Source organism: Helianthus annuus, chromosome 13 (genome assembly GCF_002127325.2).
Source record: "Helianthus annuus cultivar XRQ/B chromosome 13, HanXRQr2.0-SUNRISE, whole genome shotgun sequence".
In the NCBI taxonomy this organism is placed as follows: domain Eukaryota; kingdom Viridiplantae; phylum Streptophyta; class Magnoliopsida; order Asterales; family Asteraceae; genus Helianthus; species Helianthus annuus.
Window position 1 is genome coordinate 41,851,665 of NC_035445.2, and position 144,179 is coordinate 41,995,843.

Consider the following 144,179-nt stretch of genomic DNA (forward strand, 5'->3'; position numbering starts at 1 on the left):
GTAAAAGTTGATTTCGCTCGAAACATCTGATTTCGCACGAAACATCAGATTCCGCTTGAAATATTTCAAGCGAAACTTAATTAAACAACTTATTCCGCTTGAAAATCAGACTGGTTCTTATTCCGCTTGAAATGCTAAGTCTGATTCCGCTTGAATTCAGACTAAATCATATTCCGCTTGAAAAGTAAAGTCTGATTCCGCTTGAATCAGATTTTCTGTTTGATTCCGCTTGAAGCTGATTCCGCTTCAAGTGATTCCGCTTGAACTTGCAATTTTTCAAAAATTAAAATTTTTTTAAGTGTTTGCTGATTTTTCAGGTACGTGCAAGATGGATGACCTATTCATGAACCCGCTTAGCGATATGTATGCTTTTGCTGGAAATTCTTGAGATGATACTTCTTCTAGCAACACCAATGAGAACACGCCGAATACAAAGAAAAAGTTATCGAATGTTTTGGAAGTTGAAAGCGCATTTGGAACCTATAACAAACCCCCAAAGTTGATGGCTATCGAAGAATATAGTCGGTGGGCCAAGAAGTTTGAAGAATGGTTGAAAGCTTTTGCGTATACTAGTTGGAAAAGTCTAAAGAACGAATACGTTGATGGAGGCAAAAAGGGTGAACGTTTGACATCATCTGAAGAAATAGATTCGTTTGTTGCTGAGCAAAAATGCATCGCACTGCTATTTCAATCTGTTCGAGAAGATATAATATCTTTGATCGAGTACAACAGTTCTAAAGATCTCTGGGAAAATTTGAAAAATAAATGTTTGGGAAGTGCAGAAATAGTGAAAAACAAAAAGAAACTTCTAAGAAAAGAATTTGATTTATTTGGTTGTTTAAAGAATGAATCAGTTTGTAAAATGATTGAGAGATTTGGGAACCTGAAGCTGGAACTGGCGAGACATGAAATTTTCTATTCTCAAGAAGAGCTAGTCGACAAATTGTTTGACTCGTTGCCAGATGAGTTAGATTGGCAATACTATGCATTAATGTTGAAGAATACGATCAAGTCTGAACAACTTACAGTAGATTTGTTGATTCAGAGACTAGAGAGTCACGAGCTGGAGTTAAGGAAAATGCATAAAGTCAATCACTCATCATGCCAGCAGAACTTGGATTTGTATTATCCAAAAAGCATGATGCCAAAGAATACATCTCCCAAGACAGCTTTTTCTGCTGAGAATTCCAACACTTCAAGCAAAGGGAGTCAATGCAGGGGATTTCACAGTGGTTCTTCGTCACATTCAAGCCAGTCTGATGCAAAGAACCTATTTCAATGCAACATTGTTGTAGACTTAAAGAACGCTCAAAACTTCAGTGAGGAGTCGGCAAAGCAACAAATGGTTTTTCTAGCTTCTGTGCTAGAGTCATATGAAAGCCTTGTGGCAGGCAAGATAGGCAACACCAACCTGACGAAGGAAGATTATGATCAGATTGATCCTGAGGAGATGGAACTGATCGACATAAGGTGGTGTATGGCCAGTGCAGTTCGTCGGGCACAGCGTTTCATAGAGATATCTGGAAGAAAGTCTATTGGTGGACCATCTACCAAGTTGGGCTTTGACAAGTCTAAAGTGACATGCTTCAAGTGTAAACAGAAAGGTCACTTTAAGCGTGAATGCCGGAATGCTTATGCTGATGAGTCTGAGAACCCGTTCAGAGAAGATTACTACAAGAAAGCGATTTATCATCAGAATAAATCGGAGCCGCCAAGAATGAAGCAGCTTGAGGATAACAAAGAGAAATCCAGAGCTCTTGCGGTAATTCATGACGATGAAGGTTTCGACTGGAGCGAGTTGTTACCTGAGGAGGATGCGGTAGGATATGCATTCATGGCAAAATCTGAACCTGTTCCTTGGAAAGACACCAGACCTGAAGAACAGAGGTATGCTTACAGGAAGATGATAGCTCAAGAAAGAATGATCAGAATATCTGGTATCTATCTTGAAGCAAAAAGAGCGAGGAGATGGGATCCAGACAGAGAATGTTATCTTGACCCCGATGGAAACATAGCCATTGACCATAACACTCTTGATATGGAAACCATAATTAAAGAAATGAAATAAAAAGATGATTATTGGCAAAGAAAATGGTGGGGAAGCAGAGAAGAGGAAGAAGAGAAAAAGAAAGATGTTCAAAAGAAAGACCAACCATCTGGTCAACCTCAAAAAGATGAGTTTTTCTTATATAAAAAGGTTGAGGTTGTGTCTGAAGAAAGCCTAAAAATGAATGATAAAAATTTTCCGCCACTTTACACTATAAAATCTCACATCAAAATTGAGTTACCTGAGTCAAAACAGGCTTGGGTAGCTTCCAAATCTAACTAAAGTGTTTGTGGTGTGTGCAGGAGCTTCCGAGATCCGTTTCAAGATGGATTATGGATAGTGGAGCTTCTCGGCACATGACAGGGAAGACAGCGTTGCTGTACGATGTTAGGAATTTCAATGGAGGGTATGTGGGATTCGCAGGAAATCAAGGAGGTAGGATTATTGGTGAAGGAACGTTATCCAATGGAATTGTGATGTTTGAAAGAGTTAACTACATTGCTGAGCTGGAGAATAATCTGCTGAGTATATCACAGATTTGTGACAGGATGTATACCACTCACTTCACTGACAAAGAATGTTTGATCTTGAAGCCATGATTTGTTATTCCTGAGGAATGGATTATCATGAGGGCACCAAGAGTTAATGATCTGTACGTGTTGGACATGAGCGTAGCTACTACAACCACGGGTCAGGCTCATTGTTTTGTGTCCAGAGCAACGGAGAAGGAATCGAGATTATGGCACCGGAAAATGGGTCATATTCACCTACGAAAAATGAATCACCTGGTGCATAACGATTTAGTTTTGGGTGTTCATGTGAAAGGTTTTCATCTGGAAGGGGAGTGCATTAGCTGCATCAAAGGCAAGCAGAAGAAAAAGTCACACCCTAAAAAGCAAGTTAATTCAGTATCAAGACCTCTGGAGAGACTTCACATGGATTTGTTTGGTCTTGTGAATGTCAAAAGTATTACAGGAGATTATTACTGTCTGGTCATTACTGATGATCATTCCAGATTTTCGTGGGTATGGTTTTTGAAGTCGAAAGATGAAACTTATGACAGTTTGATGGCGTTCAAGAAGATTGAGAATCTGTACCAAAGGCGCATAAAAAGAATCAGAAGTGATAATGGTACTGAATTCAAGAACAGAAAGATGGAAGAATTTTGTGATGAAAGAGGTATATTGCATGAATTTAGTGCTCCGTACACTCCGCAGCAGAATGGAGTCGCAGAACTCAAAAACAAGACACTAATCGAGACGGCTAGAACAATGCTTGCTGATTCAAAGTTACCAATAAATTTTTGGGCAGAAGCAGTTTCTGCCGCATGCTATACGCTCAACAGAGTTCTCACCGTCAAGAAATTCAACAAAACGTGCTTTGAGCTGATCAATAACCGCAAACCGAATCTGAAATATCTTGAACCGTTCGGGTCACCTTGTACGGTTCTAGAACCTTTTGGAAAGTTTGGTCCGAAGAGTGTTGACGGAATATTCATTGGTTATGCAAGTCCATTACGACGTGTCTTCGTTCCAAGCTTGAAGCGGATTATTGAAGCTCCAAATGTTGAATGTCAAGGTTATACAATGCCGCCGCAGAATCCTGGAGATTCATGGCGTTATCATTATGACAAGTTGTTGGATTTGTTTGACATGATGGAAGAACAAGAAGAAGAAGAGGATTACTTTGATGAGTTGGATATTTTGCGTGAGTATGAGTCATCGCAGGAAAGGTTCCCAGCCGAGTATTCATGGAGACCAAGACAAACTTCAAATGATGATGAAGCAGGTCTAAGAAATGCTGGTGAACATGATGATGTCCAACAAGATGAAGTTGCTCTAGATAATCAGACGACAGAGAATGATAATCAAGAATCTGAGAACATGCCTGTATTTGATCATGGTGATTCAGATTATGAGGGGGAGCAAATTCAGCTTTCAAGTCAAACAAACCCAGTCGGTGAACATGGTGCAAATCAAAATGTTACTAATCTGGAGGGCGATGTAGACATTCCAGATGAAGTGATGCCACGAACTCTTTCATACCATCCAGAGGAGCTGATCATAGGAGAACTACAATCAGGCGTTTGCACGAGACGTCAAATTGACCAAGGGCTTACATGTTTTTATTCTACAGTAGCACCTTTACAAACTGAATTTTCATTAAGTTGTTTTATTTCGCAGATCGAACTGATAACTTACAAAGAGGCGCTTACTGAAGATTCTTGGGTTAATGCGATGCAAGAAGAATTGAGTCAGTTTGAGAAATTGGGAGTGTGGAAGCTGGTAGATTTACCTGAAGGTCACAGGAAGATCAACACCAAATGGGTGTTCAAGTGTAAGAGAGATGATCGAGGATAGTTGTGCGAAACAAGGCTCGACTCGTAGTCCAGGGCTTTAGTTAGCAGGAGGGGATAGATTTTACTGAAGTGTACGCTCCTGTGGCTCGACTAGAAGCGATCAGAATCTTCCTGCCATTTGTATCGTGGAAAAACTTCAAAGTATATCAGCTAGATGTAAAATCGGCGTTACTTTATGGGAAGGTTAAAGAGGAGGTTTATGTTGGACAGCCGCCGGGCTTTACCAATCCAATCCACAAAAACAAGGTCTACTTGCTAGACAAAGCGCTGTATGGTTTACATCAGGCCCCGAGAGCTTGGTACGAAACTTTGTCTCAACACCTACTAGCCAACAGCTTTATCCGAGGAAAAGTGGATGCCACTCTCTTCACTAAAGAGGTCGACGGACATCTTCTAATAGTGCAGATATACGTGGACGACATAATATTTGGGTCAACGAATGAAAAACTGTGCAAAGACTTTGAATCAGTTATGAAGCAGAAATTCGAAATGTCATCAATGGGGGAGATGAAATTTTTCTTGGGATTACAGGTTGATCAACTACCTAAGGGAATTTTCATTCACTAGACGAAGTGCATTCATGATATTCTCGAGAAATTTGGGATGTCAGGTTCTACTCCAGCGTCAACCCCACTAGCGACGAATCATGGGATACACCCAGATCTCACCGGAGACAGGGTAAATGAGACGCTTTATCGTTCCATGATCGGTTCGTTGATGTACTTGACTGCTTCAAGACCTGATATTATGTACCCAACGTGCCTCGCAGCAAGATTTCAATCTAACCCGAGAGCTTTGCATATGGTTATTGTGAAGAGGATATTACGCTACCTGAAAGGAACTCCAACATTGGGGTTGTGGTATCCTAGAAAAGGCGACTTTACGCTCGAAGGGTATTCCGATTCGAATTTCGGATGCTGCAAAGTTAATGCAAAATCAACAACAGCAGGATGCCAGTTCTTTGGACCTCGTTTGTCACCTGGCAGTGTAAGAAACAAACGTCTGTGGCGCTATCCACATGTGAAGCGGAGTACGTTTCTGCTAGCAGTTGCTGCTCTCAGATCCTGTGGATACAGCAACAGATGCGCGATTACGGTTTGTAGTTTCTTAACACAACTCTCTTTGTTGATAATGAGGCCGCAATAAATATAACGAAAAATCCAGTACATCACGCTAAAACTAAACATATAGAAATTCGACATCACTTCATCCGAGATTGCTTCGAGAAGAAGTTGATTCGAATTGAGAAAATCCACACTAACAATCAGAAAGCTGATTTACATACCAAAGCTTTTGATAAAACACGTTTTAAATATCTTTTAAAACTAAATGGTATGAAGCTTCTTTCGGTGTCGGATGGCATTATTGGCGTTGATGAAGGTACTGTTGTACATGATGATGAGAAACAATCTGCAATGGTTTGTCGATTTTTTACTTGTTTTGGTATGTAGGGGGAGTAGATATATTTTCAGAAAATACAAAAACAGTAAAAAAAATCCAAAAAACCAAAAACATGAGAAAATATAAAATCCAAAAACAATATAAAATCTGAAAAAGAGCTTGTGTGAGAAAGGGAAAATGATAGTACATCAGATTGACAGTTACTGTACGCTAAAGATTTGTAAAGTTTAAAAGCATTAAACAGACTCACTGATGATGTGTCGATAGGTTTTTACACATAAAATTCAAGCTTACTTATTTCGTGGGGAACACTACTTGGATATATAGGTAACCCCTGAAATCTCGTTTGAAAGGTCCCTCTTTCTGAAATATTAGGTCTTTATACTCGGTGATATCTGGGGTATTATTCCGGGACATCTGCTGAATGGAAGTTCTGACCTAGTCCCCGAATAATACTTTCCGCATTGCTTGAAACATAGCATCACCCTCAGCAAATTTATGAAACAATAAAATTGATATTCATTGCTGTTGTAAAAAAAGATCCTCTAAAGGGGACACACCGAAAAGACGAAGCCGTCATCTCTCTGCGTATACGGAAGTATCGACCTGAGCTCTCACGGCCCTCGCATCTAACCCCTTACAGATATCATCTGTGGTATACTCACCTGTAAGACTGAATATTGGGATCTGGATACGGGAGTATATTCAAGAGGTGGGACACATGAATAAGTTTAAGTTCTTAATTCACTTAAATCGTATCCTGATCAGATTGAAAATTGTGTGAGAATTTAAGTGGGTCGGTATATCGACAATCTATGTGAATTGTTTAATTCTGTGTATGAAATTAAAGCTTAACGGTACTAGTGACTTGTCTAATAACTGATATGATTCCCTAACACGCTCACCAAAAATATGTTTGTAAATAGTTTACTTTCTTTACATTCTGCAATTTAAGTTTCAGTATTTCATTTCCTAGTTTAGAAACATTATTAAAAATCCAAAAAGATTTTTCATTCCTGCTTTATTTTTCTGACAAACCAGAGTAGAAAGTTGATTGTCTGAATCTCAAAAGTTGAAGCAGATGCAGGAAGTTTCTGGACTGGAGAATGAGGAGAGCTTAATCTGGATAATCTTGAATTGTTGAAAAGTCAAAAACAAGTTCATTAACTTGAAACTTGTTATTTTCTGAAATAGATTGAAAATTCTTAAACAAAAATCAGTTTGATTTGTCTGAAATCAACCAAGGTCATTAAGTTGGACTTGGTAGATTAATTGAGTAATCAGGGTCATTAACTTGGACCTGAATACTTTAGTGGATTTCTAAAACTGATAGATTTTGTGAGTTATTGTTGTAAGTCAATAGATTGTAATGTTATATGTTTGAGAAACAGGTTGTGGATTTCAAAATCCTCACGGCTCAAAAAGTCAAAGTTTGAACCAGAAATTCAAGTCCCAACATTCCAAGAGGGGGAGTCTGTGAAAGGGGGAGTCAGAATTCTGGATCAACAGTCAAAGAGGAGATTGAAGATGAAGCTAGATTGAGCTGAACCTATGAAGAGAGAGTTTTTACAATGTGAAGACAAAGTTGGATAGAGACAAAGACTGAAGACTCGACGCCGAAGACTTCGTCAACATCCAAGGGGGAGTCTATTGGTGCACTGAATGTCTGTTTACTATGTCTTAATTGAGTCTTAGGTCTTGATAGGTTGTTTAGGGTTGAAAAACAAGTTTAGTGGTTTTATGTTGTAATTCCGCTTGAAATGACTTGTTTCTCATTTCAAGCGAAATCTGATAAACTTGTAATTCCGCTCGAGGCAACTTAGGTATTTCGCTCGAAGTGAATATTGGTGATTCCGCTTGGATAATTCAAGCGAAATCAGATTTCGCTTGGAACTGCCATGTCAGTTCAAGCGGAATCATGAGGTCTATAAATAGGTGATGTGTTCATTTCATTTGTAACGTTGGAGCGGAATTAGGAGTCGAGGTGCTGTCAGATTTTTGCCAGAAATCATTGTAAAAGACTCAGAAATCAGTAATAAAAAGAGATTAAAAGGATACAAGCTGTTTGACTTTGTTTACTTTGTTTCCGCCTCTGTAAATGAAGATGAACTGCCTTTACTGACTGTTTAGGGTCACGCACACGGTCCTACAGGGCTGTTCGATCGGCTGAGAGCCTGATCGTTCAGCTGCCTGATTCGAGTGTTCGGTACGACGATTTTTGATATTTCGATCTCGATTGCGATTTATGAGGATACGATAGAGTTTCCTATTCAAATTACTTTTAATCCCAACCACTATATCTAACATACAATCATCTATATCTCGCGCTATCTCTTTTCCACCAATTATCATGATTTGATTTCGATTGAGTTCGATTGAGTTTCGATTTCGAGTCGAGTTTCGTTTGATTATCACACACAACATAAAGTAGACACGCACAAGTAACACATAAGGCACACACACACACGTATATTAACACCAAAATTCGCGTAATTCGAGTCTCGAGGTCGATGATGATTAGATTAGCTCGATTATTGATTAATTGACTTTATCGCATTGTTACTTCCTATTATTCACAGTCGTAAAGCGGTTCGCATTGATAAATAAACTATGATTAATTCGATTGTAATTAATTACTCCACAAAATACAACTAACGTAACATAAATACAAAATACATTAACTACGGTCAAAGGAGTCAATCTTGACTTTGACTTTGACTTTCGGTAACACGGGGTGTTACAGCCTCCCCTTGTTTAGGGAATTTCGTCCCGAAATTAGGCTGAAAGCTGCACAACACCGTGAATCACCTTTTGCTACTTTCTCTCTCTAGACTTTCACTTAAATAACTGCGGGTACTTCTCCTTCATGTCGCTTTCGAGTTCCCAAGTGAACTCTGCGCCTCGTTTGCTTTCCCATCGGACTTTCACAATAGGAATGCGCGAGCGTTTGAGTTGCTTGGTTTGGCGATCCATGATTTCGACAGGCTTCTCCACGAAGTGTAGCGTTTCGTTTGTTTGAAGGTCGTCGAGAGGTACGATTAGATCATGCTTAGCCAGGCATTTTCGGAGGTTTGACACATGGAAAGTCGGGTGGACGTTACTAAGTTCCTCCGGTAGTTCGAGTCTGTAGGTGACTTTTCCGATCCTTTCCAGAATCTTAAAAGGTCCAACATGTCGAGGCGCTAGTTTCCCTTTCTTGCCGAATCTGGCCACACCCTTCCAAGTTGATACCTTTAGGAGTACGTAGTCGCCAACGTCAAATTCAAGGGGCTTGCGTCGCTTATCGGCATAACTTTTCTGTCTATCCCAAGCTTTCAACAAGTTGTATCGAATTTGGAGGACTTTGTCAGTCGTTTCTTGTAGTAATTCGGGACCGGCTAATTTCGAGTGACTGATATCGTGCCACACAATAGGCAATCGACATCTTCTTCCATATAGGGCCTCGAATGGTGCCATTTGGATGCTGGTATGATAACTGTTAATATACGAGAATTCGACGAGCGGCAGATATTTGTTCCAATTACCGCCGAAGTCTATGACACACGCACGAAACATGTCTTCAAGAGTACGGATCGTTCTTTCCGTCTGTCCGTCGGTTTGAGGATGGAATGCGGTACTTAAGTTAAGCGACGTACCAAGAGCTGCTTGAAACGTTTCCCACAATCGCGAGGTAAACCGTGCATCACGGTCAGAAATAATGTCACGAGGTGTACCGTGATTACAAATGATCTCGTCGGTGTAGATTCGGGCTAATCGTTCTACCTTGTAGTCTTCCCGTATTGGCAAAAAGTGAGCTGATTTGGTCAAACGATCAACGACAACCCAAATGCTGTCGTGACCTGATAACGTGGGCAGAAGCTTCGTTATGAAATCCATAGCTATACTCTCCCATTTCCATATAGGGATTGGTGGTTGTCGAGTAAGCCAGAGGGTCTTTGATGTTCAGCCTTGACCCTTGCACAAGTCAGACATATGCCGACATAGAGAGCGATATCCCTTTTCATACCCGGCCACCAGTACTTGTAGCGAAGATCCTGGTACATTTTATCGGCACCGGGATGAATAGAATACCGAGATTTGTGGGCTTCATCCATTAAAATCTTTCGCAATTCGGTCCGCTTAGGGATTCAAATTCGGTCCAGAAAATAGAAGATCCCATTCGATTTGCTTACTAGCTGAGCTCCATCGTGATAGATTCTCTCCTTCTTCAAGGTGCATTCATTAAAGCAAGCATGTTGGGCTTCGCGGATGAGGGTTTCGAGATCGTGTTGGGCTTGGGTATTACGAATACTGAGCAAATAACTCCGTCTGCTGAGTGTGTCGGCAACGACATTTGCCTTGCCTGGGTGATAACGAATCACACAGTCGTAATCGTTGAGGAGTTCTACCCATCGGCGTTGACGCATATTGAGTTCTCTCTGATCAAAGATGTGTTGTAAACTCCTGTGATCGGTGAAGATCGTACACTTGGTACCATACAGGTAGTGTCGCTAAATCTTTAATGCAAAAACAACCGCGCCTAGCTCGAGATCATGGGTTGTATAGTTCTTCTCGTGGATTTTGAGCTGTCGAGAAGCGTAAGCTATAACCTTGTCTCGTTGCATGAGGACACAACCAAGACCAAGGTTGGAAGCATCACAGTAGACAATGAAATCGTCGTTCCCATCGGGCAGTGCAAGAACAGGAGCATTGCAAAGCTTGCGCTTGAGGGTTTGGAAAGCAGACTCTTGTTCAGTTCCCCAAACAAAAGACCTGTCTTTATGGGTAAGAGCGGTAAGCGGCATAACGATCTTGGAGAATCCCTCGATAAATCGTCGATAATAGCCCGCTAATCCGAGAAAAGAACGGACTTCAGACGGGTTCTTAGGCGTACTCCAACTCTTGACTGCTTCAATCTTTGCGGGATCGACATGGATACCTTGACTATTCACGATGTGACCCAGAAACTGAACCTCTTCTAACCAGAATTCGCACATGGAGAACTTGGCATAGAGTTGGTTCCCCTGAAGTAACTCGAGAACCAAACGTAGATGTTGCGTGTGTTCGCCTTTCGATTTGGAATAGATCAAGACATCGTCCATGAACACGATGACGAAACGGTCGAGATAAGGCTTACACACGTGATTCATCAGATCCATGAAAACCGCGGGTGCGTTGGTTAAACCAAAAGGCATAACAACGAACTCATAGGGGCCGTAACGAGTGCGAAAAGCGGTTTTAGGTATATCTTCTTCCTGAATGCGTAGCTGATGATAGCCTGAGCGTAGATCGATCTTCGAGAAACACGTAGCACCTTGCAGTTGATCAAATAAATCGTCGATGCGAGGTAGGGGGTAACGGTTCTTGATGGTTAACTTATTCAATTCCCGGTAGTCGATACACATCTTGAACGACCCATCCTTCTTTTTGACGAAAAGGACTGGTGCGCCCCAAGGAGAGGTGCTCGGGCGAATAAAACCTTTTTCAAGTAATTCCTGGAGTTGATTCGAGAGTTCCCGCATTTCGGATGGCGCGAGTCGATAAGGGGCTTTGGTTACGGGGTTAGCTCCAGGAATGAGGTCAATACGGAAGTCGATATCACGACTTGGCGGTAAGCCTGGGAGATCATCAGGGAACACACTCGGAAACTCACACACAACGGGGACATCGTTTATTCCAGGACTCCCTTTCTTTAGCTTCTCCGCTACTACAATGTTAGCCAAGAAAGCTCTATATTCCTTGCGGAGATACTTGCTAGCTTAGATACATGACATGAGCTTGAGACCTTTCGAAGCAGTTTCGCCATAGACACATAATAAGTCACCATTCGCGAGCGAGAATCGAATCATCTTGGCGAAGCACACAACTTCAGCATGGTTTTCGCGAAGAAAGTCCGTGCCTACTATGACGTCAAAACGTCCGAGTTGAATCAGAATGAGGTCAATTGGAAAGATGTGATTGTTGAGCTCGAGAGTACAATCACGAAGAACAGAATTAACGGCGACAGTTCTTCCAGTAGCGACTTCAACTTCGAATGACGAGGGGAGATAAGAGCGTTTACGACTAAGGAGCTTCTCGAATTCAAATGACACAAAGCAGTTATCGGCTCCAGTATCAAACAAACATGATTCATAAATACCATTCACAAGGTACGTACCATTAACCACGTTGCTGTCGGCCTGGGCTTGGCGAGCATTGATGTTGAAAGTTCTGGCGTGTGCTGCTTGTTGTTGCTGCTGCTGAGGCTGCTGCTGCTGCTGGGGCTCTTGCTTCACAACCCTGTTCGGGCACATGTTTGCAAAATGGTTAGGGTCACCACATGCAAAGCAAACTCGAGCATTGATCGCGGGTGCCTGAGCCGCTGGTTGGCCTTGCGGGGCTGGGAGTAGAGCTTGATGAGCAGTGGCTTGAACTGGGGCTTGACAAGGACCATAGCGATAGTTGGCAGTAAAATGGCCGTATAAATTGCAATGAGCGCAGAAACGACAGGCGCGACCCACCGGATGATGGTATGAGCATGTTGGGCAGAGCGGGTGGGGACCTGTGTAAGCACGCTTTGCTGGCGGCACTTGAGTAACTGGTGCTGGTCGATAATGAGACTGCTGCTGGGCCGCTACGGCTTGCAGAGGAGCAGCAGTGGTAGTGACAGCACAGTTCTTGTTGCTGGAGCTGTTGTTGTTGTTGTGCTTCTTCCTGCGGCGTGATGACTTTGATGGTTGAGCAGTGGCGGTTTCGGCGGTCGATGCAGTGGTGGCTTGATGCAGAGACTTGGAAGGCTTATCCCAGAAACCAGCTTTTACTCGCTTGTCGTTGATCTCGGCGGCAAGCAAGTATGTCTCTTCAATTGATGATGTTTTCGCGGCATGAACAAAATCGGCAACACAATCGGGTAGAGGTCGAATGTACTTCTTGATGGCCATGTCTGACGTCTTGACTTGATCGGGACAAATGATGCTGAGCTGTTTAAAGAGAGCAGTTAGGGCTGCGTTATCTCCATCCTTCTGCTTAATGTTTCAAAACTCGTCCTCCAGCTTTTAGCGTTCATGGGGAGGGCAGAATTCGTCCATCATAATGGCTTTCAGCTCTTTCCATGTCAGCTCATAAGCTGCATCATTCCCGCGTTTGTTTTGCTCGGCCGTCCACCAGTCTAGAGCTCGGGACTTGAAGACGCCGGCTGCGTTTAGGGTACGGAGATTTTCTGGACAGCCGCTTTGGCCCAGAGTGACTTCGATGGAATCAAACGATTGAAACATAGCTGTTGGGCCATCTTCTCTGGTGAATTCCTTTGGTCCGCATGCCTTGAACTGTTTAAAGCTGGAAAGAGTCTTGGTAGCATCTTTGGGAGCTTCAGTTCTCGACTCCTCAGATGATTTGCTGACGTTTTCATAGACATCTCTCACAGCCTTGGCTACTTGTTTGGCGATGATAGCAGCAAGACGTCTGTCTCTCTTTTCTTGGCGGGTAAGTGGGGTTCGGTGTCCAGATGACGACATGGTCTGCAACAGACATCGTCGTTGGTCTCAGACACATCAAAATCGAATCTCACCTCACACGTCTACTACTTACCAAGCTCAGGAACACGTCGAAACACGTATCGCATAAACACATAAGCACATAACCACAGATTCACGTAGTCACAGAAGCACATACACATTTAATCACAGATGCAGTCAGAATACAGAAACCTATCATTCAAAGCTCGCGTGTCGATTGCGTATAATATATCGAATAGTTTAGCATATCGAGTAGTATAGTATAATCGTATGGCATGTCGAGTATAGTATAAGCGTATATCGTATCATAATGTCGTCTAGATTGTAGCGACTTGTTACCGTTTTGAGATAGAAGAGCAATGCGAGTCGTGTGTGTCGATCGAAGTGATAGCAAAATCGAATAATTGTTCCAAAATTTTAAACATGTAAACAGATAAATACACATAACACGCATAAAATCGACAAATTATCAAAGTCAGTAGTTGCAGGCTCAAAATCGAAACACATAAAAATCGAGAAATAGATTGTCTGCGGCTATTAGACATCGACTACCCAAAGCATGGTTGTAAAACAAGGTTTCCAAGGCCGAGTACTACCCGAGTAGTCGCTACAAGGTAGGCTGCCGAGGCGACTTTCTTCGACTCCACCTAATTACTCGGAGTCGGTCAAACACAGTCAACCTTGGCCAGAATTGGATATAGTAGGTCAACTCGGGCCTGGTTTGACTTAAATAATAATAACACATAATTTCTATGCCTATCATATTAAGGAATGAACATCTTCACATATTTTGTTATACATATTAGTAAATTTATGTTATTTGACATATATTTAATCTCCAAAAAGTAATTTCTTTGTAATTTAACATGTCCAAGTACTCCCCGAGTACTCTCCGCCTAGACCGAGTACTCTCAACTCTCCGGTCGACCGACTAGAGAGCGCCTAGCGACTTTTGCAACCATGACCCAAAGCGATTCGACTATTCTCAATAGACTTGTCGTCACATTTCACTTTCGGGATCGTGTTTCCGCCTCGATTCTTGGGCATTCAGCACGTATTCCCTAGGTCATACTCGTGAGTTTAGGTCGTTGGAGTCCGTCGAGGCCTTGGTGAGATAAATAAAAGTCGGAACAAGTTATCAAGGTTAGGGTTTCACCCGTAACTTAGCAACTTCTTCCTTGTTCTTAGTAAGATTGAGGAGATTATTCATCAAAATATGGATTTCACTCCTGATTTGGTATAATCTCCCGTTGAACAAGCGTTCGTTATTGAAAAAGCATAATGAAGAGATTATTGATAAGTTGATAAAAACAGCATTGATCCCACAATTTAGTCGAGAGTTTGCGGTTTTCACACCTAATCTTGACTAAATCGCCTTCTCATTATTGAAAATTCGAGGGCGGTGATGATGAGAATTAGCAGGATATATAGCACATAGGCTCGGTCTGTTGGTTCCGAACTATAGTCTAGGTCTCTAAGACATCGACCCTGACTAGGTCGAGTCTAGCCTAATTCCCTATAGTTAAGGCTCTGATACCAATCTGTCACACCCCAACCGATGGTGGAATCATGGGGCATGGCACTAGCGAAACAGATTGTCCAGAAGTTTCCACAACAATTATCAATACTATTCAATTTATATAATACGTCCCATACCGTACCTCAAATAGCAAACAAATTATTACAGATAACATCTAGTCAAATATTCTGTTCCGACAACTCATATTTAAATATAAATATTGTTTATCTATGTTTAGAGACTCAAGCTGCAAGATCTACAGACAACTATGCTCTAGACTCTTATTTTAGCTTCGCCTTCCTAGCAGATAAGCATCTTAAACACATGTCACATACGTTAAAATAAAGTCAATACATAAAATGTAAAGGTGAGCATACACGTTTGATAATAGCATAATAGAGTTCGAATAATTTACGCATAACCAGCACGTACACAGAGGAAAACGAAGCATGTTAATTATCGACATGGATCTATCGATACCAATGACTGCGGGTTGACTGCCCGAGGCAGTTCGCAATACATGATTACCACCGTAATCCATGCAAGTAATTGTCCTTAACAACCCCCGTGTGAACGGGTGCTGAGTCCAAACTATAGTACTATCGTCGTTAAGGCAGGTAAACAGCATTCCACGTGTAAACATAACAACAAGCATTCATTTAGTCACGTAATACATGCAGTATCGGTTAGCGTTTAAAGTAATTGAGTAGTGTGTTTGATTGTGATTTAGAATAAGTAACGTATGTAACACCCAAAAGTGCTGAAAGCAAAAAGGGATCGAGTATACTCACAGTGATTGATGGATTGAAGGGAGCACTTGAGAGTAGGGTTAGCCTGAATAGTTCGATAGCATAACGATAAGCAACGCGTAAAACGGAAAAACAAGTGTTGGAGGGTCGGACAGCTGGTCGATCGGACGGTTGTCCGATCGAACGGCTTGACCGTTCGGATTGGCACTCCGTTCGGACAGTCTGTCCGGTCGGTCAGTAGGCCGCTCGGATGGCTGTTCGAGTGGATTGTTCCTTCCTTTGAGAAGGATGTGTTTGCGTATGATGGTTTGACTTTTGAGTTTTCATTGTAGCATTTGGAAACATTGAAGTATCTTTACATTTCAGGTCGGTCGATCGGACGGTTGTTCGATCGGCCGGCTAACCGATCGGTTAGGTACTTCAGCAGACAAGTTCTTAGCAGGGTGTCACCTGATCGGACGGCTGTTCGATTGGGTGGCACTCCTAGTGCATTGAACACGCTGAAAATCGACTAAGTGTTGAAGTATAGTATCTCATGATCCGAAGAGTAATCCAATCGGACGGTAGTCCGATCGAACAGCAGTTCGTTCAATACTAGACTTCAATGAATTATTCAAGTGAGGGACCATGTGCTAGCCGATCGGCTGGACTGGTCGATCGGATGACTGTCCGATCGGCTGGCTGTCCGTTCGGACAGCAGTCCGATCGGTCAGCATCCTGACCTGATCAGCCTGTTCGTCTAACACTTGGCTGTTCTGATTGTTTGTCATTATATCGAGGTGTTTTGACCTCAAGTTGAACCATAGAACTCTCGTTCTTACTTGTTCCTCCTGATCGGACAGGAATCACCCAAATCCGGCCGGTGAACTGTTCGGAACAGAGTTTAACGTTCAACCCGAAATCGGTGAACCTCATGGATAGAATCCAGATCTTGAGTTATGCAACCACCGAAATGATTTGCAAGTCGGCACAAGTCCCGTTTCTATCAGTTTTGAAGGCTTTGAGTGTAAAAGAGTTGAGAGAAAGTTGGAAAACCATCTTTTAATCATTTTTCAGCGTGTAAATGTTTAGATCTATCATAGATCTTTGTTTGTTTATGTGGAAATCGGCTAGATCCAAGTTATTCTTGGTGGATTGAAGCCAAAACATGTAGTTCTTCAAGAACACCATGATGACATCATCCTAGAACACTTGAATCTTGATGATTTCACGGTTAAAAGTTAAGATTTGAAAGATAGAAAGGTGTAGGAGTGTGCATAAATCAAGAAAGTACAAGATTTAGGATGAAATCTTACCGGAATTGAGAGAAATCTGAGAAAAAGGATGAGAGCACGAGCTGGTCGGTCAGAGCTTTCCAAAAGTGGTAAAGATGACAATGACAGGGGTATTTATAGGATGCCATAAGAGGAAAGTGCTGGCCGATCGGTCAGGCAGCACGATCGGACAGCAGTCCGATCGGCTGGGCTGTTCGATTGGCTGAGAGCCTGATCGTTCAGCTGCCTGATTCGAGTGTTCGGTACGACGATTTTTGATATTTCGATCTCGATTGCGATTGATGAGGATACGATAGAGTTTCCTATTCAAATTACTTTTAATCCCAACCACTATATCTAACATACAATCATCTATATCTCGCGCTATCTCTTTTCCACCAATTATCATGATTCGATTTCGATTGAGTTCGATTGAGTTTCGATTTCGAGTCGAGTTTCGTTTGATTATCACGCACAACATAAAGTAGACACGCACAAGTAACACATAAGGCACACACACACGTATATTAACACCAAAATTCGCGTAATTCGAGTCTCGAGTTCGATGATGATTAGATTAGCTCGATTATTGATTAATTGACTTTATCGCATTGTTATTTCCTATTATTCACATTCGTAAAGCGGTTCGCGTTGATAAATAAACTTTGATTATTTCGAATGTAATTAATTACTCCACATAATACAACTAACGTAACATAAATACAAAATAGATTAACTACGGTCAAAGGAGTCAATCTTGCCTTTGACTTTGACTTTGACTTTCGGTAACACGGGGTGTTACACCCCCTAAGGAAATAATTGCAATTTTACCCCCCACTGTTTGAGGTTATGTCGCAACATTACCCCCCGGCTTCAATTTTGTTGACTGGTCTTTTGACTTGGGGGTGAAATGACTATTTTACCCTTTTATTTTACCCCCAACGTTTGTTGTTATGTTGCATGTTTACCCCCTGGCATCAAATATGTTGGCTGATCTGTTGACTTGGGGTAAATTACTAAAATGCCCTTTCTTATTACCCCCTATACTTTGTGTTTCGAAGCAAAATTACCCCCTGCAACTTTCAAAACCTTTCCCGCCACCATCCATATTCGATTCCACCACCCTTATAAACACCCTGTCATCAAATATGTTGACTGATTCAATTCAAATTCATTTAAAGGTTGTAACACAATTCTTACTTCATGGTTGGAATGCAAGGTTGTAACAGAATTCTTACTTCATGTTAGAATTCTTAAAACTGGCATAAAATTGGCATGTTGAAAACAAAGGTTCCATGGTACCTTAATGCAAGGTTGAACCATTGCTATATCAGAAGCATTAAAACTGGCATGTTAAAGGAATTCTGTAATGCAAATGCAAATGCATCAGAACAATTGCTATATCAGAAGCATTAAAACCATTGCTAAAGGTTCTGTTCTATCATCAAACCAAACAGCAGCAACTAACAGAATCTATATCAGAAGCAACTTAACATGCCAGTTTTAATGTCATTTACCAAACAGCAGCAACTAACAGAATCTATATCATCAAAGGTTCTGTTCTATTACCATGCCAGTTTTAGTGCTTAACAAGGTCTCAACCATTAAAACTGGAATCTATATCAGAAGCAACTTAACATGCCAGTTTTAATGCTTAACAGTCAATCTGTTCTGTTTTATGATCAAACCAAACAGTCAATGCTTAACAGTCAATCTGTTCTGTTCTATGATCAAACCAAATAGCAGCAACTTAACAGTCAATCTTTTTTGTTCTATGATCAATAACCAAACAGCAGCAACTTAACAGTCAAATATAACCCACATAACCTGTTCTATGATCAAGCATACCAAAATATAACCTGTACAATCAAGCATACCAAAAGATCCTAATATATAACCCACATTAACAGTCAACTACACTACATATTAACCCAAAACATCCTAATATATTAGAGTTTTACACAACCATTTCCTGCTGCGGGGGAAACTGGAAGTGTAGGAAAGGGCGGCCCCGCATTTTCACCACCACTGAGACCACAATCGATCGGACAGACCACCGAATCCTCATGTCCACTGCAAACACATAAAGATGGATTTTTCAATAACCCCCTGTTTTTTAACTTGTTCACACAGATCGGTTTATACCTGACAGTAGAGACCAAAAGGAGGATCGGTTGTTGTCGCCGGAAACCATGTGCATCGGCGGAGGTGTGGTCGCCATTGTGGTCGCCGGAGGTGGAGGTGGAAGGATGGGGTTCTCTTCACTCATTGTTAGTTGGAAGCCGGTGGTGGAGGTGGAGGTGGAAGCCGGTGGTGGAGGTGGAAACAGGTGGTGGAGGTGGAAGCCGGTGGTGTCGCAATAAGCCGGTGGTGGAGGTGGAAGGATGGATGGTGGTGGATGGATCGCCGGAGGTGGATGGATGGAAGAAGGAGTGGATGGAAGAAGCTTAGGGGGTAAGATTGTGAGATTATGTTTAGTTTAAGGGTTATTATAATATATAAGGTACTAATTAACGTGAAATTACCTATTTGCCCTTTGACTCTCCCATGCTTTTATTGACCAGTCAACAAATTTGAGTTTAGGGGGTAATGTTGCGACATAACCTCAAATAGTGGGGGGTAAAATTGCAATTATTTCCTTAGGGGGGGGGGGTAAGGGTGCCAATGACCCCTAACCTCAGGAGGTAAAATTGCAGTTTACTCTTTTAAAAAACATCGTACTTCCAACCCTCTATCTTTAACTATGTGTTACTAACAAACACTAAGTTTATTATTTTTTTCTCTTTCATACACACTCATAATAAATATATAGACGTTTGAATATGAACCTCTAAATGTAGATATTTTTCTTTATATTTTTCTCTATTATAGAGATTATGATGTTTTTTTCTATTCTTTTCTCTATATTTTATAGAATAGAGGCGTAATGTGAATGTGAATGCTCACTTTTAAGTATTTTTAAATGGGTAAAAGTAAATATATAGTGATAGAGTAGGTTCCTTGGTAAACTCACTTAAATATAAAACTTAACAAACTTTTATCAATCATTGATATGCTTAATTTATATGGGTAGAAGTTTGCGTACCAAAACAGTAATATAGCTACAAAAGAAGAGTAAATAATGTATACATGTAAATTAATAATGGAGAGAGTTAGAGAATTAAAAATAATATATTATATATTAGGTTATGGGTTCGATTCCCACAAAGGGGTTTTTTCCCAGATTTATTAGGTTTCCTTCTGAATTGGTGTATAGGCATTATTGCCTAGTGGAGATGGATATGATCGGGTGGTTCTGCTGGTGGCACGATCCAGTGATCCGTCAGTGATCCAAATTTGCCGTTCAATATATATATATATATATATATATATATATATATATATATATATATATATATATATATATATATATATATATATTAATAAAGAAACTTGGTACAAAGATTTTATTTCTTGGGATGACTTGTCTCACAAACTAAATTATCAATATCGTACTAACAACTTGTATACGGTCCGTATCTTTTGTTAGAGTCGACACGTAACACACATTTGTTGTATTTCTTTTTCTTTATAGGTCAATGTCAAACATGGATGCTTCACGCTTCCATTTTCCTTGATCAATGTTTGTATTTACTTTACCAAAATAGTATTCTTGAGATAACTACGTCAAAATATATATAGTTATACATGCTTTATAAACCAACATTCGTTATAAAACCAATTATAAGCAAAAGACTATTAAAACCATAAAAACATTTGTATGTGTTGCTTCAATATTATAAATAATAATTGTGTAACCGTGAAACTACTCTGTCCTTTTTCTTACACTTTATCTCAGAAATCAAATCAACGGCATGATGCCACTATCTATAAATGTTTGTGTGGTATTAAGCTTTATGCATAAATTGATTATGTATTTAATACACATCTTTATTTACACATCAAACTTTCTGAGTTTTCCTTTATCGTATCGAAACTAAGAACTTCTTAAAATAAATCGAGTCCATATGAAGATTTGGTAACGACTTTTATTGTATTAGACCATCCATTGTGGTCCGTGGGCGTGAGGGGAGGAGTGCCAAATTGATACCACGACCACAGGCACGCCGTGCATGTGCCGCTTGGTGAGGTTGTAAACAGGGGTGTACCCAAGTGTATACTTAGGTGGACGGGCCTCGCTAACCTGAACACCCTTGAGTGATGGTGGGTGTGATCACCACTCCTAACCTTAACACCCCTCAAGTGATGGTGGGTGTGATCATCTCTCTCCATACATGAGCTTTTCATTTACCATCACTAACCATAACACATTATCTTACTAACATAACATCAAACACATAAAAATAAGCCATTTAATTTAATACAAATTAATATCAATACTATTATTATTAGAGTAAACTATAAGCATAATCCATATAATCAACACGCTTTACGAGTTTAATCATTTTCTTTCCAGAATTTACTAATTTGATCTCCATTGGATGCCAAACCGAAACACATTTGATCATTGCCATCAATGTCCATTTGGTTTCAACGTCAAGTCACCCACGTAGGGTGTAATCGTCATTTCAACAAATAGCGGATACATACATTACTACAATCCATGCAACCCCATTGTCAACAAAGTTATTACAAATTCTAGCAAGAGTCTCGCAATAACTGGAAACGAAACGATCCTATTATGTATTGTATATGATATGAATTCACTAGGATATTTTTGAGAGCTCATACCTGATTTTCCGATCCAACATATAATGATATTAAATAACAAGTTCAAGCACCGGTTAGTTGAGTTTTGGTGGATCCGGGGTTTCTTGATGCGAGTGAGTGTGTGTATGAGCAAATAGAAAAGTGTGTGTATGCGAGTGGTGGAGTGGTTGGGGAAAGACTTGGTGTTCCTTGTGACCCAGGTTCGACTCTCACTATCCCCATTATTTTCTGTGGCATCCAGGTGAAGGGCGAATACGGGTGGCGCCAGTTCGTCTTGGATGGGAGGCGAGGTTTTACCGATTATTCCACTGTCGTGCCTTCAGGCGGGTGGAGGTCGGGTTTCCGCGCATCTAGGAGAGCCAAGGGGCTGGCGACGGTCGAGTAGTCGACCTTGGCCACAGCGCCCGGTGTCACGGTGGTTGGCACGTCGTTCCTTTCCGTTCAAAAAAAAAAGAAAAGGTGTGTTTGTGAGTGCACACACGCACACTCTGGTGTTTCAGTGGGGTTTAGCGAAACACCGAAAATACATGCAGGTCACGTAGGGTGGCTTAATAACAAACGAGCATTCACGGCACGAACCAAAAGCTTTACAGTTTGGCATACACTAGGGACCAAATCCGAAACCGTCCTGCCGAAATGGCTAATCCTAGGATTATGGGAGTGTATCGGATCCATAACAGGCTCTAGAATGATTGCCAAATGGCAATATACAAGTCATCAAGAAGCAATAAATTATATATTTACTCTATAGTCTTATGTATTGTCAACAAGAATACCAGTATTTAGATAACTGAGACTATCTTAATATCAACAAACTCAGTGGTGGTAACTTTTCAAGCAGAGGTCACAATAGATTTTTTTCCATTATTTTCAACTACTCCACATTTGATAACTGGGTCAAAACTACAAAAAGCAAAGGCACTATCTATTGATAAAAAAAAATTTGTTGTCGGAGACTCGGAGAGTAACAGGCCCCTTTCTACATCCACACAAAGAAAGAATGATCTTTGACAATTGATATTCATAATGCTAACAAAAAAATTCTACAGTATCTTGATACTGATGAAGCCTGAAGGATATCAATTTGTTTGTGTTGTTATTCTACACTTAATGCTAAGTGTGCGACTTTTCTTAGGGTTTAAACCGTCTTAGATATTCCAACCTATGTAGTTAATGCGGTAAAAAATCGGATATCGGTCTTGACCGATATTTGAGATATCGGTAATCGGGGTGGGATATCGGTTATTTTAATATCAAGCTGAATTAATATATATAACAATTTAACACTAACAATTCACTGATTGAGTATACTCTCCTACCATTAACAAATTAACCTTTTGCAACTTGCAAAACACTAACATTTGTAGCAACTAGGAACTGATTGAGACTTAAAACACTAACAATTCACAATTAAGACTTAAACCACTAATAGCAGCAATAAGACGAAAGATGAATGGTAGAATTAAGAAGAAAGGTACTGATATCGGGAAAATCGGTAGTATATCGATCAAATACCGGTCCAATATCGCCGATAATATCAATACCGATATTCTGACCGATATTTTGCACTGATATCTCACCAGGGGACCGATAACCGATAAAGGCGATATTAACTGCTTAGATTCCAACATATTCACAAGCGATTAATCTACTGATCTTCAAAGCTGTCCTTAACTAACAATATATACATGTAACATGCTAAACTGCTCAAAACAAGAACCAGATAAATTTGACACAATATTATGAAAACCAATCACAATGCAAGAAGCAGGATCAAAGGAGTAAACTGATGTATAAACTCACTCAATTTCCCATCACATCTAGTTATTAATGCAAAAGCATTGCTGACATGGCGTTTACACTAACAGCCCAAGTTACAATCCATGAAAATGTCAGGGTAAGCAAAATCAAATATGACTAAAAAGGTATAAACCTAAATAACCAAAAGAACACCGTTGAATCGAATTTTAACCATCAGGCAAGAACATTGCATATAACAAGTAAACAACTTAAAAAAAAGCCATTACCTTACCTTCGGCTTTCGATCATACATTATGAAATCTGTTTTCTTCTTGAAAACAAACGACTCGCAAGTTTATATAGGAAGGCTAGCTTCAATCTTTCCCCACGATTCTAAAGCAGACCCTCTGAGCCGATTCTTAAAATTCCCGACAATCTCCTTCGCTTCATCGCCTTTCGAATCTTTGACCAACCCGTTAACCAGAAGCTTTGTAGCTTCAAACGGAGGAACCCATTTCTTCTCTATGATATCCTTGCATACTTTCAAACCACCGTCGAGTTCACCCTCTTCAACCATATGTTTCATTAACGTATAATAACTGAAAGATGTCGCCTTTACGTAACCATCACTCACCATTTTTTCAAGAACCTTTCGTGCAGATTCCAAATCTCCAACCTTACAAAACCCGAAAATAATAGCGTTATAACTAGACGAATCAGGCTCCACGCCTTTCGATATCATTTCATCCAACAACTTCCTAGCCCTAGCACATTCTTTATTCTTACAATACCTCAAAATTCTATGATTATAAGTGATCAAATTCGGCTCCAAACTGTTTTCAGAAATCCGTTTCACCACCATATCGAACGCGCTCTTTTTCCCAGTATCCAAATACCCTCCCAACAATATATTATACGAACTGATATCCGGTTTCACATCATCTTTACTTTCCATCTCAGTAACCAACTCCTGAGCCTGATCAACCCGACCCGCTTTAACATGAGCTTTCAATATCAAATTAAACGACTTAACACCCGGCGAAATACCCGTCTTTTTTACGAAAGTTTCATAAGTCTGATGAAACTTATCATCATAAATCTTGTTATCCAGCATCACAGAAAGCACCCCACAAAGCGATTTTTCAGTCAACGTGCAGGTTTTTCTCTGAAGCATTTCGTCGAACACCTTGAGTGCATTGTCCACCATCCCAGCTTGTGAGTATAACATGACAATTCTGAGCCAAAACCCTTCTGAAGCAAGTTGTGGGGCGGGTGAATCAGTGATTGATTTGGATAATATGCGGTCGATTAGGTCGAATCGTTTGGATCGAGTGAGTTTGTGGACTGAAAGAGTGAACAGGGGCTTGTAGCGTCTGAATGTGGGTATTGAAATGGATGATTCGAAGAGTTTAGCGATCTTTAAAGGGTCTTGTTCTGATTTGATGGCTGATTTCAATGCGTGAAATGATGGGTGAGATGTAGATGATGAGGAAAAGTTTCGTAGTGGGGTTTGTTGGGTGGTGGAGAGTCTGAACATTCTTGAAAGGTAAGCTGCCATTGCCATTTTCGAACCCTAAAGCTGCCGGTGTTGTGTGATTCAGAGGATTGAGAAGAAGATGTGTGATTGAGGGTTTTTGAAGGTTTAAAACCCTAATGCTGCTAGTGTTGTATTCATGAAAGACGATGGGTGTTAATTGAGTTAATTATTGTTTGCGTCGATGTGATTTGTCTATTTAGGGATCACAAAAATACCCGAGCCCGACCGGTATACCCGAGTCCGACGAGTATACCCGATACCCGACAGGTATACCTGATACTCGATGGGTAATGGGACGGGTATGAGATTAGTTTTAAAAAATTTCACGGGTATGGGTCAGGTATGGAATTAGGTGATACCCGACCCGATTACCCGAAACCACATACCTGTTTGCCCGAACTATATACCCGATCATATACCCGAATTTTTTAATTTATATTTTTATTTTCCATTAACCCTTGTCAATTAGTGATTTATTTTAGCATGTTCATAATATGAAAAAATAAATTTTCTTTTAGTATATGTATTTCATAATAGTATTTATATTTTGTATGTTGTGAAGTATATATATATTTTGTTTGTTGTGAAATATATACATATAAATGGTTACGAAAGTGAAACCACAGTGACTGAAATCGCAATTTTTAAACTAATGGACTGAAATAGTGATTTTTGACAAACCATAGGGACGGAAACAGTAGTTAACTCTTGTTAAAAAATCATTTGATATTAGGCAAGAATTCAGTTAGTATTGGTTAAGAAAATCTAAAACAAAAAGTTCGTGATATGTCAAAAAAAAAATCTATATGGGTGCGTATTTTACATCAATTATACAATGCAAAAAAAAAAAAGAGTTAAATGTCATTTTAATCCCTGTGGTTTGGGCCATTTTGACAGTTTAGTCCAAAGGTTTGAAACGTTGTCGTTTTTTTTTTTTTTTTTTGAGAAACGAGGAAAACCCGGGGCAAACTTTTATTAGAAAGAATAAAAAAAAAACAACAAAGAACTATACTAGACCCGGGATATAGGCCCAATATCCAGCTTATCTCAACATATCCTCATATTAACACAGCTCCCATCTAGAAGCCCTTTTAGCCCATTTATTCCACTTAGAGTAAGCCCAATTAAATCTGGCCACTCCAGCATATTTCCCAATATGTCCATCCACTGAATTCTGCTAGCCCAACCATACAGCCGCCCGGCCCAGTTACACAAATTACAATAAACAGCTCATAACCACTTTTGACCTCAACCAATCAGCCCACATGATGCTGCCCAACTTATAATAATTCACAACTAAAGACCCAATTACACATCTCTTGCAATCAACAATTACTACAAAGTCTAGATTCGGAAGCGACATCAGGATTATAACAGATCCCATAATCAACAGCCCACCAATTCTCCTCATAAAATTGAATTAATAAACTGCAAACATTAAAGATGCAGCATACTGCCATCTTTATACCCTTGAAACCATCCCAAATCCATTTCAACCCACCACGGCACCACTTGCTAAACACCAAATTTCGGCCAAACTGATTATTCTTGTTCAGATCATTCAAAGTCCATTTTTCATCATTGATATACCTTTTGTTCGAGTCGGGACAGAAACAAAAAAACCCGACCAAAACGAAACAAAGGTAAAACCAAAACCGACCAAAACGATACAATAAAACCGAAAAAACTTGAAACCGAACCAAAACAAAACCGAGACCGAACGAAACAAGAAAAGTGAAAAAGTCGAAACCGAACCGAAACGAAACCGAAAAAAAAAAAACTGAAAAGATCGAAACCGAAAAAAACTGATCAAAACAAAACAAAAAATCGAAACCGAACCGAAACCAAAAAATCCGTACTTATATCTGTTAACTATGTATAAGTTTCAGGAAAAGAAGCATCCAGAAACAAATTGTGAAGTTGTTTTAAAATTCTTGTAGCAACTATGGGTTAGTTTTATCGTTCTTTGTTATGTGTTTATCTTTCTAATCAAGTATCAACAAATTAGGAAACTGCTAATACAAACAGCTAAAAAGAATTAAAACTTTATCATATATCCAAATATCCAACTGTAACACAAATCTAAACCGTTACATCGCACAACACAATCAAATTAATAGTTATATTGTTAAAGCAGTAGACCTACACATGGGGCAAATATTTTTAGACAACAACCAACGCCTGATGCATTCTGCATGAAACCGATGCCCACATTCGAGTCTCCCCATCTTCTCCTTCTTTTCATAGTCACCCAAACATATACAACAAGCATCCACTTCACCCATCCTCCCTTGTGCCGTGTACACCTGCAGATGCTTGGAAATCTCTTCCTCTGATAAACCCCCCGAATCACTGGTACCTGCAGCGAGCACTCCTTGTAGCGCAGAAATCTCTTCCTCTATCTCTTGCATGATCAAAGTCTCGTCTAACGTCAAAGAATCATATGTGTTGAAGAACGATGTCTCCTCTGGTGGTGGATATGGTAGGTAGTTCTGATTCTGGAAATACGAATGCATAGGATGATTGACCCACATGGTGTTGAGAATGGCTACATCGTCAACATACTGCACCGGTATGGGCATCATGGTGTAATGAGCAGGAACAGCGTATGCGTAGTAGTAGTATTGGTGTTGAAGAATGAGGTGCTGGTGATAATAATACGGATCCATCTTTAACCGAAACAACAGAGTTTAACCGAAACCGAAAGAAATTGTAGAGTGATTAGTATGGATGATGCTGCTGCTGCTGCTGCTGCGTTTATGTATATATACAACAGATACGGTTACTTAAACTGCAAGTACGAAGACGATCTAAAATTGATTCCATTCTTAAATCAAATATCATGTTTTAATTGCACCGACTTATTATATCCCCTATCGATGATAATAGATATTTGGTTTTATTTATTAATCTAACTTCCCTTTTATCATTTGATTAATTTGGAGTCTATAAATAAAGAAAAAATAAACTATTTATACCTTTTAAGCTTAAAATATCTTTATAGATTTTTAAGAAACTTTTTTAACCTAAAGTATCTTTATTTAGTTAAAAAAAAAAAGTTATATTAAGGCCATCAGTATCTTTATTTAGTTAAAAAAAGTTATATTAAGGCATCCATAGTCATAAAGTCTCTTTGTGGGCGTTATGCGATACGTGTCGTGCCACGTTATAAGGGGCTTTATGAGGCGTTATGTCACTTAAGGCCGTAGTCATAAAACCCTACCCATCATTACCTAATTATTAATTTTCAATTTTTTTAATTAATTATAAAGACCCTTAACTGTTTCTGATTGGTCAAAGCTTGAAAAACAAACACATATAGCGCTGCTATATGCATGGCGCCACCCACCAAAAAAGCCCCATAACACCGCCCGTCATAATGTTCGGGGCGTTATGGGAGAAAAAAAAATCAAATATCACACCCCACTATATTATAAAGATCTAACTGCTTTAGTTTAACTAATTTAAAATTTTAATGTGGATGCTTAATTATTCCTGTAAGTTCCTTATGATTTAACATAAGATATCTACATAATTAATACCTCACAATAAATTTTCGTTTCTTTGTTTTTTAATGTCCAACATAAGAATCGTCGGGTACTTCGTACGTGGCACCCATTGGCCGAAAGGTAGCCCGCGGCAGCCCAACCTGCACGCACGGAGCCCCTAGCCCACCATGCCACCAGTTCCGAGGAAAACCCGACCCTGCACCCGCCCGAGTGCACGACAATGCAAAGCCGGTAAAACCCGGGTGGATCGGAAATCGAACTTGAGAACATACGGTTAGGAGTCTTTCCGTCATTTCCATAACCACTTGAGCCAAAGCCCAGGGTTAATAAATTTTCGTTTCACAATCTATTTTAAATATTTATAACGCCAGTTATTTACTATTTAATCATGTTTATTATTTTATTGTTGTTGCAACTATACCTTTTTTTAATTAATTCATTCTCAAAATTTTTATATACTACAAAGATTATCAGGAAAATAGTGCGAGACAGCTGCCTGTCACCTCTTATTGGCCGTGACTTTTTGTGTTTAATTGTCAAACTTTCAACTTTGCTAATATACGTGTTTTAGTCCCTCTATTTCGAAAACAGATTTTCTTTTATTGGTTAACTTTGTTTATATGTGTGTTTAGTCAGTGGCGTCTCTGAGAATTCAAGTACCCTGTTCGATGTCAAAAAAATATGCCTTTATATCTTAACGATAAACAAGGCATTTACGAAAATGACAAAATCATATTATTCGATAAACAATGTGTAACATCCGCCAAAAACGGATCTCCGATACCCATCCGTTTTGAAAACCGGATCCTAAACGAACTTTTTTTTATTTATATTTGATGTCGCGTATTTAGAAATTACTATAACTTGTTTTTTCGGGTTTAAAATATTAATTTTATGAATGAAACTTGTTAGTCCCGTTAATAATTACAAAAGAAATAACTAACCTAGTTATAAATTTTAGATTAAACTAATTTCCTAATTGAAGGGACTGATTTGGTAATTCTTTAGAACTTTTAAGTGTAGGGACCAGTTATGCAATTATTGGAAACTGTTAAATGAAACTCAATAAAAAAGAAGTGAACCAAGGGACTCGAACCCGGGTCTCACCGGGCCCAAAGAACAAACCAAAACATACGCGCCACTGCACCAAAGATCATTTTATGTATATTGTTTGATTCGATTTCTATTTATTAACATATATATATCAGTTTAAAAAAACATGTGCCCCTCGAAATCACGGGCCCTGTGCGGAAGTGTACTTAAAAGAAGCCGTTACCTTACCTTCGGCTTTCGATCATACATTATGAAATCGGTTTTCTTCTTGTAAACAAACGACTCGCAAGTTTATATAGGAAGGCTAGCTTCAATCTTTCCCCATGATTCTAAAGCAGACCCTCTGAGCCGATTCTTGAAATTCCCGACAATCTCATTCGCTTCATCGGCTTTCGAATCTGTGACCAACCCGTTGACCAACCCGTTGACCAGAAGCTTTGTAGCTTCAAACGGAGGAACCCATTTCTTCTCTATGATATCCTTGCATACTTTCAAACCACCGTCGAGTTCACCCTCTTCAACCATATGTTTCATTAACGTAAAATAACAGAAAGATGTCGCCTTGACGTAACCATCACTCACCATTTTTTCAAGAACCTTTCGTGCAGATTCCAAATCTCCAACCTTACAAAACCCGAAAATAATAGCGTTATAACTAGACGAATCAGGCTCCACACCTTTCAATATCATTTCATCCAACAACTTCCTAGCCCTAGCACATTCTTTATTCTTACAATACCTCAAAATTCTATGATTATAAGTAATCAAATTCGGCTCCAAAACCGTTTTCAGAAATCCGTTTCACCACCGTATCGAACGCGCTCTTTTTCCCACTATCCAAATACCCTCCCAACAATATATTATACGAACGTATATCCGGTTTCACATCACCTTTACTTTCCATCTCAGTAACCAACTCCTGAGCCTGATCAACCCGGCCCGCTTTAACATGAGCGTTCAATACCAGATTAAATGACTTAACACCCGGCGAAACACCCGTCTTTTTTACGAAAGTTTCATAAGTCTGATGAAACTTATCATCATATATCTTGTTATCCAGCATCACAGAAAGCACCCCACAAAGCGATTTTTCAGTCAACGTGCAGGTTTTTCTCTGAAGCATTTCGTCGAACACCTTGAGTGCATTGTCCACCATCCCAGCTTGTGAGTATAACATGACAATTCTGAGCCAAAACCCTTCTGAAGCGAGTTGTAGGGCGGGTGAATCAGTGATTGATTTGGATAATATGCGATCGATTAGGTCGAATCGTTTGGATCGAGTGAGTTTGTGGACTGAAAGAGTGAACAGGGGCTTGTAGTGTCTGAATGTGGGTATTGAAATGGGTGAATCGAAGAGTTTAGCGATCTTTAAAGGGTCTTGTTCTGATTTGATGGCTGATTTCAATGCGCGAAATGATTGGTGAGATGTAGATGATGAGGAAAAGTTTCGTAGTGGGGTTTGTTGAGTGGTGGAGAGTCTGAACATTCTTGAAAGGTAAGCTGCCATTGCCATATTCGAACCCTAACGCTCTGTTCCCGAGTTAACTTGACGAGGGATAAGAAAAGAAAGGAAAGGACGAGAAAGGAAAGGACGAGAAAGGAAAAAAAAAAAGATGTCTTTCCCACCATTTCCTCCCCAAATCGGAAGGTAAGAAAAACTAAAGAATTTAGCCTAGTTTTCCTTTCAGATCCTTTCTTTTCCTTCTTTAAATGAAACTCGGGAACACGACTTGTTTTATTTTCCTTTCTTTTCCTTCCTTAAATGAACCTCTGGAACATAAAATATTTTTACTTTCTTTTTGTTTCTTTTACTTTCCTTCCATTAGTAAACTCTGGAACACAGTGTAAAGCTGCCGGTGTTGTCTGATTCAGAGGATTGAGAAGAAGATGTGTGATTGAGGGTTTTTGAAGGTTTAAAACCCTAACGCTGCTAGTGTTGTATTCATGAAAGACGCATCATTTGAAAATTAATAATTAGGTAATGATGGGTAGGGTTTTATGACTACGGCCTTAAGTGACATAACGCCTCATAAAACCCCTTATAACGTGGCACGACACGTATCGCATAACGCCCACAAAGAGACTTTATGACTATGGATGCCTTAATATAACTTTTTTTAACTAAATAAAGATACTGATGGCCTTAATATAACTTTTTTTTTAACTAAATAAAGATACTTTAGGTTAAAAAAGTTTCTTAAAAATCTATAAAGATATTTTAAGCTTAAAAGGTATAAATAGTTTATTTTTTCTTTATTTATAGACTCCAAATTAATCAAATGATAAAAGGGAAGTTAGATTAATAAATAAAACCAAATATCTATTATCATCGATAGGGGATATAATAAGTCGGTGCAATTAAAACATGATATTTGATTTAAGAATGGAATCAATTTTAGATCGTCTTCGTACTTGCAGTTTAAGTAACCGTATCTGTTGTATATATACATAAACGCAGCAGCAGCATCATCCATACTAATCACTCTACAATTTCTTTCGGTTTCGGTTAAACTCTGTTGTTTCGGTTAAAGATGGATCCGTATTATTATCACCAGCACCTCATTCTTCAACACCAATACTACTACTACGCATACGCTGTTCCTGCTCATTACACCATGATGCCCATACCGGTGCAGTATGTTGACGATGTAGCCATTCTCAACACCATGTGGGTCAATCATCCTATGCATTCGTATTTCCAGAATCAGAACTACCTACCATATCCACCACCAGAGGAGACATCGTTCTTCAACACATATGATTCTTTGACGTTAGACGAGACTTTGATCATGCAAGAGATAGAGGAAGAGATTTCTGCGCTACAAGGAGTGCTCGCTGCAGGTACCAGTGATTCGGGGGGTTTATCAGAGGAAGAGATTTCCAAGCATCTGCAGGTGTACACGGCACAAGGGAGGATGGGTGAAGTGGATGCTTGTTGTATATGTTTGGGTGACTATGAAAAGAAGGAGAAGATGGGGAGACTCGAATGTGGGCATCGGTTTCATGCATAATGCATCAGGCGTTGGTTGTTGTCTAAAAATATTTGCCCCATGTGTAGGTCTACTGCTTTAACAATATAACTATTAATTTGATTGTGTTGTGCGATGTAACGGTTTAGATTTGCGTTACAGTTGGATATTTGGATATATGATAAAGTTTTAATTCTTTTTAGCTGTTTGTATTAGCAGTTTCCTAATTTGTTGATACTTGATTAGAAAGATAAACACATAACAAAGAACGCTAAAACTAACCCATAGTTGCTACAAGAATTTTAAAACAACTTCACAATTTGTTTCTGGATGCTTCTTTTCCTGAAACTTATACATAGTTAACAGATATAAGTACGGATTTTTTGGTTTCGGTTCGGTTTCGATTTTTTGTTTTGTTTTGATCAGTTTTTTTCGGTTTCGATCTTTTCAGTTTTTTTTTTTTTTGGTTTCGTTTCGGTTCGGTTTCGACTTTTTCACTTTTCTTGTTTCGTTCGGTCTCGGTTTTGTTTTGGTTCGGTTTCAACTTTTTTCGGTTTTATTGTATCGTTTTGGTCGGTTTTGGTTTTTACCTTTGTTTCGTTTTGGTCGGGTTTTTTTTTGTTTCTGTCCCGACTCGAACAAAAGGTATATTAATGATGAAGTGTAGGGTTCGTACGGAAAGTGTGTTTTTCCTAGAAAGTCTAGGAAGTGATCTGGTCCATCCGATTGGTGTGTTTAAGGGTTGAGATTAAATCAATGGCAATCTTGTAATATTTGAGTTTAATTAATTGATTGTTTTAAATGAGTAGGGGCAATTTTGTCAATGGCCGTGTTTTAAATCAATTAGATAACCGCCAGTTCCTAAATTCAAGCGATTTTCCCTCTCTCTCTCCAAACCCATATTGGAAACCCCAATCTCTACCAAAAATAACTACAATCATGGAAGAAGATAACTTTAGAAACGATGGAGAGCACCAGATCAAATTAAAACACTTCTCCATCTCCACCATCTCCGAGTTCATCATCACCAATTCAAATATTGTTCTTATCATCTCCGTTTTCTTGACGATGTGTTTTAACAGCAAGCAAATTAATACAATTGTGTTTTAGCAGCAAGCAGATTCATACAGTTGTGGTTTAGCATCCAGATTCATACATATGTGTTTTAACAACAAGCAGATTCATACAGTTGTGTTTAGCATTCAGATTCATACAGATGTGTTTTAACAGCAAACAGATTCATACAGATGTGTTTTAACAGCAAGCAAATTCATACAGATGTGTTTTAACAGCAAGTAGATTCATACAGATGTGTTTTAACATCCAGATTCATACAGATGTGTTTTAACAGCAAGCAGATTCATACAGTTGTGTTTTAACAGCAAGCAGATTCATACAGATGTGTTTTAACATCCAGATTCATACAGATGTGTTTTAACAGCAAGCAGATTCATACAGATGTGTTTTAACAGCAAGCAGATTCATACAGATGTGTTTTAACATCCAGATTCATACAGATGTGTTATAACAGCAAGCAGATTCATACAGCTGTGTTTTAGCATTCAGATACATACAGTTGTGTTTTAACAGCAAGCAGATTCATACACTTGTGTTTTAGCATTCAGATTCATACAGTTGTGTTTTAACAACAATCAGATTCATACCCTGTGTTTTACCATCTTTATATTGTGGGATCTATAAAAAAAGTTGACTTTAGCCCTGTAAACTGTTAAAACACAGCACCAAGAACATGCTGATAAATTCTAGTAATCTTCTGAACAATGGAATATGCGATGTAATGTGACATAGGATTTTAGTTAATGAACACATCGACTTCCAGATTTGAATTCGAAAATAATAAAAATTCCGAAAATCATGGAATTTTAGTTAATGAAGATACATTCCAAAAATAAAATTAAAATGTGAAATTACATGATAGCCCTTCTACTTAAAATCCCTCAATGACACATGTCCAATTCTTATTCCTTCCTAGACTTTCTAGGAAAAATAGACTTTCCACCCAACTCCTACTCTAATGATGAAATCATGTTTATAGAAATGGCAAAAAAAACTAGCCCGTTTCGGCCCTAAATCCATTCCGAACCGGACCCGATTTGACTCGGACCCGTTCCCACCCGACCCAAAAGAACCCTTTTCTAATTTGACCCATCTCGCCCTTAATCTGTTATGACCCGTCCAGAACCGTTTGCCAGTCCTAAATTTAAGAACATGTAGATTTGCACAGAAACTCTTCATAATAACATATTCTACATCGTATCTTGATGCTCATTGGAATAGTTCTGACTTCTATTTAGTCTTCTCAAGGTCAAAGTAAAACTAAAAATATATTAAAAACAATTGCATTTAGTAGATTTAAAATCACATTTTTTTTTACATTTTGCAATTAAACATCATTCTTAAACCATAGGAAAAAAATAAAAAAATTCTTCCTTCACTCCTTACGATTAGGGTAGTTTGTATGTTAAGACTCATTTGTATAATTGATGTAAAATACGCATCCATATAGATTTTTTTTGAGCTAAATGTCATTTTAGTCCCCGTGGTGTGGGTCATTTTGGCAGTTTAGTCCAAAGGTTTGAAGCGTTGTCATTTTAGTCCAAATAATTTTAACCGTTGCCATTTTAGTTCACTGGGTTAACTTCATCTCTTTATTCCGTTAACTAGAAGGACATTTCGGTCATTTTATATGTAATTCTGTTAACTAGAAGGGCAATTTGACCATATAAAATAAAAAAAGGGAAGGCGTTAACCCAGTGGACTAAAATGGCAACGCTTGAATGGAAACTCGTTATATTCTATTTCTTTCTAGAGCTTTTTCTTGTTTTTATGTTGTGTCTGACCCTTTTGGGTCATGGATATTGCAGGGGAGGTTTGGCTGGGTTGGAGGATAAATGATGGGGTTGGGTCGTTGTATATAAAGGGGTACTGCACTGAAAACTGGGTGGAAGATCTGGGGTTGAATGGCCTAGCATACAAAGGGAAAGTGCTAAATTGGTCTGCTTTGATAAAATGGTGGATATGGTATGACAGGTGTTTTATGAGGGGGCTGGGGTATTATGGGAATAAATTTTGTGCGAAATTGCCAGCTCAGTTGGTGTGCAGAAACAGTAAGATGGCTGCATATCAAAATTTTTGGTCTGACCAAAGAGGAGGATTAGTTGGTGGCTTAAAACTAGAAGTTGGATGGATTATTGGAGGTTTAAGTTGGGTCGAAAATGGGAGTACGATACTAAAATAGTGTGCAGATTATTGGGTATGCTTGTAGTGTGTATGAGTGTTTATGAAAAAGAGCTTCTGTTGGTGCTGGTTGTACTCTGCAGGTGGTTTATGGCTGGCTATTCAGATGGTGTTGGATGGCTGGTAAGTGTTGGTGTTATTGGTGGGGCAGAACATTAATAGAAATTATAAAGTTGTGGAGGCAAGGGTATTTTTGGAATATTGTTAAGGTGTTGATTAGAAGGGCTTTGTGTCTAAATATATGGTTCACTGTTATTATGCAATCTCGGTAGGACAAGACATTAAGTTGAGATGGCAAACCTACTTCCATAATCTTTTCAACCTCGGTAGGACATACCAACATGATAGCAGCAATCCCAGGATTCAAAGGCAACAACAGAATAATTGTTACTGCAGGAGGATCACACATGACGAGGTGAGGATGGCACTTAGGAAGATGGGCAGAGGCAAGGCAGTGGGTTTGGATAACATACCGATTGAGGTGTGGAAGTGTCTGGGGGAAGAAGGAGTCCGATGGTTAACACTTTTGTTCAATTGTATTTTCAAGACTGGAAAAATGCCAGATCAGTGGAGGAGTAGCGTCGTGGTGCCTTTATACAAGAATAAAGGAGACGCTCAATGTTGTGGGAACTACAGAGGAATCAAACTGCTAAGTCACACTATGAAGCTCTGGGAGAGGGTATCGAAACTAGAATTAGAAGAGAAACTCAGGTTTCAGTAAACCAATTTGGATTCATAAAAGGGAGGTCAACTACAGAAGCGATACATATTCTAAGGAGGCTGATGGAAAAATATAGAGCGAAGAAGCAAGATTTACATATGGTGTTTATCGACCTGGAAAAGGCATATGACACTGTCCCACGCCAACTGATTTGGGATAGTTTGGAGGGTCGAGGGATACCGGGGAAGTATATAGACGTTATTGAGGATACGTATGATAGAACGAAAACTAGTGTCCGCGCGCCTGTAGGAGATACAAACTTCTTTCCTGTGGAGGTAGGACTCCACCAGGGGTCAGCGTTGAGCCCTTTTCTTTTTGCGGTTGTCTTGGATGAGTTGTCCAAGTTGATTCAGGAGACAATTCCGTGGTGCATGCTTTTTGCAGACGATATTGTGTTGATTGCAGAGACTAAACAGTGCCTGAACGCGAGGGTAGAGGAGTGGCGAGTAGCTTTAGAGGGCAAGGGCCTAAGGATTAGTCGATCTAAGACTGAGTATCTACACTGTGATTTCAGCGGGGTAGCCGTTGACGATGACACCCAAATCACCATTGAGGATCAATTGGTCCCGCAGGTAACTAGATTTAAGTATCTGGGGTCGTTTGTACAAAGAGATGGTGACATAGATAGTGATGTAACCCATCGCATACAGGCTGGCTGGTGTAGATGGAGAGCAGCCAGTGGGGTATTATGCGATAGGAGGTTCCCAACTAAACTAAAAGGGAAATTTTACAGGGTAGCAGTTAGGCCAGCTATGCTTTATGGAACAGAATGTTGGGCTATCAAGAAGACACAAGCGCGCAAGATGGAGGTAGCAGAGATGAGGATGCTGAGGTGGATGTGTGGACACACGAGGTTAGATCGGATAAGAAATGTGGTTTTTAGGGAAAGATTAGGAGTAGCTAGTATATCAGAGAAGATTAAGGAGGGGAGATTGAGATGGTTTGGGCATGTGAAGCGGAGGGAAACGACGGCACCAGTTAGAGTAGTGGAAACTCTTACTGTGGAGGGGAAGAGAGGAAGAGGCAGACCAAAACTGACATGGGATGAGCAGATCAGGCATGATTTACTAGAGTTGCATCTTTCTGAGGACATGGTCCAAGATAGGACTTCGTGGAGGCGTAGGATTAGGGTTAAGGACCTCTAGAGGATATGGCAGTAAGCTCTTAGGTGTATTTCAGGGTCGTAGGTTTTTCTTATTCTTTAAGTGACTTTTCCAATGATTGCCTTCTTATGTTTATGCACAAATGATGTTGTATACAATTTTACATGATTTACAATATATTGTGCCACTCTGTTCACTTTCTTGGCATGGGCGACTTCTAATTTCTACATTCTTTCTATATTCTTTGACTTGGTGTATTGGTTTGCCATTCGTTTTCGAGTCGAGGGTCTCTCTGGAAGCAGCCTCTCTATCCCTATGGATAGAGGCAAGGTCTGTCTACATCCCACCCTCCCCAGACCCTATAAGTAGCTTTGCTATTTGTGGGATTTACTGGGTATGGTTGTTGGTTGTTGTTGTTATTATGCAATCTGTGAAGTCTATGAGGCCAGGTCCTAATTGTCCAAAGTTCGTTGTGAAGGAGGGGTATTATGGGAATATTGGAAAGTATGATAGTTTTTGGCGGCTGCAAGAAATGAGCTGTCTGGGGATAGCCATTGGGTTATATATTATATTGGTCTTACTCTTGGATGGTTATATGAAAAATGGACTTTAAATGATCTGAACAAGAATAATCAGTTTGGCCGAAATTTGGTGTTTAGCAAGTGGTGCCGTGGTGGGTTGAAATGGATTTGGGATGGTTTCAAGGGTATAAAGATGGCAGTATGCTGCATCTTTAATGTTTGCAGTTTATTAATTCAATTTTATGAGGAGAATTGGTGGGCTGTTGATTATGGGATCTGTTATAATCCTGATGTCGCTTCCGAATCTAGACTTTGTAGTAATTGTTGATTGCAAGAGATGTGTAATTGGGTCTTTAGTTGTGAATTATTATAAGTTGGGCAGCATCATGTGGGCTGATTGGTTGAGGTCAAAAGTGGTTATGAGCTGTTTATTGTAATTTGTGTAACTGGGCCGGGCGGCTGTATGGTTGGGCTAGCAGAATTCAGTGGATGGACATATTGGGAAATATGCTGGAGTGGCCAGATTTAATTGGGCTTACTCTAAGTGGAATAAATGGGCTAAAAGGGCTTCTAGATGGGAGCTGTGTTAATATGAGGATATGTTGAGATAAGCTGGATATTGGGCCTATATCCCGGGTCTAGTATAGTTCTTTGTTGTTTTTTTTTTATTCTTTCTAATAAAAGTTTGCCCGGGGTTTTCCTCGTTTCTCAAAAAAAAAAAAAAAAAACGACAACGTTTCAAACCTTTGGACTAAACTGTCAAAATGGCCCAAACCACAGGGATTAAAATGACATTTAACTCTTTTTTTTTTTTGCATTGTATAATTGATGTAAAATACGCACCCATATAGATTTTTTTTTTGACATATCACGAACTTTTTGTTTTAGATTTTCTTAACCAATACTAACTGAATTCTTGCCTAATATCAAATGATTTTTTAACAAGAGTTAACTACTGTTTCCGTCCCTATGGTTTGTCAAAAATCACTATTTCAGTCCATTAGTTTAAAAATTGCGATTTCAGTCACTGTGGTTTCACTTTCGTAACCATTTATATGTATATATTTCACAACAAACAAAATATATATATACTTCACAACATACAAAATATAAATACTATTATGAAATACATATACTAAAAGAAAATTTATTTTTTCATATTATGAACATGCTAAAATAAATCACTAATTGACAAGGGTTAATGGAAAATAAAAATATAAATTAAAAAGGAAGGTTATATTTGTAAAACTATATGTAGATTGGGCTGTGGATGGTTATAGAGTAATGGAGATAAGTTGTTGGTCTTGTTATATGAGTTGTCTGTCTGGGGATAGCCATTGGGTGGTTATATATTATATTGGTCTTGGATGGTTATATGAAAAATGGACTTTGAATGATCTGAACAAGAATAATCAGTTTGGCCGAAATTTGGTGTTTAGCAAGTGGTGCCGTGGTGGGTTGAAATGGATTTGGGATGGTTTCAAGGGTATAAAGATGGCAGTATGCTGCATCTTTAATGTTTGCAGTTTATTAATTCAATTTTATGAGGAGAATTGGTGGGCTGTTGATTATGGGATCTGTTATAATCCTGATGTCGCTTCCGAATCTGGACTTTGTAGTAATTGTTGATTGCAACTATTTGACTATTAACTTGTTATCTGCATAGACTTGAAGAAAATCATTGTTCATGCTTAAGCCTAGAAGGTCTGCTCTCTCTAATATTTTATGATGGAAGAAAAGTTACAAAAAGGTATTTTTTTTTATCTCCTACAAGTCTCTTGTTCTGCAGGTTGAATCCATTGTGCTGAAAATATATGAAGGGAGGCTTATAGGATATTCAGGTTGTTATCTAAACGTTAACGGCTTATTGAGATAGATAAGGTAGTCAAATCTTTTGATTAATGATGTTTCTTTTTCGTAAATAAGGTCGTTAATTTTTTTACCAAGGCTTGAGTTATCCCTTTAATTAAAAATGATTGTGACCAATACTTTTATGTATGTCTGTTGTTATAGCTTTTGAAAGATATCGAGCACTACATTTGTTGAAAAGAAAGATGCACTGAAGATTTTTTTTCAGCTATGGAATGATTTCTTGAATCTTGAGGTATTGTCTTAAGCTTTGTCATTTTGGGTCATATTTATCTACTGGTAAAATTTTGTGACCTGGGCTAAACGGGTTAGGTTGAAGGTCATCCAAAGTGTTTCAGATGCTTAAAACTAGGGGTGCAAACGAGCCGAGTGGCTCGCAAGCTACTCGAGATCGAATCGATAAAAAGCTCGATTTAGCCGAGCCCAAGCCCAAGCTTGAAATAAGGATCAATTAGAGCTCGAGCCCGAGCTCGAGCCTTGTATGTGTAGCTCGTTTAGGCTCGTTGAGCCTTATAGAGCTTAGTATACTTTAGGGTTCAAACTATATTTTAGTATTTTACATTTTCAATGGTCTAAATGTTTTTTTATTTGATTTCTCAAACTATCGAGTCGAGCCTTGGCTCATTAATAGCGAAAAACGAACTCAAGCCGAGCTTTAGCTTGTTTAAACTCACGCCACAGATATTTAGATCGAGCTTCCGAGCCGAGCTCAAGTTTTAACTTTTAAATTTTACTAGCGAGCCGAGCTCGAGCCCAAAATCCAAGGCTCGAATCAATCTGAGCTTGAGCTCGAGCTTCAGAAAGTCCTAACGAGCCGACCTCGATTAAGATAAGGCTCGGGCTCGGCTTGGCTCGTTTGCTCCTCTACTTAAAACCTCTTTTACAGCTTTTTAAATAATAATATATTATACATCAATATTTTTTGTAAATACATATCTTATTATTAGGAAATAATATTAGGAAATAATCTGTATTTATTATAAATTATCTTATTTCCTTGTATTGGTTGTAATTATTGTGTATATATATTATTCCCTCAATCCTCAGAATTATTGAGGTTGATTTTTACCAAACTTTACATGGTATCAGGCTAACAATCCTCCTCCTTTCCTTCCTACGACCTGCTTCTTCTTCGTTTTTTTTCCTTTTTCTCAGCCGATCACCACTGTTTTCTTCCTCATGGCCTCTGATTCACTTACCAATCTCACTTCTGTTCCACACCTATCTCCCATCAAATTGTCAGCCGACAATTACTTGGTTTGGCGTAACCATATGACCATTCTTGTCGGTCTCCATCAGTTATCGCACCATATTGACGGTTCGTCTTCTTCGCCATAAAAAACTATTAAGTCTGAAGACAAAGATATTCCAAATCCCAAATATCTTTCCTGGCTCCAGAATGATCGCAAGGCCTCGCTTCTTCTTCTCTCTGCCTTAACCGAAGAAGCCGCCGCCGAAGTTCTCGGTTTAACAAACGCGAGACAGATTTGGTGTGCTCTCGAAGCGGCGTATAGTAACGCCTCTGTGGAACGAGTTCAGTCCCTTCGGGGCTCTCTTCGTCAACTGTCCAAAGGTACATCTCCTGTTACGGTTTTCGCCTGTCGTTTTAAACTTATTTGTGAACAACTTGCGGCTATTGGCCATCCTGTTGCCGACATTGACAAACTTCATTGGTTTTTATGCGGACTTGGTCCCTCCTATGAGGTGTTTTCTACAGCCTTACGGGCCACGAAACCGGCTCCATTGTTTCGTGATCTTGTCGCTTAGGCAGAGAGCCATGAACTTTTTCTTCAGTCAATTCATGGTTCTGTCACCCCTCCTGCTGCGTTTCATGCTCAGCAACAGCGTGAATCTTCAACGTCTAGCAGGGGTCGTGGTTCTTAGCGTGGAAATTCTTCTCGCGGATCTTATGGCAGGGGCCGTGGCAACACGCGCCGCCCTCCTCACTGTCAGCTTTGCCGTACCAACGGCTATTATGCCTCTGCATGTCCAAAAAATCACACCTTTGCTAGTCAAGCTCCATCCCCTGATGAGTCCTTAGCTAAGGCCTTTCATGCTAAGTGTCATGTTACAGACGATTCTCTAGATTGGACTGCCGATTCGGGCGCCACTGATCACATGACTCCTGCCAAGGAGTGTCTTCATCATTCGGCTCCCTACAAAGGTAATAATAAGGTTATTATTGGCGATGGAAAACATCTTCCAATCACTCACACAGGAACTCACAAATTGTGCAATAATATTCATCTTCGTAACGTACTTGTAGTTCCGAATCTCACTAAAAAATTATTATCTATTAGTAAACTAACTGCAGATCATCCGGTTGATGTATTGTTTTCTCAACACTACTTTGATATTCAGGATCGGAAAACTAAACAGGTTCTTGCTCGTGGGTCATGCATTGATGGACTTTATGTGTTCAAGAATGGACCACAAGCCCTTGTTGCTGATGTTTTGAATAAAGCGTCTTATGAACTTTGGCATGCTCGTTTAGGGCATATTTCTTTTGATGTTATTTCAAAGTTGAACAAATGTGGTGTTTTGAATGTTACTTCTTTATTACCTAAACCGGATATTTGCACTTCGTGCCAACTTGCAAAAGGCCATCGTTTGTCTTTTAATTTGAATGAAAAGCGTGCTTTATTTCCTTTAGATTTGGTTCATTGTGACTTGTGGGGTCCTGCACCTATGACTTCGACAAAAGGGTTTCGCTACTATGTTATTTTTATTGATGATTTTTCCAGGTTTACGTGGTTTTATCCACTCAAGACAAAAACAGGTTTCTACGCGATTCTATCCGCTTTTATTAAACTTGTTCAAAATCAATGCTCGCGGAAAATAAAAACTTTTCAAAGCGATGGCGGCACCGAATTTGTGAACCATACTGTTCAAAAAATCTTTGAAGAAAATGGAACTTTTCACAAGTATTCTTGTCCATACACGCCTCAGCAAAATGGGCGGGCCGAAAGGAAACATCGCCACATTGTGGAAACAGGACTTGCTATGCTCTTCAATGCTCATCTTCCCGCTCAATATTGGGTTGACGCTTTTACTTCGGCTACATACATCATTAATCGTGTGCCATCACCGCTTCTTGATCACAAATCGCCATTTGAGCTTCTGTTTGGACAGGTACCAAATTACTCCAATTTTCGGGTCTATGGATGCCAAGTTTTTCCTTATCTTAGCGATTATGCTAAGCATAAACTCGGACCACGGAGTCTCCCATGTATTTTTATGGGGGTATAGCCCCTCTCATAAAGGTTTTCGGTGCTTGGAACCTTCCACAAATCGAATCTTTATCTCACGGCATGCACGTTTTAATGAGTCTCTATATACATTTATCACACCAAATGTCAACATGGATTCTCAAAAATTGGTGCTTACATCCTTCTGTGAAGAATTACCTTTACCCCCACCTCAACATAACTTGTCTCCACATTCACCAATATCTCGCCCCACTTCATTTACAGGCCCAAATATCCCCTGCCACTGTGTAATCCACCCCAAACTTCCTTATATCCAACTGCCCCTTCACCTAATGAGCCCACCACACCAACAGACACTCCCACTTCTCCACTAAGCCCATCACACCAACCCTCATCTATCACTGAGCCCAACACCCCAATCGGCCAACCTCCACCAACCGAGCCCAACACCCCACTCGGTCCACCTACACCAACCGATCCCAACACCCCTTTCTCAACTGACCCTCCTACAACTGATCCTCTCATACTCGAGCCCATCTCACTTCAACCTGCCACCTTGATGCCAACACCCGCAACCACCACATCAAACCTTCACCCCATGACGACCCGTGCTAAGGCCGGCGTCTTTAAACCCAAACATCAAGCTGACATTGCTGCCTTAACCTCCCATGCTCTACACGTTGCCTTATCATCTGTGCTCGAACCACGGGGATTTAAATCGGCATCCAAAGACCCGAAATGGGTGGCATCCATGTTGGATGAACTCGAGGCTCTAAAACATAATGATACGTGGACTCTTGTTCCGCGTCCTACCTCGTCAAATGTTGTCGGCTCAAAATGGGTGTTTCGAGTTAAGTATCATGCTGATGGATCAATTGAACGCTATAAAGCTCGCCTGGTTGCTCAAGGTTTCACTCAAGTTCCTGGATTAGATTACTCTCATACGTTTAGTCCTGTTGTCAAAGCATCCACTGTCCGCATTGTGCTCTCCCTTGCGGTTCTGAACAACTGGAAACTGCATCAGCTCGATGTCAAAAATGCTTTTCTAAATGAGAATTTGAATGAGACTGTCTTCATGGAGCAACCACCTGGATTTGTAAGCACTCAATTTCCTAACTATGTTTGCAAATTATCCAAGGCTCTTTATGGACTCAAACAGGCCCCTCATGCTTGGTTTCAACGATTAAGCACGTTTCTTTTATCTTATGGGTTCACTTGCAGCCGTGCCGATACATCTCTCTTCGTTCTTCGAAGAGACTCTCACATTATGTATCTTTTGGTCTACGTGGATGACCTTATTCTCACAGGTAACGATGAAAACATCCTTCGGACATTTGTTTCTCGTCTCCACTGTGAGTTTGCCATTAAAGACCTTGGGGACTTAAATTATTTTTTGGGCTTAGAGGTTATTCACACCACTACGGGTCTCTTTCTTACACAAGCCAAGTATGCTAAGGATATCCTTCTACGGGCAACTATGTTAGACTCTAAACCTATTGACACACCTTTTTCACCTCATGAGTCTTTCACCTCCTCCGGTGAGCCTTATTCGGATCCCACTTTCTATCGTTCCTTAGTTGGTGCATTGCAATACTTAACAATTACCCGCCCCGACTTATCTTACGCGGTTAATCAGCTTTCACAGTTCCTCCATAGTCCCACTGTTGATCACTTTCGCGCTGTGAAACGTCTCTTACGCTATGTCAAAGGCACGTTATCCTTTGGGCTTACGTATAGTCGATCCAACAAGTCATCTATCATTGGCTACTCTGATGCTGACTGGGCTCGGTGTCTTGATACACGACGCTCTACTTATGGCTATTCTATTATTTTTTTTTGGGGGGGGGGGGCAATCTTGTATCCTGGAGTGCTAAGAAACAGCCTATTGTGTCCAGATCCAGCTGTGAATCGGAATATCGTGCTATGGCAAACACTGCTGCTGAATTAGTCTGGCTAACTCATCTTTTACGAGAGCTACATGCTTTACCACCGGATCGTCCTACTTTGTTATGTGATAACAAGAGTGCTTTGTTTATGACTCAGAATCCTATTTCACATAAACGTGCTAAACATATTGACTTGGACTATCACTTTTATTCGTGAGTTAGTCAACTCTGGCAAACTTTATACTAAGTTTGTTCCAACCAATCTACAGGTGGCTGATATTTTCACCAAGAGTCTTCCGCGCGCTCAATTTGATGTATTTCGCAAGATGCTTCGTCTTGGACCGCCACCGTTTCGATTGAAGGGGGGTATTAGGAAATAATATTAGGAGATAATCTGTATTTATTGTAAATTATCTTATTCCCTTGTATTGGTTGTAATTATTGTGTATATATATTATTCCCTCAATCCTCAGAATTATTGAGGTTGATTTTTACCAAACTTTACACTTATTATATCTATATAAATATAGAAAAAACACTAAAGTGTTGTGATGCTGGTGGGTTGGACTTTCTGGACCCATTACCCAGCCTACCAGTTTTTGATACTTGATTTTGTTTAACACCGCTTTTAATGATGCCAAACACCTGGTTCGGACCTGTGCAAGTTTGTTGACAACAGTTGTAACTTTTAACTAGAGGTGACAAAGTCACAAAACGGGTCAGGTTGAACGGGTATTAGTTAAATGTTTGCAATGCCTTTTGACTGTACCCGAATAAACATTTTCCGTTCTCTGAAAAAACAAGTTAATGGGTAAAGTTATCTTTAAAACGGGTTAGGAAATGGGTCATACATTTTGACAATCGTCCAAAAAGACAACCTCTACTTGCCTTTCAGTAATTACAGAAATTTGGATTTTGCAGGTATTGGGCTCTAGAGTTACTTCTTCGATCATCTGGTTAACCAACTTTTATTTATTTATCATTGAGAAAAATCACTAGCCACATACGTTCTATATTCTTTGTGTGATCAAATGGTCATCTGGTTAACCGACTTTTCTTTATATATTATAGAGAAAAATCACTAGCCATATACGATCTATACGAGATAGAACTTAGCCTTTATTCTTTTGTTGATCACAAAAATCAGTTGCGACGATGGTTTAAACGACCGTTAAACCTCTTGAAAATGGTGATGGTTTCTTAATTAGTAGTGTTGAATCTCAAATGAAACCTTTATTTGAAAATTAATATATAAGTTTGCAACTTAAATACAACACAGAAGAAGGGTGTTTGGAAAGAATTCGGATCTTGAATATATTGCTAACTTTTTTACTACACCAATTATACATCAGATTTTGAATAATCAAATCAATAATTTGAGCTTTAATTAAGATGAATTCGGATACATTAGTGATACCAGTAATTGTATTTTGATAAATATGACATAGATATATAATAAATATTAAGACTTTTATATTTAAGAGAATAATCGCCACAAGAAAACACGGTAGTAGCGATGACTTGTCGCCGCTAAACATATTGATCAGCGCCGCTAAAGGCAATAGCGGCTACATGTCGCCGCCGCTATTGTTTAGACGCTATTGACCCTGCTGTCGCCGCTAAAGGTATATGTAGCCGCTATTGTTGTAACACCTTTAGGGGCGACACTTCGTCGCTAATAAGGCGTCACTAAAGGGTTTCGTTGCTATTACTTGATAGCGGTGATAATGTCGTCGCTAAAAGTCATTTTTTTGTATTTTTTTGCAGCTTTTACAATTTTTTCGGGTAAAAGGTTTTTACAAATACACAAAACCTGCCCGATTTCAAGGCTTTTGGTGACGAAACAACTAAATGAATATGAATTGACAATTCTTTCCAATTAGTATTAATTTTCATCAGTTAAGAATCGAGAATGGGAAGGGGTTAACATAGGATGCATCAGGACTGATGACAATGAGTTTGTGGTTGGCTTATAAGGCGGTTATGTTGGCGTTGCTACAGAAGAAGTGGTAACCACACACTTCAAGTTTATAGAAACAAATAAGGTAGCTTTTAGAGTTGCGTCTTTTACAATGTATGCATACTTAGGTCAGTATTGTACTATGTAATATAGATAAAATGATTTATATTTTGTAAATTTCGGTTGTGTCCAGGTCTATCAGCAATCTATTTCAGCAGCCTACATCCAAGACTTGCCTACTAGCAATCTATTTTAGTAGCCTGCATCCAAGACTTGCCTCGAGAAAGGATGCTTGTAGTCTTGTACAGATGCTAGATGATTCGTGATACAACTATTCAGGCCCTTATCAAGGCAGAATGATTTCAAATTTTAGACTATCTCTTAGCTTATTGTTCCAATCAATTATGTAGTTTGTTTGAAATCAAACATTTTATGGTGTTATCTGTTACAACTAGGCTCATATTGGTGATAAGGGCTTTGTTTGATGGCTTGAGATCCCATAGTGAAACTAATCGGGTAATCTTGATGTGTATCTTTTTTTCGTCACATATTGTTGGCTCCGCCGCAACGCGCGGGTTTTCCACTAGTGCTAAATAAAAGGGATTTAAATTATTGAATGATATTTTAGACCATCACATTTTGAAAGCTATGTATTATTTGTTTTTTTTTAAGTTCGAGCCTAAGCGAACCAAGTTGAGCTAGCTCGGTTAAAAACTAAGCCGAGCTCGAACTTAGATTTTCAGCTCGGTTTCAAATCCGAGCCAAGCCAACTTAGTATATAATCGAACCGAGCTCGAGCTTACCCCTAGTTTGTGTGAGATTTGGATGTATAATGTGGTATATACAGAAGATTAATATTAAAAGTAATTAATTTTTTTTTTTATTTGAAAACCCAACCCGACGGTCAACCCACCCCTCCCCAACGGTCAAAAAAAGGCCTCGATATTTCAACACCCCTCAACGGCTTCCTTTGCTTGGCGCCCACTGACCCAATAACGACCCACCCATTGGCGACACAGTGAGGGGCGGTGTGCCACCTCGTTAACGGGCTGAGGTGGCACCCCTGTTAATCGAGAACGACTAGTCTAATTGATGTTCATTTCAATTGCAAACATGTAAAACGTTTTAGTTTATTAACTAGGCATGTTTATGTTTATTTTGCTAGGTATAAAATAAAGAGCTTGAGGAGTTGAGGGATAGAATGGTGCAAGGCAATCTCTTGAGAGGAGATATGGAAACGTTCATCAGGGCATTTTTATCCCCGAATCCCTTGGTTATGGACTAATTAAAAACCTGAAATAGTTTGATACTCTATCACAACTCACAACGACTAATATCCAAACCAATTGTAATAAACCAATTATATAATATTACATCACGTATCAAAATCAAATAGTTAAACCGACAATGCAGTAGACCTACACATGGGGCAAACATTCTTAGACAACAACCAACGCTTGATGCATTCCGCATGAAACCGATGCCCACATTCGAGTCTCCCCATTTTCTCCTTCTTTTCATATTCACCCAAACAAATACAACAAACATCCACTTCACTCATCTTTCCTTGTGCAGTGTACACTTGCAGATGCTCGGAAATCTCTTCCTCTGATAAACCCAAACCACTCGTACCAGCGTTTACTTGTTGTAGCGCACGACCCGCTTCTTGTTCTATCCTCATCAACCTTTCTTCTAGAAAAGCTTCGAATTCATGAATCACAGGGTCATATGGTACGTATTGATTCTGTGCGTATGAATGCGTAGGATGTTGTTCTCTATTGACCCACATGTCATCAGCGGTGTTGAGAATGGCTATGTCGTCAACATACTGCACCGGTTGAGGGTAGAACATAGGCACGGTGTAATGAGCAGGAGTATTCACTTGATCATACACCATCCACTCAGTAGGAACTGCAAATACAGGAATGACGTATGCGTAGTATTGTTGTTGAAGGATGGGGTGGTGATGATAATTCGGATCCATGTTTTAATTATTTGCAGCACTTATAACAGTGAAACAGATGAGAAAAACATAGATTGATGGTGTTGATGCTACATTTATATATATATATATATATAGATGGTTACTTGCATTGCAAGTATCAGATGGATATATTCATTCGTATCTAAATCAGATATTATGATTTAGTTAGATCCTTCATCCTCTTAATTGCAAAGACTGATCATATATCCCTTTTCACGATTAAATATGTTTTGTATATAAGTTTTGTTATAAAGTCTCTTTTCCCGAATTGAAATCTATTAATTTAAAATTTTAAAAAATTGATTTAAAATCCATTAATTTAAAAAAATATTATATACATATATTTTTAGCTTGAATGTCTGTATATAATTTAAAATTTTAAAAAATTGATTTGAAATCCATTAATTTAAAAAAATATTATATACATATATTTTTAGCTTGAATGTCTTTATATATTTTAAATATTTTTTAGTTAGAATATCTTTGTATAATTTTAAGTTAAGACTTATAACCTTATTATTATTGTTATATACTGATAGGTTTAGTTTTTCGCTCGTATTGTTAGTTTTAGCGAAGATTTCTGATATTTTTTTGTACTGTAAAATAGAGAATAAGAACAGGACCCCTACTAATTTAGATTTTGAAAGTACGGCTCTCGCTAAGTTTTTGTTTAAACTTTGTCATTAAACTCTTATTTTGATTATATCTTATAAGTGGTTATGCTTTGACTTCAGATTTTTTGTTGACTCTTATTTAATTATAGCTTGTTATGCTTTTTTTTTTTTGAAAAGTAATATCTTGTTATGCTTTAACTTCAGATTTTTATCTAACAATAATTACAAACTTAGTTATGATATGTTTTTTTTTCTCATGTCTATTCTGAATATTTATAAATGGTAGTTACTTTTATAAATGGTAGTTATTATTGTTCACGTATTAGGTTTTGATTTTTTTTATTGCGCGCAACTTCATCTTCTTTAGACAGTGTGTAGTGGGGCGCTATACCCCCACATAGCACCGGAAAGCGCCCAAGTACACCGCCACGAAGGGCGGTATGGCCCAAAAATTTTGAGAAGCGCGATGTGGATAGCGGCGTTACTTGAAAGGTTTTGTTTGTTTATGACCGTTGTAAAACGGTCATTTATTGTTTTGGTCAAAAATCACTTAAAGATAATGCAACCAAACTTTATGTAAACGGGGAATGATGCTTGGTATGATGAACAAAGTGAAGGATCACTTAAATGTAAAATGCACAAGTGACACAGGGATTTATACGAGGAAAAAGCCCTTGATCAATGAATGATCTCCGGCATAAAAAACCTCGGGTGATGGCAACTACCGATCACCAAGCTTCAATATAACAAACAATATTTTTACAACTTCGGATGGTAACGAGCTAAGTACAAGGATCACTATAGTATCGTGTGTCAAAGCGTGTGAGAAATGTGTTGTGTCTTCCGCATGTTGAAGAGTGCTACTTATACAAGTGTGTGTGGTCGTATTTTAGGTAAATAACCTAACTATTAGCTCGTTACCCCTTTAAGAATAGAAGTAAATTTAGCCAAAATTATCGCCCTTAAATTGTGCTGAGTTTCCATATTATCCACAACGTCCATCTTTGATTATGCATATGCCAAAGTAGCGTGACAGGTTCCTTGTTTACGTTGTTAAGAGCGGATCCTACTCGAAATTCCTGCAAAACAACATTAAATTCAAAGAGAACAATCGTTAGTATGAGGATCCCTAGGATGCTCCGTGATCCTGATCCTGGAACTCTTCTGAGGATCACTATCTGCCAAAGAAACAAGGATCACTGGTTATGATCACATGTAAGGATCACATGTAAGGATCATAAGTCATAAAAATCCAGTCCTAACATTTATATAAAAAAAATTTCAATTATTTTCAAACTTTCCTTTAAATAATAGCCCTTTCCTATATTTTTAAATCCACACACACTCAAACACTCTTTCTCTCTACCAATTTTTTAGAAATCCTTAAATTTTTTATACAATGCATCCATTCAACCGTGGCTTCATTCCTCCCCGATCAAGTGCGGACCCAAACCAAAGTGGTAATCCTACTCGCCCTGTGTCGCTGGTTCCCACTCGACCAAACCCTTTCGGCTCTGGTTTTCTCGATTACAATCAACAAAATCCCGGGTTCATGAATCTTTTGAACCAACCGCTATCATGGGACCCAAATCTCTATGGGTGGAACCCGAATCAAAACACCGATGGAATGGGGTCGTCTCAAGCGTTCGGGTCAGCTCAAGCTTTCGGCTCCCCACTACACGAACCCGATGTTGCTCCGGAAACACAACCCGAAGTAGCGGAGACGCAAAAAAGAAAACGGCCACATAAAAAGAAAGCGGAAACCACCACCCGAGCGAAAAAAATGTGATATCGTGGGAGTCCGATGAGGAGTATGCATTAACCCGCGCTTGGATCGATGTGTCGGAGGACCCGGCTATAGGTATATTTTTTAAATTTTTTTTTATGTTTTTCTGTTTTTCTGTTTTTTTTTTTTGTGTTTTTTGTGTTTTTCCTTTTTTCTGTTTTTTGCAGTTTTTTATTTATTTTCTGTTTTTTTTTTCAGTTTATATATTCTGTTTTAATTGTTTTCTGTTTTTATTTATTTTTAGTTTTTTTAATTTATTTTCTGTTTTTATTTTTTAAATTTTAGACTAACATTATATCTTTTTTGTAGCAAACAATCAAAGTAAAACCGTTTTTTAGGCCCGAATACGAGATCTTTTTTTCGATCTCATGGGTAAAGGAGACGAATGCCGCCCACCGGACTCTATATCGGGCAAGTGGACTGATATAAACAAAAAATGCACGAACTTTCAAACCGTGTACCAACGCACTTTTGTCGGATGGAAAAATGGAAGCAAGGACGAAGACATTACGCAAGCGGTATTGGTTGAGTATACGGATGCTAATGGCCATTTCCCGTATCTAAGGTGTTGGCAAATCCTTCGCCATAGCCCCAAATGGGCCAACATCTCTACTCCGAGTGGTCGGTCGGGAAATAAACGGCCGTCAGAGAGGTCCAAAACAAACGAGTCGGGTGAACCCGAAACGCCAACCTCCGATGCTCGAAACACCGAGGTGAACGAGGATATTCCGGATGACGAGCCGATGGAAGAGCTATCAAGACCGCTCGGAAGAAGTAGGCGGGCGAAAAAGCCCGAGTCGTTGTCAATGTCTATGGGAACGGATATGAGTAACGCATTTCCGGAAATAAACAAGCGACTTCAAGACATACACGAACTCGGTACTAAACGTATGGAGGAGAACCGCGAAGTTACGGGGATTATGTGGGATAGACAATGGGCTCACGACTTTGAGTTTTACTCGAAACCGCACAACCACTTAACGGGAAAAGCTTTGAAAATGGCGTTGGCACAAAAGGAGCGGATTGAAAAAAAGATAACCTTTGATTGTGTAATTTTTTTGTATTCTAGTTTAATGTTTTTTTTTAATTTTATTGTACTCTTTTTTATTCAATGAAATGAATTTTATTTTTAAAAAACTTAGAAATTAATTAAAAAATGAAAATTAAAATAATGAGTAATAATGACAAAGGGCCTTTATGACTACGGCCTCAATTTCCATAACGCCTCATAAAGCCCCGTGGTGACATGGCATGCCACATATCACATAACGCCCCCAAAATGGACCTTATGAATACGGATGACCGATTAATTCTTGAAATTGCTATAGAGAAACTAACATCTTTCTAATTTAAAAAAATCATATAGCCAGAGACTTGGAATAAAAGAAAATAAGGAACTCATAAAAAAATGAATGTAATATTAAAAAGATATATTTAACCCAAACCACCCCATCATGTAACAACTTGTCCGTTCGTACGAACTTCTCGCTAACGAACCCCACATGGAAGTCAGGTAGCGGTCGCCAGTGCCTTCCTAGTCCTTTTGATGCCTAGTTATCATTTGTTGGGTGAAAAGCCGCGAGTTAGGGATGATCTTATGCATGTTATATAGTTGTAAAATATACTTTTAAAAATGTAAATATTTGTATCTATATATTTTTTAAACTTATTAAACTTTTATGAACTTATTAAACTTATTTTTTTATTATTTTATTTATTTTAAACTTCTTTCCCTACCAAGATAGATTTATCGTAATTCTTTTTAAGATGATAAAAATCACCGATCACTTTTTCCTAATCTATACATATAATAAAAGAAACCACTTTGAGATAATTATTATTTTAGTTTAATCTCTTCTAATTAATTATAGATAATCCTCCTACTAAATATTATTTAGTTTAATTATTACTTTTATATTTATCTATTTACTTCAAATTCAAAATTAGTTATCTAATTTGATATTAGAGTAAATTACGATTTTGACCCATGTGGTTATATCACTTTTACCCTTTTAATCCAAAAAGAAATTTTTTAACATTTGAGTCCTCAACGTCTTTTTTTCTAACCATTTTGGACCCCAACGTCTTTTTTTCTAACCATTTTGGTAGGGGCCAAAGGGTTAGAACAAAAGACGGTGTGAGCTCAGATGTTAAAAGATTCGTTTTTTGGCTAAAAGGGTAAAAGTGATATCACCACAGGGGCCAAAATCGTAATTTACTCTTGATATTAACTATATATTTGAACGTTTTGTTTAGTTTGGTATCAAATAGATTTTACGAAACTTATAATCAAATTAACTAATATTATTTATCATTTCTACATTTACAGGTTTTAAATAAATGGTTAAATTTACTGAGATTTCGTTACATTTACAACTTTTAAATAAAGGGTTAAATTTGTTGAGACTTTGTTAACAAATTTTACTACAATATAATAATCTATTTATATCAATATAAATATATATTTATACTATACTATATAATAAAACATTAATGTGTAACACCTATCATTCATTGTAAGCATTTATAAATCAATTTGTCGGAATTGGTTCCAACATTTTTATCACTCAAATAGATGTTGATTTGCTTCTTGAATAACATATCTTCTTTTCAATAACCATCTTCACAATCACTATATCCATCGCGTATCGAGTATAATCCATTAGTATATTGAAAGATATGACTTTTTTTTTTATTATTGGTATATAAAATTAGATTTATTAAACCCGTGTAATACACGTGGTTTTTTTATAGATATACCTTTTTTATTATTTACTATACAAAACTACATTTATTCGACCCGTGTAATAGATGGGGTTTTTTAAGATATAACTTTTTATTATTTGATATATAAAATTAGATTTATTCAATTCGTACAATACACAAGGTTTTTTTAAGGATATATATTTTTTATTATTTAGTAACGGAAATTACATTTATTCAACCCGTGTAATACACATATTTTTTTTAAGATGTAACTTTTTTATTATTTGGTATATAAAATTACATTTATTCAACCCGTGTAATAAATGAGGTTTCTTAAAGATGTATTATTTTATTAGGGAGCCGCTAAAATGACAACCACCTCCAGTTGTAAGAACCGTGAGAACCACTCTCCACCAATCAGATTTTACCACCTCAAAGGGTATATTGGTCATTTACTTAAAACCTGTCATATGTCCTTTTAGTCTGACTTACAGACATAAATCATCAGCCCCCCCCCAAAAAAAAAAGTTGTTCATTTCTCTCTCTCCCAAGCTTCGTTCACCGCCATCTTCTCTCCCCTTGGCCACCCCCTCTTCTCTGTTTGTAGCGGCTTCCGGCGACGGACATGCACACCGATAACCCCGGGGCTCGTAGAATAGTGCTGGTGATTGGTTTATGCCGCCCCTCCTCCCCCATGTACCCCTTCCTTCTCTGGCCACAAGTCTGGTAAACTCTATCTATTTTTGCTTCACCACCATCTGATCACTACTACCACCCGGCTACCCCCTCTTTCTACTTTCTCTCTCTTCGTTTCACCGTCAAACTTTATGGGGGGGTTGCTCAGATCTGAACGGGTGTGGCGGCAGTGGTTAGAAATGGGTTAGGGTTGCTCAGATCTGAATCGGTGGCCCCAAACAGAGGCGGAAGGCGGTGGTGGGGGCGGTGGTTTGGTGGGAGTTGTACAGAGGCGGAAGGCGGTGGTGGTTTTGTGGGGAGATTGGTGGGGGGTTTTGTGCAGAGATCGGTGGTGGTTTTCTGGACGACTGGACCTTTTGTCACCACTTGTTGATTTATCTACTTCAATGGTGATTTTGATGATTTTTGGTAAAGTTGTGAATGCTATTTCTTTTTTGGGTTTGTTGTTACTGTCATTTTGCTTGCTACTGCCATTTTAAATGTTTAAATCGGTTTGAATGATGTTCAAGTTCCTTTTGAATGTTTAAATTGGTTTGAATGATGTTCAAGTTCCTTCTGGGTTTGAATGATGTTCATGTTCCATCTGGGTTTGAATGATGTTTATGTTCCTTTTGAATGTTTAAATCGGTTGAATCTGGTGCCTTTTTGAATAGATTCGAACACTGATTTTTTGGATAGTGATTTCGAATCACAACAGTAATTTTGAATGTTTGGATAGTGATTTTTTGAATCACAACAGTGATTTTTGGATAGTGATTTTTGGTGATTTGTGAATTATTTGAATGTTTGAACAGGTTACCTTTTGCTGGGTTTTGTTTGAACAGATATCGAAATCAAGGCATGGTTACCTTTTGATTATGTGGGTTTTGATATGGTCGATTTTGGGCGGCGATGATGAAAAAAAAAACGTAAATTTAGATGACGATGGCGCGGCAAGGGTGGCGGATGGTAGGTTTTTTGAACCTGCAACCCCACTTTTGCAGCCTTTTTTATTATCGGATAATCTGAGCCAAACCCTTTTTTTTCGAGATACACTTTGTTTTGATGTTGTTGGTTTTCCCCCCTTAGTCGTTGATGATAACAATATATCTGAGACATCTCCCGAGTTTGCGATTTCTGGGTGCGTTCGTTTTTGCGTAAAAAAGTTTTTGTAAAAAAAAAAAAAATTAAACCATAAACTTTTTAACGTAAACCGTAAACTTTTTAACGTAAAATGTAAAAAGTTTAACGTAAAACGTAGAAAGTAAAAAGTTTAACGTAAAACGTAAAACGTAAAAAGTTTTAACGAAAAGCGTAAAACGTAAAAAGTTTTACGTAAAACGTAAAAAGTCTAAAAAGGTTAACGTAAAACATAAAAAGTGTAAACGGCGCGTAAAATGGCGCGTAAAAAAACAGCGTGAAAAGAAACGGAGCGTAAAAAAACGGCGCGTAAAACGGGCCGTATAGACGCCGCGCAAAAACGGGACGCTAAAACGGGACGTAAAAAATGGGGCGCAAAAATGGCTTGTAAAAAACGTGATGTAGAAAACGGCGCGGCAAAAAACGGCGCCTAAAACCGGGCCTAAAAAACGGCACTTAAAACCCCGGTCGCAAAAACGGCGTGAAAAAACAGAGCGTAAAACGGGTCGTAAAAAAACGCGCGTAAAAAACGAGTCGTAAAAAAACGCGCGTAAATTTTTTTAACAAAAAATCTGATTTCAAAATGTTTTTTAATAAAGAAAATCTTATTTTAGGGAAAAAAACAATTAATGCAAATAGGACAAAAATGTAATTAAAAACAATAAAACTAATAAGACAAAAAAAAACAAAATTATTTAAATACCCTTTTAGATTAAAATATTAAAGACATAATAAGACAAAAAGAATTTAATATTACTTTTAACTACTTTTAATCTCATCCATACATTTTGGAAATATAATGGTCAGAAAGTGGTTCTCGCGGTTCTTACAACTGGATGTGGTTTTCATTTTAGCGGTCCCCTATTTTATTATTTGGTAAACAATATTACATTTATTCAATTCGTGTAAAACAAGCGGTTTTAAGGATATAACTTTTTTATTTGGTATATAAAATTAGTTATTATATGTATAGATATTTATTCAACCCGTATAATATGGTTCTTATAAATATAACTTTTTATTATTTAACGTATGAACTTATATTTATTCAACTCGTGCAATAAAAGAGGTTGTTAAAGATATATTGTTTTATTATTTAGTATATAAAATTTATTTATTCAACCCGTGTAATACACGAGATTATAACCTAGTAAATAAATTATAGGAATCACCACTAAGACCATATGTAATGGGGCGTGTTTTTTAAAATTTTTTCAATTAAAACGCCCTATAACGCCCCATATGCCACTACACCCGGCGTTATAGGGCGTTATTTTCGAAAAAAATTTGGTCCGGCGTTTTAATTAAAACGCTTAAAATGAGAAGGGGCCCACTTTTTGACCGTTGACAACGGTCATATTATTTAATTTTTTTTTACTTTAAAATATTACCCACTATAAATATATACCCCACATTCTCACCTTTTTTTATAAAAAAACCCACTTTCTCTCCTACTTTCTCTCCTACTTTCTCTCCTATTTTCTCTCCCACTTTCTTCTAATTTTTATAAAAAAAACACACTTTCTTCTAATTTTTACCGCCCCCCTTTTGGTGTCCCCGCAAGACCCACGAACCCGAACACAACCCAACCGCAAACCCCGTATAACCTTCAAGACATGGACCCGAGCTTTTTAACTTACGCGGCTTACTTGAGTGACGCCCCTCCGTTTGTTCCTCCCACTTTCGGCTATGGTCAAGCCGGCGGGTCTCAACCGTCACAACCCGAAGCCGAACCCGATGTGGAAGTCGTGCCGGAGACGCCACCCGAACCGGTGCAAGAAACATCGAAACGCGGCAAAATGTCGCATAAGAAGAAGGAAAAAGACGCACCACGGCGTACAAAAAATATCATTAAATGGACGAAGGAAGAGGAATTTACGTTGACTCGGGCGTGGCTCGACATTTCGGAGGACGAAGATACCGGTAACCACTTTATATATATATATATATAGGGTAAGGATAGTGTAAAAAGGGCCTAAAGTGTGAGAAGTGTAAGAAGTGTATTATAACACTATATATAATACTATATAACACCATATAAACACCGTATAAGAATATGTAACACCATATAATACCATATAACACCATGTAACACTATATATCATTATATAACAAATATAACACTATAGGTTGTCTGATAGCATGTCTATGATAGATGTATAGTGTTATATTTGTTATATAATGATATATAGTGTTACATAGTGTTATATGGTATTATATGTTGTTACATATTGTTATACGGTGTTTATATGGTGTTATATAGTATTATATATAGTGTTATAATACACTTCTTACACTTCTCACACTTTGAGCACTTTTTACAGGATCCTCTACCTATATATATATATATATATATTTTACTTATTTTGTTACTTTATTTTTTAACATACAACTTATAATTTTTTTTTTAGCAAACTTTCAAACGGGTCCGGTTTTTTGGGATAGGGTTCGTGCACTCTTCTTTAGCACGTGGGGTCAAGGCGAACATCGGGACAAAGATTCCATTTCTAGCAAATGGACCGACATCAACAACAAGTGTCATGCGTTCCAAGAAGTCTTTCAACGTAACTACGATAATCGGCCGAGCGGTGAAGGTGACGTGGGGTTTTAACGAAGACTTTGGAGGAGTTCGAGAGGACAAAATGCCCTTTCACGTACTATAAGTGTTGGGAGCTACTACGAAAAAGTCCAAAGTGGGCGGTAGTTAATCCGATGACGTCTAGTAGTAGACATCGGGCTAAAAGGTCAAAAACATCATCCTCCGTTGACCCGTCAACTCCGACATGGGATGCCCGCAATGTTGACTTAAATGAGGCGGTGGACGTTGACGAGGGAATTCAAGAAGAGTTGGTCCGACCCACCGGTAGAAGAAAGGGAACCGGGAAAAAAACGGCCGAGTCGTCTTCCGATCTCGAGTTAAAGGAAGATTTCGAGGAGATGAACCGTCGTCTCCAAGACATTCGCGACCTCGGCCACCAACGTTATGAGATTATGAAGGAACGAGTGGCCGAAACCAAAAAAATTAACGAGATGCAAGAGGCGAGGCAAATGGAAAAGGACATTGAGTTTTTGTCCAAACCTATCGACCACCTACAAGGCGATGCGTTGATCCTTGCGCAAATGCGTCGCCAAAAAATTAGAGAAAAATATGGACTCTAGATCATGTTATTTTTTTTAAGTTTATTTTTTTTGTTTCGGTTTTTTTTTCTGTTTTTTTTTTTCTGTTTTTTTTTCAGTTTTTTTTTTCAGTTTATTTTTATTTTTATTTTTATTTCAAGTAATGTAATTTTTTTTTTAAATTAATGAAGTTTTTTATGTTTTAAATTAAAAAAATAATTGTGAAATGATTGTGAAATGATTGAATGGGGGTTATTGGCATAATGCCCCACTACGCTACTTTTACTATAATGCCCCATCGCTGACTAGGACACCACGTGTCGGATAATGCCCCATGGTGAGGGCATTATAAGTTGTTACCACTACACATGGTCTAACCTCTATATAGAAATTATCACTAGCTTCTATTTAACATGACATATATCCTCAGGGTACTATCAACTCAACTCAAAATATTCAAATGATACAATGATGGATAAAGCCATTTTATTTTTAAACAAACCTATGGATAAGTAATCCAATTGGTATGCATACCCATGGAGAAGTTCCTAAATGACACCAACCAATCAGCGATGACAACCTCATCATCACCCCATACTCAATCTGTTTCCCCACGCACCCAAAACGACACACATTCATTGACGGATCCATGATTTATTTTCTGAGGGTGATCATAAGGTTTCATTGAACTTTTAAGGGGTGCGATCAAGATTTTTGCCTACAAAATACAATAATCTTTTTAAGGGGGCACCCGCCTCCCACTCTTACATGTGGCTCCGCCACTACATACACTACTTGGTCCCCTTCGCCGATTCCACTACCCGAGCTACATGCGACGGTGCCGTAATACCTGAACAAACAGCATAGGGTACCAAGGATGCCCCGAGCAACCCTTACAAATGATTGGGTGGAAATTACAATTGTGATCACACTAACTCATTTATTCGGTCTCACCAACAATCAACTTGCAATTTTGCAAAATAGGATCACAAAGAGGGATATTGAAGTCATCCAAAATTATATACTGTATCATTTTGTCATCTACTTTTACATCATGATTTCATCTACTTTTACATCATGATTTTTTTATCAACTCCATACACCTATTCACGTAACAACGTAAGCGCTACACTCAAATAGTTTGTAGGTACAAAACTTGGGTATCTTTTGAATTAAACCTGTATAGGCTTTAGATGGTAAAATAGTTTTTCTACTTTAAAACTACTGCTACTACTTTTGAGTGTACTTTTGAGTATGTTTTTGCGACGTGCTTAATTTATCTACGTTTTAATGTAAAATTCTCTTAAAACCAAGTTGTGAATAGTAATTTACACGTGATCGAAGCAAAAACATATATGTCACAAAAAACTCTATTACCATTTAGTTTTTTTTCCAAATAAAGTGAAACTGTTTACCTTTTTCGTCATCTGAATAATATAATATAACGCGTTATAAAATTTTGAATACACCATTGCGACGTGTTAATTTTATCTACGCCCCGATAAAAGTTTTGTTAAAAAATCAAACGGGTTAACCATACTTATTTTTTTCTTTACAATGACTAACTAACTGAATTGCTGTATTAAAACAACACTGGTACCAATACCGATATTTGTTTCTATAGTTATGCCAACGCTCTTCCATAACTTTTGTTGAAAATGAAATTGTATTCCCAATAAAATATTTTTTTTTTGGTATTATAAGCTGTATTGAGTACTTATACCACTTGAATATCATCGGTACCAGTATTCTTTCTTATAATTTCTGATGATTGATGTAAAACTTACGTTGACAACTGTAGCGAATGTCAGTATCGCACCAAAATTATAACGAATTAGACAAATACCCATTGAAATCCCGCCAAGTAACGTTAAAAAACGCACTGATTTACATACAAACATTTACAATCACATAACTTATTATTCTTATTATTATTTTTTAAACGGCTACAATCGTATCAACACTTCTCTTTTTCGAATGTAATATCAAGCCAAAACAATGTCTTTTTTTGTGGCTTTAAATGAAAAAAATCCTGGCCAACATCATATTCAAATCATATTGGGGCCATAGAAGTGAAAGATCCATCACTAGTCTCGGGTCAAACATACGTCTCAAGTAACCCCGCGTCGATTCCGCCCACGTGTATATCGTTTTTTCCCATCTCCCTGTTTTGCCACGATTTCTTATACCCATTTTTTTGGTTTTTGGGGATTTGCAAGATCACATCTCCGCCGACTTTCTTGGCAATAAATCACATAACTGCTTCTGACGACTTTGATCCAATTAGTTTCCTCCAATCACAATTCAGGTTACATTTTCTTGAATTTTTAGCCATACCCATATCAAAATCTTGAAGTTTTACACACCAATTTAGCTTCTGTTGGTTTATAATTTCTAGGGTTTTGAAACCCCTTTTCCCCAATTCAATTGTTTTTTTGCTTTAATTACAATTTGGGTTATGTTTTCTTGAACTTTTAGCCATACCCATATCAAAATCTTGAAATTTGATACACCAATTTAGCTTCTTTTGTTTTGTAATTTCTATGGTTTTGAAACCCCTTTTCCCCAATTCAAGTTAGCTTTTTTTTTTTTTTTGCTCTAATTATAATTTATGTTTTGTTTTCTTGAACTTTTAGACATTCCCATATAGAAATCTTGGAACTTGACACACCAATTTAGCTTCTGTTGTTTTTATAATTTTTAGGGTTTTGAAAGTTGAAACCCTTTTCCCCCAATTCAATTTCCATGTGAGTTGAGTTTTAGATTAAGTTAAAAATGATTTATAAATCTTTATCTGCAAGTTCTGATTTTTCCAAGATTTTGTGGATGTCATCACCACCCATTTGCCCATGTGAGAAACCAATTTCATTTAGTGGAAGAAAAGATTTTAGAAGAAGAAACAGAGGTGTGATTTTGGGTTGTATGGTTCCCTTTGATGGCAGGAACCAAAGTGTGAGTATTGATATTGCGAATTCGGTTAAAAGGGGTTTGAAAACGTACTCAGAGAATCGAATTCGTAATGAATTTGATGAAGATAGTGATTCAATTCAATTAGGTTATTCTAATGAGTTTAGTGGATTTAGAGAAGACCCTGTTATAGGTAAACTAACAACTCAACTCGGGGTCATACACCCGATCCCTTTACCTCCGATTAATAAAAATATCGGTGGGATGTTCGTCTTGTTTTTCATTAGTGGGGTTGTGTTTGATAAGCTTTGGACATCGCGAAAACAGAAAAACAAAAACGATGAAGGAAAACTCGGAATATGGCCACAAGTTCCCACAAGTTTTTCGCTGTTTCTTGAAAAAGATTTGCAGAGGAAAGAATCTGTTGAGTGGGTCAACATGGTGTTGGGGAAGTTATGGAAGGTTTATAGAGGCGGGCTCGAGAATTGGGTAATCGGGCTGATTCAGCCCGTTATCGATGACTTAAAAAAGCCCGATTATGTCGAACGAGTCGAAATAAAACAGTTCTCACTCGGGGATGAGCCGTTTGTTGTTAGAAATGTCGAGCGCAGGACTTCACGCAGCAACGATGATTTACAGTGAGTTTTTTCGCGAAGTTTTAAACTTTATCTTTAAGTTGTTACTTGTTAGTAGGGGGGGTTCAAGATCAGATTATCAGGTTTCCGGATATTCGAAAATTTCGGATAGTGAATATTGTTATACGAATCCGTATCTGAAATTTCGGATATCCGATATTCAGATAGTGAATATTGTTATACAAATACACATCCGAATCCGAAAATATGGGGATATTTCGAATACGGATTTTCGGATCCGGAATTTTTGAACACCCCTACTTGTTAGTTACCTTCTGTGTTAAACTGTTTATTGTATTACTTTTTAAAGGTACCAAATTGGTCTTCGTTACACTGGTGGTGCTCAAATGCTTCTAATGCTGACACTGAAATTTGGTATAATTCCGATTAAGGTGCCGGTTGGAATTCGGGACTTTGATATTGATGGAGAACTTTGGGTTAAACTTAGATTGATTCCCACTGAGCCTTGGGTTGGAGCTGCTTCATGGGCTTTTGTCTCACTTCCCAAAATTAAGTTTGAGTTGTTACCGTTTCGGTTGTTCAATTTAATGGGTATGCCATTTTGTTACATTTATAATTTTAGTTAATATTCCATACCATTCTGAATCGTAGTTATCATTTGATTGTTGACTTAAGTTAAATACTAATACATATTCATCATTTTGCTCTTTCTTGCATGTACATATGTGATACCAGCCATCCCTGTACTCTCGATGTAAGTAGCTTCTTCTTATGATCATGATTTAGACATTGTGTATATCTATGATGATTCTATTCTAGAGCATAGTTATTAATAGCGCTATAGCGAATAGCGTAGCGTAGCACTCATGTGTCGCTATCTGATTTTGGTGCCTCCATAACGGGCAAATAGCGGGATTTTAGGTTTTTTTATGCATTAATATTAATAGCGGGATTTTATAGGTATTAAATAGCAGGATTTTAGGTTTTTTGTTAAGCATACATAGAAAACAAAGTATAAAACAACTTATTTGGATATGATATAGATATAAAATATTTCTAAAATTTTCTCCTAGTGTGTCGCTAAACATAAAATAGCGCCCGCTATTTCATTGCTATCGCTACATAGCATATAGGTAGCTTCTCGCTATCGTCCGTTATTCGCTATCAATAACGATGTTCTAGAGGTGGCAAAATAGACGGTCTGGGTGATGGGTCAAAAAAGGTATTTATTGGTATTGACATGAAGCTACTTTATATCTAAAGTATTGAACAATTTTAAAATAATTTGCGTGTCAAATTTATTTTAAAATAAAATATTGAATCTAATGGGTTGAAGTTGCCACCTCTTAGTTTTATATTAATTCTTTACTATATGCTCATGTATAAATGTCTTTATTTAGTAATTGATGCCATCTATCAAATGCTTTACTATATGCTCTTCTTTCTTATTTGATGTTTCTTGATATTCTTAGGTTTTTGAAAAAACTTTTGACGGAGGATTTGCCCCGATTATTCGTGCGGCCTAATAAAATTGTCTTGGACTTTCAAAAGGGAAAGACAGTTGGTCCGGTGCAAAACGACTTCAAGTCAGGTGAAATGCAAGAAGGAAATAAGGATTTTGCTGGCGAACTTTCGGTCACTCTTGTTGATGCTCGAAAACTCTCTTACATCTTCTACGGTGGGTATCATTAGATTATTTATATTTACTATATATCACTACTATTAGCATTTTTTTTATCTTATTCATCCATTCTGAGTAGCAATCATGATTCATGAGTGATAGTACATCAAACACACCCCTAAGTCATCATCACCATACTCAGTAAATCCCACCAATAGCAAAGCAAAGGTAGGTCTGAGGAGGGTAAGATGTAGACAGCCTTACCTTTACCCCGTATGAATAGAGAGGCTGCTTCCAGTGAGACCCCCGACTTGATAGTAGTTTTGCATCAAGCCTTGGACATAAGGCACATAACACTCATCAATTGGGACAAAGACCGATTAGTGCATGACTGCATGTACCCTTTTGTCTTTCAGCTATCAACGCCACCACATGATGCATGACTAACCGTCCTCAGCTTTTAACGTTATTTTCACGAAATTAGTAAAATAACGTTAAAATTAGTGCACTTTCACTTTTGCCCCCCGATGGCCCACACATATATACATTATATGCGCATACCGCAAGCGGGACATTCAAACACACCCCTAAGTATGTAATACAAATACACACTAGATATAAGCCTTTATCATGATTTTATTTTTTTACAGGAAAAACAGATCCATATGTTGAACTACGCCTGGAAGATCAAGTGATACATAGTAAAAAGAACAGTCAAACAACTATAATTGGCCCTCCTGGTCAGCCAATATGGAATCAGGTGAGATTTTCATCACTACGAAATTCATACTCTACGTCTTCTATATCAACTAGTGTGGAAATGCATGGTAAGACAACACACGATTCGTAAAACGCAATGTGTAAAACATAATTACAAAAAAGTGTAAAACATAATGTGTAAACACAGTGCCTAAGACATTTCGTGAAAGACAATGCATTGACATTTGTGAAGTAGGAGTAGTCGTCTAGGGGTTACAATTGCAATTTTATAAAGTTGAGCGGGTGTAAAAATGGAGTAATAGTGCAAGGGGTAAAAACGCAAAGTCTAAAAAAGGCAAAGTGTAAAAGTAGAGGGGTGGTGGCGGAAATGTGTAAAAGATTAGGGGGTGATGGTGGAAAAGCAAAGTAGAGAGGTGGTGTTGGAAAAGTTTGAAAGATGAAGGTGTGGTTGTGAAAATCATAATTGTCAACAGCGAGTGTAGCGGTCGCTATAGCGCGCTACTTAGCGTATAGGTCTAGGCTCGCTATTAGGGCTGTAGCGATAGATAGCGACAATTTTTTTTGTTTTTTGTTTTTTTTTTGTTTTACCATCAATAGCAATTAAATATAGCTATAAAATAGTTGGATTTGGATTTTAGTTTTTTGTTAAATATACATGTAAAATAGCATATATATACCAGGGTATTTTGATATAATATACATATAAAATTTTTAAATTTTCTTTCTAGTGTATCGCTATTTATAAAATAGCTGCCCGCTACTTATCGCCATCGCTATGTAGCATATAGGTTCCTTATCGATATTCACCAGTAACAACTATGGTGGAAATTCAAAGCAGAGGAGGTGATTGTGGCAAAGTTTGATAGTAGGAGTGGCAATGGCGTAAAAGCCACCAACTTTCATATTTAAGATAGTATAAAAATGAATTTCTTTACACTATATTTGATGATCTTTGTTTTATGGCAGGATTTCAGTATGCTAGTTACTGACCCGAGAAACCAGAAATTGTCAGTACAAGTAAAGGATTCTTTTGGATTTATACACTTGACCGTCGGTGCAGGAGAGGTAACCTCTTTGGTCAAACACTCCGATATCTATTTAGTTCATTATTCAACGTGTTAACAATTTAATATGTCATCTTTTTAGGTTGACCTACGATCGTTAAAAGACACAGTACCGACAGACAGGGTTGTGACTCTTCAAGGAGGTTTGGGACCGTTTAACAAGGGGCCCACTGGAGAGATCCTACTTAGACTCACGTATAAAGCTTACGTTGAAGACGAAGAAGATGAAAGAATCAAAGCCGACGTTGATGCATCAGACGACGAGTTTTCGGAACTAGCATCAGCTGGCACTACATATGAGCCCTCTTCCGATAAAGAATCGTTCATGGATGTTTTAGCAGCCTTTATTGTCAGTGAAGAGTTTCAAGGAATAGTGGCTTCCGAAACCTTAAATAATGTAAACAGTAATAATACGAAGTCAACTAAAACGTACTCCGGTCAAACATCTGATTTTGCGACTGCTGATAGTGGTTCTGATTCAGGAGGTATTCACCATTGACCGTACTTCATATGATTTGTTTGATTCATGTGTGTTGTTGCTAGGGGTGCTAAACGAGTCGTGTTGACGCGACCCGAACCCGAAAAATTTTAAACGAACCCGAAAATCATTTTTCATATATATGAACCCGAACATGACCCGAATTTTCGCGGGTTGACCTGAACACGGTTCAACCTGAATTTCTTTTTATGTTCTAATTTTTTTCCACAAATTAATATAATAAAACTAAAATTTACTACAAAAAGCACAAATGTAAATGTAACATAAAATCTTATGTCCATTTCTCTTTTTAAGTTATTATGGTTTAAAATACACACCCAAATTCATTTTATGACAAAAAAACATATTTTAACAAAATATAATATAACTAAATGGGTTAAACGGGTCAACCCGCCAAACCAACTGGGTTGACCCAAACCCGACCCATTTAGCTAAACAGGTCCCAAACCCGTTTAGACTAAACCTAAACCCGCGAATTCCGTGTTACATTTGTGTCGTGTTTTCTGGTCGTGTAAGAAATTCACACCCCTAGTTGTTGCATTGAGTGAGTCATTGACCGATATGTAAATTATTTGCAGGGTCAGCTTTATTATGGCTTGGTGTGATCACAACTATCTCAATTCTAACAGCCATCAACATGGGCGGCTCAAATATCTTTAATCCTTGATAAAATGCAGTAACCGAGGTCGATGGTCTCCCGAATCGCATTTCGGATGCAGTAATCGAGGTGATTTAGATTTCGGCATATTTTCGTGTTGAAAATGCCGTACTTTTTGAGCAAAAAGAGTTACATATGCGGACTTTTTCTAGAGGTCTTGTTATAGCTGGGGTATAGAAAAAAATGAAATAGTTTTTGGTATAGGGGTTAAAAGTGTCAAAACAAGGAAGTATGGGGGTTTATTTATACCATTAAAACCCAACACTTGTTTATACATTTTCATTTTAAGTTTTCTATATTATTTTTTCTTCTTGAATTAGTGGTAAATGTATATAAAAGTACAAGCGACACATGCATATTTGTGCTTACACGTTTATAAACAAACTTGATATATGAAGCCCGTTTTGCGCTCGTTTCTTGAATAAGCTTTAGTATATGTGAAGCTTGCTTAAGCCGAGTATGGTTCGACGATGAGTCGAGCTTGAAAAGCTTATGATTGCTTAAGCCGAGTATGGTTCGACGATGAGTCGAGCTTGAAAAGCTTATGAGACGAGCCATCAAATTTGGTGTATGATGCTCGGCTTGAGCTTTTTCTTGAATAAACTTTAGTTTATGTGAAGCTTGATTAAGCCGAGTATGGTTCAAGATTTCAATGAGTTAAGCTGGAGTAGCTTATGATCGGCTCGTCTGAGCATACATCGATGACAAATTAGTTTAGGGGCTGTTTAACAACTTCTAAATGAGTAAGTGCTGAACCAGTAAGAAGTCTCAACCATTAAGAGTCAGTATAATACTTAACCATTCAAAAGTAAATATCTTACCAATAACCATCCATTAAGAGCTCATTAAGATCTGAAACAAACAAGCCCATCTTCGGGAAACAAGCCCAGGTATATACACCCTAGGCCACATGCCCACAAGCTGAGACACATCCAAGATCTTAACGTCAAACCGGCCCAATTAGAGTAACTAGAGTGTTTTATGTGAAAAAAGTACAAAACATCGAGTGTTTTATATTAAAATTAACAACACTTAGAACAAGGAATGGGATAGAGATTGTCGGAAAATAATGATTAGATTAATATTTGAATGTTAAGTTTATATTTTATGGAGTAAATTACTTTTTGAGTCATGTGTTTTAGTAGTTTTAATCACTTGAGTTCAAAATCAAAAAATTTAATGTCCTGAGTCTCCTAACCACTCATTTTATAACGTTTTGAGTTGAACTTTTTAACACTTGTACTTTTGATTTTGGACTCAAGTGATTAAAACCGCTAAAACACAGGGACTCAAAACGTTATATAATGAGCGATTAGGGACTTAGCGCGTTAACTTTTTGATTTTGGACTCAAATGGTTAAAACAACTAAAACACAATGACTTACGCATGAGGTTATATTATAAATATCGAGAAAAGTTCATCTAGAAGAATTCTTATTGTGCGTAGTGTAGCAGAGAACATGAACATAGACATTTGATCAAGCAAGTCTATTGGTTGAGATTGAATGGTTCCCAAATTTATAAATCACGTAAGAAAAAATAAGAGAAACAAATGGGGAAGGGCAAAATAGGAAGATCTAATATTGGTGACTCATAAACCCACTCTCCCACGATTTTTAAACGAGTATAACTTTTTTATACGATAATATTTCCTTTTAAAAATTAGATCGTATCAACGAGCATTTTATTCTCTTTAATTTGAGTGTGCTACTGCTATAATTTTATTATTTTTTTTTTAATTTTCCAAGCTATAAAGTTACATGATTTTGTAACGTTACGTGATTATGTTCCAGTACGTAATTACATATTATGTATTGGGGAATTGACCTGTAATAATCCCAACTAGAGGTCATTGGCCATTGACAGTCCCACCTTTGAATATTCCCCCCACCAGTCCCACCTTTCACCTATTTTTCCTACACCGGTCCCCCGTTAAAAAAAACTTAACGGAGTTATGTTTTTTTTTTCCAAATTATAAACACTTTTTTACGGCTTTTGATCAAAACGACGATACGAGTCCATCGATGTAAAACTTACCTCGAAACGGTGCACCAAACAATGAAAAGGACGCTTCAATTCGGGTGTTTAAATTTCCAATTAACAAAAATCAAGTCATTTGGAGTACCATTTCGAGGTAAGTTTTACATCAATGAACTTGTATCGTCGTTCTGATCAAAAGCCTTAAAAAATCTGTTTGTAATTTGGAAAAAACTTAACTCCGTTAAGTTTTTTTTTTAACGGGGGACCGGTGTAGGAAAAATAGGTGAAAGGTGGGACTGGTGGGGGGAATATTCAAAAGTGGGACTGTCAATGGCCAATGACCTCTAGTTGGGATTATTACAGGCTAACTCCCCTTGTATTTTATTCATTAAACAAGTGTAACGTCACATGATTATCAGTACATAATTACTTAACAAAAGTTGACTATATATTATTATAACATGATTACGTGATTTTAAATACGTATTACGTGATTTCATTACAGTATTTATATGAAAACTCACTAAGTGATTACGTACTAACCATAACTATAATTAAAAAAACAAAACATATAATATATATGCTAATATTTTAGGTCTAATCACGAACTAAGTATACATGTAATATAAAACATTAACCAATCAACCTATAATCACAACGTTATGTCGTATATTACAAATTTAACCACGTAATAAAGCACAAACAATAAAGTTCTCATTATTGAATGTGTAATCACGTAATAAATATAAGTGTAATAACATCACGTATAAACAAATCATACTAAATGTGTAATCACGTATTATGTGAAAAATAAAAAATGAGTAAATTCAAGTTTTGTCCTTTATGTTTGTCCCAAATTTCAGGCGCTGTCCTTTACCTTTAAAATTGATGAGTTTTGTACTTAATGTTTGGAAATGTTGCACGTTATGTCCTTTATGGCAAACCCAGTTATATTTTCAGTTAAATTAAGTCATGTGCAGGACACATGAGGGTAGAAATATAATTACACCTCCTACTTGTCTTTCCCCCTTATTAAAAACCTCATCTACCCCAATCCTTTCACCTGTTTCAAATTAGGGTTCATCATCACTTTGCAAATTATGGTTCGTCGCCATGGTCAACTGCCATTGTGGAAGGGAAACGATTATACAAACTTCATGGATAAAGAAGAATCCGGGTCGTCGTTTTTATTCTTGTCCTCTCCAGGTAATGTTTACTCATGGCTAGATGATTCGATCAGGAAAGGTAATGTCGTTTTTTACTTTAATGTTTTGATTTGGTAAAATGTAGGGTTCAAATTGTCCATTTATTGGATGGTTCTATCAGCAAAGGTGTATAGATATCATACCTGGATTGCTTAGGGCTAAGAACAACTTGGAATCAGATAACATGAAGCTGCAACAAGAGAACATGAAGCTGGAATATGAAGTGAAAGATGTTGAAGCAAAGTCAAGAAAATTGAAAAAGTATTTGGTTTGCAGTTGGATCTGTTTTGTGATGTATGTTCTGGCATTTTAGGGTGTTATATTTGATGTGTAGTATGTGTAAAATGACAAGATCTAATTTTGAATGATAAGATCTAAGTTTGTGATGTATGTTTTGGCTTTTATTGTGTTATATGTTATGTGCAGTTTTTGTGATGTGTATGAATGGTAAAGTGGAATGTTCAGTGTAAATTGACCAAAACAAGCTGACCAAAACAAGTGTAAATTCTTGGACCGTTGTTGCAGCAGCACACTTCCAAAGCTTCTCCTTGTAAAGATCTCCTTTGAAACTAACTTTCATGTTTTCATGTATGTGGCGAAGACAGTATCGATGCTCAGCACAAGGAAACAGTTTTGTAATTGCAGGAAGTATTCCCTGCACAAACAATATATTGCAATTAGAAGCAAGAATAAACCTAGATATTGAGTTAGTTAAGAAAGTAAAAGACAGTACCTTTTGCCTATCATTTATGAAAGTAAAATTTGAGTTACTGCCAAAACCAAGATCATCACCTAAAATCTCTAAGAACCAAGTCCATGACTCTTTGTTTTCAGATTCCACAATTGCATAAGGAACAAGGTAGATCCCATTGTTGCAGTCAACACCCACTACACTTAACAGTTGCCCTGGGAATGGTCTTTTCATGAATGCCCCATCTAGACCTAAGAAATCCCTTCCAATTGCTTTGAACCCCTACTTTAATGCAGCCAAACACACATATATCCTTCTAAACTGTCTGGTATTATTCCGTGGATCTGGATTAGCATCAACCTCGATCTTAACAGTAGTACCTGGATTTTGTTGGATGAGTTCATTAGCATAATCCCTCAACAGTGTATATTGTTCAGCATAGTCTCTCCCTCAACAGTGTATATTGTCCAGCATAGTCTCCTTCTACATGCATTTTGGCTATGCATGTCACACCCCAACCGATGGTGGAATCATCGGGGCGCGGCACTGAGCGAAACAGATTGTCCAGAAGTTTCCACAACAACTATTATTACAAATTCAGTTTAATGATACGTCCCATACCGTATCCCAAATAAATAAACAAGTTATCATAGAAGCAACTAGGCAAATAAATTACGTTCCGACAACTCAGATTTAACTATTACAAACCAAATGAATAAAAGTATTGGTTGAAGTCATTAAGACTTATCCGGACAAGATCTACAGATAGCTAATGCCATAGACCCTGGATCGGACAACTCCAACGGCTCCATGGCAATTGTTTATTTGCTTCTAGAGACCCCTAGGTAGACCACGACCTACAACTATTCATTGGCCTCTAGAGCTTTATTCTAGCCTCGCTTCCCTAGCAGATAAGCATCCTAATTACCTGTCACATACGTTAAAATATTGTCAATACATAAAATGTAAAGGTGAGCACACAAGTTTAGTAATAGCATATAGAGTTCGAATAGTTTACGCATAACCAGGCACGTACACAGAGGAAAACGATGCATATTAATTATCGACATGGGACTATCGATACCAACGACTGCGGGTTGACCGTCCGAGACGGTTCGCAATACATGATTACCACCGTAATCCATGCAAGTAATTGTCCTTAACAACCCCCGTGTGAACCGGTGCTGAGTCCAAACTATAGTACTATGTTGCTAAGGCAGGTAGATAGCATTCCACGTGTAAACATAATAAACAGCATTCATTTAGTCAAGTAGCACATGCAAATGGTCAGCGTTCAAATAGTTTGTGTTTGATTGTGATTTGATAGGTAACGTATGTAACACCCAAAAGTGCTAAAAGCAAAAAGGGATCGAGTATACTCACAGTGATTGATTATGGATTGAAGGGAGCGCTGAGAGTAAGATTAGCCTGAATAGTTCGATAGCATAACGATAAGTAACGTGGAAAAGTAAACAAGTATGGATGGATCGAATGGGCTGGTCGATCGAACGGCAGGTTCGATCGGACGGCCCGTTCGATCGGCTGGTATATCCGATTGGGCAGTCCTGTTCGATCGGCCGGTTGGCTCGATCGGCTGGACCATTCGAGTGGATTGTTTCTTCCTCTGGTGTGTTTGTGTTAGAGGATTTGAACTTTTGAAGTTTTCGTTGCAGCATTTGAGAACACTGAAGTGTTCCTACCTTTCAAACCGTTCGATCGGCTGGTATATCCGATTGGGCAGTCCTGTTCGATCGGCCGGTTGGCTCGATCGGCTGGACCATTCGAGTGGATTGTTTCTTCCTCTGGTGTGTTTGTGTTAGAGGATTTGAACTTTTGAAGTTTTCGTTGCAGCATTTGAGAACACTGAAGTGTTCCTACCTTTCAAATCGATCGATCGAACGATTCGTTCGATCGGCTAGCTCACTCGATCGGCTAGGAGCTTCAAGGTTGGTCCCCAACTGAATGTCACTTGATCGAACGGTCTGTTCGATCGGCTGGCATTCCCTACTACAAACGAGTTGTGAAAACGATTAAGTGTTGAAGCATAGTATCTCATGATCCGAACAGTAACGTTCACCAATCGAGTGCCATACTCGATCGAACACTACTTCGTCAATACTAAACCTCAAAAGATTTTTGAAAGTGTGGGACCATGTGCTAGCCGATCGGCTGGCCCGGTCGATCGGCTGGCATGTCCGATCGGCTGGGCTGTTCGAACAGCCTAGCCGTTCGGCCAGCATTTCTGACCTGGTCGGCCTTTCGTCTAACACTTGGCTGTTTGTTTATTTGTCATTCTTTCAAGGTATCTTGACAACGTGTTGAACTATGATAACTTCCGTTCCTACTTGTTTCCTTGGCTCGAACAGGAATCACCCAAGTCCGGCCGGTGGATGGTTCGGAATGTCGGTTTAGAGTTTAACCCGAAATCGGTGAACCTTGTTCATAGAACCCGAATCTTGAACCTTTAACTATTTGAATGATTAGTTAGCCGGTTCAAGCTTCGTTTCTATTGATTTGAAGGCATTGAGTGTAAATGAGTTGAAAGAAAGTTGGAATGCCTTCTTTCAATCCTTCACAACTTGTGGATGTTTAGATCTTGATAGATCTTAACTTGTTTATGTGGAAATCAGTTAGATCTAAGCTAATCATAGTGGAATGAGGCCAAAACATGATGTTCTTCAAGAACACCATGATGACATCACCCAAGAACACTTAGATCTTGGTGATTTCACGGTTAAAATCCAAGTTTTGAAAGATAGAAAGGTGTAGAATCAAGTAATGATAAAAAACGTACAAGGATTAGAGTAAGAACTTACCGGGATTAAGAGAAATCTGAGAAAAGGTGAAGAAGATGGCTGGTTCGGTCAGAGCTTTCCAAAAATGGAAAGTATGACAATGACAACCCTATTTATAGGCTCCAAAAGAGGAAAGTGGCAGCCGATCGGCCAGGAGCTCCGATCGAGTGGGCTGCTCGATCGGCTGGCAAGATGCTAGCCGATCGGCTGGCCTGTTCGATCAGGTTGCCTTCCTGTTCGATCCGCGACACACTTTGGGTATTTTGCGACGATTTTCGATGTTTCGATTTCGAGGGACGATGATACGGATACGATAGAGTTCCTAGTGAAATTACTTTTAATCCCAACTACTATATCTAACATACAATCTCCTATAAGTCACGTTTCGATGCCGGTTTCGATTGAGTTCGATTGCTTTTCGAGTTTTGGTTCAATTTTCGATTGATTCGCTTGAATACCACACCAAACATAAAGTAAACACGCACAAGTAACACATAAGGCACACACACACGTATAACAATACCACAATTCGCATAATTCGAGTCTCGAGTTCGATTGATTGTTAGATCGGTTTGATTGCTGATTAGTTATCTTTATCGCATTGTTACTTCCTATCATTCACAGTCGTAGATCGCTTTGCCTTAAAACACATTCGCTTACTTCGATTCTTGCTGATTACATCACTTACTCCACATAATACAATTAAAACATAAAATCGGCTATCTACAGTCAAAGGAAGTCAAAGTTGACTTGGACTTTGACTTTGACTTTGACATTCGAAAACACGGGGTGTTACAATGCACTTAGCCCTATATGCCTTCATTCTTGAAATTCCAACAGAAAACCTCCTTTGAAACTGTTCTTGTACAGCCTTAACATGTATTTCTGGGTTCTCTTCAATCTGCTCTAGCATCTCTTGTGACAGGAATTTTGAATTACATGCATAATGCTTCTGGGTTGTAATACATGCGTGGTCAGTAATTAGGGTTTTGACCACCCAAGATTCTGCATTTTTTTCCTTTGAAATCAACAAGACCCAAGGACATTGATATTGATGGGGGTTTGTCCTATTCCCCCTACTACCCACATTTATTTCACCTTTTTGCTGATTGGTCCCCGTGTCTTGATTTTTTTCAACCGAAACCCCCTTCCCTTTTTTTTCTTACCTTTTACTCCATTGTCTTCACTTTTTTTTTTTACCTTTTGCTTGGCTGACATGCACCCAGTTGTCATCTACCTCAAAGTTAGGTTTAGAGCCTTGAAAGACTGCCCTAACCCTGTTGTGATCATCTTTGATAATCATTATAACCCTTCTAGTTTCCATAACATGTTTTTTGATCAGCTTTTTCGCTTCTTGCTTGCTGCCAAACACCTGCCCAAGGTAAAAGTTTACCAAATTCTCATTTGATCTTCTTATTTTGTGCAGCAAATGTTTCCTGGTGCCTGTATGATTATCATCAGATTCAGAACCACTGTTAAACTTATCATTATCTAATACATCCCCATCCATGTCTTCATCAACATTCATATGTTCATTAATATTGTCCTCAACTTCCATATCAACATTAGCCCTATAGTCACTCATGTCCACTTCATGATCACTCATATTATTCACTTCATCCATTATGTAATCCCTATCATTATCACTCCTACCTTCACTACCATTATCACTCCTATCATCACTACCATTATCATGCATATGTTCAATACCATCATCCCTCCTATCCTCACTAAATCTTCACTAACATCCCTATCCTCATTAACATTCACTTCAGTCTCAACCCATGCTGGATTAACTGGCACCTTAGTGCTGGATTCCCCATGGCCAATATTATGTCCAACATTTGCATTTTCCTTCATAGGAACTATGGCATATGGTCCAATTTCATCTATCTCTTCAATGGTGATGCTAGGTTTACTAGGTGAGCTAAACAGTTCCTTCATGTTTTTCAAACCATGAGTGGTATATACATTGATAATCTTGTGCATTTCAACATACCTAGCCAAGTTCAGACATTCTTGATCACTGCTTAGGTGTTCAAGACCATCATCTAGGGTTTTTTCAGGATTTAAAAACTGGTAATACATTGGGTTCAAGCTATTATACCCTAACTGATCCAGCATAAGATCGACATCAAGTATGGAAAACTTATCAATATCTATCACATCAACATAACTGATCTTGCCTCCTACATATGTGCGTCCAGGAGGCGATGTTAGCCTACCACCATGATGAAAGCAAATGGTAAAGAAATTGGGAAAACCATTTGCAAATTTTCAACATTTATGTTATTAATCAACTGATGATCAACAAAAACCACAACATTTTATCCCAAAATCGAAACTAGGGTTATGAACGGAGTTTGTAACTTACCATACAGTTGAACGACACTTTCAGTGTCAAGATGATCCCTGACATACCAACCTTCTTCATCCTACGACATCGGAATTCTGATAGTCGTTCTTTCGGTGGCTAAAACCCTAATAATGAAAGCTGAGGGATGATGAATGTGAAACATGTGAAAGGATTGGGGTAGATGAGGTTTTAAATACGGGGAAAAGACAAGTGGGAGGTGTAATTACATTTCTACCCTCATGTGCCCTGTACATGATTTAATTTAACTGAAAAATATAACTGGGTTTGCCATAAAGGACATAACGTGCAACATTTCCAAACATTAAGTACAAAACTCATCAATTTTAAAGGTAAAGGACAACGCCTGAAATTTGGGACAAACATAAAGGACAAAACTTGTAATTTACTCATTTAAAATTAAGAAAACTATAGCAATAACGTACTCAAATTAAAGCGAATAAAATGCTCTTTAATACGGTGTAATTTAAAAAAAAGTATTATCATATGGAAAAGTTATAGCCTTTTGAAATTCATAGGGGAAGTGGTTTATGAGTCAACAATATTGGATTTTTCAAAAATATCATTCTCCTACACTAATTAGTCTCTTGTACAATAACCAATCCCATAATATAAACCCTATAAGTCTTTTTTGTCTTTGTCTTTCTCTTTGTAAAATCATTTTGTTGATCATTAAATAATAAAAATATTGATAAAAAATCTGCACCTCCGTTTTGTTCAACCAACTTTGTGTTCTTAAGTTGGGTTTATTTTGATTATGTTGTGATAATAGTTTAACTAGTGGTATCAAAGCTCGTATTCGTTATAGTTTTTTCATTGGGTTCAGAGGTGTTTCCAATCAAAGGTGTCCAAATAGATCACAGTAAGTTTCTGATCGCAGGAAGAAACTGATCGTAGACCAGTTCTCAGAAATCCGATCGCATTGAAGAATCATTCAAGAAACTGACAAAGTTACAAGTCGTAGGAGGTATCAAGAAACTGAATCAAAGAGACTACAAACAATGGTCGACGTGCATCAAATCGTATCTTCAAGGTCAAGATCTTTGGCAGGTAATGAACTGTATCAAGACAAGACAACCTACGATGTTATCGAGAAGTGGCAAGTTAAAGTCGGCCGAGCGATGTACATCATCAAGACAAAAATCGATGATGATGTTCTAGCTAACCAGGGGGTTGGGAGATCCTTTTGTAGATTCAGCAGTAGGCTGGTGTACATGTTGCGTACTTGCTTATCGAGCTAGGGTATATTAGGTCTCCTCATGTGGGTCAACTATATGTGTGTTACTCTTTCGAATTAGGTTCGAAAAGAAAATTCGAAGCAAATGGCGTTTGAATTACAAATTTGAATTTGATTTTGATTTTTCGAATCAGGTTAACGTCTAATCTGAATTCCGAATTCAGTTATTGAATCAAATTCGAATTTATAATTTTCAACTAGTTTGATCCTAATATTCAGATACAAAATATATGTATACATTTTATTTTAATTTGGAAAATTGGTATTTAATAAACCAACTTTTAACCAGTTGGTAAATAATAATCCAACCTTCAAAATTAGTAAATAATAATCCCACCTATCAACATGTTGGTACTCAATGAACTTTCGTTAATTTTTTTTAACTGAAGTTAGTTTTTATGTTTTATTTATTACACAAACAGTCCCTGTAGTTGTAATTTACTAGTTTTAACTATTTTATGAAACAAAAAAAAACACAAGAAAATCCTCCCTTTTCTCGATTTGAGGTTTATAAAATAGTTAAAACTAGTAAATTACAACTACAGGGACTGTTTGTATAATAAATAAAACTTAAAAACTAACTTCATTTAAAAAAAATTAACGGAAGTTCATTGAGTACCAACATGTTGATAGGTAGGATTATTATATACCAATTCTGTAGGTCGGATTATTATTTACCAACTGGTTAAAGGTTGGTTTATTAAATACCAATTTTCCTTTTAATTTTATAAAAGATACACACATATATATTATTATACATATATATTTATTTATTTTATATTTTTCCTATTATTTGGGTCATCTGAGTTAACCCGAATTTGGCTCGGTTTTACAAATTCATTTCAAATTCGATTCGGATTCGAATCCAAATTCATTTTCAAAATTTTCAAATTCAAATAACCCGACTTGAGAAATCCAAAAACCGACCTTGTAAACACACTAGTAGACTATAGTGTGTGACAAGTGACAAGTTGTCCTTTTTGACACATGAGTTTTGGAGATAAAGTCTAATACAACTTGAGGGTTTCTGGGATATTTCCCGTATATAAAGATTCATTTCCCACTTTCGAAAAAGCATAAAAATAAAAAGGAATATTAGCCGTCCAATAACCAAAACACATGACACATAATTCAAACCAAATTGCCGTCCAGATATTAATAAAAGTTGTACAAGGAATTCAAATCTGGTCGAAAATGAAACCTGCATTTGTACTTATCGACAGAGTTCCGAATCCGTGAGGTTGGGAAAATAACACTAAGGTAGCGTTCGTTTCATGGAATGGAATGGAATGGAATTAGGAAGTTTTTCTTTGTAAAATTGATCTTGGTTGGGGGAGGGAGGAATTTGAAATCCCATGAATTTCTTTAATCAATGAAATTTGTGACTATTTCAACATTCCTTTGAAATCCTTCACTCAAATGAAGGAATGGAATGGAATGTTGAAATAGTCACAAATTTCATTGATTAAAGAAATTCATGGGATTTCAAATTCCTCCCTCCCCCAACCAAGATCAATTTTACAAAGAAAAACTTTCTAATTCCATTCCATTCCATTCCATGAAACGAACGCTACCTAAAAGAATTTTCATGGACGAATACTGTTTTGGACATTTTCTTTGCATATATAATAAAAATCTTTATGCGCATATAATGTATATATGTGCAGTATGGACGTATAATGTATATATGTGTGGGCGCTCGGGGGACAAAAGTGAAAGTGCACTAATTTTAACGTTATTTTACTAATTTCGTGAAAATAACATTAAAAGAGGGGGATGATTAATAATGCATCATGTGGTGGCGTTGATAGCCGAAAAACAAGGGAGGACATGCAGTCATGCACTAATCGGCCTTTGTCTTAATTGCTGAGTGTTATGTACCTTATGTACAAGGCTTGATGCAAAACTACTATCGAGTCGGGGGTCTCACTGGAAGCAGTCTCTCTATTCCTATGGGGTAGATGTAAGGCTGCCTACATCTTACCCTCCTCAAACCCTACGTTAGCTTTGCTATTGGTGGAATTTACCGAGTATGATGATGATATAAAAAGAGTAAATTACAAAAAACGTCCTTTATGTATGTCACTTATTGCAAACTGTGTCATTTGTCTTCAATAATTACAAAAAACGTACTCGATGTTTGCAAACCTTTGCAATTATGTCCTTTAGCCCTAACTCAGTTAATTTTTGTGGTTAAATCAAACCAAATGAACCCCACATAAGAGTATTTTTATGGTTAAATTTGACCAAATGGACCCCACATGAGAGTAAAATGACCAATATACCCTCATGTGGGGTCAATTTGGTCAGATTTAAGCACAAAAAATTAACTGAGTTAGGGGTAAAAGACATAACTTGTAAGGGTTTGCAAACATCGAGTACGTTTTCTGTAATTGTTGAAGATAAATGACACAATTTGTAATAAGTGATATACATAAATGACGATTTTTTATAATTTACTCTATAATAAAAATCGTTAAATTGGTTATTATGAAAACACACAAGTTGAAGGTATTTTAATTATTGGTTGCCTTTTCACCTAAGCCTGTTTGGAGCATGTGATGTGATGCATAAACTTCGATTTTCTAATTGAAGTTTGAATAAGGAGGTTGACTTTGACGTCTTGTTACTTCATATTCATACTCAAACTCATGTGATGCATTATTTTCTTTGAAGTTAAAGACTTGAAGATATTCGTATTCAATTGAAGGCAATTTCATTAAAGACTTGAAGATATTCGTATTCAAGATTGCGAAGAGGGGTTTGGAGGTGATAGATAACCGGCGAAAAGTCATTCTTAGTGATACACCAATCATATACTTGAATCTGATTCGTATGTCATTTAATATAGGCACACAAAAAGCTGTATCTAACTTAGAAAACTTTTTTTTTGTGGGCGTCAAAATGGTATACCTACATACATATACATATTTGTATATGTATGCGAATTAGATACTTGATATTTATTGAGCAACACTTGAATTAGATTAACGTATCCTTTAGACATACACATTTTATATTTAAAAAATAAAACAGAATCCTCCATCCAATAAACAGCTGCCACCTCATCATCACTAAAACCTCCATGCCGGGAAGAAGATGCCGCCCCCTCCCCCACGCCGTCAATGAGGTGGTGTAGCAGCATGGTTGATGCCTCCACGCTACCCACACCGTATGGTTTTATCATGGGCAGACAAAAAGGTTTTTAGGGATACATGAATTAGATTTAAGTATATGTTTTTTTTGTACTCGTCTAACTTATGATTTTTGTAATGGTAGTCGACTAAAAAGTGAAAGTATATACTCTAGTATAAAATCATGTATTTAATATTTTAATGACTATGTAAAACTAGTTATTCTATCAGTGAACACTTTCATGATTTTGTCAATCTAAGCTGTTATATACTTGTATTTTCATTTCATGACAAATAAACCCAAATCGTTTTCAATCACCATTTCTATCATAATGGGACAAAATAAACCCAAATCGTTTTCAATCACCATTTCTATCATAATGGGACAATTTTGAAACACAAACTTGGAAAAAGAATTTCACAAAACTCTAATGAGCATGTTGATAAGTATTTAATTTCGTTCATATGTATATATACGCAGCGTATGTCAGACTGATTTGACATGGTACTAGGTTTGACTGTCTGGTCGTGTACCTACCCCTTACCTACGCTGCGTATAGACCTATACGGAACGTAGGTAAACCTTAAGTGTATAGATAGCCAACCAAGGTGTGCAGATAGTGTGAGCCTTGCAAAATTACAAGTGTGGTTAATTTGTGTGCATCTTCAAGTTTGATATCATACATAAAATTGAAGGAGTGTTTTTGGTTCCCAGCATGTGATAGAATTTATGAAACAACACGTCTGGTTGGTAAAGCATTGATGGAACTATAGAGTCTAGATATCCTGGGCAAAAGTTTCTATAATTAATTATTACTATTTGTCATTTTATTTCCAACCGTGGAACTTCTATATATTAATATAGAAATCGGGCCAGCAAAAAGCTGGAACCCGACAATTACAAAATTACATCTCGAATGTTAAAGTCACACCATTTCCACCAATCAATATTACAAAATTTCGATCTAGTCGTAATCGAAAAGTAAGAGTTTTCTTTTATGACGTTCGCCGTCTTGTTGAAGTGAATGTGGTTGTTGTTAAACGTCTTCTCATTTCTCGCTTTCCAAATCTCCTACGCCGTCACCATTAGAATTGCTCCAATGATCTTCTTCCAATCTTTCGATCCGTGCATATTGTTCGCCATTTGAAGCAATTGTTGGATGCTCCAATCTTCATCTGGAAACGGAATCTTTAACCAAGTCAATACCGACCACCATATAGACTTGGAAATCCAACAATCCCATAAAATATGCTCTACCGTCTCCTCCCTAAGGCCGCATCTCGCACACATCAAATCATTTAAAAAACTCCACGCATTGCGAGGTTCGATTTTTCCTGTAGTTTTACTTTCTAATTAGGGTAAATTACACTTTTCGTCCTTTATGTTTGTACCGGATTGCAACAGGTAGCCTTTAACTTCAATAATTACAGTCACAATCCTTTTTTTGCAAAAACGTTACACTCTACGTCCTTTAGTACTAACCAGGTTAAAATTTTCAGTTAAGTTTATTCAATTAAGGGTATTTTGGTCCATTCATATACTAAAAATGACAAAGATACCCTCTAAACATAAAAAAACCCTAAGACTTTTCATCCCCTCCCCCAGACTTCCTCTCTGACCTTTCATCCTCCCTGCAACACAAGTTATCCTCGTCCTCCATCGGCCACCGGCCTCCAATCCTTACGCGCGAAGATAACATTCTCCGACTTTTCATCATCCCTGCAACTGTATTAAAAAACTAACCGACGACAACCAGTTTACACAGTGCCGACTTAACAAGTTTGTTTGCCATTCTCCAGCCGTAAATAACAGTGTCGACTTGATGTCATGGTTGATGTAGATATATGAGTGTTGATAACTCTTGTGGCTTAGATTTCTTGAAATAAAGATGATGACGTGAATGAATTAGATTCTTGGAGATGTGAAATTCAGTTTGTTCATCGACTTCATAAACAGTAGCTGTGTTCTTTTACAAGTTTATATATATTGTGATTCTGGTTTCTACAACTTCTTAGTAGGTTTGTTCAGGTTTTGATTCAATATGGCAGATAGGTTTGTATGTAATTTTTGTGGTTTAGTAAAAGAAAAAAAGGGGTAAAGAAGGTTGGGAAGAATGAGATTAGGCCCACAATTGGTGAGGGGACGTTTGCAAAGGTTATGTTTGCAAAGAATACAGAGATTGGTGAGGCGGTTGATGTGAAGGTGCTGGTGGTGGCGGTAGGATGTGGTGGTGGTTGCGGTAGGATTTGGTGGTGGTTAGGGTTAGAAAATTGAGGAAGATGAAGGGTATATGCAATGTTTTTGGTTTTATCTATTAAACATTTAAATAAAGATATGAAATGACCAAAATACCCTTAATTGAATAAACTTAATTGAAAATTTTAATCTGGTTAGTGCTAAAGGACGTAGAGTGTAACTGGTTTTGTGAATAAAGGACTGTGACTGTAATTATTAAAGTTAAAGGCTATCTGTTGCAATCTGGTACAAATATAAAGGACCAAAAGTATAATTTACCCTTCTAATTATGGACAGAATATATGAATCTATTAGTTAGGTTAAATATTTATGATTCCGTTGCTATTACCAACTAGAGCCGACCGTTGAATATTATTTAAGACGAAGCCTAGCGAGACACTATTGAATACTAACAAATGGTTTTGACATAAAAGTCAACTATATTGTTTGATTAGAAAAGAATTCTACAAAAAAAGGAACATTACCGGCTTTACTAATATCTTTTTATTTTTGTGAATTTATTCTTTAAAAACTAAATATATCAATTTTAAAAATTTTAAGTTATTTATAGCCTAGCGGCATCTTGGGGGTGAGATAAGACTTGAGACCAATACGTCCGGGGTTCGATTCCCATAAGGGGATTTTTCCCATATTTATTGGTTTTACTCCTGAATTGGTGTATAGGCATTATGCCTAGTGTAGATAGATATGATCGGGTGATTTCGCTGATAGCACGATGATACTCCAGTGATCCGTCAGTGATCCAAATTTTCCATTAAAAAAACAAATGGTTTTGACATAAAAGTCAACTATATTGTTTGATTAGAAAAGAAGGAATGGGATCAAATACAAACACTTAAGTTTGTAAGAACCGTAAGAACCAACACATAATTGACAAGTGTCCATCAATAAAAAATTAGTTTAGGGGTAATTTAGACCTTTTGACCATATTTATTTATAACTAATTGAAAATAATTACAAAAAAATATAATCAGCACACCACTATATAATTAGCATAACATCCTTAATTGTTCTTCATTATCAGCACATCGTCCTCAGTCATTCTTCATTATCAACATAAACGACATTAGCACAACATCCTCAATCATTCTCCATTATCAGCACACCAGATGTGCTGATTATATCTACTTTTGATGTTTGTTTGTATTATTTTGTAACTAACACATAATCAGCACGTTATCAGCACAATTATAAAATACCTTTTGTTAACTTTTTTAAAAATCACTTTTATAAATACAAAAAAGGTATAGCAATATGGTACTCATATTAAAGATAAAAAAATACTTGATTTTATGGTATATATATTTTTTTTAAATAATGAAGTATATAAAAGTTGTTTTAGTTTAAAAAACCTTGGTGGAATTTGTATTTAATGGAAAATGGTCAAATGACTAGTAATTTTACAAAATTACCCATAATTTGTTAGTAGTAAGTTTTAATTATAAGGGTTTTATTTATAATCAATATCAACCTTTGATTTTAATTATTAATGATTGAGATCTGTTCTTACGGTTCTTATAATTAGCACTGTTTGTACAGGATCTCAACCCTAGAAAAGAATTCTACAAAAAAGGAACATTACCGGCTTTACTTATAGCTTTTTTTTTTTGAATTTATTCTTTAAAACTAAATATATCAATTTTAAAAATTTTAAGTTATTTATAAGGGAAATCAGCCTGTAATAATCCTTAACAGACGTTATTGGCCATTGACAATTTCACTTTTGAATATTTCCCCATGTCAGTCCAACATTTCACCTATTTTTCTCCACCGGTCCTCTGTTAAAAAAACTTAACGTAGTTAAGTTTTTTCCGAATTACAAACAAACGTTTTAGTGCTTTTGATCAGAACGACGACACGAGTCCATTGATGTAAAACTTACCTCGAAGCGGTGCTCTAAACAATGAAAACGGTGCTTCAATTCGGGTGTTTAAACTTCCAATTAATAAAAATCAATTCGTTTGGAGCACCGTTTCGAGGTAAGTTTACATTAATGGACTCGTATCGTCGTTTTGATCAAAAGCTCTAAAACATCTATTTGTAATTTGGGAAAAAAAGTTAACCCCGTTAAGTTTTTTTAACAGGGACTGATAGAGGAAAAATAGATGAAAGGTTGGACTGGTAGAGGGAATATTAAAAAATGTGAGTAAGAGTGGCCAATAACGTCTACTAAGGATCATTACAGGCTAATTTCCCTATTTATAATTGCATGAAATAGTTTATACTGAAAGTCAGTAATTGATGACAGAATCTGTTCTAATTAAGTTTCAAGTTAATATTCAATACACTTTCTATCTTTCAGTTATGAGCATCTTTGTATTAATGTTACAAGACCCTATTAATTGTGTTATTTGTATATATGGTTTTTTTAATGACTAACAAAAGCACGATAATTCGGGTAAACCTATTGTCAAAAGGCCATCTATGCCGACAAACACAGATAGTGCTAGTGACCTGGCACACTACCATTTTAGAAGAAGTCTACCGTCCGAAAGCCTACTGTAGTAAAATTAGAAGGTTATTGGCATTTGTATATATACTAATGTTTATCAACGAGAGGAGTTCCTAAATTGCCTCTCTATTTGGAAGGTCAGGAACGAGTTTAGATTTAACAATAAGCCCGTGAAGTTGGAGGAAATCATTCGAGAGATCAAATCGTATGGCTTTTTCTGGTTTAATGCTAGAGCAAAGGATAGTGAGATCAAGTGAAAAGATTGGTGTAGTTTTGTTAATATGTAATTAGTTCTTGTTTGTTTGTTTGTTGCCGCCCTTTCTCAGGGTTTTGGCTTGGCGTTTTGGTTTAATGAAATTCTCCTTTAAAAAAAAATTGCCTCTCTATTTGTAATCATATACTGTTTTCATTGGCTGTTAGGTTGTTTCACACTTGTATGGTTTTCAGAATTGGTTTTGTCATGAAGTCATCAAATTATGGTCAATCAAATAATCCTACAAGTAAGTTAATTTATTATACTCACGTGACCATATATAGTTTATTTTAATTCATTATACTCACATGATCATATCTACATGTGTAACGTATTTCCAATCAAAGGTTAAAAAAAGAAAAGTAGAAGCTTTAATCTTCATGATTATAACGAATTTATTCTACAATTCCACTTATCTTTGAGCAGCTTAACCTTAGTATATTAATTAAGTTAGAAATATAACATACTACAGGTTCTCTATCTGTATCCTTTCAAGTTCAACCTAAAACTCAATACAAGCTTAACCTTGGTATTAATATTAAGTTGGACATATAACATACTACAGGTTCTCTATCTATATCCTTTCAAGTTCAACCTAAAACTCAATACATTGAATAGTACCATTACACCAGTATGCCTTTCCACACACATACAATTATATAAGTATTATATATATAAATATTATTGACGAAAGACGATGAATAGTAACTTTATTTTTATAATAATATATAGTTTTTTAGTTTCTTTTATTTAATATATTATAATAGCTTATTATTATATTTACTTTTAATAACATATTTTTTTATTTTTTTTCCTTTTCTAAAACCATATATTTCCTATACCATTTTTAATAATTCTTTTTTTCTTTTTTAGAACATGTATTAATTTATCGATTAATTTGATACTTATTTAATAATTTACGTTTATAACTTTTTTTTTTCTAAAAACTTAAATATGTAGTTGTGCTTGATTCTTCCCCGACATTCTGTTATAAGTTTTATTAAAAACGAAGTTGTACACTAAATTAAGTATTTATTTGGTATCTGTTGATGAAGGACGATAAATAGTAACTTTATTTTTATAATAATATATAATTTTTAGTTTTTCTTTTATTTAATATATTATAATAGTTTATTATTAAATTTACTTTTAATAACATATTTTTTATTTTTTCTCTTTTTTAAAACTATATATTTCCTATACTATTTTTTAATAATTCTTTTTTAGAACATATATTAATTTATCGATAAATTTGATACTTCTTTAATAATTTACGTTTATAACTTTTTTCTAAAAACTTAAGTAGTTAGTTGTGCTCGATTTTTTCCCCGACATTCTGGTATAAGTTTTCTTAAAAACGAAGTTGTACTCTAAATAAAGTATTTATTTATTTGGTATCATAAAACGATACGATGATAAAATAAACCGTTTTAATGGTTTGACTTTCTAAACAACATGCTTTATTTTCAAATCACTTTTGTTTTATATTATCTTTTGCTCGGTTTCGCCACAACGCGCGACCTAAAAAACCTAGTTTAACATAAAACAGGATATACACTATTAATAAGGAGAATATTATACACATTGCACTTTTTTTCATTCATTAAATTTTATCACAATAGGTTTTCTATAATAAGATCTTTTAACGACCTAACATAACTGATCGTAAAGTATCAATTTACTCACAATTGGTCTTGAAGTGCCAAACTAATATTTGTTCTGTAATGCAATAAGGGGGAGGGGGTGGTTATCACTTGCAAAAATTCTATCACTCACAACATCCAATCAAGTTTCACATTGTCATCAACCATTATTCCATCACTCACAACATTTTTTAGTAGAAATGCCCATCACTCACAACACCCAACAATAATGTTGACTGGTACAGAGAAGAAACTTTGTAATAGGGTTTGGATTGTATTGAGAAAACTTTATTTAGGGTTACAAAAGAAGGGTGTTTATATAGAACACCATGTTACACATTTAGCCCCTATACTATGACACTTTCCGACACTCCCCCTCAAGTTGAGTAGTGGGATCACCAATACTTAACTTGCTCAAACAACTACTAAAAACGTTTCCGTTGACAGCTTTTGTGAGAATATCTGCAAGTTGATCTTTTGACGAAACATACGGGAGATCTATGATTCTTTCTTCCAATTTCTCTTTGATGAAATGTCAATCTACCTCCACGTGTTTTGTTCGATCATGTTGAACTGGGTTTTCTGAGATTTGTATTGCAGCTGTATTGTCACACATAACTCTACTGGAAGCCTTTTGAGAAAAACCAATGTCTTCTAGCAGCTTTCTGATCCAAAGAACTTCGCTTAGCCCTCGAGCTATACCTCTAAATTCCGCTTCTGCACTCGACAGAGTGACCACCGTCTGTTTCTTACTTCTCCAGGTAAGGAGGTTTCCACCAACCATGGAGAAGTACCCTGATGTTGACCTTCGGTTTCCCTTATCTCCTGCCCAGTCTGCGTTAGTGTAGAGCTCAACATTTAAATGTCCATCTGTTTTGAACAACACTCCATGGCCTGCGGTTCCCTTGAGATATCTTAAAATTCTTTGAGCAGCTTCCATGTGGGCAACTTGTGGTTGATGCATGAACTGACTTACCACTCCAACAACATAAGCTATATCAGGGCGAGTGTGAGAGAGATAAATTAACTTGCCCACGAGCCGTTGATACCTTTCTTTGTCTGCAAGTTCTCCATTAAGTTCCATGTGAAGGTTGTGGTTCACCACCATTAGAGTATTTGCTGGTTTACAATCAATCAGCCCAGTTTCCACCAGGAGATCAAGGAGATACTTCTTTTGGCAGATGAAAATTCCCCATTTAGACCTGAGAACTTCTATCCCAAGGAAATTCTTTCATTTAAAATTTTGAAAACAGATTCTCTTTCATCTGTGCTATTTCTTCTATATCATCTCCGGTAATAATAATGTCGTCTACATATATGATCAAGCAAGTTACAAGGCCGTTTCTTCACTTGAGAAACAGAGTACGATCAACGTTACTTTGGTGATACCCATATTCTTTCATGGCCAAAGTGAACTTTCCAAACCATGCTAGAGGAGACTGTTTTAGCCCGTATATAGACTTTTTCAACCGACAAACTTCCCCTTCTTTAAAACCCCCTAAAAAACCTGGAGATGCTTCCATGTAGACTTATTCCGTTAGGTCTCCATGGAGAAATGCGTTTGTAACATCAAACTGGTGGAGAGGCCACTCCTTATTGGCTGCCACGGAGAAGAGGACTCTGATGGTGCCCATTTTTGCAACCAGAGAAAATGTCTCAGAGTAATCAATCCCATACGTCTGAGTGTACCCCTTGGCGACAAACCGAGCTTTGTATCTCCCAATGGGACCATCTGGTTTATATTTGATTGAATACACCCACCGACATCCAACTGTTTTCTTTCCATTAGGGAGAATGCACTTCTCCCATGTGTTGTTTCTCATAATAGCATGCATCTCCGTTTCCATTGCTTCTTTCCAGTTCTTCTTACCTTGAGCTTCCTTTACGGGGCTAGGTATTTGTTCAGAGTATATGGAGGTAACAAATCTTTCGCAATGTTAGATAAGTTCCCGTTGACCATATTAGCTACAGGATACCTTGAATTTCTAGTTTCCCTCTCTGGGGAGTACCGTTTTGGAGGAACCCCTCTATTGGCTCCAGGAGGAAGAGAGTATCTTCCGGTTGTCTCTGCTGCAACTGGTTCAACTTCTTCAACATCTTGTTCAACCTGTTCAACATCTAGTTCAACATGCTCTGTAGGTTCTGTTTTTGTTGGTTCTATGTGTTCCCTTGTTGTCTCATAGTCATAAGACGTAGGAAATTCATGGATCTCAATATTTCTTACCTCTGGTATCACGTTGGATGGACTTTCTTCAGTGGTACTGTGCTCCGCAGATTGTGTGGCTATGTTTGAAGGTGACTGACTCGAAGTACTGTGATGGTCTTCTGTTGTTACTTCTTCAGATGATGGAAGTTCAGTTAGCCAACTCAGAGTGTCTATACATTCATTCTCCCACTGACCACTGAGTTGGGTGTTGTAAAAATATTTTGTTTCAAGAAAGTCACAATTCATTGTGGTGAACATTTGACGAGTTTTTGGGTTATAACACCGGTAACCTATTTGATCGATCCATAGCCGAAAAATACACATTTCTCAGCACATGGGCTAAGCTTGTTTCTGTTGGTTTTTGGTATGTGGACAAATGCTGTACAACCGAATATTCGAGGTTCAAGTGTAAGAGGATGGGGAATACTGGCAAACTTAGATAGGCAATCTAAGGGAGTCTTAAACTTAAGAGCTTTAGTGGGAAGCCGATTTAGGATATACACAGAGGTTGCAACTGCTTCAGGCTAGAAAGATGTAGGAACATGAGACTCAAATAGAAGAGCTAGAGTCATTTTAAGAATAATACGGTTTTTCCGTTCGGAAACACTGTTCTGTTCGGGGGTATGAGAACAGGAGGTTTGATGAACTAATCCTTTGGTCTTAAAGAATTGTTTCATGGATGTATTGACAAATTCCGCCCCCCATTGTCGGATCGGAGGATTTGAACTGAGTGTGAATCATAGCATAAAACATGGTAAATTTCTCATAAACTTCGGCTTTGTTTTTTAAAAAATATACCCATGTCATGCGAGTGCAATCATCCACGAATAGTAGAAAGTACCGAAAACCCTCCCCCCATAGTAGGAGCAGGACCCCACACATCAGAATGGATTAGTGAAAAAGGTAAAGCAACTTTCGTGTTTCTAGGTTTAAATGGTTGTCGATGGCTTTTGGCGAGAAAACAGGTTTCACAATCTATTTTACCATTTGAAGGGAAGAGTCTAGGAAACAAAAGATGCGAATAACCAGTGGATGGGTGTCCCAAACGTCTATGCCATAGCCAGGCTTCCCGGTTTTCAGTTCCATGTGCCAACATCACAGTACCCTGTTGAGCCACTTCATCCACGTAGTATAATCCTTGGCGCTCAGTACCACGTCCAATAATCACACCCGTCCTGATATCCAGTAAGAGGCAGAAGGTAGGGTGCATTAGTACCGTGCAATTTAGTTCTTTGGTGATATGACTAATTGAGAGCAATTTGTGTGATAATGACAGAACATAAATGCAATTTGATAATTTCATACTTGGTGAAATTTTAGTTGTTCCTCCGCCTTTCACTTGCATTGTTCCGTTGTTCGCGGTATGAATTTGATTTAAACTAGAACCGGGAACCGACCTATATAAACTAGAACTGGGAACCGACCCATATATTCAAAAAGGTTCGGGTCCAAGGTTCTCGCGGGTCGGGTCCAAGGTTCTGATGGGTCGGAACCGCGAAACGCTCACCCCTAATCACCTATTCCGTTGTGGGTCTGGGTGTGACACATTTGATACACACTACATATTTAAAAAATGGAGCATTGGATTTTAATAATCCCAACTATCCGTCGTTGGCTGCCAATAGTCCCAACTTCAAAAATAACCACTGACAGTCCCAACTATTAACATATTGGCCTCCAATGGACCCTGACTAACAGAACCCTCACTCTGTTAGTCTCCTGTCGCCGGAAAAACGTTTTTGGTCGAAAAATCACTTTTTGGCCCAAAAACTCAACATTTTCATCACAAACCTCCTTGTAACCTTATTACGGACCTTTAGGAACCTTTTTCTCGTAAAAACCCCAATTATTGAAGTCGCGGAAAACTCATTTTTCACCAGAAAACTCAACTTTTTTGCAGGAAAACTCAACATTTTCGTCCCAAACCTCTTTATAGCCATAGATCGGACCTTTAGGAACCTTTTTCTGGCCAACAATGTTTTTCTGGCGACCGGAGACTACGGGATAAGGGTTCTGTTATTCAAGGTCCATTGGAGGTCAATATGTTAATAGTTGAGACTACCGATGGTTAATTTTGAAGTTGGGACTGTTGGTGGCCTACGGCGTATAGTTGAGATTATTAAAATCCGATATTCCTTAAAAAATACACACCACAACACCCAATTTTTAACCAAAAAACTCGATGGAAGGCTCAAGCAAAACAAATGTCCGCTACGAAGAAAAAATATAGGCCGAAGGTTCGTACTAATCTTGGTAAACTAGATAGGTATCGTTTACAAGACGAACCGATACCCGCACAACCGTTTCCCTCCTAATCGTTTCCCACCCAACCATTTCCACGTTATCCACAATACTTCTCCTACCCCAATATGCCAACCCATGTTGCAAGTGGTCATTTTACTTTATCACCTAGCCAAAACTTGATGGACAACCAAACGGTTGACCGTTTTGCGTATCACGAGCCAACCTCCCATTAACGAAACAATCCGTTTCGTAACACAGTCCATGATCTTGATTCAGACAAAGACTACCAAGAAGAAGAAGAAGAGCCACTAGCCGATGAAGATTAAGAACAAGAGGAGAAAAAAGTACAAGTGAAAGCTTCTCATGGAGGGCGAGGCAAAAAAATCAAAGACGGGGCACGTGTACCTTGGACGGAAGAGGAAGAGATTGCCTTGGTGAAGGCTTACTTACATACTATGAGAAGAAAAAGGTTGGGAATCAACAACAAAAAGGGCATATTTTGGAAACGAATTATCACACATTTTGAAAAACTACACGGTGGTACTACTCGAGTAATGGATCTAATGACGTGCAAATGGACGTATATATAAATAAAAAATGAATCGATTCAATACGTGCTACATGCAAAATGTTTATTATTTTGTTACATTTTTATTTATAAAATGTAAAATATACAACTTTATTTTTACCTTATTGTTAATCATATATCTTTAATATATATTAGCTTCGCAATCAACCAAGTGGAACGAATGATACGGATTTAATCTAAGGAGCCCTAAGCGAGTACCAAGACTCTACTAGAAGAAAACCGGATTTATTCATTTGGCGGCTTGGGTAATTGTGAGGAATCATTATAAATGGGTACTCGTTCCATTGGTTAATCTTTAGGGCCCAATGGGTACTCGTGGACGTTCTAAAAAAAGGATAAAAAATGTCCAAGTCGGGAAATTAAACAACATCAACGGATGGGTTATCAAGTAATATTCCCGACATCAACTTAAATGACGATCCAACTGAGGACACAACACCAACAAGGTCGCGATAGAGGAAAAGTGTCGAGTTGTCAAGCAAATGGAAAGAAGGTTGGGTGGATTCCATGAACAAATTCAAATCGGTAAAAATGTTTGACATGGAGGAGAATAGAGAACGACGCAAGTTGTTGGCGGACACAAAGTTAAAAAGAGAAGAACAATACATGAATACTTGCTTGATATATAGAAGAACTAGGTTATAACCCGGAAACTTTCCGGGTAGGAAAATTTAATTTACAATAAATAAAAGTATATATATAACACTTTTAACCTCTAAAGATTAGTCAAAACAAATTTGTCCCCCCTCCTTTTATTAATTCCCAATGTAACTGCTACTACAGAGAAAAACAAAGTTTCAAGAAATAGTAATTTTACAATGTACGGGTGCCTCAGTGATTCATATCTAATGTCTTGATGATTTCCATTTACACATTTTCAGCCATCTGTTTGATTCTTATAGGAGTCAACTAACCGTACAACTATTCACTTTTTGATCAGCAACCCGTGACCCAGACATAAAGTAGCACTTCCAAGCTGGCCATTTAAAAGTTAAGAAGTAGCATCACATGATTGGTAATTTGAACATGAAAAAAGTCAAAACACCGTTAACCTCTCTTTCAACTGGAATCACCATCTGCCACACAACCAGTAGCAATTCAGAAAGATTATAGATATCCACTCAAATTAAAAAAAAAAGTAAAAAAACTGAAAGAAAGAACAACAATATATAGACATAAGAAGAACTTGAGTACGTTCTATCTGTAAAGGCCGGATGAACTCACCTAACCTTCATCTCCCAGTCTTGATAATCAAAATTAAACCCCTAGTAAAACTTAAAATTACAATCAAAATTTAAACCAACTACCGCTATATTTTACATGAAGTTTGCCATTGTTAAGCAACATTGTAGTGGTGTACTCTGCAACAATACGACAACGTTTGCATGAATCTAGTCCCTCCTGTCAAAAGAACTTGAAAATCAATATAGTTAAAAAGTAAATATAAAAAAATTCACCAAACTCTATTTAATGAAGCGCGACTATATGGGTTATATACATTTGAATACAGTTTGAATGAGTTTAACCCATTTGACCTATTGAGCCCATTCGTAAAAGATAAAGCATAACACAGATCTCGACACATTTATAGGTAAATTGGTCTAAAATCTAAAAATGCCAACCTGTTCTAAAAGGCTTCCTTCTAGCTTACCGTCCAATCAACTTGCAGCTCAAGCTCGGATGCCTTTTTAATAGCTTCTAATCCCTTTAGCAATCCCCTCTTCGGACAAAAAAGAAAATGCTCTTGCCTAACGTGTATTTGAAATATGGATCTCTAGTTTTTAAAGAAAATTTGATTTAACAGAACAAAATAGGATTTATAAAAATCATCAAATATTGAAAGGCTTGCCTCTTATGCAAAAACCTCAACTACGATTTGAATTGATCATCCGTGATTGGTTCAAATCTACAAAGGTCATCAGGCTTTACGGGTTTACCATAAGAGAAGTGGAGCCTTAATTTATTGATAGTTAGTGTGCTATATGTGATTACAAAAAGTAATTATAACAAAATTAGTTAATTAGTACAAAATGGTAGGTTGTTATTTTTGTCACACCCCGATTTCCACACGTTTCACCGGTGGGCCCGGTGGGGGATTACCGTGACGTAGTTGGCAACAATATAGTCAAACAATACAATATTTAATTGCACAGCGGAAGCATAAAGATAGATTTATTTCAACCAACAAAATGTAATATCCAAGTATCACATATTAGCTGAAATAGATCCACAGGTGGATCAAAATAAAAAGGAGATTTTGTTCAACAGGTAATGACATCCAAGCTTGCTAGACTCTAACGATGCTAAGGAGTGGCCAGCCTATTTCGTGTAGAACCTGCATTTAATCTTTTTGGGGAAAATACGTCAGTTTACACTGGTAAATACATTCAACTGACACTTTTAGAAAAAAGAGTTTAATAAAATTGATTTGAATGCACGTGGCACAAACTTTTATAACTTGGGATAATTAATCAAATCTAATCTTGTAAAAGAATTACATGTTCGTTATGCGTTCAGTCGCCCAGTTCGTGCCGGGTTTAAAGTTAATTGACACACCACATAGTACAAAACCGCGGCGGGAAAAACCAACGGTTATACCTTTATAAGTATGGACACATTGTCGAGTGTACGCGTACACCCGTGTGTCAAGGTCGTGGCCATTTCGTAAAATGATGCCAAGGATATCCAGGACATGGTCATTAAACTCCCAAAGGCGTAAAACAAACAAAACCAATTTTCAAATGGGTCATATTGATAATACTCAACTTCTAATGAGTTGAGGTCAATTGCCCGACCAAGCGGTATTTTATATACCATACCCCAAGCCCGTATAAGGGGAAATAAGTTAAAAGTATTTACCTGAGCAAGTAATAACCACAACAAGCAAATGCAAGTATCTTTTACTGGTCTCCTATTCTGGAACGAAGGTTTATAATAACCTATTAGAATCCTAACGGGTCTTTAATTTAGCCTAAGCTTAGACCGGTCAGTTTCAAAGGATAAATACGGTTTAATCGCATGAAAAGCGAAACCCGGAAAAGGAATGTGGTTTAGACTCAACAAGCTCGGAGACTTGTATATTATGGGTAAACTAAACACATTCTGGATTTTGAGATAAAAACGACAAGGTTTGACCCGTTTCGGCTAATTTATGTAAACTAGTCACATAAACCAGACCGAACGCGTAAATGGCGTAACGGATTTCGACTGGGACTGTGAGTTTGACCCGAGCCTACACTTACCGAAGTGATGTTTCTGGCAGTTTTTGCACTTGGGCTTCTCTCCCGATTGTTGCCCATCTTTCTTCGACTCGGTCCCTCTCTTGCCATCACCGTTCCCACGGTGTTTCTTTCCCGACCTTCGTGAGGTATCATCCTCACGCTTCCTCTTCTCGGCCTCCTTGTTCCTCAGCGATCTCAATCGGACCGCGTCCATTGTGAGGGACAAAGAGAGGTCAGTTACAGACCTGAAGGTCGTTGGCCGAGAGCCTTCACACTTGCCTTTATCGCGGGTTCTAACCCCCCCCCCCATAAAACGAGCGATTCTCCTTGGCTCCGGAGTTACTAGATATGGAACCAAGCGAGACATCGTGTTGAAGCTCGTCAAGTAGGCCTGGCAGTCCAGGTTTGTCATTACCAATGACACAAAATCGGACTCTATCTTCTCCACCTCATGTTGAGGGCAGTAATTTTCTTTGATGAGAGAAACGAATTCCTCCCACGTCATGCTGTATAGCACAGCTTTTCCCGAGGCCTGAACCAGCGCCCTCCACCAAGCTAGGGCCTCGCCCTTAAACGACTGCGACACAAACTTTACCACATCCCTTTCCGCACAGCCACTGATGTCCACCACAGTGTCCATCTCATCCAGCCACGTCATACATTCGACGACACCGTTCTCCCGTGAAGTCTCGGGGTTTACAAGACACAAAGTACTTGTATGTGCAGCCCCTGGCACGGGAAGCATCAGTATACTCCCTTTCACGACGAACACTATTTTCATTTGACGAGTGATTGTCGTCGTCTTTCTTGGGTTTGGACGAGTGGTTATCGTCGTGCTTCTTGGGTTTGGATAGTGGTTTGCTGTGGGACTTTGAGTGTGTCTTCGGCTTAGAGGGTGGTTTGGACACGGTTCTGCTTCGAGATTCGGTATATTGTCGATCTAGAGCTGTCTGAACAGCGTTGTCGACAAGAGCCTTTAGTTGAGCGCCCGTTAAATGTACTTGGGCATTATCATAATCATCTTCACTTGTATGGCTATTTTCTCCATTGGGATTCGCCATAGTAGCTTGTATCTGCTGCAGAAGATAATGAAAATTCTATTTAGGAGTTTATTATAGAATTGTCTTTTATGGCAATTCATTAACCATGGTAACGAAGACCATATCCGGTTAATTTGTTACTCACTTTATATTTAGGATTTGAACATACTTATCCTAATCACAATTAATATTGCTAGTGGCATAAAAGCCTAGTCACGAGGACGTTATTATAATATTAGCCGAGATTACAGAGAATCAAGGTATGAAGGTTTAAACCGTAGTTCTTTTACTCCTTCTGACAGGGAGTCATAGACCACCACTGTCTTTTGTCTTATTATGACAACAATTATGGCCCGTAGGCACTACATCACTAATGGATGTTTGATAAGGTCGGCCCGTAGGCACTACATCGCTAATGGATGTTTAACAAGTGATCACCTTTATTGGTGATTTAACCCATGATTTATTATATCATTGATTTGGGCTTTGGAATCCTTTAAAGGATTCTTGTATAAGAATGACGTGTGCGATTTTAACGAATCACATCTGCCATGATTGTTAACATGCTTACAGAGGTTAACAGGGAATCTGAATCTTTTAATTAGGTCTTACCATCTTGGCCGGATCTTAAAAGACACCTGGCTAGGTTTCACTCTTAAGATTTTTCATTTAGGCAGATCAAATTAAAAGGAATGATTTTGATTTATTTCATATATAGTAATAACAAAATGAAATTCATAACATCACACTCCAAAACTTCAATACGATTACACACTGCCCTAAACGGGACTTTTAAACACGTACATACCTACTTAGAGGTTAAAATAAGAGACAAGTCCACGCAGGGACTAATACAAGATAGATGTCCGCGCAGGGACTAAAAGATAAGTCCGCGTAGGGACTGAAATACGATAAATGTCCATGCAGGGACTAAATTGTAAGTACAACAATCCATAAGGAGACTAAGGGTCTCGTTTCTTCTTCTTGCCCTTCAGTAGGTTTGCCAAGCCCTTGAGGAATCCTCGATGGCTCTTACGTTCTTTCTCGAAGTCTCTTTCCACACGGCTCAAACGGTGGAGTATTTCTTCTTGTTCAGGTGGGGAAAAACGTGGTTGTGGCGCCGGTTGCGGAACTGGAGGTCTAGGAGGTGCTGGATACCCATGAGCTGAGTAGTCCGGTATTCCCATGTTTCCATATGCTCCGTCTGGATAGCGGGCATTATACTTAGCCCCTACCACATATGGGTCGCGCTCATAGTTGTAATTGTAATGTGCTTGCGACGACGGTTCGAACGGGTTGTATGCCGTTGGGCCCATGTACGCAGGTATTGGGTGGTCATACCCAAACGGTGGCGAAGATGGTGCAACTGGTGCGGAGTTCGCCTCCTGTACTGGACTTGCAGGTCCTTCTTCTGGTAGTGGCGGGTAGTGGCTACTACTAGAGTGTCGAGGGGTGCTGAAGTGGAAATCCCCTCCTCCTCGTGTGGACATACGGGCATTTGTCCTCCTACGCCTTGGCGGATCAGGCATTACTGGCTGTACCGGTGGCGGAGGTGGTGGCGTAACTGCCACAAAGCGTGGATCCTCGGAGGGATCTTGCGGATGTTGCGGCTGTTGTGATGTCTGTGGCGTGTGGTACCACTCGTGTTGATTGAACAATGCCATGAAGCTATCTGGTCCCTGATATGGTGTGCCATGAAAGGATGACCCATCAGAGATTTCTATTGGATGTGTGGGCGTACCACGAGCAGGTTCTGTCGGATCCGTGTCCTCGTCCATATGGTCTTCGGAGAAGTGATCTTGTGGTCCTAACGGAACAAAGCCGGCAGGCTCCTGAATGTAGTCAGCTGGGTTAAACTGACCTCTGAAGTATGGAGTGGGATCGTCAAAATTACGGTGCGATACCGAACGTTGCAGAGGTATGTAGGAGGGTTGTGGGTTGTTGGGATCATTCTCGGAATCTGGCCCGAATGAGTGACGGTACGATGGCGTCAAGCTGTGCGAGGTAGAATGCCTCGCAGGTTCGAAAAGGTTTCTCCGTCTTTGCGGTTCTTCACTCCTTGTGGTCGAAGGAGCTCGCGTATTTGAAGGTCCAGCTTCGTGATCGTTGTGAGTAACGATCTCTCCTCTGCCTCTTCTTCCTCTTCCTCTTCCTCGGAAAATTACAGGTGCCATATCTCCTGCTTTTAAAACTATTAAATAACAATAATAAAAGAAAAAGACAAACTTGGAATAAAATTCGAATTTGTCCTATGTTCTTGTCTAGACTCAAGTATGTGCAATTGTGTCACTGAGATTAAACACATTAGGATAGTGTTTAATTCACTCAATGTTGGCTCTGATACCAACCTGTCACACCCCGATTTCCACGTGTATCACCGGTGGGCCCGGTGGGGGATTACCGTGACGTAGTTGGCAACAATATAGTCAAACCACAATATATAAATGCACAGCGGAAGCATAAAGATAAATATAATCCAACCATTGATTGTAATATCGAATGTATCACATATAGTTGAATAGTATCCACAGGGGATCAAAATAATAATAAAAATATTGTTCAACAGTCAAGGCATCAAAGCTTGCGAGACTTCTTAAGATGCTAAGGAGCTATTGCCAGCCGATTACGTGTAGTACCTGCACTTAATCTTTTTGGGAAAATACGTCAGTTTACACTGGTAAATACATTCAACCGACACTTTTGAAAAATGTTTATTTAAAATTGATTTGAATGCACAAGGCACAAACTCTTTTATAACTTGGGAGAATTATTTAATATTATAATCTTGTGAACAAATTACATGTTCCTTCTTTGCGTTCAATAGCCCGGATCTAGTCCGGGTTAAAGATCAATAGACACACCACTTTGCGTAAAACCGCGATGGGTAAACCAACGGTTACGTCTTTTAATAATATAGACATAATACCGGGTGTACGCCTACACCCGAGTGTCGAGGTCGTGGCCATTTCGTAAAATGATGCCTAGGATATCCGGGACATGGTCATTAACCCCCCCAAAGGCTTTTAAGTAACAAGACTGTTTAAATGAGCCGATCAAATTATTCAATTAACCACCTAAACGATGGAAGATTTGATGCTCAATCAAGCGGTATTTAATATACCGTAACCCAAGCCCGTATAACGGAAAATAAGTTAAAAGTATTTACCTTTGCAAGTATTGTCCTTAATTGATTAAATCACAGATATCTTTTACTGGGGCTCCTATTCTGGAACGAAGGTTTTAAAATAACCTATTAGAATCCTAACGGGTCTTTATATTAGCCGTAGCCTAGACCGGTCAGTTTCAAGGGATAGATACGGTTTAATTGCGTGAAAGGCGAGAACCGAGAATGGAATGTGATTCTGACCCAACAAGTTCGAAGACTAGTTTTATATGGGTTTAATATTCACACTCTGGATTTTGGGGTCAAAATAATATGGTTTGACCCGTATCGGCTTGTAACACCTCGAATTTTTGTGTCCAATAATGTATTGACACGTGTCTTGAGTTTACACGTGGCGTATTATATCCAATAAAGGACTAATGTTGACAAACCTTGAAAGTATATAAATTCGAGGGTTATAAATGTCAAACAAGGGTAAGTATACTGTATAGTAACCCTAAATGGTGCTCGTACCTTCAAACGAATAAATCATGTATCGTACGGAAGCGAAACGCGGAAGAAAGTGAGAGATTACAAGCTGCGGGGGTTAACTGTGTCAACATGTTTAATTATACCTCTGAGTGACCCTTTGACGTACCCGAGGCTTTGTAACAGTAAAATACGCTCACTAGAATATAATATATAAATTCCGCGAAGTTCCGTTTTAAAACGAGAAAGTTATGATCAAATTCGTACGAGAAGGGTTAAAAGCGTCAACAATAAAAGTTAAGGCTTTCTGAATAATTAACAAAGTTAACCGGGGACTTAACAATGCGGGTAAATAACACGAGGTCCTTAGTTGTAAATAATCGAGGGCCAAATCGCAAAGTTACCCCTTCAAACCCGAAAGGTCAGGTTAATAAATACCAAAGATTTCGTTATTAATTACCAGGATTTCGTAATCATTACAAAAGATTTAAAATCTTTGAAAAACAACCCTCTCGCGGGCCGCATTACATTTTTGGTTAAGTTGAGGCGGGCCGCGAGCCTCCTAAATTGTACGCGTCTGATATTGAACTCAGTCGGCCCACGTACAAGATGCATGGTTCTCCCATGCGGGCCGCGTGGGACGCCCAGATGCAGAAAGTTTGGACTTGCATGCCTTTTGAGCTTGTGAACGATCATATAGCCAATAAGTGAGGCATGGGCGCCCCCTACTCGACCTATACCACCTTGGGACACCTGCCCATCATCCATGATCACTTGTAGGCCAATGTGTGATGATCTAGGAGCTTGTCTTGCACTATAAATAGGCATGTTGTGTACATAAGTTTCACCACACCACAAACACTTCTCTTGATCATCTATGGAGCTCCCAAGCCTTATTCTAGCATCCCATTTCGTGTTCAAGCTTCTGTAAGTCATTTAGATCTTTTGTGGTTTAGTTTTACTTAGTAATATAGCTAGAAATCAAACCGTCGTAACTACGGTTTGACTTCAAGATAAATCCTTAATGGCTCAGTCTTATGTCGAATCAAAGATAGTTATGTGTTGGTGTTTATGTGGGTAATAAACCTCTGAAAGGGTTCCCCATGATCACCACTCTAACTAGTTCAGATTTCGGGTCAAACGAATGCTTAAAAAGTCAACAGAAAGCTATTTTTGCGATTCTTGCATAATCTGTAAAATAAATGATATACAACCTGTTTAGACACTCATAAAACATGATACTAAGTATATAGACTTGTCTACGCTCGTTTGATTCGGCCATTTGCTATATTGACCCGGTTCGGAGCCGAATGTCGCAAAAGTTTGACTTTTGCTTTGACTTCAGTTCTGACCCGTTTTAGTACAATGTAGATATGCTTTAGGACTCTCTTAGGACCAGGTCACGTGTTGGTATCACCCTCTGTGACCGGTTCATTATTTATCCGAGTCTTTTATGCATTTCCGTTAATTACTTAAAAGTTGACCGTAACGCCCTTTTTAAAATAAAACGAGTATTTCGGACACGTGAAGGGACCATAACCTTGCTTACTAAATTCTAAGCATGTCCCTAAAGTTTCACGCCAATCCGAGGTCTAGAATGGGAGTTATGCTAAATAGCGCATTTATAAGAAACTTTTGTAATAAACGGCGCAATTGGCATAACGCCTACCTAAACCAAGATTTCGTCACCAAAACTTTTACCCACTGTATTAAAATAATATTTTGGGATTTTTAAAGATTTTTAATTAATTTTAACCTGCTCATAACCTGCGGTTATGGCTACGGTTCGGTAAATACCGAATATGCCCTTTTTGGCCAAAACTTGAGTTCTACGAGGTCTTTTGACCCGATTCCAGTTGCTACTGATTTTAAATAATAAATAAGATATATTAGACTTGTCAAACTGATCGGGAAACTCAGGTTTCCTGTAGAACTCAGAAAACCCTTTAAAAGTCTTTAAAATGACCGGAAAACCCCTACGGGACGTATAATGAACTAAAACCCGTTACGGGCATTATGGAAGGTATCCTACTGATACCACAACCACTTTAAAGTATATTGACTTACGAAAACAGTGTAGAACTCCTACGGTTACCCGTTGCGCCTATTGCGCGCACGGTTCGGCTTATGTAACTAGTTTACATAAATTAGCCGATACGGGTCAAACTATATCATTTTGACCCCAAAATCCAGAGTGTGAATATTGAACCCATATAAAACAAGTCTCCGAACTTGTTGGGTCAGAATCACATCCCATTCTCGGTTTTCGCCTTTCACGCGATTAAACCGTATCTATCCCTCGAAACTAACCGGTCTAGGCTACGGCTAATATAAAGACCTGTTAGGATTCTAATAGGTTATTTTAAAACCTTCGTTCCAGAATAAGGAGCCCCAGTAAAAGATATCAGTGACTTAATTGATTAAGGAATATACATTGCAAAGGTAAATACTTTTAACTTATTTTCCCTTATACGGGCTTGGGTTACGGTATATAAAATACCGCTTGATTGAGCATCAAATAATTCCATCGTTTAGGTGGTTAATTGAATAGTTTGATCGGCTCATTTAAACAGTCTTGTTACTTAAAAGCCTTTGGGGGGTTAATGACCATGTCCCGGATATCCTTGGCATCATTCGAAGAAATGGCCACGACCTTGACAGTCGGGTGTAGGCGTACACCCGGTATTATGTCTATATTATTAAAAGACGTAGCCGATGGTTTACCCACCTCGGTTTTACGCAAATGTGGTGTGTCTATTGATCTTTAACCCGGACAGGATCCGGGCTACTGAACGCAAAGATGGAACATGTAATTCGTTCACAAGATTATAATTTTAAATAATTCTCCCAAGTTATAAAAGAATTTGTGCCTCGTGCATTCAAATCAATTTTATTAAACATTTACAAAAGAGTCGGTTGAATGTATTTACCAGTGTAAACTGACGTATTTTTCCAAAAAGATTAAGTGCAGGTACTACACGTAATTGGCTGGCATTAGCTCCATAGCATCATTAAGAAGTCTCGCAAGCTTGATGTCTTATCTGTTGAACAACATTTTTATTTATTTTGATCCATCCTGTGGATACAATTCAACTACTTGTGATACATTGATATTACAGTAAATGGTTGAATTATATTTATCTTTATGCTTCCGCTGTGCATTTATATATTGTGGTTTGACTATATTGTTGCCAACTACGTCACGGTAATCCCCCACCGGGCCCACCGGTGATACACGTGGAAATCGGGGTGTGACAGGTTGGTATCAGAGCCAACATTGAGTGAATTAAACACTATCCTAATGTGTTTAATCTCAGTGACACAATTGCACATACTTGAGTCTAGATAAGAACATAGGACAAATTCAAATTGTTATTCCAATTTTGTCTTTTTCTTTTATTATTGGTATTTAAAGTTTTATAAAGCAGGAAATATGCCGCCAGTGATTTTCCGAGGAAGAGGAAGGGGAAGAAGAGGCAGAGGAGAGATCGTTACTCATCACGATCACGAAGCCGGACCTTCAAATACGCGAGCTCCTTCAACCACAAGGAGTGAAGAACCGCAAAGGCGAAGAGACCTTTATGAACCTGCGAGGCATTCCACCTCGCATAGCTCAACGCCATCATACCGGTACTCACTCGGGCCAAATTCCGAGAATGACCCCAACAACCCGCAACCCTCCTTCATACCTCTACAGTGTTCGGTATCACACCGAAATTTTGATGACCCTACTCCATACTTCAGGGGTCAGTTTAATCCAGCTGACTACATCCAGGAACCTTCAGGTTTTGTTCCGTTAGGGCCGCAAGATCACTTCTCCGAAGATCATATGGACGAAGATACTGATCCGACAGAACCTGCTCGTGGTACGCCCACGCACCCAATAGAAGTCTCTGATGGGTCATCCTTCCATGGCACACCCTATCAGGGACCAGATAGCTTTCAAGCGTTGTTTGACCGACATGAGTGGTACTACACACCACCTCAGCAGACATCACAACAACCACGACATCCGCAAGATCCTTCCGAGGATTCACGCTTCGTGGCAGTTACGCCACCACCTCCGCCACCGGTACAACCAGTAATGCCTGATCCGCCAAGGCGTAGGAGGACAAATGCTCGTATGTCCACACGAGGAGGAGGGGATTTCCACTTCAGCACCCCTCGACACTCTAGTAGTAGCCACTACCCGCCACTACAAGAAGAAGAAGAAGGACCTTCAAGTCCTGTACAGGAGGCGAACTCCGCACCAGCTGCACCAAATTCGCCACCATTTGGGTATGACCAACCCATACCTGCTTACACGGGTCCAACGGCTTACAACCCGTTCGAACCGTCATCACAAGCGCATTACAACTACAATTATGAGCGCGACCCATATGTGGTGTCGGCTAGGTATAATGCACGCTATCCCGACGGAGCTCATGGGAACATGGGAGTACCGGACTACTCAGCACATGGGTATCCAGCACCTCCCAGACCTCCAGTTCCGCAACAGGCGCCACAACCACGCTTCTCTCCTCCTGAACAAGAAGAAATACTCCACCGTTTGAGCCGTGTGGAAAGAGACTTCGAGGAAGAACGTAAGAGCCACCGAGGATTCCTCAAGGGCTTAGCGAACCTACTAAAGGGCAAGAAGAAGAAACGTGACCATTAGTCCTTATGTATGTTCTAATGTAATGTTATTTTAAAAGAAGTCCCTGCGTGGACATTTATCGTATTTCAATCCCTAAGTGGACTTATCTTTTAGTCCTTGCATGGACACTTATCTTGTATTAGTCCCTGCGTGGACTTGCCTCTTGTTTAAACCTCTATGTAGGTATGTACTATTTAAAAGTCCCGTTTATGGCGGTGTGTAATCGTATTAAAATTATGGAATGTTATATTATGAATTTCATTTTGTTATTGCTATATATGAAATATGTCAAAACCATTCCTTTTAAATTGATCTGCCTAAATAAAGAATCTTAGAGTGAAACCTAGCCAGGTGTCTTTTAAGATCCGGCCAAGATGGTAAAACCTAATTGAAAAGATTCTGATTCCCTGTTAACCTCTGTAAGCATGTTAACAAATCATGACAGATGTGATTCGTTAAAGTCACACACGTCATTCTTATAAAAGAATCCTTTAAAGGACTCCAAAGCCCAAATTAATGATATAATAAATCATGGGTTAAATCATCAATAAAGATGATCACTTATTAAACATCCATAAGTGATGTAGTGCCTAAGGGACAAATTATCAAACATCCGTTAGTGATGTAGTGCCTAAGGGCCAAATTATCAAACATCCGTTAGTGATGTAGTGCCTACGGGCCATAATTGTTGTCATAATAAGACAAAAGACAGTGGTGGTCTATGACTCCCTATCAGAAGGAGTAAAAGGACTACGGTTCAAACCTTCGTACCTTGATTCTTGTAATCTCGGCTAATATTAAAATAACGTCCTCGTGACTAGGTTTTTATGCCACTAGCAATATTAATTGTGATTAGGATAAGTATGTTCAAATCCTAAATGTAAAGTGAGTAACAAATTAACCAGATATGGTCTTCAATACCATGGTTAATGAATTGCCATAAAAGACAATTCAATGATAAACTCCTAAATAGAAGCTACTATGGCGAATCCTAATGAAGGAAGTAGTCATACAAATGAAGATGAGTATGATAATGCCCAAATAAATCTAACGGGCGCTCAACTTAAGGCACTTGTCGACAACGCTGTGCAAGCAGCTCTGGATCGACAATATACAGAGTCACGGAGCAGAACAGTTTCCAAACCACCATCAAAGCCAAAGACACAATCCAAGTCCCACAGCAAACCACTATCCAAACCAAAGAAGGACGACGATTAACACTCGTCCAAGCCCAAGAAAGACGACGACAATCACTCGTCGAATGAAAATAGTGTTCGTCGCGAACGGGAGTATACTGATGCTTCCCGTGCTAGGGGCTGCACGTACAAGTACTTCGTATCTTGTAAACCCCGAGACTTTACGGGGGAGAAGGGTGTTGTCGAATGTATGACATGGTTGGACGAGATGGACACAGTGGTGGACATCAGTGACTGCGTTGAAAGGGATGTTGTGAAGTTTGTATCACAGTCATTTAAGGGCGAGGCCCTAGCTTGGTGGAGGGCGCTGGTTCAGGCCTCAGGAAAAGCTGTACTTTACAGCATGACGTGGGAGGAGTTCGTTTCTCTCATCAGGGAAAATTACTGCCCTCAGCACGAGGTGGAGAAAATAGAGTCCGATTTTGTGTCATTGGTGATGACGAATCTGGACTGCCAGGCCTACTTGACGAGCTTCAATACGATGTCTCGCTTGGTTCCTTATCTAGTCACCCCGGAACCAAGGAGGATTGCTCGTTTTATCGGGGGGTTAGAACCCGCGATAAAGGCTAGTGTAAAGGCCTCTCGGCCAACGACCTTCAGGTCAGTGACTGACCTCTCTTTGTCCTTCACGATGGACGCAGTCCGACTGAGATCGCAGAGGAACAAAGAGGCCGTAAAGAGGAAGCGTGAGGATGATACCTCGCGAAGGTCAGGAAAGAAACACCGTGGAAACAGTGATGGCAAGAAAGGGGGCGAGTCGAGAAAGGATGGGCAACAATCGGGAGAGAAGCCCAAATGCAAGAACTGCCAGAAATTTCACTTCGGGAAGTGCAGGCTTGGGTCGAACTCACAGTCGCAGTCAAAGACGTATGCTTGTGGACTGTGCAAGTCCAAAGACCACAAAACTATGGACTGTAAGAAGATCAAGGACGCAACCTGCTACAACTGTAGTGAGAAGGGGCACATCAGGAGCAACTGCCCCAAGTTCGCCAAGAAGACTGAAGAACCCAAAAAGAATAACGCTAGGGTCTTCAAAATGGATGTGAAGGAAGCCCTGCAAGATGACAATGTAATAACAGGTACTTTTCTCGTGAATAATATTTTTGCAAGAGTACTGTTCGATTCAGGTGCTGATAAATCCTTCATAGACCAAAAATTTTGCAAACTGTTGGATATGCCTATTAAAACCCTAAATGTAAAGTACGAAGTAGAACTAGCAGACGACACTGTAGAAACCGTCTCCACTATATTAGAGGGATGTATGATATCCATTAAGAACCATTCTTTTCCCCTATCTCTACTTCCCTTTAATCTAGCTGGTTTTGACATCGTTCTGGGCATGGACTGGTTAGCGCACAACCAGGCCCAGATCGTCTGCAATAGAAAACAAATTGTGCTAAAAACCCCAACTGGTGAATCGCTCACCGTTCGAGGGGATACGCAGTGCGGATTCCCGAAAATGTAAATATGCTCAAAGCTTCAAGATGCTTAAAAAGAGGTTGTGTCATCTACATGGCACAAGTGGTTATTGAAGAACCCAAAGCAAGGATAGAAGACATTCCTGTCATTTCGGAGTATCCAGAGGTTTTCCCCGAAGATCTACCTGGGTTGCCACCAGATAGGCAGGTGGAATTCAGAATAGATATCATTCCTGGAGCGGCTCCCATTGCTAGAGCACCCTACAGGCTAGCACCAACTGAAATGAAGGAACTGAGGACCCAGTTAGACGAACTGTTAGCAAAAGGTTTCATTAAGCCTAGTTCATCTCCCTGGGGAGCACCTGTCCTGTTTGTGAAGAAAAAGGACGGATCGATGCGTCTGTGCATCGATTTTCGTGAACTTAATAAAGTCATGATCAAGAATAGATACCCATTGCCAAGAATCGACGATTTGTTTGATCAATTGCAAGGGGCTAGCTATTTCTCGAAGATCGACTTAAGGTCGGGCTACCATCAGCTGAAGGTCAAAGATGAAGACATGCATAAAACAGCATTTAGGACTCGCTACGGACACTACGAGTTCCTGGTGATGCCTTTTGGGCTCACAAATGCACCGGCTGCGTTCATGGATCTCATGAATCGCGTCTGTAAGCCGTATTTAGACAAATTTGTCATCGTATTCATCGACGACATTCTCATCTATTCAAAGAACGAAGCTGACCATGAGAAACACCTACGATGTATTCTCGAATTGCTACATCGCGAGAAACTCTATGCCAAATTCTCCAAGTGTGAATTCTGGCTAAGAGAAGTCCAATTTCTTGGACACGTCGTAAGTGAGCGTGGTATCCAGGTGGATCCCGCTAAGGTAGAGGCGGTCATGAATTGGCAAGAGCCAAAGACGCCCACAGAGATCCGTAGTTTCCTGGGATTGGCAGGATACTACAGAAGGTTCATCGAGAATTTCTCAAGGATTGCTGCACCCCTAACTTCTCTAACCAAGAAGAAGGAAAAGTTTATTTGGGGCCCTAAGCAGCAAGAATCCTTTGATATTTTGAAACAAAGGCTGAGCAACGCTCCTGTGTTGACGCTACCAGAAGGCACGGAAGAGTTCATAGTCTACTGCGACGCGTCACACACTGGCATGGGGTGTGTGCTCATGCAGAAAGGCAAGGTGATTGCCTATGCTTCAAGACAGTTGAAGGTGCACGAAAAGAATTACACCACCCATGACTTGGAGCTGGGTGCCGTTGTATTTGCACTAAAACTATGGAGGCATTATTTATATGGAATCAAGTTTGTGATCTATTCAGATCACAAAAGCCTTCAACATTTATTCAATCAGAAGGAGCTAAATATGAGGCAACGTCGTTGGATGGAGACCTTGAATGATTATGATTGTGAGATCAGGTACCATCCCGGCAAGGCGAATGTAGTCGCTGATGCCCTGAGCCGGAAAGAAAGGATGAAACCCATCCGAATCAATGCGAGGAGGATGGAAGTAAAGAATAACTTGATAGAAAGGATATTAGCGGCACAGCGAGAGGCTGTGTTGGAAGCTAATTATCCTAAGGAAAGGTTAGGAGTAACTGAGGAGCAGTTAACTCTTCACAAGGATGGACTTTTGAGATTAAATGAGCGGATATGGGTTCCTATTTATGGAGGACTACGAGATGTTATCCTCAGGGAGCCCATAGTTCCAAATATTCTGTCCATCCCGGAGCCGACAAAATGTATCAGGATTTAAAGGCAAACTATTGGTGGATAGGCTTGAAAAAGTCTGTAGCCGCCTATGTAGCCAAATGCTTGACTTGTGCGCAAGTCAAGGCTGAGCATCAAAAGCCATCTGGCTTGCTACAACAGCCTGAACTTCCTGAATGGAAATGGGAGTGTGTAACTATGGATTTTATCACCAAGTTACCAAAAACGAGCAAAGGAAACGACACAATATGGGTTATAGTCGATCGACTGACTAAGTCAGCTCATTTCCTACCCATCAAGGAGACTTATAGCTCCGATACATTGGCCCAGTTGTATGTTGATAAGATTGTCGCCTTACATGGCATACCTGTGTCTATTATCTCTGATCGAGATACTAGATACACGTCTCATTTCTGGAAGAGTTTCCAACAATCTTTGGGCACACGTTTGAACTTCAGTACGGCTTACCATCCTCAGACAGACGGTCAGAGTGAGCGTACTATTCAAACGTTAGAAGACATGCTGCGGGCATGTGCTATCGATCTAGGTGGTAGTTGGGATAAGAACTTACCCCTAATCGAATTCTCCTACAACAATAGCTACCACACCAGCATAAAGGCTGCGCCTTTCGAGGCATTATACGGTAGGAAGTGTAGATCGCCTGTTTGTTGGGCGGAAGTGGGAGAGGTCCAATTATCGGGACCAGAGATAGTTTTCGAGACAACGGACAAGATTGTCCAGATTCGGGAACGTCTCAAAGCTGCCCGTGACAGGCAGAAAAGTTACGCTGATCCGAAGCGTAAGGATTTTCACTTTGAGGTAGGTGAAAAAGTGTTACTAAAGGTATCACCCTGGAAGGGGGTGATGCGTTTCGGTAAGAAGGGTAAACTGAGCCCGAGATACATAGGACCTTTTGAGGTTATCGAACGGGTCGGGTCAGTTGCCTATAAATTAAACTTACCAGAAGAGCTCAATGGAATTCATAACGTGTTCCACATCTGCAATCTAAAGAAGTGCTTCGCTGATGAATCATTAGTGATTCCACACACAGATGTGCATAAAGATGAGAGCTTGAAGTTTGTGGAGAAGCCTTTGTCGATTGAAGACCGACATGTGAAAAAGCTCCGAAGAAAACATGTGCCGATAGTTAAAGTTAAATGGGATGCCCGAAGAGGTCCCGAATTCACGTGGGAAGTTGAATCCACGATGAAAGAGAAATATCCCTATTTATTTGAGTGAATCTTGGGTCGAGATTTATTTTAAGGGGGTGAGGATGTAACACCTCGAATTTTTGTGTCCAATAATGTATTGACACGTGTCTTGAGTTTACACGTGGCGTATTATATCCAATAAAGGACTAATGTTGACAAACCTTGAAAGTATATAAATTCGAGGGTTATAAATGTCAAACAAGGGTAAGTATACTGTATAGTAACCCTAAATGGTGCTCGTACCTTCAAACGAATAAATCATGGATCGTACGGAAGCGAAACGCGGAAGAAAGTGAGAGATTACAAGCTGCGGGGGTTAACTGTGTCAACATGTTTAATTATACCTCTGAGTGACCCTTTGACGTACTCGAGGCTTTTTAACAGTAAAATACGCTCACTAGAATATAATATATAAATTCCGCGAAGTTCCGTTTTAAAACGAGAAAGTTATGATCAAATTCGTACGAGAAGGGTTAAAAGCGTCAACAATGAAAGTTAAGGCTTTCTGAATAATTAACAAAGTTAACCGGGGACTTAACAATGCGGGTAAATAACACGAGGTCCTTAGTTGTAAATAATCGAGGGCCAAATCGCAAAGTTACCCCTTCAAACCCGAAAGGTCAGGTTAATAAATATCAAAGATTTCGTTATTAATTACCAGGATTTCGTAATCATTACAAAAGATTTAAAATCTTTGAAAAACAACCCTCTCGCGGGCCGCATTACATTTTTGGTTAAGTTGAGGCGGGCCGCGAGCCTCCTAAATTGTACGCGTCTGATATTGAACTCAGTCGGCCCACGTACAAGATGCATGGTTCTCCCATGCGGGCCGCGTGGGACGCCCAGATGCAGAAAGTTTGGACTTGCATGCCTTTTGAGCTTGTGAACGATCATATAGCCAATAAGTGAGGCATGGGCGCCCCCTACTCGACCTATACCACCTTGGGACACCTGCCCATCATCCATGATCACTTGTAGGCCAATGTGTGATGATCTAGGAGCTTGTCTTGCACTATAAATAGGCATGTTGTGTACATAAGTTTCACCACACCACAAACACTTCTCTTGATCATCTATGGAGCTCCCAAGCCTTATTCTAGCATCCCATTTCGTGTTCAAGCTTCTGTAAGTCATTTAGATCTTTTGTGGTTTAGTTTTACTTAGTAATATAGCTAGAAATCAAACCGTCGTAACTACGGTTTGACTTCAAGATAAATCCTTAATGGCTCAGTCTTATGTCGAATCAAAGATAGTTATGTGTTGGTGTTTATGTGGGTAATAAACCTCTGAAAGGGTTCCCCATGATCACCACTCTAACTAGTTCAGATTTCGGGTCAAACGAATGCTTAAAAAGTCAACAGAAAGCTATTTTTGCGATTCTTGCATAATCTGTAAAATAAATGATATACAACCTGTTTAGACACTCATAAAACATGATACTAAGTATATAGACTTGTCTACGCTCGTTTGATTCGGCCATTTGCTATATTGACCCGGTTCGGAGCCGAATGTCGCAAAAGTTTGACTTTTGCTTTGACTTCAGTTCTGACCCGTTTTAGTACAATGTAGATATGCTTTAGGACTCTCTTAGGACCAGGTCACGTGTTGGTATCACCCTCTGTGACCGGTTCATTATTTATCCGAGTCTTTTATGCATTTCCGTTAATTACTTAAAAGTTGACCGTAACGCCCTTTTTAAAATAAAACGAGTATTTCGGACACGTGAAGGGACCATAACCTTGCTTACTAAATTCTAAGCATGTCCCTAAAGTTTCACGCCAATCCGAGGTCTAGAATGGGAGTTATGCTAAATAGCGCATTTATAAGAAACTTTTGTAATAAACGGCGCAATTGGCATAACGCCTACCTAAACCAAGATTTCGTCACCAAAACTTTTACCCACTGTATTAAAATAATATTTTGGGATTTTTAAAGATTTTTAATTAATTTTAACCTGCTCATAACCTGCGGTTATGGCTACGGTTCGGTAAATACCGAATATGCCCTTTTTGGCCAAAACTTGAGTTCTACGAGGTCTTTTGACCCGATTCCAGTTGCTACTGATTTTAAATAATAAATAAGATATATTAGACTTGTCAAACTGATCGGGAAACTCAGGTTTCCTGTAGAACTCAGAAAACCCTTTAAAAGTCTTTAAAATGACCGGAAAACCCCTACGGGACGTATAATGAACTAAAACCCGTTACGGGCATTATGGAAGGTATCCTACTGATACCACAACCTATTTAAAGTATATTGACTTAGGAAAACAGTGTAGGACTCCTACGGTTACCCGTTGCGCCTATTGCGCGCACGGTTCGGCTTATGTAACTAGTTTACATAAATTAGCCGATACGGGTCAAACTATATCATTTTGACCCCAAAATCCAGAGTGTGAATATTGAACCCATATAAAACAAGTCTCCGAACTTGTTGGGTCAGAATCACATCCCATTCTCGGTTTTCGCCTTTCACGCGATTAAACCGTATCTATCCCTCGAAACTAACCGGTCTAGGCTACGGCTAATATAAAGACCTGTTAGGATTCTAATAGGTTATTTTAAAACCTTCGTTCCAGAATAAGGAGCCCCAGTAAAAGATATCAGTGACTTAATTGATTAAGGAATATACATTGCAAAGGTAAATACTTTTAACTTATTTTCCCTTATACGGGCTTGGGTTACGGTATATAAAATACCGCTTGATTGAGCATCAAATAATTCCATCGTTTAGGTGGTTAATTGAATAGTTTGATCGGCTCATTTAAACAGTCTTGTTACTTAAAAGCCTTTGGGGGGTTAATGACCATGTCCCGGATATCCTTGGCATCATTCGAAGAAATGGCCACGACCTTGACAGTCGGGTGTAGGCGTACACCCGGTATTATGTCTATATTATTAAAAGACGTAGCCGATGGTTTACCCACCTCGGTTTTACGCAAATGTGGTGTGTCTATTGATCTTTAACCCGGACAGGATCCGGGCTACTGAACGCAAAGATGGAACATGTAATTCGTTCACAAGATTATAATTTTAAATAATTCTCCCAAGTTATAAAAGAATTTGTGCCTCGTGCATTCAAATCAATTTTATTAAACATTTACAAAAGAGTCGGTTGAATGTATTTACCAGTGTAAACTGATGTATTTTTCCAAAAAGATTAAGTGCAGGTACTACACGTAATTGGCTGGCATTAGCTCCATAGCATCATTAAGAAGTCTCGCAAGCTTGATGTCTTATCTGTTGAACAACATTTTTATTTATTTTGATCCATCCTGTGGATACAATTCAACTACTTGTGATACATTGATATTACAGTAAATGGTTGAATTATATTTATCTTTATGCTTCCGCTGTGCATTTATATATTGTGGTTTGACTATATTGTTGCCAACTACGTCACGGTAATCCCGCACCGGGCCCACCGGTGATACACGTGGAAATCGGGGTGTGACACGGCTAATTTATGTAAACTAGTTACATAAGCCGAACCGTGCGCGCAATAGGCGCAACTGGTAACCGTAAGAGTCCTACACTTGTTTCCTAAGTCAATATGCCTTAAAGAGGTTGTGGTATCAGTAGGATACCTTCCGTGATGCCCGTAACGACTTTAAGTTTATCATACGCCCCGTAGGGGTTTTCCGGTCATTTTAAATGCTTTTAAAGAGATTTCTGAGTTCTACAGGAAATCTGAGTTTCCCGATCAGTTTATAGAGTTCAAAATACTTTATTTATTATTTAAAATCAGTAGCAACTTGAATCGGGTCAAAAGACCTTGTAGAACTCAAGTTTTGGCCGAAAAGGGCATATTCGGTATTTACCGAACCGTAGCCATAACCGCAGGTTATGAGCAGGTTAAAATTTATTAAAAATCTTTAAAATCCCAAAATATTATTTTACAACAGTGAGTAAAAGGTTTGGTGACGAAATCTTGGTTTAGGTAGGCGTTATGCTAATCGCGCCGTTTATTACAAAAGTTTCTTTTATTTGCGCTATTTAGCATAATCCTATTCTAGACCTCGGATTTGCGTGAAATTTTAGGGACATGCTTGGAATTTAGTAAGCAAGGTTATGGTCCCTTCACGTGTCCGAAATACTCGTTTTATTTTGAAAAGGGCGTTACGGTCAACTTTTAAGCAATTAACGGAAATGCGTAAAAGACTCGAACAAACAACGAACCGGTCATAGAGGGTGATACCATCACATGACCTGGTCCTAAGAGAGTCCTATGGCATATCTACATTGCACTAAAACGGGTCAGAACTGAAGTCAAAGCAAAAGTCAAACTTTTGCGACATTCGGCTCCGAACCGGGTCAATATATCAAATGGCCGAATCAAACGAGTTTAGACATGTTTATATACTTAATATCATGTTTTACAAGTATTCAAACAGCTTTCATATCATCTATATTACAGATTATGCAAGAATCGCAAAAATGGCTTTCTGTTGACTTTTTAAGTATACGTTTGACTCGACATTTGAACTAGTTAGAGTGGTGATCAGAGGGAACCCTTTTAGGGGTTTATTACCCATACAAATACCAACTTAAAACTACTTTTGATTCGAGATATGACTGAGCCATTAAGGACTTATCTCGAAGTCAAACCGTAGTTACGACGGTTTGATTTTTAGCTATTTAACTAAGTAAAACTAAACCACAAAGGATTTAAACAACTTACAGAAGCTTGAGCACGAATTAGGATGATAGAATAAAGCTTGGAAGCTCCAGAGATGATCAAGAGAATGTGTTTTGAGGTGTGGTGAACTTATGCACACAATAGGCCTATTTATAGTGCAAAACTTGGCATGGGATCATCACAACTCAGCCTACCAAGCATCATGGATGTTCAGCAGGTGGCCCTGAGTGCTAGGAGGCAAGTAGAGGGCACCCATGCCTCAATTATTGCACTTTTGGTCGTTCACTAGCTCAAAAAGCAAGTTAGTCCAAACTTTCTGCATCTGGGCGGTTCACGCGGCCCGCATGAAGGAATCATGCAACTTGTTCGCGGGCCGCCTGGATCTTCAAACCAGACGCGTGCAAACAGAAGGCTCGCGGCCCGCTTCAACTAACCCAAGACCTTTACGCGGCCCGCGTTAGGTCTAATTTTTCTGTTTGTTGAATCTTTTATAATCATGACTAAATCTTTGTAATTAATAACGAAATCTTTGGTAACTATTAACCTGACCTTTCGGGTTTGAAGGGGTAACTTTGCGATTTGGCCCTTGATTATTTACAACTAAGGGCCTCGTGTTATTTACCCGCATAGTTAAGTCCCTGGTTAGTTTGTTATTTATCCGGAAAGCCTTAACTTTCATGGTTGACGCTTTTAACCCTTCTCGTACGAAATTGATCATATCTTTCTCGTTTTAAAACGGAACTTCGCAGAATTTATACAGTATATTCTAGTGAGCGTATTTCACTGTTACAAAGCCTCGGGTACGTCAAAGGGTCACTCAGAGGTATAATTAAACATGTTGACACAGTTAACTCCTGCAGCTTGTAATCTCTCACTTTCTTCCGCGTTTCGCTTCCGTACGATCCATGATTTATTCGTTTGAAGGTACGAGCATCGTTTAGGGTTACTATACAGTATACTTACCCTTGTTTGACATTTATAACCCTCGAATTTACATACTTTCAAGGTTTGTCAACTTTAGTCCTTTATTTAATATTAAATGCCACGTGTAAACTCAAGACACGTGTCAATACATTATTGGACACAAAATTTCGAGGTGTTACAATCAGGATGCTTGAGCAAGCGAAGAAGTTTGATTTCTCTAAGGATCCTTGTGGTATCAGAGACATGTTAGAAAACATCATTGATTTTCTTGATTGCAACTTTTTCTCCTGTGTGAGTTTCAGACAAGAAGCCACAACTCCATACCTTTGCCTATAACTTCTTGAACTTGGTACCTACTTGCCTTCCCATATTCTGTGAAGAAGTCTGCTCCATGCTGATAAACAACAACATAAAACAGAAGTTTCATTATGCTATATTTCTCAAATATAACATCTTAGCTTTAATAATGCCATACATTATGACAAGGTTATGTATATTATTTATGTATACTTTTTCAATGTAGAGACCTATTAAGAACCAAGCGATTATGGAAGAAACCACATTTAATTAACAATAAAGGAAGTCACACAATTACTTTCGTTTAAAGTCAAATTTTGAGTGATGACATTAGATGCATCTTGCTTATAAATGGAAAAAAAATTGTAACTGGACTAAGAAAATTGATATGTCAACAGGCATGTTAGATTATACATCATATTATGTATGTAGCCCAATGGCCTTAGGGTTTGGTTTAGAGGTTCCAGTCTGAAAATTAACAAAATACCAGTATTTTATAAAAATTTAACAAATACTTCACGAAAGTTAATAAAACATGAAATTACTCAAAAATTTTCAACCGACCAAACTGATATCTTCGTGTCATGGGTGTTCCTGATGTATACACAGTTAACCAGTAGCTAGCTAGTTGGAGTCCAAAGCCTAATTTTCTTCCTAGGCTGAGTGTCTTGCGTGTTACTGATCATCCTTCCCCTCTTTTGTCCCACCTAAAACACAAAAAACAAATAATTTATATAAAACATGTCCCAAATATTGAATTTAGAGATGGCGATTTGGACCCATTTAACAAAAAGAGGTGCGTAGTCGCAGTCTTATCAACATAAAGCAACAACAAACTTGAATCACAAACATTAAATGATTTAATATGGAAAACAACCAACTTTATAAGAACATTCATACATAACTGAAGCATCAAAACTAAACTAAAAACCAAGATCAACTAAAAACCTTAATAACCTAGAGCAAAACCAACCCGAAACTGAACAAAACTGAACCGAATTATACCTTATGCAAATAGGCTATCTAGAGGACACGTGTCCTAAAACTTACTTATTTATATAATATAATAGATTTGCAAGTCGTTTCCAACCACTTAAATAATTTACAAAGCTATATATAGATATCATGCAATTGCTTGTATTCATGATTAAATCCTTTTTCTCAGCAAATTCAGTTGATTCTAATCTACACCATACATGATGATAACCTTTTGGGTATAGACTTACCAATCTAAAGAGCCTATATATATCATGTAGTTGTGCTCGAATTAAAGAAATTTCAAAATCGAGAGTTCACATACCTACTTAATCCCAGTTCGGAGCACTTGGGTCTAACCCTAGCTTGGATAATTTATACCAAAAGAAAGAAAGATTACTGAAATCCATGTAATTTCCCAATTTCAAATTGATCAAATACTTACTTACGTTTATCCATGCTCCTAAACATAGAAAAATAAAACAAAAAATAAGAAAACTAAACACCAAATCTAATCAAATGAATAACATCTGTACACAACATCCTACATTTGACGTAAACTAACATCTGTGTATTGGAAAAATAACTTTCATATATAAACCCACATAAATGATGGTTTTAGTGAAAGGTATATAACAACAATCCAACCCAATAGCCTAAAATAGATGAAACAGCAGCCTACATCGCAAAGAAAAATAGAAGAATCAACGACAACCATAATGAAGAATCAACCATAAAAAAAACACAGACTTGTTAACAAAACTGGCTCTAGATCAACTTGTTGAAACCCTAGCCTGATTGCTGGGGCGGTGGCTAGAGCATTTTTTCGTTGAACCGATTAACAAAAGCAGTGATACAATAGATAACGAAAAGGATTAACAGTTCGGAAAAAAAATTCTTACCTTATGCTTGAATCCATGGATCGTACATGACTGAATCAGAAGAACACGAGGCGAGATTCAAAATTGAATACGGAAGAAAAATAACTGTTCATTGAAACAATAAAAAGAGTCGTCAAATCTAAAAATAGAACTTATTTGAAAATAGAAAACATTAGGGTTTCGATTGAGACCTCAAATCTACAGAATCGGTGGTGAAAAGGTAGCATGAGAATCACCATCATTCGATTTGCTGAAGAACATGTGTGGATTTGTTGAAGATGATGCATATGCGCCGCTAGGGTTTTGAGGGTGATGGTAGAGACGAAGGAGATCTGATGGAATTATGTGAAGGAAGAAAGCGTTCAAAAAATATAAGGGATCCAAATCAAACTGATCCGACCCGGAGTTTATTCGGATCCCGCGTCCATTGTGTTTTTGTTTGAGCATTCCCTCCCAAACTCATAATACACAACAACCAAAAGATGCCACATCATCAAAAGGCTCCACCATCACATGCCACATGGCCCAAATCCATCTTATTTATATATATATATATATATATATATATATATATATATATATATATATATATATATATATATATATATATATATAGATAAAGATTTGAATGTCTTGAGCCAACCACACGGAAATGCCCAAGAACCGTATCTATTCTCATAGAACGTGAACGGGAAATTTGTGTGAAGTGGAATTAGCCCGATAAGTTTTAGGTTGTTTTTATTTACTTAAATTTGGCAGTGTTTTTTGCAACGTTTGTTTTTTTAGGTTATGAAGTTTTATTTTCACTATACTTTTTTAATTTTAATGTAATTTTTAGTTAGTTATCTTTCATATTTTTCTTTTAATTAAATAATAAAATATAGGAATAATGGATTTTAATAATCTAAACTATTAGCCGTTGGCCGGCAACGGTTCCAACTTCAAAATTAACCAGTTGTGGTCCCACCTTTTCACATATTGTAAACTAATGGACCTTTACTAACAGAACCTTAATTTCTTTTTGTCCCCTTATCCTTTTCGGTTTAGTAAAGGTCCATTAGTTTATAATATATAAAAAGATGGGACTGATTATTTTTTAAGTTGGGACCATTGCCGGCTAATGGATAAGAGTTAGGATTATTAAATTCCATTATTCCTTATATATAAATAAATTTAGTGATGGAATCTGATGATCATTGCAAGTGTGATGAGTGAAATGTGATGGAATGTGTTGTCAAATGATTATTGGGTGTAATAGTGTGATGGGTGATGGAATGTGATGACCACCCTTTCCACGCTTAAACAAGTTGGTGTCGAGCATTAATTATTTTTGGTGTGGAGGCCTCAACCACACCAGCACACTGCCTCGTGCCATGGTGAGGTTGTGGCATAGAAGTGAGGGCAGGATAATTCCAGCGGGTGGAGGGGAGTGGAGGTGTGACATGGAGTGATGGATGGTATTGGTTGTTGTTGTTTAGGTTGATTGTGATTGGTTGTTGTTTTCTTGAACACCCCCTTTCAAGTTCCTTTCACCCCGTTCTATTAATACCACCCCTGCTGATGTGGCTGCCATGTGGCACTTCATGCCCCTCCATACCATCCGGTCTTACATTTAAGTGTTGGACCTACAAAAGAAAGATGATTTCAAAAGCCAGAACATGCTACCTGGATCAAGAAATAAACCAGTTATGATATGCATCATGTCCCAAAGATAGTGAATATTGAACACTAACAGAGCATCTGTTTGAAGACTTCAAAGATTTGTTAATGACATGAAAGCATTGTTGAAAAAAGAAAATTCTGTTCATGGCCAAAGCCTTGTCGAAGACAAAACACCGATGAAGAAAGCCAAACATTTGTTTTGGCCAGAACATATGTTTGGATCAAGCCAACAGAGGTTTAAAGAACAGTCCTTTTAATGTAATAGTGTATGTCCAAACAAATGTTAGTTGTATTAGAACAATTGTTACATTCCGTCAGATGTTTCTAACATCTGTAGAAACATCTGTGAAATCTTTCCTGTTAGGAATGTTAGATGTTGCTATTAGGGTGATATTAGCCCTGATTGCCAACAGATGTTTGTACCTTATAAAAATATATCTAACCTGTTAGAGATCTATTTCATCACATCACACAAATTCCTTTTGTACAAATAGTCTATGTAAGTGATCAGGCTGAGGGGGAGTTGCATAATCATTTTTGTAATTATAATCTTTTGATTATAAATAGAAAACAATTATGATAAACTTTCCATTCTTGTGTGTTCATTATATTCCAATGAAATTCATCTTTCCATTTTCATATATATCTCATGTTGGTGCATGCGTCTGTCGACTTCGTCTTGTATCGAGTCTTGCATTGTTCAGGGCACAAAGATCAAGAAATCAAGTCAAGAAGTTAATTTCGCTTGAAGTGTTATCTTGTAATTCCGCACGGAATTACGATGTAATTTCGTTTGACATGTTAATTATCGCTTGTAATTGTATTTCCGTGTGAAGTGGTAATTCCGCTTGAGTGATGTTCAAGCGGAATTAGTGTGTCTATATATAGTTGTGTTTTCGTTTCATTTGGTACGAAATTACTAAGAGGTTTTCCGACGGCGAAGCTCTGTCGAAGTGTCCTCTTTCTGTAAAACTGTTTCAGATCAATATAAACGACAGTTAAAGTGTATATCTAGCTGAATTCAACTCATCATGTCTGTTTCTGCCTTTCATTTTGAGTAGCACGCCTCTGATCGACTCGTTTCGGGTCCGACAACGTTCCTACATGTGGTATCAGAGCTCAGGAGGAGGAGTTCTGCAGATTTCAGCTTGATTTCATCTTATTATCTTACTTCTACACCTTCTTTTCTCAATTGAACATGTTTTAACGGTCAAAAAGATCTGAATTTTACATATCATAAGCGAAATAGTGTTTTAACAAATCCTTGAGAAAATTGGACCGTAATTCAATGTAAATCTGATAAAATCTGTAATTCCGTTTGAACATCAAAACTGAAAAGCTGACATCATCTTAATTTTACGTGGAATTAAGATTTAATCTCGCACGGAATTAACACTTTTGGATAATATCGTTTGAAAATATTACTAATTCTGCACGGAATTAGTAATCTCGTTCCAAAATTTGTTTCGTTTGAACTTGGTCCCTAATTCCGCTCGAAATTAGATTTCGTTTGAACCGTTCAAACGAAATTAAGTAATCTCGCTTGAATCTTTAATTTCGTTTGAAGTTGTTGTTTCAGGTAATCTCGCTTGAAGGTAATTTCGCTTGAAGTGATTCCGTTTGAAATTTAATCTAATTTGAAAGTGTTTGTGTGTGAACCGTGCTACCAAATCATGAGTGAAGAATTTTACAACGCATTTGCCACATCTCCGACCAGTCCGGCTGTCATTGCTCAAAACATGAACTTGGAAAATGAGACCGGAACTATGCAAAAACCCCCGAAGCTAATGAGCATTGAGGAGTATTACGGTTGGAAAGATCGGTTTGAAAACTGGGTTCAAGCTAATCATTTGAGATCTTGGGAGTGTATTCTGAAAAAGTATGTTTTACCACGTACTGAACTACGAGTTGAAAAAACAATTTCTGAATTCAATGACAAAGAACGAGATATGTACAAAGCTGAAAAGATGATGATTAGTCTACTTCAGCAAGCTATTAAAGAAGACATCTTTGTATTGCTTCAACATGACAAAACTTCAAAATCAATTTGGGATGCTCTTAAAATCAAGGCTGAAGGAAGTGAGAAGATGATTAAGAGTAAAAAGGCATTGCTTAAGAAAGAATTTGATCTATTCACATGTCTGCCAGGGGAAGATACAAAGAAGTTGATTGGAAGATATTGCCACTTAGTGCGTTCTATGTCATTGTTAAGTATAACCAAAGAACAAGAGGAATGGGTCGACAAATTAGCTGATGCTTTACCTCAGAAAGAGTGGGGTACATTTTTGATGATCTTAAAGAACACCGGAGAATATGATGGTTTGACAATTTCTCAGTTCATCGAGAAGATTGAGGGTCAAGATCTTGAACAACAAAAGATTGCAAGGATGAATAATCCGAGTGGTCAACAAGATGTGAAAATGTATTACAAAGGCAGTGTTCAAGAGGCTGAAATGAGTCCGAAGATTCAAACTGCTTTTAGTGCTGGAGACTTATTTGGAACTGTTGAACAAAGTCCAAATAGCAACAATGGTTTTTCCTCATATCCGAGTGTTAATCCAAAGAGTTCAACTTCAAGTTTTCATTCTCAAAGTTCAAAAAGTGGGAATGGTTGTGTGATACAGTGCAACATTGCATTAAATCTTCCAGACGGTCAAAGTTTTTCTGAAGAAATTGCAAAAGATCACATGGCGTTACTTGCAACTGTGTTACAATCCTATGAAGGTTTGTTTGCAGGGAGGATCGGGAATCCTATGCTAACGAAAGAAGATTACGATCAGATAGACGCTGAAGAGATGGAGCTCATGGACATCAAATGGTGCTTAGCTAGTGTCTTGAGAAGAGCTGAAAAGTTCAAAATGATTACAGGAAGAAATCATTTTCTGGATGCACATGTTTCTACTTTGGGTTTTGATAAATCTAAAGTTACTTGTTTTCGATGCAGGGAGAAAGGTCATTTCAAGAGAGAATGTAAAAATCAGGAAGCTAGTGGAGCAAAGAATCCGTTTGGAAAAGATGATTACTATCGGAAAGCCATATATCAACAAGTTGGTCATCAACCGTCTCAACAAAAGGAACCACAAACTGCACATGCAAGAATGATCGGAAATGCAAATAAGAAAGCTTATTATGGTATCATTGATCAAGATGATGAGAAAATGGCTCCAGGATTTAGCTGGGATAGGTTTGTGGATGAGAATGGGGAGTTTAAAGCTTTCATTGCAAAAATTGTAAAAGAACCATATTTGTTTACAACATTGAAGAAAGTGATTGGCGTTAATGTGAAGAATCAAGAAGAAGAGTCTGTTTCATCAGATGAAAGTTCAGAAAGAACAACAGTTTTTGATCAAACACCATCTGATTCTAGTTTTTCAGATGATAGTTCTGAGAAGTCAATAGATTTTGATCAATCACCAACTGATGACAGTGGTGATGATGAGGAAGAAAGGCATATTAATGTTGCAAAAACTCATTTATCTCCTGAAAGTTTTCAATTTTATTTTGCAGATCGTTTGGAGAAACTGAAGGAGAAACAAGCAGCAAAAGAACAAAAGAAAATGAAGTGTGAAAGTGTTGATCAAAAAGAAGAAACTGTTCAAAATGAAGAGGTTAAAATTGTTGCTGAGGAGATTGTTGAAACAGAAAAGGTGATTGAAGTTGAAAAAGTTGTTGAAGCTGAAAAGATCATTGAAGTAGAAAAGATTGTGGAAGTCATCAAGCCTTGCTTAAAGTGTTTAGAATCTTGCAAGCAGTGTGCAGAAAAAGATGAGAAGTTGACTGAGTTTGAGAAGATGAAAGAATAATTACTGTTCAATCTCAATTATGTGAAAGAGTCATATGATATGCTAAATAGAACAGTAACTGGTCTTCAAAAGACGAATTCTGAAAGAGAAGATGCATTGACCAGGATGAATGCTGTGATGATGTCGAAACAAAAAGCAATAAATCATTACATTGAGGAATGTGTCAAGCTGAAACAAGAGTTGGAGACTGAGAAAATTGAAAATGAAAGAATTAGAAGACTGCTGCAAAGTTATTCTAGTTCTGATTATCTCATTGACCGAATTTATCCAACTGTTGCAGGTTTTGAAGCATTTCAAGATGATGAGAAGCCAAAGAAGAAGGATACTGGTAAGAAAAAGAGTATTAGTTATAACAAGTGTCCGCCTCCGACCTGGGAAGGATATTCTCCCAGAAAACCAAATGAGGAGCAAGTCCAAAAGGCAGTTAATATAAAGTTAAAATCCGAATCAACTGATGAATTACCAGAAAACATTGACGTTACGTTCACTTCATCTGACACTGATCATGAGTCTGAGTTAATTAAAAAGGTGGTCGATCAGGTGTTGGATACAGATGAGGAGTCGGAGTCAAAGTTTGAGTCTGAAAGTCCGGGATCATCATCAGTCAACAGTCCAAAGTCGTCGGTTAAACGGGTTTATAATAAATAATTTTTGTTATCAAAATCTAATTTGAATGATGAACCAATCAAAGTGGCATATACTTTGATAGATTCTGACAAATTATATTCTGATGAAGAATTTCCAATAAGAAGTGTTCAAATTGAAAAGATAAAAAAGGTTTTCAAACTAACAGAAATCAATATTTCTAAAATAAAAGATGTAAATCTTACTGCAAAATCTAGAAAATACACTTCAAGAGTTCAACAACGGTTAAACAAGAAAAAAGGTTACAGTTCTGGTTCTGGTTTTCAAAAGAAACCAAACCATAACGGTAATTTCAAAAAAAAAGGTTTAGGTTTCGTTCCACCTGAAAATTATAAAAATGAGAAAATTTCTAAAACAAATACAAAATTTGTTTCAGGGACAAGTTGTGAAGAGGAATCAAAAAGCTCATTCTGGAAACAATCAAACAGAGAATTCATTATCCAGAAGCAAGAGAGAATGGGGACTGGAGTTTTTCATAGAAAGGAGACTAGAACCTGTTACAAGTGCAATGAAGTTGGTCACATTGCATGGAACTGCTCTTAAGCTACAAAGACAAAACAGGAAGTCTCTAAAAAACTCGAAGAAAAAATTGTTGAGAAAAATGAACCACCAACTGAAAAATTCAAAATTTTTGAAAATTCAACTTATGAAGTTGGTGAGTATTCAAAGAAAAATTTTTACAAAAAGAAAGCTAAAGACAACCAAATATGGGTTGTTAAGAAGTTTTCTGAGAAATTCGGCGATGAATCTGATTCCACAAAGTCAGACAAGCCACAGGTTGAGGTTAAAGAAGAAAACTCAGTGCTACCTTTGGATGATGTTCATTTTCCACCATTGCGGGCTGAGAATTTAAAATCAATGGTTGGAAAAGTAGAAATTTCAAATCAGTTTTATTCTGAAAAGAATGAATTTGATGTTGAGAAAGCTTTTAATGGAACTGTGAAGAAGATTTTTGGGAAGATGATCGACGGGAAGGTTACTGGGGTTAAAGATTTTTATAAATCTAAGAAGGCAACTTACAACTCAACTGCAGATGAGTTGGTTTCACCCAAGGCTGGTCAGGCTTGGGTGGATATATTCTTTGATTAAAAATATGAATTGCCGGAGGTTCCAGGTTGGTAAGTGTGGAGCAGGAATCGGCATCATTCTTTATATCAGGTTTTGATTGTGTTTACTTACAAGTGGTAAAGAGGTTTGTTCTGACAAAGTGATTAATCAAGGTCATTAATTTGAACTTGATGTAATCCTCATACAAGTGGTTGAAAAGCAACATGATGAACCCCGAACCTACAAGTGGTAAAATCAACAAAACTTATTTTCCGGAAAAACCATTTTGATTAAAACAAGCTTAAGTGTTTTGAAATTATAATGGGAAAATAGTTTGTTGTTAGGGGGAGTTCTGATTGTTTATGCCGAGTGGATGGCGATTTGAAGCAATTCACAACAGTTGTCACTTTGATTGTATAGTTTGTTTTCAAGTTTCTTTAAATGTTTCTGAATTTTAGGGGGAGTAAGAAATTTTAGAAAAATTCAAAAACATTAGAGAATTGAAAAAGCCAAAAACATGGTAAAAATTCAAAAGGAGTTTTGTTATGAAAAAGAGGAAATGATAGTATATCAGTGGACTATCACAACATGCTAAAGAATTAGAAAATCAAAAAATGTGATAAACAATCTCACTGCGGATGTGCCAGTAGGTTTTTATACATTTAGTAAATTGTTTTCGAGATATAAATCTAAATTTCAAACTTGCTTATCTCGTGGGGAACATTTCTTGGATATATGGGTAACCCCCGAAATCTTGTTTGAAAGTCCCTCTTTCTGAGATACTAGGTCTTTATACTTAGTGATATCTGGGGTATTATCCCGGGACTTTTGATTTTGCGGAAGCAATGGCCTAGTCCCTGTATTATACTTTGCATTTGCTTGATATATAGTGTTGCCCTCTGTACAAAAATGATGAAACATTGAAAAATGCTAATCATGTGCTGTTGAAGAAAAGATTCTCTAAAGGGAACACACCAAAAGACGAGCCGTCATCTCTCTGCTGAACGGAAGTTCTGACCTGAGCTCTCACGGTTTCGCATTTAACCCTTTTACAGATATCATCTAGGTATACTCACCTGTAAGACTGAATATTGGGATCTGGATACGGGAGTATATTCAAGTGGTGGGACACGCAAATGAGTTTAAGTTCTTAAAGCATTAATCTCGTATCTCGAAACAGTTGAACTTTGTATGAAAATTTAAGTGGACCAGTATACTGACAATCTAAGTGAATTGTTTAGATCTTAAAATGATATGAAGCTTAACGGTGTTAGTGATTTGTTTCATAAACTGATATGATCCTCTTACACAAACTCACAAAAATATTGTCTGTAAATATTTGTTTACTGCATTTCATTTTATTCAAAAATCCAAAAGGATTTTAAGTGTGTTTTAGCTTAAACTTTTGAAAAATCCAAAAAGATTTTCGACAACTGGTGTTGAAAAGCTGATTTTCAAAATTCCAAGTGCTGAACATGATGATCATTTTGAGGGGGAGTTTGTTGAATCTAGAAATGTTTGAATATTTTTTCTGCAATTGGTCATCAAAAGGTTTAAAATGTAAATCATTCTGGATTAATTTGAGAGGGAGTATAGATTTATCAAATGTTAAATTTGTGAAATTTATTTTGTGATAGAGGATGTGCAGGATAACCTGGATTCTGACCCTGAGTAGACAGAGAGCCAGCATATTGATAGGGGGAGTCTAAAGACATCCAAGGAGAGTATGTTGGTGCTGATGAAAAGAGAGCAGTCAGACTGATAAAGACTGAAGACGTTGAAGACTCGACACTTAAGACTCGTCAACATTAGAGGGGGAGTCTGTTGGTGCATGCGTCTGTCGACTTCGTCTTGTATCGAGTCTTGCATTGTTTAGGGCAAAAGATCAAGAAATCAAGTTAAGAAGTTAATTTCGCTTGAAGTGTTATCTTGTAATTCCACACGGAATTACAATGTAATTCCGTTTGACATGTTAATTATCACTTGTAATTGTATTTCCGTGTGAAGTGGTAATTCCGCTTGAGTGATGTTCAAGCGGAATTAGTGTGTCTATATATAGCTGTGTTTTCGTTTCATTTGGTACGAAATTACTAAGAGGTTTTCCGACGGCGAAGCTTTGTCAAAGTGTCGTCTTGCTGTAAAACTGTTTCAGATCAATATAAACGACCGTTAAAGTGTATATCTAGCTGAATTCAACCCATCATGTCTGTTTCCGCCTTTCATTTTGAGTAGAACGCCTCTGATCGACTCGTTTCGGGTTCGACAACGTTCCTACATCTCATTTATTTCATCAATTACTTAATTTATTCATACACTAAAGCACACAAGTTAAAACTCAGATCACAAGGGTACTGAACCAAAAACACTATCCATAGGGGAAGTGCAAGTCACTGATGCCCTAACATCAAACAAATATCCAAGAGGGTATGGACAACCACCTTGTCATAGAATGCCCTATAGGTATGAAGAGCATGTTAAAGTGCCTAAAAAACCTAGGTTCAACAAGCTCCCTCAAGGATATAATCAATTCATTGGAAATGGCAAAACATCTGTTAATTCTAGTGCTAACATTCAAGAACTTGCAAAAAGTTAACAACAACTGTTGGAAATGGTTCAAAAACTGAGTATCACAAAAGACCATTCTCAAAGAATTGATTTTATGGAAGAAACATTAAAAAACAAAGCCCTTGTGGATTTTGATTGTCTTCCAAACTGACCCATTTTTGTGTTACAGGTAGCTTCTGCATCTATTGACAGTTAATATATGCAAACGGAGGATTACTCCTTACAAAAGAGAAAACACAAAAAATGCAAAAATCCAATTTTGATTTTTTTCCTCTTTAATAAAAACATTAATAGTTGTCTAAAAAACCAAAATCTTGTTTAAAATCATTGAAAAGATTGTTAAAAAATCTTCAAAAACAAAAAACTCTGTTTAAAAGAGTCAAAACCACTATTTTAGTAGTGCTAAATTCTGTTTGACTAACGTCACCACCTTTCACAAGTAACCTTTGTTATTTCAAAAACTACTGTTTACATCCAACAATGGATCTAAACATCTGTTTCATCCAATCTGTTGACCAAAGTCGACAGATGTTACATTCACTATTTTCAATGTCTAAACTCTGTTCACATCCAACAGTGGTTTTCATACTTAAAACAAAGGTTTACTAGGTGGATTTGACTTTTGAGGACAAACCTTTTAAAAGGGTAAACATGTGCTTGCCACATCAATTATTAAAAACAGACTTTTGGCCACGTCAGCATCACTTTTTCAAAACCCTATTAAAACACTTATCCATCAGCGTTTTCACTCACGCTTTCAGAATCAAAATTAAAAAATTCACAAAGGAATTTTTACTCTCAAAATCATAATCCACAATCATCGATCATGTCTCTGAATCTAAAATCATCACACAACTATCTCCCATACCTCGCCAAACTTGACACCAAGACCGACTTCCATTCAATCATTGATATACTCACATCATCCAAATATCACACCATACTAACCGCCGATGCACCCATCTATCTTGATACTCTTCGTGAGTTCTGGAACAATTCTGATGTCTTACTTCGGGATAAAAAGCCCTTTACCATTATATAAAAAGTCAAAGAAGTAGATGTTTAGATCACTCCTCACATGCTATCCACCACATTTAATCTCAATGATGAGTAGGTACATAATCTTTCTCTAAAACTGAGCTTCACATTGAATTCATAGAGAGAGGGTATGATGCTCAATTGGTAGAGCAACTATTTTTAAACCAAATTTCTCACCAGGAATGAAATTTTTCTTCCATACCCTCCGGGTACGTCTGTCAGCAAAAACCACATCTTTTAATGAAGTACCTTTAAAAACTCAGTATCTGGAGTATGCGTTTTTAATAAATGCAAATTACAAGCTCTCCCAATCTTTGTTTATAGATATGGTTGGGAATGTGAAAACCAAGAAGAAAGGCTTTGACAAAGCCTTTCTCATGTATATCCAAGACTTTTGAGCTACTATCTTCAAAAGATTTTGGCACAAAACATTTTGAACAGGGTGAAGCCCTGCAAATGAAAAGTCTTTCAAATGAACATTCACACGCATGATGACTAATAAAAGTCAAGAAAATGCTGATGAGCAAAATGTATTAGAAAATGAAACAACATTTGTGGTCAAACATCTGTTGTTAACCCCACTACTCCCAGTGACCATATTGTATAAACTAGTACTCTGGAACACAGACCAGCCATTCCCACACTGAAAAGAGGTATGGTCCTAGATCTCGCGTCAGCATGACCGCGAGTGACCATTACCCTTATCAAAAACCCCCACCAGCAAGAACTTATCCGTTTCCGTGCGGGCACGCGCGAACACAGTGGTCGAATCCAATCGGTCAAGAGATAGGAAAATAAGAGGCATAAGCGATGCGACCTGGCACCGCATCCTATGTGTGTCTCCTTACCTGGTGTATGAAAATGGGTGCACAGCGATGCGGCCTCGCACCACATCCTGTGAACATTTTCATCAATACAAGGGATCTGGACAACAGCAACAGTCACCACAAGTGGCGATGCGGCTTGGCACCGCATCCCGCAAAAAGAGTGAGAACGCAGAAACAACGGTAGTTACCGCAGGCAGCGATGCGGCGCAGCACCGCATCCTGCCCACGAGGCAAGTGGGACTGATACCACAGAGCAAGTGGCACCAATAACGGCCGCCTGTCAGGCCATACGTAAGCGACAGACTGACACTGCAGTAGGACGTGGCTTCACCTCCACAACCGACAAGCCTGACACACCTGCATAAGGGCAGTATGTTGTCAGTCCGTCCATTCACCTCCTCCTTTACTCCTCGGCTATAAATACCAACCCCAAACCAGGTTACCAGGTTTGAGGTATCTCTTCACAACTCTCTCACTACTACTACAATCACACTTTTCTTCCCAAGCAAATTACTGATTCTCACGCCGGAGAGTGGTAACAAGGAGCACCCCCCACCCCATCCTCCTTGTTACGAGTCACGGCTTGTTTCCTTGTGCAGGAGATCAACCAGCGGACGATCTAGCCAACGATCCTTGGGAGGAAGGGATTAACCCTTCTTGACGAGACCAGTGAGTTAATCCTGCCCGGTTAACCATTGTTTCATCACACACATACCCCATCCACTCGCATTCCCAAATCAAAGAACCAGATGGTATCTCTGGAGGTTGAGATGCCAAAGATACATGCTGTAACACAAATGACGCAAATAACATCTGTTGTTACTTCCTCATAATAGATGTAAACATCTCCACCATCCAAACTCCTCACATATCCTCATAAAAGGATAGTGTTGAAAACATAGGGGAACCAACCAACATGTTAGATGATTCACTTGAACATCTATACTCAAGCCATTCTCGTAGGGCTGATTCTCTTTCCACACCACCATCCACAAATATATTTCTATCCACTAAACCATTTCTTGATGCAATTGCAGCATCTAACTTGCCTAATACTAGTTCCTCTCTACCACTCATCACTGAGAGTACACTCCAACAAGTGACTAGTGCAAGTTCGGAGCTCATTGCTATCCCACAAGCAGAGGAGGGTACACCTTTTGTGTCACACGTGACACCTACAGGTTTTTAAGTGAAGCAGCCACTATAACTGTAGGGACCACAATCTCATAGTTGGACAATGGTTACATATCTAAGACTTTCTTGAAGGAAACAACTATTGAGTCTACAGTAGTACACTCTAAAACAATTTGAAATCCCAGTACCAAGAACAAGGGGCATTTAGTTTAATACCGAATACAGCTCACCTCTAGTAGGAATTTAGATGATCCTATTAATTTAGGTGATGGATTACCAAAAATTAAAGGAGGGAGTCACCAAGATGAAGTTTTAGTTGATGGACCTACAAAAGAACAAATAATTGCAAAAGCCAAAACATGCTACATTGATCAAGAAATAAACTAGTTATGATATGAATCTCCTCCCAAAGATAGTAAATCTTGAACTCTAATAGAGCATTTGTTTGAAGACTTTAAAGATTTGTTGAAGACATTAAACGACTGTTGATGAAAAAGAAAAGTCTGTTAATGGACAAAGCCATGTTGAAGACAAAGCACTGATGAAGAAGACAAAACATCTGATTTGGCCATGATAGATGTTTGGATCAAGCTAACAGAGGTTTAAAAAGCAATCCTTTTAATGTAAAAGTGTATATTCAAACAGATGTTAGTTGTATTAGAAGAATTGTTTTATCCCATCAGATGTTTCTAACATCTCTAGAATCTTTTCTGTTAGGAATGTTAAATGTCGCTATCAGGGTGATGTCAGCACTGATAGCCAACAAATGTTACTACCTTGTATAAATAGATCTCACCTGTTAGAGATCTATTTCATCACATCCCACACATTCCTTTTGTACGAACAGTCTAAGTGAGTGATCAGGCTGAGGGAGAATTGTATAATCATTTCTTTAATTGTAATCTTTTGAGGGAGAATTGTATAATCTGGCTGAGGGAGGATATTCTAAGATGAGATTATTAATGGCCAATAAGGTCTAGGTGGGATTATTACATGCCAATTTCCCATAATACAATCAATGGATTCCCCACAACTTTCAATATAGAATGTAGTCGCCTGGTGCACTTGAAATAACTTTTCCAAAATCAGCTCTTGTGAGTTTTGAGGAACCATTATGATCATTTGTTGCTTCTAGCTACCCCAAAGCAATTAGTAAACTAATAAGATATCTAGGATATATATATATATATATATATATATATATATATATAGGGAGAAGATCATGCGAGAACCACCTCTTATTGCGAGAACCGCGAGAACCAATGTGAACACATGGCAAAATTGTAAATATATTGAATTATAACAAAAAACACACGGTGTCAAAATTGTAAATATATAGACTGTAACATAAACACGCATCTCCCCTGTTTTAGGGTTTCTTCATCACATTTGTTCCCAATCCACAATCTGTATCATCATCATCTGCACTTTGATTGAGGTTCACGGCTGTTCACGGCGGCTTACCGACGGCACACATGAGTTTACGGTGGTTCACGCGACATCTGCACTTTGATTGAGGTTCACGACTGTTCACGGCGGCTTACCGTCGACAAACATGAGTTTACGGTGGTTCACGCGACATTAGACAACAATGTATCCCACAAATTTCATTGCTGGGGCGTTCGGGATTATTGTTACATAAAGCGTCCTCTGATTCATCCCGTGTTGAAATATCTAGTGTTAAACCTATCGCATCCGATGATACTAACCCACCAATCTCTGAATATCATCCTCATACATCTGATACTACCTATCTTGGTGGTCCATCTGTTGCCAAACCCGTATATGCTGTCAATCCAAATGAAAGTTGCAAAATTGTGTACACAACAGTTGATAGTAGTTGATAGTCGACATTCCCTTCATGGATTTGAAATACCTACTCTTGATTCCATGTCAATACCAGCTATTGTTACAGTATCATCTGGGAATGTCAATATATCTAACCAATCGTTGTCGATTGACACTACCTCGACTGGTACAACACCCATAAATACAGAACAACCTCAATTGCAGTTCATTCAGTTTGAGACTAAAGGTATCCCATGTCCATTTTGTGTAATTTGCTTATTATTCAATGTTATACATGTTTAAAACATGTTCACATTCATATTATGTTGTCACTAATTATTAATCAACAATATATGCATATGTGCACTGTGTTAACTGAACCATATTACAAACTATGATACATTATAAATATATGCACATGTGCACGATGACGACAATTAATTTGTTATATTGTATATTAAATTACATTGCACATGTAATTTGTTAAATTTCCGTATTAAATTCACATGAACGGTTACAGCTGTTATACATTCTACACCCAATGGCACCCCATATTGGATACCTGAAGGTGATGTTGAATACATACCTGAAGTTGCAGTCCATTCAATTTGTGACTAAAGGTATTATGTTGACTGTAATTGATGTATATACTTTGTAAATGATATTATATTAAATGATATGCACATGTGCATTATATTTACTGTAATGATGTTGTATTAAATTATATACACATGTGCATTATGTTGATTGTAAATGATATTGTATTAAATTATACGCAAATGTGCATTATGTTGAAAATTAGACTATGTCGTTGATGTATGGATTCTGAACAAGTGCCTTATGGATGACTATCCAATTATGTACAGGATGGTAGCAAACAAAGGGGATTGGGTGGCGGACAACTACAAAAAAATAGAGGAGGTGACTGTGTGGGATTGGCAATGGAAGACCAATCTGACAACCGAGGAGGCATTGGTGGAGTTTATGTAGCTTTTGGCGTTGCTGAGAGACACCATAATGAAGACGGTCAATATGGGTTGTGTTGGCATTCGGAAAAATAAGTCTACTTTCAATGTTAAACTCGTTAGATAGGATTTGTGTGTCACAACCAGGGACCCATCGAGTGGCTTTTTAATGACCTAGAACGGTTTGGGCTACACCTAAAGCCAATATGTTAGCCTGGAAAGGCGTCGAAGGCAGGTTACCGACAAAGACAGAGCTGTAAAAAAGGGAGATTCATATCAGCAACACATTGTGCCCGGTTTGCGCATACGAGCAAGAAACTGTTGAACACATCCTCATTCCGTTTTTAATGTCGAAAACGCTATGGTGGATAGTCAGAACATGGCTGGGAGTAAAAAAATACATTCTTACTCAACAATGGCATATATTATCTTTTTTTTTTCCTGGAAGCTGTATATTTCTAAGAAGAATAAAAAGGCAGTCAACTGCATAGTGATGGTTACATTATGGATCATATGGTCGAGCAGAAATGAGAAGGTATTCAAAGTCGTGCAGTGTTCAGATGCTAGAAGACTGGAATAAGTCAATGAGTGTACTCTGTTATGGGTGAAAGTCAAAGCCAAAATGGAGAATTTAGTGACTGAATAGTGATACACCAGTGGTGTGAATGTAATAGAAAAAATAGGAGTTTATATGTTTACTGTAAGTGTACTTCTCTAGTTCATGTCTAAAGTTATGCTTTGAATATATGGCATCTTGTTATATTCAATAAAAATGTCGTTATATATAAATTGATAATGCTCGTGTACATTATGTTGATAATTACATTATGCACACATGCATTATATTGACAATTACATTATGTATACATTTGAAAAAAATATAGGATGTGATAAGGGTGATGCATACGAGAGAAGATTTCGAAACTGTTCTAGGGACATATGATAGGCGTACGTCTATTTATCGGTTAACACGATTCATACATTATACTACATACAATGAAACCCCAATTTGCCAACCTCAAAGACTTTTATTTTGATTATGTTATAGTTGATAACGAGCTACAATTCGTTCTTAGATGTTCAACCAGACGTCGTAAATTGACCAAACCCAAATTTATGATTCTTGAATTAGCTATTTATGACGATAAACAAATTCCAATTAGTATTCACTTTGATTCTGTATTTTTTAGTTGTCATGATGTGAATTATCAAATTTACATTTTGATTATGTTTTTAGTTGTTTTCATGTGCATTACCAAACTTAATGTATTGACATAAAGATGCACATGTGCATACATGTTTTCTGTTTAACTTAACATGGTTATTTGATACGGAATAAAAATATGCACACACGCAATATACGTGTTCTAATAATGCTCATGTGCACCCATACATATCGTTTTGATACGTATATACATTGCTTTAATATACATAATACATCCTTTGATATACATAATACACCGACATATGATTACTAATTTTGAATAATGCACACGTGCATCCATATATAATTTATCCTATACAACTACTGTCAACCAAATATACCCACACCACATCAGTTAGCCACTTACTACTGCCGAAACAAAAAAAAAGAAAAAAAAAACAAACACTGCGTGTTTCATGTCCTTGAATCATCCACATATAACATCCATAACATCATATTGTCTGTTCCTTTTTCCAGTTGTTGATCACACCCCATCATTCCTATTGCTTCAACGCCTCTTCGTCAAACATCTGCTTAACTCTTTTCATCTGTTAATCCATGTATTTTTTCCATTGATGATCTACAATGAGCATGTGTATCAACATTAACTTATGATCGACATAAAAGATATGCACACACGCATCATTATATACATGTGAATAAACATTAAATACCTTAATAACATATGTTGACAAACTATGCACATGTGCATATTAACATATTTTGTCAATTTATGCACATGTGCATAACTATATATCACACAATTATACCTTATTAACATAATCCAAGATGAAATACACGTTCTCATAACTGTATAACACACCAAAAAACACCTATATAAAACTAAATACCGATTACAGATCATTGATGCATAGGTGAGACTCCTATTCAAAATCATATGCATCAACATTATCTAACTTGATTACAGATCATTGATGCATAGGTGAGACTCCTATTCAAAATCATATGCATAAACATTATCTACCTTGTTAAACTATTATTGCAAACTATGCACGCGTGCATATTAACCTATTATAACAATTTATGCACATGTGCATAACTATGTATAACACAAATTTAGTTTATTATCCTGTTATGTTTAATCATTTTCTGTCAAGCTATACACATGTGCATAACTATGTATCACACAATTATACCTAATCAACATGTTCTGTGTAAGCCTGTTCTGTCAGAAAATATGCACATGTGCATATCTATATAGATCACAACATTACCTTATTATCCTGTTCCGTATAAGCATATTCTATCAAAATATGCAGATGTACATAACTATGCACATTTGCATCCATATGCCTACCCTTATTAACTTACTCTATCAAAACATACATATGTGCATTATGCACATGTACATCAGCATGAATGACCTTATTAACCCATTCTGTCAAAGTATGCAGATGTACATAACTATGCACATTTGCATCCATATGCCTACCCTTATTAACATACTCTATCAAACCATGCATATGTGCATTAACATTACTAATCTCATCAACAGGCTTGCTTCAATAATAAACCTTATCCTGTACCAAATCAAAATTCGTACTATCACTAACCATATATAACATTAATCATCAACAAATCTATTATGGTAAAATATGCACATGTACATAACTATACATATGTACACCATCATAAATGACCTTGTTAACCTAATACTAAATAAACAGCTTCTAACCTTTTTGTTTAACTCTCGCACATTCGTCTTCCGTGTTGCTGTCCGTGTTGCTGTCCGTGTTGCTGTCCGGGTGTTGCGTCATACATTCTTGATGACCCTTCATCCCTTGACTTTAATACAAATGTTACTTTTTTCGAATTTTTTCCATTGATTATCTACAATGAACATGTGGATAAACATCAAATACCTTAATAACCTCTTATGACAAATTATGCACATGTGCATATTAACATATTTTGTAAAGATATGCACATGTGCACATGTATATATATATCACATAACACTACCTTATTAACATAATCTACCTTATTAACATAATCTAACATTAAATACACATGTGCATAACTATACATCACACCAAAATACAACTAAATACCTTATTCAATGGCATGTGAATCAACATTAAGTACCTTATTCACATGTTATTGCACAATATGCACATGTGCATATTGACTTATTAGTACAATCTATGCACATGTGCATAACTACATATCACACAAAAATTACCTTAATTTCTAATTCTGTTAACCTGTGATGTCAAATTATGTACATGTGCATAACTGTATATCACACAATACAAAACGAAGTTTGAATTTACAAATTATCTATCATATAAAAGTACAAACGACAAATTATCTATCGTATAACAGTATAAACGAATTGTATAAACTTGCAAACGGTGTCACGATTTATATGACAATATCTATATTACAAATCCGTCAATGATTCCATCGGTGGCGACGATTCCGACGGCGATTGATTCCCGGCGATACCGTCGTAGTGACACACTCATTGAATCATCTATTCTTATAATCCCCAGACGAATTTTGGGAACTAACCTTGATTATATGACGAAATATGAAATATGTGCTGGTAAAATCCCAAATCTGAGATACAATCTCAATCCAGATGCTTGGATATGGTGAATAGATGCTTGGATATGGTGAACGGATGATGGTGAATTGATGATGTATTCGAGACGATGATGTAAACAATTGTAATCGATGAATTGTTGAGAGAATCTGGTTGAGAAGTTAAGATATTTGGATTGAATCACAGTTATTGTTGAGAGCTTCAAGTTGAAGGTTTAGAAATATTGAGAGATCTGGATCTAATCAGAGGTTGGAGATAGTGTACATGAAAGTTTTTATTAAATGTAGTTTAATTACTGTCTGAAGTCCGATGGTAAAAGAATCAGGTAAGCGAGTTTTTTCAAAAGTTGTTTGTTATTTACAAAATTGCCCCCTGTTCACATTGGTTCTCGCGGTTCTCGCAATAAAGGTGGTTCTCGCATGAACCCCTCCCTATATATATATATATATATATATATATATATATATATATATATATATATATATATATATATATATATATATATATATATATATATATATATATATATATATATATATGGGACCGCTAAAATGAAAACCACCTCCAGTTGTAAGAACTGAGAGAACCACTTTCTAGCCTTTAGATCAAGAAGATAGATGGATGATATTTAAAGTAACTAAAATTAATATTAAATAGATTTTGTCTTATTATGTCTTTAATATTTTAATTCAAAAGGGTAGTATAGTAAAATTACACTATTTTGTCTTTATTAAATTTTTATTGCTTTTTTGTTTTATTATATTAGTTTTATTTTTTAAAAAGAATTTTTTTATGAAAAGCATTTTTAAATTCGAATTTTTTGAACAAGACAAAAACTTTTACTCGCCGGTTTTTGCACACCGGGGTTTTTAACGCGCCGTTTTTTTAACGCACCGTTGTTTTAAGGCGCCGTTTTTTCTCAATCGGCCTTTTTTTAACGCGCCGTTTGTTACACGTTTTTTAACACGCCGTTTTTTTCACATTTTTTAAAACGCCGTTTTTTACACGCCGTTTTTTCGAAGTTTTTTAACACGCCGTTTTTTCCACGTTTTTTAACACGTCGATTTTTTACACGCTTTTTACACGCCGTTTTAACGCGCCGTTTTTTATGCGCTGTTTTTCAAGCGTCCTTTTTTACGCACCGTTTTTTAACGCCGTTTTTTAACACCGTTTTTTAACGCGCCGTTTTTTACGCGCCGTTTTTTTAACGCCGATTTTTTAACGCTGATTTTTTAACGCCGTTTTTAATGCGGTTTTTTTAACGCCGTTTTTTACGCGCCGATTTTTTAACGCCGTTTTTGTTAACACCGTTTTTTACGCGCCGTTTTTTTTAACGCCGTTTTTAACGCCGTTTTTTTAACACCGGTTTTTTACGTTAACATTTTTTACGTTTTTACTTTTAACGCGCCGGTTTTTTAAGTTTTTCGTAAAACTTTTTACCTTTTACTAAAAAAAATTACGATTTACGTTTTACCTAAAACTTTTTACGTTTTACGAAAAATTTTTTACGTTTTACGTAAAAATTTTTACGCTTTACGTTTTACGTAAAAAATTTTAAGTTTTACGTTTTACGTCAAACGTTTTACGTTTTACATTTTACGTTTTACATTTTACGTAAAACGTTTTACGTTTTACGTTTTATCTAAAAGTTTTTTACACAAAACGAACGCACCCAGCAAATCACTACTTGGTAGGTGTCTCAGATAGATACTCAGCTGTAAGGGGATCGCATACCATTATTCAACAATTGTTCACACCAACACTTTTAACAATTGTTCACACCAATACAGTTTTAACACCAGTGGGGTCTGTCGAGGGTTCGTCGGAGCCAAAATCGTCGTCGGCCGTTGTGTGTCGAGGGTTCGTCAGGATGCTTATGGGAATTACATTTTTTTGAAAACGACATCTCCAACCACAATCAACAGCTGATCAAATTAGGTAACCTAACAAAGATGAAAGTACAAAATATTAATAAAAGGCAACAATGCAAGTTGTTCATGTTAGCTAGCTCACATACAAGAACCATGCCCAGTTAAGAAATGATTTCAATTTTGTGTTGGGTTAATCGTTTATTTTACGGGTCAGCGGGTTACAAGCTAATCAGTAGTAACGGGTATAGAATTGGTATAAAGCCAAAGAAGAAACAACCAGAGACTTCAAACCCACAAACCGAACCAAATTACCAAATCAACAGTGAGTTCACAATTTATGCATACAACATTATAATATAAAATGCATAGTTTATCTAGCACCTTAGAGACAACATCAGTACAAGTAGTTTTGCATGACTGAAATTTCTTAGGGTTTGGTAAACTTTTGGGTTAATTAGGGCAAATATGAAGGCAAAAGAAAGGGGAAAAGATGAATGCTAACCTGAATCGATTAATGAGAAAAAGAACACAACCCGCTTACCACCGTCATCTTCTCCGGCGGGTCGCCGGAAAACCACCTCGATCGCCGTTGTCCAACTACCTCCGCCGTCTCTCTCTATTCTCAGTCTCTCTCTGTCTCTCTGTGTGTCCTCGTCGAGCCTCAGCCGCCACCATTACCTCCACCGTTATAGCGCCGCACCCACCGCTGAACAACCCCGACGCCGCCGTTAACCCTCATCAACATCTCCATCTCCATCTCTCTGTCACACCCTGGCTTTGCGGAAGCGTGGTTAATTTGGTGTGACTTCTTAATACCATAGCTTAATCATAACAAAGCTATATGAAAATAAAACCATGCAAGATCATCCATTGATTTAAGTTTTAAAACATAAGTAACACAACATTGTCTTAAGGCGTTGACTCATGCAACGGACACTACAACCTGATAACATAAAAACATTGTTCAGTAGACACAAACACCAACATGACATAAACGCAGTTTAAGGACTGTGACTCATCCAGGTAAAAGTCACATCCCCTAAACTTGGATGACCTCGAGACTCTTATGCAGCGGGAAAACGTAGCATACTGCGCCAGATCTTTAGTTCCCTGAAATACATGTAAGTTGGAAAAATCAACAAAAATTGTTGAGCGAGTTCATGTGTAAGTGAGTAATAAAACCTTTGTATGTATAAAAATCCTGGTATGTAGCAACTAAGGAAAAAGAGATCACCAATGGTTTGCAAGGCCATTGATATGTGTGAAGTGCAAGTAGGAAGACTCAAACCTAGCGGATTTTGCGTTGGGCACAAAGTCACCCCGAGGTCCGTTATGCAGGGCCTGGGGCTGGGCTCGCTACACCCAGATAGATCTACCGCTACTGTCCCTCGGTCCTACAATGAGGATTAACGGCCTCAAGTTGCGCCTACCCACTCACATGATCTAAGTAGTAACCCTCCTTACGCTAACCATACCATGTAAAAAGTACTTGTAATCATAGTAACATGTATTTGACCCCCGCAGTTTAGAAAACCGAAAACAGTTAAGAGAAAAGGGGGACATGAACTCACAGTGGTGCGTCTCTAACAAGTAAATCTCCTGATCAATCTGCTGTGCGACGACCTACACGTACTAACTTCTGTTAGACGGACGACCGTGCCTTAGTTTAAGGTTTAATGCCTTTGGGAAATAGTTAGACAACTATTTCGTAATTACACTTAGTAATTATTTGGTAAATATTTTCCTTCCCAAGGATGGGGGTTTTGATACATGTGCGTTTCTGAATTTTTGTAATATATTATTAAGTCTCACTTAAAATATATTTTAATTCTAACTCCAAAATATAAATATTTTTCCCAAAATAATACTCTTGTCAATATACGCGTTCACTAGTATTTTTCCGAAAATGCGTAAGTTACGTTTAAAGATCGGGTGGTATTAATAATACCGTTGTAACTTAATATTTATTGTGAAGGCGTTCGTATTATTTTGGAGTCGTTAACATTCGGTAATATTATTTTTACCCTAAAAATAATATTTGTATACTTCACAAAATAATCATAAAAATTTCACAAGTGTTGTTATGAAATATATATACTAAATATATATTTTTCATGTTTTATTTTGTGAAAATCCCACCTCCGACACTTAGAAATGTTGTAAATAAAATCGTGGCGAAATTTATATTTTTGAAAACAAGTTAAGAATATATTTATAACACTTGTGATGAAAATATTTCCAAGTGTTAGGTTTTTGGAAAAATTTCGCCAGAGTTTCCCCTGTAACTGGAGGTGGCCACGCTTTCAAGCATATCATTTTCTTTTAAAATTTCAAACAACAATTTTCTCAATCAACAATAACAATATTCAGACCATCAAACTAGTCAAAATAGATATAAATCGCAAAATACATGAACTTGTGGTTTATCTAAAATATGTAGTAACTTTCCATTACTTTTAGTGGATCTTTGTATAAATCAACTTGGTTTCGTAAGAGTCTCGTTTTTAAAGAAGTTACATCTTTACAACTTCTTGTCAAATACTACAAAAATAGTTCTTTTGTCAAAACTTTGTGTTACACAAGTGTCTACACACTTGTGTGTTTACAAAAATCACTCTTGTTCATGTAAAACCCGGTTTAGAAAATATGATTTCTTTTGACGCTTGGTCCTTTGAAAATACCACTTGTAGATCCGTAGATCTACTAGTTTACAAGTCTATTTCATAAGAAATATAGTCTTTACACAAGTTCATGCTTAATGTGTAGTAGTGTTCATCATTTAACCCCTTTTACACTTAACATACTCTAGGTCATGTTACATGAACATGACTTAGCCGGGTTAGATGACGATCCGAGCTACTACTATCATAGATCAACACTAAATAATCACAACAAAACAAGTCTTACAAGTTTTACACAACCCTATAGCTTTTATCCAACATGTTTAACATTTTAGTAAACTTTTAGTATGTCATCTTGTATGTTCATGATTTTTAACCGACAAAGTTCATTTTAACCACTTTAGAATAGATCATGAAGGCGTTTAGAGTCACTTACTACTAGATCGAGGCTAGGGAAGAAACTAGTTGGAAATCGAGTGGATAAAAGCAATGTAGTGAGGTCCTTCACAATCCGAGTGTACCGAGCTTCCTTATACGCAATCCTTAACTCTTGTAGATGTATGGAATGGCTTGATCAAAATCGAAAATTGGTGGTGGTGGTGCTTGGGGTTTCGGCCGAACTCAAAGAGAGGGAGAGAGGGGAGAGTGAATTTGATAAGTGGTGAAGGTTATGGTGGGTTATGTTAGTTACTTATAGACATTTCCTTCACAATTAACCAAAGGTTATTATGCTAACTAGATATTAGACATACAAGATTATTATAATCAAATAAAGGACAAGGGGTGTCCCCTTGGGGACGATTTCGTTGGAGGGGGGGGGGTATTCGGTTCCATTTCAACCTTATAGTTAGGATATAGTTAGATAATTAGGAGGTTAACCCATTTACTAGTATGTTATGCATTATAGCGGGTGTTAGGGTATTCGGGGACCCTAACTAGCTCAGAAAAAGAAAAACAGTGTAGATGGCAATATTTTTATGTTCCGGGTATAGTCCGGTTGTTCGGTTGGATAGGGATCCGTTAAAGTGCTTAACAAAGCTTTAAAGTGTCGTTAATACTATTTTTAGTGACACAATTTATTCCCGACACTTTGGAAAGTGTCTAGTAATATTTTTCTCATGTTTTGGCACTTTATTAGTCGGTTAAATGCTGAATTTTATTTTAAAGTGCTGAATTTTGTACTTAAAGTACGTTTTAGGCACATCCGGTCACTGTAATTATCACCTAGTGACGCAGTTCTACAACCCTCATATCCCTACACTCTCTACTAGTGTAGTAATCTCTTCCTGGCTCATACAGGCCTTAGAGGCAGTGCCTGCCTGGTGCTGGCTATGTTAGCACGTTTAAAAGGTTATCCGTTTATTGTGCTACTGTGCTTTTGTGCATCAAGGTTGTCACTAAAGTTCTGTATGTAAATAATGGAGTGACATCAAATAAAGTATGATGCAAGTATGTACATGTATCAGTATTCAGGTAGCAGTTTATCCATAATTTCAAGCAAGCACAGTAATTAAGCAGTAATTAAATATTAATTAAGTCGTACGGATACCTGATTTGGTGAGGGTTGTCACACTCTCTGACCTCTCTCTCTCTCTCTCATCTGGTTCTTCTCTCTAAGAAAACAGGTTAAGTTGGTGTGTTTAGAAAAGATTAAGATGGAGGGGGGATGGTTTGTGATGTGGTGCGGGTTTGCGGAGAACAAGGCTACCGGCAGCCGGCCGGCCTCTCCGGTTGCCGGCGATGAAGATCATGAGGGAGAGAAGAAAAAAAGAGGGGATCTATGGCTGTGTATGTATGTATGTGAGAGTTAGGGTTTTTAGAAAAATGGAGGGGGATGGCTTGTTTGAAGAAAAGCTCTGGTTTTTTAAAATGAGGAGAGAGACTGCAAATGAGAAATGAAAAGGAGACAAAGAGAGAGAGGGTCTGATAGATTTAATTGAAGAGAGTGGAGGTGAGATTTGATATTTGGGTTAAATGACTAAAACACCCTTTAGGTTGGCATAATCTTATTGGTTGAAAGTGGTTCTCATGGTTCTTACAACTGGGGGTGGTTTTCATTTTAGCGGCTCCCTATATATATATATATTGGAAGGTTCAAATAAAAGAAATTTTTTGTAAGAAGAAAAAAGAATAACTTTTAACCAATAAGAATGTTTTAGTTTACTTCATTTAATATTTAAATTTAATTTTAATGTAAGTGTATATTTGTAAAGTTACATAGATTGTTAATATCTAGTCTTCCTTTTTACTAGCTAACTACATTAAATTTTTAACTTATTTTCAAAAAATATATATTTTTTCAAAAATAAAAAAAATATTAATTTAGAGTTTAGAACAAATTACTAGGTGTGTAGGATAAATTACGAGTTGTGTAGGATAAATTTACGTATGAGTAGGATAATTTTCGAAATGCGTAGGATAACTTTTTATGTGTGTAGGCAATGAAAATTAGTGTAGAAAATAATGAGTTTTTTTTCCAAACTAGTGTGGGTGGAAAAAGTATTTACCAAATTGGTGTTTCTTGAAAAATATTTACCAAAATGGTGTTTTTGTCTCTTTTCTTATCAAATTGAATAAAAACTAAATTAGTAATTCTATTATTTATTTCAATTAACATTTAATTATTACTTTTTTCTTGATATCCAATAAAACTAAATTAGTAATTTTATTTTTATTTTTATTTCTATTAACACTTAAT

The 144,179-nt window shown here is 37.8% G+C and overlaps 6 protein-coding genes and 1 long non-coding RNA gene across 8 annotated transcripts; 2 read left to right on the plus strand and 5 right to left on the minus strand.

Moving 5' to 3' along the window:
* Positions 1-23,278: 23,278 nt before the first annotated feature.
* On the minus strand, positions 23,279-24,953 carry LOC110897743 (pentatricopeptide repeat-containing protein At1g61870, mitochondrial-like). Its single transcript, XM_022144475.2, has one exon. The coding sequence runs from the start codon at positions 24,812-24,814 to the stop codon at positions 23,606-23,608; it is 1,209 nt and encodes a 402-aa protein (XP_022000167.1). The 5' UTR covers positions 24,815-24,953; the 3' UTR covers positions 23,279-23,605.
* Positions 24,954-26,907: 1,954 nt separating this feature from the next.
* LOC110900747 (RING finger protein 44-like) lies at positions 26,908-27,456 on the minus strand. Its single transcript, XM_022147613.1, has one exon. The coding sequence runs from the start codon at positions 27,454-27,456 to the stop codon at positions 26,908-26,910; it is 549 nt and encodes a 182-aa protein (XP_022003305.1).
* A 2,647-nt stretch (positions 27,457-30,103) lies between these two features.
* On the minus strand, positions 30,104-30,862 carry LOC110897744 (pentatricopeptide repeat-containing protein At1g55890, mitochondrial). Its single transcript, XM_022144476.2, has one exon. It carries the CDS (start codon positions 30,860-30,862, stop codon positions 30,104-30,106), a length of 759 nt encoding a protein of 252 aa, XP_022000168.1.
* An 8,387-nt stretch (positions 30,863-39,249) lies between these two features.
* Positions 39,250-47,463, plus strand: LOC118485456. Of its 2 annotated transcripts, XR_004876158.1 has the most exons (5): positions 39,250-39,625; positions 39,711-39,802; positions 39,935-40,025; positions 46,653-46,930; positions 47,039-47,463. It is a non-coding gene; the product is annotated as an uncharacterized LOC118485456 (long non-coding RNA). The 2 variants fall into 2 exon arrangements; XR_004876157.1 differs by having other exon boundaries at positions 39,251-39,802.
* A 778-nt stretch (positions 47,464-48,241) lies between these two features.
* LOC110900745 (E3 ubiquitin-protein ligase MBR2) lies at positions 48,242-48,829 on the minus strand. Its single transcript, XM_022147612.1, has one exon. The coding sequence runs from the start codon at positions 48,827-48,829 to the stop codon at positions 48,242-48,244; it is 588 nt and encodes a 195-aa protein (XP_022003304.1).
* Positions 48,830-60,959: 12,130 nt separating this feature from the next.
* Positions 60,960-67,323, plus strand: LOC110897742 (extended synaptotagmin-1). The gene is made up of 8 exons (XM_022144474.2): positions 60,960-62,412; positions 62,720-62,961; positions 63,106-63,124; positions 63,843-64,048; positions 64,642-64,751; positions 65,678-65,776; positions 65,858-66,260; positions 66,853-67,323. Exons 1-8 carry the CDS (start codon positions 61,643-61,645, stop codon positions 66,939-66,941), a joined length of 1,938 nt encoding a protein of 645 aa, XP_022000166.1. The 5' UTR covers positions 60,960-61,642; the 3' UTR covers positions 66,942-67,323.
* Positions 67,324-87,487: 20,164 nt separating this feature from the next.
* Positions 87,488-88,060, minus strand: LOC110900744 (secreted RxLR effector protein 161-like). Its single transcript, XM_022147611.1, has one exon. The coding sequence runs from the start codon at positions 88,058-88,060 to the stop codon at positions 87,488-87,490; it is 573 nt and encodes a 190-aa protein (XP_022003303.1).
* Between the last annotated feature and the right edge of the window lie 56,119 nt (positions 88,061-144,179).

Bases quoted from the DNA above. Each gene is read 5' to 3' on its own strand.
- LOC110897743 (XM_022144475.2), bottom strand. From the start codon at position 24,814: ATGGCAATGGCAGCTTACCTTTCAAGAATGTTCAGACTCTCCACCACC.
- LOC110900747 (XM_022147613.1), bottom strand. From the start codon at position 27,456: ATGGATCCGTATTATTATCACCAGCACCTCATTCTTCAACACCAATAC.
- LOC110897744 (XM_022144476.2), bottom strand. From the start codon at position 30,862: ATGGCAATGGCAGCTTACCTTTCAAGAATGTTCAGACTCTCCACCACT.
- LOC110900745 (XM_022147612.1), bottom strand. From the start codon at position 48,829: ATGGATCCGAATTATCATCACCACCCCATCCTTCAACAACAATACTAC.
- LOC110897742 (XM_022144474.2), top strand. From the start codon at position 61,643: ATGATTTATAAATCTTTATCTGCAAGTTCTGATTTTTCCAAGATTTTG. The intron at 64,049-64,641 runs GTGGGTATCATT...ATTTTTTTACAG, and splicing joins ACTCTCTTACATCTTCTACG to GAAAAACAGATCCATATGTT. The intron at 64,752-65,677 runs GTGAGATTTTCA...GTTTTATGGCAG, and splicing joins GTCAGCCAATATGGAATCAG to GATTTCAGTATGCTAGTTAC.
- LOC110900744 (XM_022147611.1), bottom strand. From the start codon at position 88,060: ATGGTGGTGAACCACAACCTTCACATGGAACTTAATGGAGAACTTGCA.